Source organism: Oncorhynchus mykiss, chromosome 12 (genome assembly GCF_057628025.1).
Source record: "Oncorhynchus mykiss isolate SJ-2025 chromosome 12, ASM5762802v1, whole genome shotgun sequence".
Lineage (NCBI taxonomy): Eukaryota > Metazoa > Chordata > Actinopteri > Salmoniformes > Salmonidae > Oncorhynchus > Oncorhynchus mykiss.
The window spans coordinates 93,704,386-93,848,564 of NC_143033.1; the positions used below are offsets into that span (position 1 = coordinate 93,704,386).

The 144,179-nt window shown below is 44.1% G+C and overlaps 3 protein-coding genes and 1 long non-coding RNA gene across 38 annotated transcripts; 1 reads left to right on the forward strand and 3 right to left on the reverse strand.

The window, feature by feature from the left end:
* Positions 1 to 749: 749 nt before the first annotated feature.
* Positions 750 to 48,920, reverse strand: LOC110486946 (SUN domain-containing protein 1). 8 transcript variants are annotated; one of them, XM_090194199.1, is made up of 24 exons: positions 48,660 to 48,831; positions 41,989 to 42,083; positions 21,879 to 22,067; positions 20,888 to 21,177; positions 20,377 to 20,403; positions 19,811 to 20,131; positions 19,204 to 19,338; positions 18,496 to 18,627; positions 16,168 to 16,251; positions 14,021 to 14,137; positions 12,847 to 12,978; positions 12,649 to 12,742; positions 11,943 to 12,001; positions 11,398 to 11,582; positions 10,938 to 11,219; positions 9,666 to 9,758; positions 8,480 to 8,559; positions 7,843 to 7,987; positions 6,603 to 6,917; positions 6,015 to 6,099; positions 3,664 to 3,779; positions 3,142 to 3,309; positions 2,811 to 2,903; positions 750 to 2,611 (listed from the first exon to the last, which is right to left on the reverse strand). In XM_090194199.1, the coding sequence occupies exons 2-24, from the start codon at positions 42,069 to 42,071 to the stop codon at positions 2,495 to 2,497; spliced, it is 3,342 nt and encodes a 1,113-aa protein (XP_090050325.1). In that variant the 5' UTR covers positions 42,072 to 42,083; positions 48,660 to 48,831; the 3' UTR covers positions 750 to 2,494. The 8 variants fall into 8 exon arrangements, with proteins under 8 accessions (XP_090050325.1, XP_090050324.1, XP_090050327.1 ...); XM_090194198.1 differs by lacking the exon at positions 48,660 to 48,831 and adding an exon at positions 46,064 to 48,224; XM_090194201.1 differs by lacking the exon at positions 41,989 to 42,083 and having other exon boundaries at positions 48,660 to 48,911.
* Positions 48,921 to 51,164: 2,244 nt separating this feature from the next.
* LOC110538559 (centriolar coiled-coil protein of 110 kDa) lies at positions 51,165 to 69,122 on the forward strand. The gene is made up of 14 exons (XM_090194207.1): positions 51,165 to 51,455; positions 52,438 to 52,628; positions 55,969 to 56,097; positions 57,874 to 59,161; positions 59,400 to 59,521; positions 60,012 to 60,159; positions 60,525 to 60,634; positions 60,865 to 60,981; positions 61,177 to 61,278; positions 61,417 to 61,533; positions 65,123 to 65,193; positions 65,374 to 65,439; positions 65,900 to 65,959; positions 66,121 to 69,122. The coding sequence occupies exons 2-14, from the start codon at positions 52,470 to 52,472 to the stop codon at positions 66,206 to 66,208; spliced, it is 2,577 nt and encodes an 858-aa protein (XP_090050333.1). The 5' UTR covers positions 51,165 to 51,455; positions 52,438 to 52,469; the 3' UTR covers positions 66,209 to 69,122.
* A 10,248-nt stretch (positions 69,123 to 79,370) lies between these two features.
* LOC110538557 (nuclear GTPase SLIP-GC) lies at positions 79,371 to 124,625 on the reverse strand. Of its 28 annotated transcripts, none has more exons than XR_016485429.1 (30): positions 124,464 to 124,625; positions 119,146 to 119,227; positions 118,804 to 118,919; positions 113,100 to 113,189; positions 112,858 to 112,946; positions 112,686 to 112,764; positions 112,217 to 112,265; positions 111,783 to 111,869; positions 111,216 to 111,309; positions 110,457 to 110,679; positions 105,240 to 105,467; positions 100,440 to 100,640; positions 99,918 to 100,178; positions 99,425 to 99,518; positions 98,752 to 98,873; positions 98,497 to 98,670; positions 95,133 to 95,296; positions 93,745 to 93,862; positions 93,279 to 93,387; positions 93,015 to 93,121; positions 90,127 to 90,211; positions 88,549 to 88,700; positions 88,365 to 88,441; positions 88,021 to 88,226; positions 87,269 to 87,392; positions 86,950 to 87,069; positions 86,160 to 86,310; positions 85,414 to 85,455; positions 84,897 to 85,175; positions 79,371 to 80,975 (listed from the first exon to the last, which is right to left on the reverse strand). XR_016485429.1 is itself a non-coding variant. In XM_090194211.1 (30 exons), exons 2-30 carry the CDS (start codon positions 119,216 to 119,218, stop codon positions 80,959 to 80,961), a joined length of 3,855 nt encoding a protein of 1,284 aa, XP_090050337.1. In that variant the 5' UTR covers positions 119,219 to 119,227; positions 124,464 to 124,625; the 3' UTR covers positions 79,371 to 80,958. The 28 variants fall into 28 exon arrangements, 18 of the variants coding, with proteins under 18 accessions (XP_090050337.1, XP_090050336.1, XP_090050335.1 ...); XR_016485428.1 differs by having other exon boundaries at positions 79,371 to 80,972; positions 92,994 to 93,121; XR_016485427.1 differs by having other exon boundaries at positions 92,994 to 93,121.
* Positions 124,626 to 129,701: 5,076 nt separating this feature from the next.
* Positions 129,702 to 132,695, reverse strand: LOC110486960 (uncharacterized). The gene is made up of 3 exons (XR_016485437.1): positions 132,651 to 132,695; positions 132,129 to 132,407; positions 129,702 to 131,317 (listed from the first exon to the last, which is right to left on the reverse strand). It is a non-coding gene; the product is annotated as an uncharacterized LOC110486960 (long non-coding RNA).
* Positions 132,696 to 144,179: the final 11,484 nt, after the last annotated feature.

Below are 144,179 nucleotides of genomic sequence, written 5' to 3' on the forward strand. Positions count from 1 at the left end.
CGATTCCAAAACGGAATCGGGACTCTACTTGCAGTAGGATCCTTGGGATGGCCCTACCCTACTTGCAGTAGAGTCCAACGCTAAACAGATTGAATTGGGACATGCCCGTGGCATTAATAAAACTCCTTCATTCCTACATATGATCTACTACTCTGTATTTTGACCAATGAAGCTTATAATAACTTGGTTATATCAAAGACAGTTTGATTTACGATTAATGTGGTGTATTATAAGCTTATAATACACCCAACAATTGTGATTTGAAGAAAAGCCCTCAAACTTAACTCTGGACTTCAAAGCCACTTCCTCTGCGTTTTTATCCCATCAGGGACTGATTTAGACCTGGGTCACTGGGTGTGTGCAATTAATGATAAGGTAGAACAGAAAACCAGCAGGCTCTGGACCTCATAGGGTGAGTTAAGTACCCCTGCCCTATAGTGAGCTCTTATTCTAAGAGCATTCCCCATCTAATGCAGGGGTGTCAAACTCATTCCATGGAGGGCCTATTGTCTGCAGGTTTTAGTTTATTCCTTTCAATTAAGCCCTAGACAACCAGGGGAGGGCAGTTATTTAGTAATTAGTAAGCTTAACTCATCAATCAAGTACAAGGGAGGAGCGAAAACCTGCAGACAGTCAGCCCTCCATGGGATGAGTTTGACACCTGTAATCTAATGGTACATTTGCGCTCATCCTCTCCCTGCTGCCATTCCAAAACCACAATCCCCCCCAGATGTGACCCCAAAGCAGCATTTAAATAAAAAACCAATAGTCTTTATTAGGTAAAATATCACATGCACCAAAAGCTCTCCAAATGTAATTCTTTAGGAATATATTCTAAATGCGGTTTAGCTACCTCAGGATGAGAGCAGCGACAAAATAAACGAAAAAACATTTAAAAACAAATGAAAAACAAATCTGTACTGTCCCAAGATGTTTCCAAAATGCACTGAAAAGCTTTTTGATAAAAATACATTGCAGTCCTATCTTGCAGTAACTAATTATCTTAAAAATAAATAGGATCATGAAATAATTTTTTGTACATTTAGACTTTCTGGTCCACACAAAACTAATTTATAGCTACCCCATCTAGTTTTTTCCACAAATTGTGAGGACTTGTGCAACACACATTTCATTTACAGGCATCATTTGTCATTATTCTCAACTACAAATGGTAAAAGTCAAACATAATTACACTTACAATGGGTAATACAAATAATAGAAATATTGACAAGGTGTACCCTTTTTTCATAAAGCAACACTGATAAAATCTCATTCTTAAAAAAGGACCAACTATTAACAATGAAATATACAGATTACATTCCTGCAGGGAGTAGAAGGGATTATGCGCTATCCGGGATCCTTGGGATGGCCCTACCCTAAACTCTAACCTCTATCCTAACCCTAACCCTAACCTCAACTTCAAATGGGGTGATGTCAGAGTTGGGACATCCCAAGGATCCCCTTTTCCGGAGTAGAAGCTCTAGTAGAGGATGTTATAATGACTGTGCAAGGAGCAGCCAAACCATTGGCTCGCTGCACTAGAAGAAGCCAAACCATTGGCTGTCAGTCTCACTCTCATTAACACTCCAGTCTGGACTCCACAGAGCTTCAAGACCAAATCTTAACTTGAGATACACATGTATCAACTCATTAAAAGTCTGTCCATGTGTGTAACATTTTCTATAGGAGAGATAGAGCTTAGTTTTGACGGCTGTGTGGATGCATAAAGTCATGACGAACAGGAGTGTTGTAGAGTCCAAAGAACGGTAGTAGTCCTGTCTGTGTCTTGCGAGTGTCCACTGACCATGTTAGCTGGCCCTGCAGACTGACCAACCAACAGCAGCAGAGAGAAGTAGCTTTGTATCAAGAGAAGAGAGGCCTATACAGTGTCATGTAGGCCCAGTGTGTGTGAGGCCTATATAAAACGTCATTTAGGCCCAGTTCTGTGGCTTTGACCCTGAAATTCCATCAGAATCCACAAGGGGTTTTCAAAGAAAAATCCAAAATAAAACCTGATTAAAACACCAACCAAATCAGACAGGATGTGTAAGGAAATAAAAAGATGTGTGTAGTCCGTTTCATCTCGAGGTCACAGGCTCCTGTGGTTGAGTGAGAGCGGCAGAGGAAAACGCTCCTCCAAAAACCAAAGGGTTCTGACCTGGAGGGCTAATTCAGTGCAAGAGCAGGTTTAAGGAGGAGGGACTGGGACCGAGCTTCTCCTACCTTCACGCTTCTCTTCTCTTTCACATTCCCTGACATTTCATTACAGTCCATTCTTTCATTCTTTTACCATTTCAGTACTAAAACAAAAACCCCCTTGGACACATTCTAGCATAAATCAAACACCCATCCCCATACTTCTGAAGTCACTCGTTTATATCAGTCTCGGTTTTCCCGGCCCCCTCCATTTAGAAAAATATGTCCAGTATTATATACAGATATCAGAGAAATGCATATCATCCTGACTGGCAGTTCAAATGGCCGCCATCCTCCCTCACTGGATGCGTGGTTCTCCGTGGACTCTGAAGCGGTAGAGGCAGGTGTACTCGGGGTGACCCCAGTTGGTCAGCACACGCACCTCGATGATCTGGAAGGCCCTTTCGTTCTTCTCCTGGATGGAAGGGACATAGTGAGGAGTGATAAGTATTGAATCTCAAAGTATCAGATTTTTAAAAAAGATGATTTTTGACAAAGTAAAAAAAGAGCCAGAGAGAGGTATATAGTATGCAAGATGGTGAGAGGTGTTTTGTGTGTGTTTGTTGGCGTATGCACAGGAGTGTGTATAAATTGATGTCATTTCTTGTGTTTACCATGACAGGGAAGTTCTGCATTGAGTCTCCGTCCTCCTGGTAGGTGTATTGACCCAACAGCTTTCCCTCCTCCTGATACTCATCATCCAGACCCTGAAAACACACAGAAACCAGTCAGTGACGTCAGGCAGGAGACTGAGACCATAGATAGCCCATGACCAACAGAAGGCACTCCATGTAGTTGCTGATATTGTCAGTACGTGTGCGTGTGTGTCTTACATAGACAGTGTAGTTGCTGATTTTGCCAGTACATGTGTTCGTGTGTCTTAAGTAGACAGTGTAGTTGCTGATATTGCCAGTACGCGCGTGTGTGTGTGTGTGTGTGTCTTACATAGACAGTGAAGTTGCGCGGGGCACTGGCGATGTTGCCGGTAGGGGACAGGGCCTTGGGGATGTGCTCCAGACAGAAGGCTGTGGGGAGGATCCTCAGGGACAACCGGATGACCAGGTAACCATGAGAACCTTTAAACGCCCAGCAGTTCCCTGGATAAACATCAGGCTGAGGGAAGGGGAAAGGGCGATGGGCGGAGGGAGGAAGAGATGGTAAGACATGTTAGAGTCACTGATAAACGTCTCCACAAGATAATCCCTGTCCTGTTCAAATTTACAAGACTAATGACTTTAAACATTTACCATTATCTACAAATAAAAACACAGATAAAGAGGAAACAACGACCCCTGGTGGTGTTGAAAACGACAGCTTCTTTCTGGAATAACTATTGAATCAGTGTCTTCTAAGCAGCTCAGCAGCTATTCCTGGATTGCAGCTATTGTTGGAATGTGTTTTTATTTGTACACTGTGTTTGTGACCTGGAACAATAAAGCTTCTGAAGGTTTGAATTGGAGAGCTCACCTGGATGGCGACGCGGGGCGACTGGGAGAAGTACCAGAGGGGCACGCTGAACAGACTCATGAGGGCCGTCTTTGTCTCGTACGTCTCCGAGCAGCGCGTGCTTAGGATGCTACCGCCTGACCGCACAGACACATGACCATGTTACATCATTACCACAGTTCAACCACAATAGATTCCTTTCTATTTCTACCCCGGAAGACCACATTGGAAATACATGTCTTAAGGTTTATGAGTGTTATCTGCTGGGAATAAGTGGATCTTTATTTAATCAACCAATCAATCAATGAAAGAATGGGAGCAAGAAAGACATTCTTATTCAATCTTAGGTCAAAATGTATACGAGTCAGAAATCCTAATGCCTGAACCACAACTCTGTGGTGAGGAAACTGTATAGAAAAGCCATCTGACCATACACAGGGATAATGCAATGAAACACACAACATACAATAACATGATTCCATACTAACACACACATCAAAATAGAATCCACACAAGACAAACGTCAGACCACTCAGTTCATCTGGCCACTAATCTGATGTCTCTAATGGAGCCCTCTGTGCCTGTCCAATCCACACAGGCCATTATTAGTATGACAAACAGGCTTATTGTCCACGGAGCCAGACTACCTGAGCTTTGGTCTCTAATGCCCTACTACCCTCTTCACTACTGTTATACCAGTACCATTCATACTGAAATGGCACACTATTCCCTTAGTACACTACTTTTGACCTGGCACCCTATTCCCTTTATAGTGCACTACTTTTGTCCTGGTCAAAAGTAGGACACCATAGGCACCCTATTCCCTTCATAGTAGAGCACTATATAGGGAATAGGGTGCCATTTGGGACAAACTCCTCAGTGCTGGCTGCTTTATAGTTATGTAACACTAGGCTAGGATAATCCTTCCATTATAAACCCCCATCATGGAGCTGGCTGTAACCCACAGGATGGTTCTGAACCACAGGATGGTTCTGTTCATGGACATGTCAACAGGCTGGCTCTAATCCACAGGATGGTTCTGAACCACAGGATGGTTCTGTTCATGGACATGTCAACAGGCTGGCTCTAATCCACAGGATGGTTCTGAACCACAGGATGGTTCTGTTCATGGACATGTCAACAGGCTGGCTCTAATCCACAGGATGGTTCTGAACCACAGGATGGTTCTGTTCATGGACATGTCAACAGGCTGGCTCTAATCCACAGGATGGTTCTGAACCACAGGATGGTTCTGTTCATGGACATGTCAACAGGCTGGCTCTAATCCACAGGATGGTTCTGAACCACAGGATGGTTCTGTTCATGGACAAGTCAACAAGCTGGCTCTAACCCATAGAGTGGTTCTGAACCACAGGATGGTTCTGTTCATGGACAAGTCAACAGGCTGGCTCTAATCCACAGGATGGTTCTGAACCACAGGATGGTTCTGTTCATGGACATGTCAACAGGCTGGCTCTAATCCACAGGATGGTTCTGAACCACAGGATGGTTCTGTTCATGGACATGTCAACAGGCTGGCTCTAATCCACAGGATGGTTCTGAACCACAGGATGGTTCTGTTCATGGACATGTCAACAGGCTGGCTCTAATCCACAGGATGGTTCTGAACCACAGGATGGTTCTGTTCATGGACATGTCAACAGGCTGGCTCTAATCCACAGGATGGTTCTGAACCACAGGATGGTTCTGTTCATGGACATGTCAACAGGCTGGCTGTAACCCACAGGATGGTTCTGAACCACAGGATGGTTCTGTTCATGGACATGTCAACAGGCTGGCTCTAACCCACAGAGTGGTTCTGTTCATGGACATGTCAACAGGCTGGCTCTAACCCACAGAGTGGTTCTGTTCATGGACATGTCAACAGGTTGGCTCTAACCCACAGAGTGGTTCTGTTCATGGACATGTCAACAGGCTGGCTCTAACCCACAGAGTGGTTCTGTTCATGGACATGTCAACAGGCTGGCTCTAACCCACAGAGTGGTTCTGTTCATGGACATGTCAACAGGCTGGCTCTAACCCACAGGATGGTTCTGTTCATGGACATGTCAACAGGCTGGCTCTAACCCACAGAGTGGTTCTGTTCATGGACATGTCAACAGGCTGGCTCTAACCCACAGGGTGGTTCTGTTCATGGACATGTCAACAGGCTGGCTCTAAGCCACAGAGTGGTTCTGTTCATGGACATGTCAACAGGATGGCTCTAAGCCACAGGGTGGTTCTGTTCATGGACATGTCAACAGGCTGGCTCTAACCCACAGGGTGGTTCTGTTCATGGACATGTCAACAGGCTGGCTCTAAGCCACAGAGTGGTTCTGTTCATGTAAACTGAGTGAGAGGTCTCTCTTTACCTCCAGACTCCAGGGCGTAGTCCACTAGGCCCGTCCTATCCTGGGAGTAGAGTTTCAGGGCATTCTGGACGATCAGCTGCACTTGCTAGGGGAGAGAGAGGCAGAGGCAGGGACGGGGGGTTAGGATGTGTGTATGGTTGGATACCTTTTGCAGAGACTCTGCCATGCACCTCCACACACAGTGACTCCTAGTCTCACTGACAATCATGACCCCTTAAAGTAACAGTCATCATATAGTGAAAGTACATCATATAGGAAGGTGGTTTCCAAGACCCAAATTAAACCTACTCCTGATCCACTGTTCACAAAGCATCTCAGAGTAGTAGTGCTGAATGATCCAAGATCAGTTTAGCCTTTTAGATCATAACAGATAAGGTTATATGGTCAGATCCTAGATCAGCACTCCTACCCTGAGAAACTTTGTGGATGCGGGCCGTGAAGTCAAAAGCATGCTCTATGGAGAATCTGGGTCCAGGACACCGGTCCATCATGAAATAAATCATGATAATGAAGCCGTTCCTCTGATGACAGTGAGTAGCACTGGGTTAACGACAACAAAGAGTCCCTATAGTGGAGTGTGTAGTCTACCTCCTCAGACAGTCCCTCGCCCACGGCGGTGTGTTGGACACTCTGTGTAATAGCCTGGGTCTGCGTGATGATGACTGCAGCCCTGGCCTCAGCCTCCGTCCGGGCCTCGGCCCTGCTCTGCTCCAGCTGCAGCGACACGTTCCTCAGGATGCTGAGCTCCAGGTTGGTCAGGAGGGTCTGCAGGTCGGCCCCGCTCACGTAGCGCGACGACAGCCACTGGAGGAGTCCCTCGGGGATGTCTGGTTCTCCCTGGTGGGTCTGGTCGTCAGAGCCGTAGAACAGGGCCTGCAGCTCCCGCCTCACCTGGGCGGACACCTGGGAGGGAGAGGTGAGAGAGAGGGAGAGGTGAGACACATCATGTGTGAGGGGCTGTAACTGCAGAATACATATGTACATCATGTAGAAGTTCCATTCAGTAACAGCACAGTACAGGCTGTCATTTGGAAGAATGCCATTATATTACAAAGGTAATGTACAACTACTATAATAAAGACTGAGCTATATCAGCACAAGGTACAGTAAACACTAAAAGCAGTAAACAGACAGTTGTCTCCCATACTATAATAAAGACTGAGCTATATCAGCGCAAGGTACAGTAAACAGACAGTTGTCTCCCATACTATAATAAAGACTGAGCTATATCAGCACAAGGTACAGTAAACACTAAAAGCAGTAAACAGACAGTTGTCTCCCATACTATAATAAAGACTGAGCTATATCAGCACAAGGTACAGTAAACACTAAAAGCAGTAAACAGACAGTTGTCTCTCATACTATAATAAAGACTGAGCTATATCAGCGCAAGGTACAGTAAACACTAAAAGCAGTAAACAGACAGTTGTCTCCCATACTATAATAAAGACTGAGCTATATCAGCACAAGGTACAGTAAACACTAAAAGCAGTAAACAGACAGTTGTCTCCCATACTATAATAAAGACTGAGCTATATCAGCACAAGGTACAGTAAACACTAAAAGCAGTAAACAGACAGTTGTCTCCCATACTATAATAAAGACTGAGCTATATCAGCACAAGGTACAGTAAACACTAAAAGCAGTAAACAGACAGTTGTCTCCCATACTATAATAAAGACTGAGCTATATCAGCACAAGGTACAGTAAACACTAAAAGCAGTAAACAGACAGTTGTCTCTCATACTATAATAAAGACTGAGCTATATCAGCACAAGGTACAGTAAACACTAAAAGCAGTAAACAGACAGTTGTCTCTCATACTCACTGTTTCCTGGATTGTGTTCAGCTGCTCACATTTCCCCTGACATCCCATCACCCCCTGCAGGTCGCCCCTGATCCGACTCAGCTCCCCCTCCAGCCTCTGCACCTCCGCCAGCAAAGCAGCAGGGGCCTCCGGGTCCACACCCACACTGAGGCGGAGAAAAGAGAAAGCCAGAGAGATAAAGGGGGAAAGAGAGAGAAGTGTCTCTGTTACAATTGCTTAGGTTTGAAACATTTATCCAAAATCCCCCATTTTCCAGATATCCAGTTTGGAAGATTCCCTGATGTCTGGCTTATTACCTCCTGATTCCAGCAAGCTTCTAACCAACATTTCTGGTAAACAAGTTTTGAGAAATTGCCACAAATTTTGCAACCCTGGACTTGGCTCCACACTTTAAAAAATTAAATGTTTGCATGCTGTAAAAAAAAACGAACTCCAATACACTGGCTCTATTGTTTGATTTAATAATGGACCACTTAGACCAATGTTTCAGTTATAAGACATTAAAACATTGTGGGGAAAATGAAGAGAATCAGTGTGCAAGAGTTTCTTTCCCCATGAAATGGAGTGCAGGTGGAAACCGTAGAGAAGTTCTGCACTATATCATCTATGGACGTTAAGCCACCGCCCGTGAACCTACCTGACACGGACAGAGGCAGGGGCTGGTGTGGCTGTCTCCTCTGTCTCCTCCTTCCGCTGTTCCTGTTTCTGTTGCACCGCCTGAAATACAACCTCATTAAAATACAGTACAGTACTGTAATATAAATTCAAATGTACAGTACTATAATATAAATGAAAATGTACAGTACTGTAATATAAATGAAAATGTACAGTACTGTAATATAAATGAAAATGTACAGTACTGTAACAAAAATGAAAATGTACAGTACTGTAACAAAAATGAAAATGTACAGTACTGTAACAAAAATGAAAATGTACAGTACTGTAACACAAATGAAAATGTACAGTACTGTAACATAAATGAAAATGTACAGTACTGTAACACAAATGAAAATGTACAGTACTGTAATATAAATGAAAATGTACAGTACTGTAATATAAATGAAAATGTACAGTACTGTAATATAAATTAAAATGTACAGTACTGTAATATAAATGAAAATGTACAGTACTGTAATATAAATTAAAATGTACAGTACTGTAACATAAATGAAAATGTACAGTACTGTAATATAAATTAAAATGTACAGTACTGTAATATAAATTAAAATGTACAGTACTGTAATATAAATTAAAATGTACAGTACTGTAATATAAATGAAAATGTACAGTACTGTAATATAAATGAATGGCCAATAAGCTTCAATACAGCATGTGTTGACATGAACACTTTCAGCACGGGCATTATATGTCATCACAATTAACCTAAAAGGACAGGGACATGCTGACCAGATGACTAGACTTGTATGAGTGTGTGTCATACTGTATGTATTCAAATGAACTACCTGAGATGATGTATGTACGGACTGGTGCCAGAACCGGTATGTTCCTGTTTGTGTTCCTATGGGTGGGTAATGTGATGCGTGGGTCTTGTATGTGTCAATCAGTAATAAGCTTGTGAGACTGCACCTCAAGCTTAGCTGTTAGCCTGCTAAGATCTAGTGGTGTGTGTTCAGATGAGCTGTGGAGGTAACGTATGCTTCTGGATGGATGCATTTGATTTCACAGAGTTTAATTCATAGTCTGGTGTGCATTTCCCATAGACCATTTCCTCAGTCTCAACTGCCAGGACCTGTATGTTCCTGTATGTATTGGGATATGTAGGTAATGGGGTATTGTGTGTATTTCTCAGTAATAGACATTACCTCAGTTTTAGTAGCGAGGACCTGCAGCAGCCCCTCCAGCTCAGCTAGCCGTGTCTCCTGACTCTGCTCCTGCTGAACCCTCTGCTCTTCAGTCTGCACAGGAGAGAGGGAGAGAGGAGAAAAGGTCACCCAGAAGTAAAGAGTAAGGAACTCGGTAATAAGGAATAGGGGGTCAGTATGGAATGCTTACGAAGCAAAACGGACTGAAATCTGACCCTACATAAAAAGCACAAATCTGTACAGTTATCAATTAAAGTGTTGAAGCTCAACCCTCTGATCAGCCCTGCAACCAAGCTCCAACCCCATTCCTGCAACCAAGCTCCAACCCCATTCCTGCAACCAAGCCCCAACCCCATTCCTGCCACCAAGCCCCAACCCCATTCCTGCCACCAAGCCCCAACCCCATTCCTGCCACCAAGCCCCAACCCCATTCCTGCCACCAAGCCCCAACCCCATTCCTGCCACCAAACCCCAACCCCATTCCTGCCACCAAACCCCAACCCCATTCCTGTCACCAAACCCCAACCCCATTCCTGCCACCAAACCCCAACCCCATTCCTACCACCAAACCCCAACCCCATTCCTGCCACCAAGCCCCAACCCCATTCCTGCCACCAAGCCCCAACCCCATTCCTGCCACCAAGCCCCAACCCCATTCCTGCCACCAAACCCCAACCCCATTCCTGCCACCAAACCCCAACCTCATTCCTGCCACCAAGCCCCAACCTCATTCCTGCCACCAAACCCAAACCTCATTCCTGCCACCAAACCCCAACCTCAAGTCCCAACCCCCATTCCCAACACCAAGTCCCAACCTCAAGTCCCAACCAAGTCCCAACCAAGTCCCAACACCCATTCCCAACCCCCATTCCCAACCCCAAGGACCCAACCCCCATTCCCAACCCCTAAGACCCAACCCCCAAGACCCAACCCCCAAGACCCAACCCCAAGACCCTACCCCAAGTCCCAACCCCAAGTCCCAACCCCATTCCTAAACCAAGTCCCAACCCCCAACCCCAAGTCCCAACCCCAAGTCCTAACACCAAGTCCCAACCCCAAGTCCCAACCCCAAGTCCCAACCCCAAGTCCCAACCCCAAGTCCCAACCCCAAGTCCCAACCCCCAGTCCCAACCCCCAGTCCCAACCCCCAGTCCCAACCCCCAGTCCCAACCCCCAGTCCCAACCCCCAGTCCCACCTCCCAACCCCCAGTCCTATCAACATCTTTGTGTCCGGCCCCAGTCCCTTTCCCCTCCCCTGACAGCCATCCCTACCTGTGCCCTGTGTGAGGCCTCCTGCTGCTCCAGCTCTCCTCTCAGCAGGGTGATCCTGTGCTCCAGCAAGCCAGAGACCCAGGGACCCAGGTTGTCTCTGTCTGTCTGGCTGTCCAGCTGCTCCCTCAGGAGGGTGTACTGGGCCAGGGTGTCCCCGTGATGCTGCTCCTGCCTCTGGTCCCCCTGCTTCACCCGCTCCCACAGCAGGGTCAGACCATGCTCTACCCGCTCCAGACGCTCCAGGCCCTCTGTGTCCACGGTGACTATGGGGGGAAGGACTGGCTGTAGAGGGAGATACGGGATAGACAGAAATAAATGAGGGACACAGAAGTATAGTGAGAGGTTAGAGAGAGAACAAGAAAGCTTGTTTTAGTCCAACATTCACGAAGCACCATATTTGCACAATACAGACACAAATTGAGAGACGCCCTCAAACTTCTCAGGCGAGCTCCTCTCTTACCTGTGCCTGTGGGCCGGGGGTTGCTGTGGGGGTCTGCTCCAGTGGTGTGGCGGGGGTGGGAACAAGGGCAGGGGTCAGGATAAACGATGAGAGGGTGAAGGGGGACACCACTCTGGAGCGCCACTCTGTCAGGTTTATGGCTGGAAGGTAGGAGAGGAAACTGGACGGACCCCAGAACCACAACCCTGAGAGGAGAGAGAAACAGGGAAATGAATCAACAGGAACTACATTATGCAACAACCTGCCTGTCGTATATGTTTTTTTGTGTTTATGCATGAATTTGGGGATTTGATAGTAGCTTGTGGGTTTATGAATGCAAGTCCGTGCTTTTCTGAGTAGACTGTTAGTGTAGAAAGTACAGTGTGTAAAAGTGTTGTTCCACAGAAGGGCTGGTTCTGTAGCTGTGTGCCCAGTAAGAGTGACCTCGATCTGGGGCTGGATTTGGAGCAAGCTCTGGGGGGCTGGTTAACAGCTCTGGTGCTACACAGCTGACAGATCAGCGTGTTTGTGTGTGAAGTAGGTCAGGTGAGCACACTGTTACTCACACAGGAATATCAGGAAGGGAAGGAGGAAGAGGAGGAGCTTCCACATTCTGGGCAGGCACCTGAAAGACACACACACACACACACACACACAGAGCAGTGAGCAAAACACACCTGAGATACGCACACACACCGTCAAACATAACCTGATAAGACACTGTAACCTTTCCTTCCTCAGATGAGAGAAATAATTTAGTTAAAATCGTAATATCTAAAAGTCATGACTAAATAATTCAATCATCATATCTGGCATGTGCATCTATAATTGACAGAACCCATCTATCCTGACCCTTTGCTTTCATTATTTCATTTCATCTGAAGAAATGACAAATGCCTAAATAAAACCAAAATATAATTCAATCTAATTAAGATTTAACGTGTAAGACAGAGCCTGCATAAGAACAGTCAAATATTTATCAAACATGCACAATGATAACTGGTACAATGGTACAATGTAAACTTGTCCAATGACAAAAACCTGTCATTTTCCATTGCTAAACATTTGGCTGTTTTACTACGGTTTGCCCCAGATATCTGAAATGTCTCTGCTGTCAATCACATCAACCAAAAGTTACAGCCACAGTTAAATCTCCAACCTCCGATAACAAAGGACAATAGTAGGTCAATTAAAATCATCTACACAAGGATCTTTCTGAGAACTACACGGGCAAAAGTCACATGAGTTGGATACAGTAACGGAGGCTCTCACCGGGTCAGGAAGAAGACGTTGAACAGAGACATGAGAGACACCAGCTGGTACCAGCCTGTCCCCAGACACCACAACAACCGCCTGGCTGCTTTACCTGGGGGGGGGGGGGGAGTGGTTTCGTATGATATAAGAAAGAGCAACTGATATAACAACTAAATACTGATGAAGAGAGGATGGATGCAACACAGGGTAACTAACCTGGAGCTCCCAGGACTAGACACAGCACTGACAGCAGTCTCTGAGCCACTGACCGTACTGCTGACCCCACTGCTGACCCCAGCGCCAGGCCTGCCCTCACTACATAGTAACCTGGCTGGAGCAGACAGTAGCCTGGAAGGTCAGAACAAACACACAACGTTGAAGCTTTCATTAGAAAATGGTCTTTTTATGAAACTTTATGTGCTGCTATTTTGGCCAGGTCTCTCTTAAAAAGATAGGATGTTTTATCTCAATGTCAATGAGACTAACCTGTTACAATAAAGGTAAAAACCTAAGAAATCATAGTGATTCAATTCAGTAAATAGAGTGCTAATGACATGCTAATAACAAATGCTGGGCATTAGGACAATTCAAAATACTGAGGCTTCAGTTCACAACTGATTTCAGATCAGCTCTCTTGGGCCTAGTCCTGACCTCAGCCACTATCAGCAGTGCAACAAAACAGGTCCTAGACCCGTAGTGGAAGGTAGGGAAATGTATCTCCCCACACCCACAGTTTGTATAGAATTTGCATTGATGTCAATGAGAGATTCCTATGAAAAGTCTATGTGCGCAAGGTTCATAAAGCAAGGGTCGTATTCATTAGGCACCAAACAGAATCAAACTGACTGAGTCAGGGAAGGACTACCAGAACTTGTCCAATAAGAAATGCTTGTTTTTGGTTTCTGTTGCAGAACGTTTGCTACGGTTTGGACCGATCAATACAACTCTGATGTATGTGTATTAGGTCAGTAAGGAAGGAGGCCAGGGAGAGGAGGAAGGGGTTAACCTGTATGTGTATTAGGTCAATAAGGAAGGAGGCCAGGGAGACGAGGAAGGGGGTTAACCAGTATGTGTATTAGATCAGTAAGGAAGCCAAGGAGAGGAGGAAGGGGGTTAACCAGTATGTGTATTAGATCAGTAAGGAAGCCAGGAGGAGGAGGAAGGGGGTTAACCTGTATGTGTATTAGATCAGTAAGGAAGCCAGGAGGAGGAGGAAGGGGGTTAACCTGTATGTGTATTAGATCAGTAAGGAAGCCAGGAGGAGGAGGAAGGGGGTTAACCTGTATGTATATTAGATCAGTAAGGAAGTCAGGGAGAGGAGGAAGGGGGTTAACCTGTATGTGTATTAGATCAGTAAGGAAGCCAGGAGGAGGAGGAAGGGGATTATAACCTGTGTAAACTATAAGGGTCCACAGACCCCCCAGTAGACGGTGAGTTCTGGAGGTCTGTGTGTGACTGTGGACCAGTGTGTTGGTCTCCAGGTGCTGCTTCCCTTTACAGTCGTCACCTGAGCCAGACCACATGACGGATGGATGGCAGACAAGGAAAAGAAAACAAACAAAACAAAAAACAAATTAATGAAAAATGATGTCAAATTAAATGCAATAAACATCAACGCAACTCAGAGACAAAAAATGTCTATAACGTAACAAATCAGAAGTCAAATAAAAGTTCTAAAAAATGTATGAAATGTAAAAGCATTCAAATTAAATGAACAGAATAAAGAGGACAGTTTTCCATCTTCCTCAGTCAGAGGTGGTTTAACCTTCCAGTCGCCACCCAAGGCTTTTACTTGTGACATAAAGTTAAATACACTAAAGAGGAACAATGGGTACATACTGAAGATGCACAGGCTCATCTCCAGAATATTTTCATGTGTCTATTTTCAAAGGATGAAGCTAGGAACATTAACAACTTCATAGCTAAGAAGACTAAAACAATATGGAAGAAAAGGAAATGTATTTGACCAAAATAACCAATATCACTCCCTAGAAACACGACCTTATGGAAGAATCCTTGGACAGCTTTTCAGAATTCATCGATAAACTAGCCCACTTGGAAAACTAAAGGCAAGGACAGTTGGAGCATAACTAACAAAATTACAGTTAACAAAAATGTATGCTAAAGTATAAAGTCATGTTTAGAATTTATTATGCAAGAGAAAAATTCTGAAATTCTACAGCACAACAGCAAAGTCATGTCTAAAGTGTAAAACTAATAATGACTCCCTAATCCATGCTTTCTGAGAATGCTACAAAGTTTGGACGTTATGGGCGGAGCTAGAAAGTTGTCTATCAGAAGAATTACAACGTAAAAGTACTTTTAAATCAATCTGTCTGCCTATTTCAAGACATGTCATGTGGGGGTGTAGTGAGATACCCAATGGGCTGAACAATTCTCTTCTCATCAATCATTTTGAAAAAACAGATACTAAAAACTTGGAAGTCGATCAATCCGCCATCATTGACACAATGGAAAAATCTAATGATGTATTATTGAAATAGAATGTGTAACTGAGACAAACGAATTGGTACAATTTAACACCAAGTTGCAAACAATATTTCAGGCACTAGGGATGGGAGTGCGAGCATGCAGGTCTGGGCAGATGAGATGTAGTCATTGTTTGTATGTCGGTACAATTTTGTTTATATGTATTCGTTTTTTTGGAATGTAAAAAAATGAAGGAAAATCCAGTATTATAAAAACTACCAACCATAGAAAAAATGCTTCTGAATGAGTGAAATGTCCACAGTGTAAGAGCTGCAACACCGTTGACAGAGAACTGTCTTTCTGTCAATCTCTGGTTGCGTTCCAGGTTGTCTTTATTCAAAATGCGTAGATGATCAAATCTTAGAACACAGGAACCACGTTAATATGAAAAAGCAATATTCTGAGATGTGCGCATGTTCAGCCAAGAAAGGTAACGTTCCAGGTTCTCTCTTTGGTAACACAGCCCATCCCTTCCTCCCTCCAGATGTTTGGATTAGCAGCTTCTGTGTCAAACAGGCCTTTGTTCTCTGTTTGACGTTTGTTCAACTGCATTGTCATTCTGTCTGACAGCAGTGTAGTTTAGGAAGATGTTAGATAAGACATCATGGAATGTAACCCTACAGGACTAGCTATTTCCTCTCCCAGTTTCCTTGAAACAATCTTTAAAGTGAAGTGAAACATTCACAGAGATACATCTGATTGATCTTTATGGGTTTCGGCCTTTTCAAAACAATCTTTAAAAAAAAAACTCTCAGAGCTTATATGGAAACACACAAACACCTGCTGTGTCTGACTAGGGAGACCAGTAGCCAGAGTACAGTCACTGACTGGGGAAAGAGGTGTGACCGGCTGGCCACTGGCCCTAGTGGTTCATATAACCCCTATGCACTGATCTGGAAATAGGTCACGCATATAATTAACTCTGGGTCAATCAGGGTGACAAAGTGGCCCACTGGCACGAATAGAGCACTTGAGAGGGAATTTGTGTGTGTGTGTGCGCATGCACATGGGTGTGAGTCTGTGTGTGTGAGCGTGTTGACTACTTACACAACGAGCCATTTAAAAAGTGGTGGTGTCCATCTCCCATCACGTGGTCTTTTACATTCATGCTCCCACAGTAACTGGAGTGAGCTGCAACACAACAAACTATTAATAATCATATTTACATAACAAAACATTTAATTCTGCAGGCGAGTGGTGACCAAGAGCGTGTGACGTATTGTATATTTGGACACACAAGAAAGAGAGGGTAAGAGGGAAATTTGTCACCAAGGGAACCAACCAAAGTGGAAAGAAGACCATTTGTTAACGTAATCAAGTGGACCTGTATTAAACCAGAGATGGATGAAGAGAGAGACAGACAGAGAGGGAGAGAGTGTAGGGGGAAAACAAAGATGACTGACAGGCAGTGAGGTAGTACAGGAGTTCTGTCTCTGTCTCTTTAAGAGGTATGGAGGACCGTTTCAGTGATGAGCATACAGCCGTGGCCAAAAGTTTTGAGAATGACAAAAATATTAATTTCCACAAAGTTTGCTGCTTCAGTGTCTTTAGATATTTCTGTCAGATGTTACTATGGAATACTGAAGTATAATTACAAGCATTTCATAAGTGTCAACGGCTTTTATTGACAATTACATGAAGTTGATGCAAAGAGTCAATATTTACAGTGTTGACCCTTCTTTTTCAAGACCTCTGCAATCCACCCTGGCATGCTGTCAATTAACGTCTGGGCCACATCCTGACTGATGGCAGCCCATTCTTGCATAATCAATGCTTGGAGTTTGTCAGAATTTGTGGGTTTTTGTTTGTCCACCCGCCTCTTGAGGATTGACCACAAGTTCTCAATGGGATTAAGGTCTGGGGAGTTTCCTTGCCAAGGACCCAAAATATAAATGTTTTGTTCCCCGAGCCACTTAACTATCACGTTTGCCTTATGGCAAGGTGCTCAATCATGCTGGAAAAGGCATTGGTCGTCACCAAACTGTTCCTGGACGGTTTGGAGAAGTTGCTCTCGGAGGATGTGTTGGTACCATTCTTTATTCATGACTGTGTTCTTAGGCAAAATTGTGAGTGAGCCCACTCCCTTGGCTGACAAGCAACCCCACACATGAATGGTCTCAGGATGCTTTACTGTTGGCATGACACAGGATTGATGGTAGCGCTCACCTTGTCTTCTCCGGACAAGCTTTTTTCCGGATGCCCCAAACAATCGGAAAGGGAATTCAGAGAAAATTATCCTCAGCAGTCCAATCCCTGTACCTTTTGCAGAATATCAGTCTGTCCCTGATGTTTTTCCTGGAGAGAAGTGGCTTCTTTGCTGACCTTCTTGAAAACAGGCCATCCTCCAAAAGTCTTAGCCTCACTGTGCGTGCAGATGCACTCACACCTGCCTGTTGCCATACCTGAGCAAGCTCTGTACTGGTGGTGCCCCGATCCCGCAGCTGACAACTTTAGGAGACGGTCCTGGCGCTTGCTGGACTTTCTTGGGCGCCCTGAAGCCTTCTTCACAACAATTGAACCGCTCTCCTTGAAGTTCTTTATGAGCCGATAAATGGTTGATTTAGGTGCAACGTAACTGGCAGCAATATTCTTGCCTGTGAAGCCCTTTTTATGCAAAGCAATGATGACAGCACGTGTTTCCTTGCAGGTAACCATGCTTGACAGAGGATGAAGAATGATTCCAAGCACCAGCTTTTGAAGCTTCCAGTCTGTTGTTCGACCTCAATCAGCATGACAGAGTGATCTCCAGCCTTGACCTCGTCAACACTCACACCTGTGTTAACAAGAGAATCACTGACATGTCAGCTGGTCCTTTTGTGGCAGTGCTGAAATGCAGTGGAAATGTTTTTGGGGGATTCAGTTCATTTGCATGGCAAAGAGGGACTTTGCAATTAATTGTAATTCATATGATCACTCTTCATAACATTCTGGAGTATATGCAAATTGCCATCATACAAACTGAGGCAGCAGACTTTGTGAAAATTAATATGTGTGTCATTCTCAAAACTTTTGGCCACGACTGAACAGAGGTAGATGGACAGAGCTGGAGAGAGGCTCTGAAGACTGAAATAGAGTTATCTGTGGTGAAACTACACAGTAGAAAACAGCATCTGTACATACCGTGGAGAGAAGCTTTCCTCTACATTATAATCCACCAAACCATTACTATACATGCACAGTTATCTGTGAAGGCTGGGCATAAGGTTATGTTTTTACAGACACAGAAATGCAAAGACCAAGAGCTTGAGAAAGAAGTCGTGTCGGCGGACAGCGGAAATAGAGGGCTGAAAAAAAAGAGGTCACCAAGGTCAGTGTTGATGACCGATGACCTTTGACCCATGCCTCCTGACCTCAGCTCGGCGGTGGGTCAGGTACCTTTGCCTTCGTAGTCGTTGGCCCTGTAGCCCATCATCCTGTGGAGAGTAGTCTGCTTAAAGAGCCAAGAGACACGGGACGCGCTGGAGGAGACAGCCCATCTGGCCCTGTCTAATAGGGACGCCAGGACACCTAGTGACACAACCATACCACACATCAAAGGTCAGATCAGATAATCTGTCTGTTAAACCCCCGTACCCATTCCAGCCCGGGACCAGATCAGTATTTTGCTTTATTTAGCCGACAACTCAGACTATAATTTTGTGTTTTTGCTTCATTTAAACAACTCATCTGACTAATGTTAAGGCCCATACAGATCTGGGACCAGGCTATTCCATTTCCACCTGTCACAGTTTTGAGGCTGGGAAGAGACAGGAGTGGAGATCCTTTTGAATCTTAAAAATATATATTTTGATAGTACCATTACGATGAACTGGAGTCCAGTTCCTTGAGACTATCAGGTTGAACAGCTTTGAATAAATCAAACCACGAAAGACAGTAAAAAAAAAAAGGAGAGAGAGATGGGTGTGAAGGGAAGTAGTATAAGGGGGAATTCAGTGAGGTGAAATTTGCAGATAGAAATACAATGAATAGAGCTGATATGATGCCCAATTCTGCACCATCTGTTCTACATAATGCATTTCTACGTGAACATTTTGTAAAGTTGCGCTCCTCTGAACAGACCCCAGTAGTAAGCATCTCGTATACCTTTGCCTGAGTGGCTCCTGGCTCTTGTGCCCAGCCACAGAATGTTCTGGAAGAGCAGTGTCATCAGGGACACTATGGGGGTCAGGGCTCGTCTGCTGTAGTGGACACACGTGTTAGAGACTGACACCAGGAGACCTAGACAGAGAAAGGACGGCAGGTTAGTTAACTTAGCCAGACATATAAAAGGTGGAGAAATGGGTCCTTCCCCTAAGTGGAAGCCCACGTAGCATCAGCACTAATAAGCAAACAGAAACAGAGAAACACACAACAACTGGCTGGATGACTGATCATTTTAACTTATTTTGGGCATTCTGGGCTTTTAAAGTGGTCTTCTAACGGGACTTAGAGATTTTAGAAATTAAGGAAACAGTGTGATATGCACAGGTTTGTAAACCATCAAACAGAAAGAACCTCCTGTTTACCTTGTTCCTAGGAGAGGAACAGTGGGTCATGTTCATTAGGGAATGCAACAGAAAGTGTTTTGCAATAGAAAATGAAATGAGCGTCCAGGTTGTCCCTCCATGTTTCAGTCTGTTTTCTTCCATTGGTGCCTAATGAACACAACCATTTCACTCCCCAGTCAGTTGTGTGCACACTAGGTTCTCACCTGTCTTGCTCCTCTGACTCTTGACCGTGCTGTATAAACTGGAGGATGAGGCTGATGATGATGATGATGAGATGGCGGCAGCAGCTACTGCAGCAGAGGCAGCCTGAGACGAGGAAGAGGAGAAGGTGGCGGCAGCTGCTGCTGCAGAGGCAGCCTGAGACGAGGAAGAGGAGGAGTATGTGGTGAGAGATTCTTTCCTCTCAGAGTGTATGGAACAGTCTTTACAGATGTAACCGTTGGCGACCATGGCGTGGCTGTGCGACACAGTGTTGACGCCGCCGTTCGCACCCGTTGAGCTGTGGTCCGTCCTTGAACTCCTCCCTGTGGGAAACACACACAAGATGAACATTTTTAAGTACAACTCTGACTAGAATACCCTTTCTTCAGATATTTCTCATCAGTCCATTTATATGGTTTCAAAATATCATTATTTTGCACATCAGAGCTCTAGCCTTAAAGCAAGCCTGTGTTTACTTCCTGGAAAAGTGTTGTGATGATGCGTAATAAAAGATCACTACCAGGGTGAATGCTCACAAATATCATTAGAATGAATGGTGAAGTCTCACCTTTCAGACTGGTATCCTGATCTGAACCTAGAGGAAATAAAGCATTATCAAATCATCCAAGCCAGCGGGAGATCATTGAATAGTTATTAATTCATTGTAGTGGGTCACACGGGTAATAACACAGCTAATCTCTGGAAAACCACATCAAAGGGATTCAATGGAGAGATTATACAATCAGCCTGCCCCGTCTCTCCCCTGCTAATCCCACAAACCATTCATCAGTCCTGCCTTACATATCGGATAGACACGCAAACACCAAACTAATTCAAATTAGCATGCTAGCTAGTTAGCTTAAACTGCGGTTGACTGGTTCTAGACCTGTGCTTTAGCCATTGTATGACAGACTGTCTGACCATACCTGTCATGTCAAGCCAACGATAGTCGGAGGAGTTGGCTAATGCACATACCGTACAGGTCTGGGACCAGAATAGAGCTGATGTATCCTCTCTATCAAACGTAACCCTTCCTCTGATCGTATGACCTATGCCCTGCCCTTTCCTCTTGGACTGACCCCAGTAGCCGTCTGTGGTAGTAGTGGTGTTGGATCGCTGACGGAGGCTGGACTGGTCCAAGATGGAGGATAGCAGGGAGGCATCGCTGGCAGTGGTGCAGCCCGTAGAGGGAGTGTTGCTAGTGGAGAAGGAGAGGGTCTTGCGTGGCGTCTGGTTCAGGGACAGGGACAGGGACTGGTTCAGGGACAGGGACTGGTTCAGGGACAGGGACTGGTTCAGTGACAGGGACTGGTTCAGTGACAGGGAGCTGGAGGCAGACTGCTGCTGATGCTTTCTGCTCCTCACCATCCTGAGAGACAGGAGAGAGATTGATAAAGATTATAGAAGTCAGTGTGTGCCTGCCCCTGTGTGTATCTCCAGCTGCCTCTGTGTGTATCTGCCTCCAGCTGCCTCTGTGTGTACATATTTAATGTTAATATAAGGCTAATGTTTTGTGTCTGCATGAGTGCGTTTGTGTGTCCATTGACTCCCTTCCCCTGTGTAGTCTGACCATGACTCTCTCTGACTGGACCCTGTGTAGTCTGACCGTGACTCTGACTGGACCCTGTGTAGTCTGACCGTGACTCTCTCTGACTGGACCCTGTGTAGTCTGACCGTGACTCTCTCTGACTGGACCCTGTGTAGACTGACCGTGACTCTCTCTGACTGGGCCCTGTGTAGTCTGACCGTGACACTCTCTGACTGGACCCTGTGTAGTCTGACCGTGACTCTCTCTGACTGGACCCTGTGTAGTCTGACCGTGACTCTCTCTGACTGGACCCTGTGTAGTCTGACCGTGACTCTCTCTGACTGGACCCTGTGTAGTCTGACCGTGACTCTCTCTGACTAGACCTTGTGTAGTCTGACCGTGACTCTCTCTGACTGGGCCCTGTGTAGTCTGACCGTGACTCTCTCTGACTAGACCCTGTGTAGTCTGACCGTGACTCTCTCTGACTGGGCCCTGTGTAGTCTGACCGTGACTCTCTCTGACTGGACCCTGTGTAGTCTTACCATGACTCTCTCTGACTGGACCCTCCGCTGCTGTGGTTCTGGGAGGAGAAGTCAGCCAGGCTGTCGTTGCCATAGAGACCGCCAGTGGTCTGCAGACGCAGGCTCCGCCGCGACATCCTGGGCGAGTTGAACACGGGAGCGATCTGATGCACCTTCTCAAACTCTAGGGCCACAGTCGAGTAGCTGGAGCTAAGGACAGAAGAGAGGGAAAGAGAGAGAAGAAAGAGAGAGCAGGAGAAAGAGATGAGAGGAAGAGAGATGGCAAGAGAGTGGGATAGTGAGATGGCAAAGAAAAAGAGGAAAGAGAGGACAGGGGAGGAGATGATACAGTGTGATATGGCAAGGGAGAAAACATTAGATGGATAAAAAGAGAGGACAGGGGAAGAGATGATACAGTGTGATATGGCAAGGGAGAAAACATTAGATGGATAGAAAGAGAGGACAGGGGAGGAGATGATACAGTGTGATATGGCAAGGGAGAAAACAGATGGATAGAAAGAGAGGGATGGATAGAAAGAGAGGACAGGGGAAGAGATGATACAGTGTGATATGGCAAGGGAGAAAACATTAGATGGATAGAAAGAGAGGACAGGGGAAGAGATGATACAGTGTGATATGGCAAGGGAGAAAACATTAGATGGATAGAAAGAGAGGGATGGATAGAAAGAGAGGACAGGGGAAGAGATGATACAGTGTGATATGGCAAGGGAGAAAACATTAGATGGATAGAAAGAGAGGACAGGGGAAGAGATGATACAGTGTGATATGGCAAGGGAGAAAACATTAGATGGATAGAAAGAGAGGGATGGATAGAAAGAGAGGACAGGGGAAGAGATGATACAGTGTGATATGGCAAGGGAGAAAACATTAGATGGATAGAAAGAGAGGACAGGGGAAGAGATGATACAGTGTGATATGGCAAGGGAGAAAACATTAGATGGATAGAACGAGAGGGATGGATAGAAAGAGAGGACAGGGGAGGAGATGATACAGTGTGATATGGCAAGGGAGAAAACATTAGATGGATAGAAAGAGAGGGATGGATAGAAAGAGAGGACAGGGGAAGAGATGATACAGTGTGATATGGCAAGGGAGAAAACATTAGATGGATAGAACGAGAGGACAGGGGAAGAGATGATACAGTGTGATATGGCAAGGGAGAAAACATTAGATGGATAGAAAGAGAGGGATGGATAGAAAGAGAGGACAGGGGAAGAGATGATACAGTGTGATATGGCAAGGGAGAAAACATTAGATGGATAGAACGAGAGGGATGGATAGAAAGAGAGGACAGGGGAAGAGATGATACAGTGTGATATGGCAAGGGAGAAAACATTAGATGGATAGAAAGAGAGGGATGGATAGAAAGAGAGGACAGGGGAAGAGATGATACAGTGTGATATGGCAAGGGAGAAAACATTAGATGGATAGAACGAGAGGACAGGGGAAGAGATGATACAGTGTGATATGGCAAGGGAGAAAACATAAGATGGATAGAAAGAGAGGGATGGATAGAAAGAGAGGACAGGGGAAGAGATGATACAGTGTGATATGGCAAGGGAGAAAACATAAGATGGATAGAAAGAGAGGGATGGATAGAAAGAGAGGACAGGGGAAGAGATGATACAGTGTGATATGGCAAGGGAGAAAACATTAGATGGATAGAACGAGAGGGATGGATAGAAAGAGAGGACAGGGGAAGAGATGATACAGTGTGATATGGCAAGGGAGAAAACATTAGATGGATAGAAAGAGAGGGATGGATAGAAAGAGAGGGATGGATAGAAAGAGAGGACAGGGGAAGAGATGATACAGTGTGATATGGCAAGGGAGAAAACATTAGATGGATAGAAAGAGAGGGATGGATAGAAAGAGAGGGATGGATAGAAAGAGAGGACAGGGGAAGAGATGATACAGTGTGATATGGCAAGGGAGAAAACATTAGATGGATAGAAAGAGAGGGATGGATAGAAAGAGAGGGATGGATAGAAAGAGAGGGATGGACAGAAAGAGAGGGATGGACAGAAAGAGAGGGATGGATAGAAAGAGAGGGATGGACAGAAACAGAGGGATGGATAGAAAGAGAGGGATGGATAGAAAGAGAGGGATGGATAGAAAGAGAGGGATGGATAGAAAGAGAGATGGATAGAAAGAGAGGGATGGATAGAAAGAGAGGGATAGATAGAAACAGAGGGGGAGAGAGGAAAGGAGAGAAGTGTGGTGAATTTAGGTACTGTATGACTCAGTCACAGTGCCTGGGCTTCTTATCACTTGCTGTAGGCCTATCAGAGGCCTTGGTCTAAATCAGACCAGCACTTCTGTGGTTTCAGCTTACCTCAACATGAAATCAACAACCCTCTCCCACTGAGTCAGTCAGGGCCAGTATTCATAACAGTTAACTTATTCATTATCACCTAAAAGGGTAAACTGATCCCAGATCAGCACTCCTACTCTAAGAGCTTTATTAATGCAGGCCCAGGGATTAGTTAACATGATTAATACGGACATTCCCAACTTCCTCCCATCCATTGTCTGTATTTTAGTCACACATATAAACTAGAGAGAGACACGTTGTTTTGTAAACAGCAACACAGCATTGGGACAGCTGTAACAGCTCAGTAGGGAGAGAATGTTACCACAGGAACTGTTCCTGGAGCTGAACACTGGGCTCTCAGGTAATGACTCACCCAATAAACACAAGGAAAGAATACAAATGGAGGAAGAACGAGGACTGCGTGTGAAAGAGGAGAGGCGCCCAGACAGATCCAGTATATAATATAATGAATAAGGACACCATAGACCAGTCCTGTGTGGCTTAGTTGGTATGCTGGCGGTGCTTTCACTCTAGTGGAAGCACGAGACGGAGTCTACAACCCACACAAGTGGCTCAGGTAGTGCAGCTCATCCAGGATGGCACATCAATGCGAGATGTGGCAAGAAGGTTTGCTGTGTCTGTCAGCGTAGTGTCCAGAGCATGGAGGCGCTACCAGGAGACAGGCCAGTACATCAGGAGACGTGGAGGAGGCCGTAGGAGGGCAACAACCAAGCTGCAGGACCGCTACCTCCACCTTTGTGCAAGTAGGAGCAGGAAGAGCACTGCCAGAGCCCTGCAAAATGACCTCTAGCAGGCCACAAATGTGCATGTGTCTGCTCAAACGGTCAGAAACAGACTCCATGAGGGTGGTAGGAGGGCCCGACGTCCACAGGTGGGGGTTGTGCTTACAGCCCAACACCGTGCAGGACGTTTGGCAGTTGCCAGAGAACACCAAGATTGGCAAATTCGCCACTGGCGCCCTGTGCTCTTCACAGATGAAAGCAGGTTCACACTGAGCACATGACAGACGTGACAGAGTCTGGAGACGCCGTGGAGAACGTTCTGCTGCCTGCGACATCATCCAGCATGACCGGTTTGGCAGTGGGTCAGTCATGGTGTGGGGTGGCATTTCTTTGGGGGCTATCCATGTGCTCTCCAGAGGTAGCCTAACTGCCATTAGGTACCGAGATGAGATCCTCAGACCCCTTGTGAGACCATATGCTGGTGCGGTTGGCCCTGGGTTCCTCCTAATGCGAGACAATGCTAGACCTCATGTGGCTGGAGTGTGTCAGCAGTTCCTGCAAGAGGAAGGCATTGATGCTATGGACTGGCCCGCCCGTTCCCCAGACCTGTATCCAATTGAACACATCTGGGACATCATGTCTCGTTGCACCACAGACTGTCCAGGAGTTGGCGGATGCTTTAGTCCAGGTCTGGGAGGAGATCCCTCAGGAGACCTTCCACCACCTCATCAGGAGCATGCCCAGGCGTTGTAGGGAAGTCATAGGTTGATACATTTGATTTCCGTTGATAATTGTGTGATTTTGTTGTCAGCACATTCAACTATGTAAAGAAAAAAGTATTTAATGAGAATATTTCATTCATTCAGATCTAGGATGTGTTATTTTAGTGTTCCCTTTATTTTTTTGAGCAGTGTATTAACATTTTGGATAAGATCATGTACAGTTGAAGTCAGAAGTTTACATACACTTAGGTTGGAGTCATTAAAAGTAGTTTTTCAACCAGTCCACAAATTTCTTGTTAACTTCTTATGGCTGCAGGGGCAGTATTGAGTAGCTTGGATGAAAGGTGCCCAGAGGTGCCCAGAGTAAACGGCCTGCTCCTCAGTCCCAGTTGCTAATATATGCATATTATTATTAGTATTGGATAGAAAACACTCGGAAGTTTCTGAAAGTGTTTGAATGATGTATGTGAGTATAGAAACCGAAAGGTTGCAAGCTGACAAGGTACAAATCTGTCGTTCTGCCCCTGAACAAGGCAGTTAACCCACTGTTCCTATGCCGTCATTGAATAGTTAAATAAAAGGTCAAATTAAAAAATAAAAAATGTTGTGGTGTGCTCTGCTGCAGGAGGGACTGGTGCACTTCACAAAATAGATGGCATCATGAGGACGGAAAATTATGTGGATATATTGAAGCAACATCTCAAGACATCAGTTAAAGTTAAAGCTTTGTCGCAAATGGGTCTTCCAAATGGACAATGACCCCAAGCATACTTCCAAAGTTGTGGCAAAATGGCTTAAGGACAACAAAGTCAAGGTATTGGAGTGGCCATCACAAAGCCCTGACCTCAATCCTATAGAGAATTTGTGGGCAGAACTGAAAAAGCGTGTGAGCAAGGAGGCCTACAAACCTGACTCAGTTACACCAGCTCTGTCAGGAGGAATGGGCCAAAATTCACCCAACTTATTGTGGAAAGCTTGTGGAAGGCTACCTGAAACGTTTGAACCAAGTTAAACAATTGAGTGTATGTAAACTTCTGAAACAAGTGATGTTATGAAAGAAATAAAATGAAATAAATTATTCTGACATTTCACATTCTTAAAATAAAGTGGTGATCCTAACTGACTGACCTAAAACAGGGAATTTTTACTCGGATTAAGGAATTGTGAAAAACTGAGTTGAAATATATTTGGCTAAGGTGTATGTAAACTTCCGACTTCAACTGTAAATGTAAAAAAATCTACCAGTTTGAGCCAGTAAGGTGTGGAGTGGAGACGGAATGTAAATATTGTGAATATAGAATTGGACACTTCTGCAGCGGAAGCTAGAAACTCTCTCTCTCTCTCTGACTCACACATACCAGACCACACCCCCTGGCTGAGGATGCAGGCAGGGCCAAGACCAGCGCCAACATTCCATCATAGAACATCTAAATCATTATTGCCACATTGGCTCTAAGAAACAGATCCTTTCAGAGTCTTGTCTATTGCTTGTGTACACACACGCACAAAGGTACTAACAATCATGATTTGATGTTAAACACACAGCAGTAGGGTAATATTCTCCTACAGTAGGTTGGGTCTCCTCTCCTTTGTATGTCAGTCATCTAAATCCCCCTGACAGACAAGCAGGTCAGTTGAAGAGGAGAAAAGCATCTTAGCTGACTGACTGTGTTCAAGATCTTCCCTTCCTGTAATGGAGATGGGAGGCGGGAACAAAATGTAAGCACAAACACATGGTTTCATTCAATATTAAAACCACAACAGTGAGAGTCCATAAGACTACATTCTGAACAACAACATGTGACAGCCATTTAAAACAATGCAACACAGAAGGAAGAACTGGGGGTGGGTCCCACACACAGTCAGGCTGTTCTCAGACGCCACTCCTTCTCTAAAGGTCCCCAACAGCTCTGGCTGTAGAGGCCTCCTCTATCAGTCAATCCCCAGGCCTGTGTGTGTTGTGTCCTCCGGGCCCTAAAATCTCAGGATTACACCATCCCATCCAGAGCCAATTATGGGCTTTGCTTTCCTCCTCCTGCCTGCTGCTCTACCTGGCTCTCCTACACACACCAACACCTCTCAATGTGACTGTGTGCTCTTCCACAGAGAATGTGTGTGCACTTCTAGGGAGTGTGTGTGCTCTTCCAGGGAGTGTGTGTGCTCTTCCACAGAGTGTGTGTGCTCTTCCACAGAGTGTGAGTGCCCACTACAGATCATGCTTGAAGCCACACCAGGTTGGATGGGATATTAGCAGAGTTGTCTATGTTGTTACCTCACACACAATGTTAAAGGCCTAGTGCAGTCAAAAATGAGATTTACTTACGTTTTATATACTGTATATGAGGTTGGAAAAATACTGTGAAATTATAATAATGCCCTTTTAGTATAGGAGCTGTCTGAAAAGACTGCCTGAAATTTCAGCCTGTTTTGGTGGGATGGAGTTTTGGAATGCCTGATGACATCACCTGGCAGTAAATTTGTTAATAGACCAATAAGAAAAGAGAGTTCCAAACCTCTCTGCCAATAACAGCTAGTTGCTAAGAAGCAATATTTGTTTATTTCTGGCCATTCTAATTGAAAACAATTACAGTAAGATACTTATTTGTTCCCCAGAAATTATTTATTATTGAGATGAAAACGGCTGCATTGGACCTTTAAGAATACCCTGTTCCCCCTAACCCCAACATCCTAATACCCTGTTACCCTGTTCCCAAGTGTCTCTGTTCCCCAGTGTCCCTGTTCCCCCTAACCCCAACATCCTAATACCCTGTTCCCCCTAACCCCAACATCCTAATACCCTGTTACCCTGTTCCCAAGTGTCTCTGTTCCCCAGTGTCCCTGTTCCCCAGTGTCCCTGTTCCCCCTAACCCCAACATCCTAATACCCTGTTCCCCCTAACCCCAACATCCTAATACCCTGTTCCCCCTAACCCAAACATCCTAATACCCTGTTCCCCCTAACCCCAACATCCTAATACCCTGTTCCCCCTAATCCCAACATCCTAATACCCTGTTCCCCCTAACCCCAACATCCTAATACCCTGTTCCCCCTAACCCCAACATCCTAATACCCTGTTCCCCAGTGTCCCTGTTCCCCCAGTGTCCCTGTTCCCCCAGTGTCCCTGTTCCCCCAGTGTCCCTGTTCCCCAGTGTCCCTGTTCCCCCTAACCCCAACATCCTAATACCCTGTTCCCCCTAACCCCCAACATCCTAATACCCTGTTCCCCCTAACCCCAACATCCTAATACCCTGTTCCCCCTAACCCCAACATCCTAATACCCTGTTCCCCAGTGTCCCTGTTCCCCAGTGTCCCTGTTCCCCCAGTGTCCCTGTTCCCCCAGTGTCCCTGTTCCCCTGTGTGCCCCTGTTCCCCTGTGTGCCCCTGTTCCCCTGTGTGCCCGTTCCCCACTCCATGTGATGTGGACTGTCTCCCGTCTAACCCCCAACATCCTAATAACCTGTGTGCCCCTGTTCCCCACTCGATGTGATATGGACTGTCTCCTGTCTAACCCCAACATCCTAATACCCTGTGTGCCCCTGTTCCCCACTCGATGTGATATGGACTGTCTCCTGTCTAACCCCAACATCCTAATACCCTGTGTGCCCCTGTTCCCCACTCCATGTGATATGGACTGTCTCCGGTCTACCCCCAACATCCTAATACCCAGGCTAGGGGCGGTGTCTCCTGTCTACCCCCAACATCCTAATACCCAGGCTAGAGGTGGTGTCTCCTGTCTACCCCCAACATCCTAATATCCCTGTTCCCCACTCCATGTGATGTGGACTGTCTCCTGTCTACCCCCAACATCAAAATACCCAGGCTAGGGGCGGTGTCTCCCGTCTAACCCCCAACATCCTAATACCCAGGCTAGGGGCGGTGTCAGGACTGTAGAGGGCAGCTTTACCCACACAGGGGCACACTGTGACCGTCTGCAGTGCCAAGGTCACTCTGCCCTCCTGTAGGGAACTCATGCTCCCTGGAGGGCACTGCTAGGGTGAGAGAGAGCACTGAGAAGTCAGGGGGGACTGGGGAGTACAAACTGAATGTTTAGGTTCAGCATATCACAGGTCTCAGGGCAGGGAAAGGTACTGTACTTCACAGTGGGCTGAGTGTGTTGTGGTGGGATCAATCATCAATGCAGTCAGACTGAACTTACTACCTGGAACCATACTTCTATCTTCACTGGCTGTAAACGTCAGAAGGCACCCAGAAGAACCCATGATTGCGTGGCACAGAGCTCAGCAGAGCTCAGCAGAGAATAACACAGCACCGTCTACAGATGTAGGATCTTAATTAGAGCCAGTTTGCTACGACAGGAAAATAAGAAGATTATAATTATGTGGATTATAATTAAATTTATATTTTTGTAGGGGTTGATAAAGGTTTCGTAAGGGAAAATCTAGTCTGACATTTCTAAGTGGAAAATACAAACTTCAGAAGGCATTTTAAACCTCAAATACACAACAAATTTGACATTTCCTGCAAAGGGCTGATTCAATCAACATGTAGTGTACAATATTAAGCACTACATGCTTCTCTCTCTCACACTGTCCTCCATGTGTATGTGGAGGCTGCTGCAGTAGGAGTTAGGCTAGTGCAGAGTCAATAAGGCAGCTTTCACCAGACCCTGCACTATACTACCCTCCAGAACAACACACCAGACCCTCCACTATACTACCCTCCAGAACAACACACCAGACCCTGCACTATAGTACCCTCCAGACCCTGCACTATACTACCCTCCAGACCAATCACACCAGACCGACCCTCCACTATACTACCCTCCAGAACAACACACCAGACCCTGCACTATAGTACCCTCCAGACCCAGCACTATATTACCCTCCAGAACAATCACACCAGACCCTGCACTATACTACCCTCCAGACCAATCACACCAGATCCTCCACTATACTACCCTCCAGACCAATCACACCAGATCCTCCACTATACTACCCTCCAGACCCTGCACTATACTACCCTCCAGACCAATCACAGACCCTCCACTATACTACCCTCCAGACCAATAACAGACCCTACACTATAGTACCCTCCAGAACAATCACACCAGACCCTGCACTATACTACCCTCCAGAAGAATCACACCAGACCCTGCTCTATACTACCCTCCAGAACAATCACACCAGACCCTGCACTATAGTACCCTCCACTATACTACCCTCCAGACCCTCCACTATACTACCCTCCAGACCAATCACACCTGACCCTGCACTATACTACCCTCCAGACCAATGACACCAGACCCTGCACTATACTACCCTCCAGAACAACACACCAGACCCTGCACTATAGTACCCTCCAGAACAACACACCAGACCCTGCACTATACTACCCTCCAGACCAATGACACCAGACCCTGCACTATACTACCCTCCAGAACAATCACCCCAGACCCTGCACTATACTACCCTCCAGACCAATCACAGACCCTCCACTATACTTACCCTCCAGACCCTGCACTATACTACCCTCCAGACCCTGCACTATACTACCCTCCAGAACAATCACACCAGACCCTCCACTATACTACCCTCCAGACCCTGCACTATACTACCCTCCAGAACAATCACACCAGACCCTCCAGACCAATCACAGACCCTGCACTATACTACCCTCCAGAACAACACACCAGACCCTGCACTATACTACCCTCCAGACCAATCACACCAGACCCTCCACTATACTACCCTCCAGACCAATCACACCAGACCCTCCAGACCAATCACACCAGACCCTCCAGACCAATCACACCAGACCCTGCACTATACTACCCTCCAGAACAATCACACCAGACCCTGCACTATACTACCCTCCAGAACAACACACCGGACCCTCCACTATACTACCCTCCAGAACAATCACACCAGACCCTGAACTATAGTACCCTCCAGAACAATCACACCGGACCCTCCACTATACTACCCTCCAGAACAATCACACCAGACCCTGAACTATACTACCCTCCAGACCCTGCACTATACTACCCTCCAGACCAATCACAGACCCTGCACTATACTACCCTCCAGAACAATCACACCAGACCCTCCACTATACTACCCTCCAGAACAATCACAGACAGCAGATCAGTTTCCTATACCAGGCCTCATTGTGTGTGTGTGTGTATGTGTCGACCCTAATGGTCTGCAGTCTCCAGCATTTCTGTTTTAATCTTTCCTTTCTAATTAGGCCAGGGACAGACTCAGACCTGGTACAATAGGTTAATGGACAGCCAATCAATGACATTATCAATCCATTAACCAGCAGTACAATTGACTTCCAGAGCCAGGTCTCCCTGTGATCGCCTGGGAGGAAACAGAATGAACAGCCCGTCTATAGCCACTGGCCAGGGATATTAACACAGAGCTCTGCTTGGCGCAGCACATCCTGGGCTCCAGCTTGGCAGAGGGCTCTTTTTACAAACCCTGCAGTGGTGAAACACCTGGATTGATACACAGACAGGTACTCTGTAAATCCACACACAGACAAATCTCATACAACTTGTGGAAACAAGCACGCACACACAAACAACACTCTAAACACTTGTTTAACAAATCTCACACACACACACACACACACACACACACACACACACACACACACACACACACACACACACCTCTGCTATTGATAGAGCTTATTAAGACGTCAGCACATCACGTTGTCTTGCTTGCAAACCCCTTCGTCAATTCCCCATAGGGCTCTGTATTGATCCATATGAGTTTCCCTCCACTAAACTGCCCCCACACCAGATATCAAAGTAGACTGGACACTGACCAAAAGCAGAGAGAGAAAACACTTCTCCTCCTCCTTCACTGTTCTCTTACACAACAACGGGAGCTTTGATGCCCAGTCCTCCCACACTCAGTGGGTACTGCCAGTTCTCCGATGGTGTACTAACGAACCAGAGAGAGATCAGATCACCCAGAGATTTAGTCTACATTGTACAACCACTGAGGTGTCTCAGGGGTAACCTACTAGCTTTCCTTTCATTTATTATATTATAGATGAGGACTTTATAATAATCATCGACCTGCAGGGAAAGTTCACTGAAATCCCTGTGTTAAAATTGAATAAATGTTTGCTGAATATAATCACATATTTTCCTGGGAGCAACTGCCAGATCCTCATTACCCTCATATTAATCTAACATCCCCTGTCAGATCCTCATCTTAATCTAACATCCCCTGCCAGATCCTCATTACCCTCATATTAATCTAACATCCCCTGTCAGATCCTCATCTTAATCTAACATCCCCTGCCAGATCCTCATTACCCTCATATTAATCTAACATCCCCTGTCAGATCCTCATCTTAATCTAACATCCCCTGCCAGATCCTCATTACCCTCATATTAATCTAACATCCCCTGTCAGATCCTCATTACCCTCATATTAATCTAACATCCCCTGCCAGATCCTCATTACCCTCATATTAATCTAACCTCCCCTGACAGATCCTCATTAACCTCATTTTAATCTAACCTCCCCTGATAGATCCTCATTACCCTCATATTAATCTAACCTCCCCTGCCAGACCCTCATTACCCTCATTTTAATCTAACCTCCCCTGATAGATCCTCATTACCCTCATATTAATCTAACCTCCCCTGCCAGATCCTCATTACCCTCATATTTATCTAACCTCCCCTGCCAGATCCTCATTACCCTCATATTAATCTAACCTCCCCTGTCAGATCCTCATTACCCTCATATTAATAGAACCTCCCCTGTCAGATCCTCATTACCCTCATATTAATCTAACCTCCCCTGCCAGATCCTCATTACCCTCATATTAATATAAGGTTATAGATCCTCCAGGGCGTGACATACATTGTTTTAGCCACTTGTCCTTCTGACAAATAGGACAGATTTTTTTTAATTGTCCTTAAACTGAAGTAACTTGTCCCAACAACAAAAAAGTCTAACGCCATCGGCCAAAAGGGTGTGAGTGAAAACAAGTGAATTAATAATTTTCTGCTACTGCCCATAGACCACGTGACAAACTCTTTCCACGGAGTGCCTCATTTCTAAGGGGTTTTCACTCCTCCCTTGTACTTGATGAATAAAGGTCACTGATTAGTAAGCAACTCCCCTCACCTGGTTGTCTAGGTCTTAATAATTGAAAGGAAAAACTAAAATCCAGCAGACACTATGGCCCACATGGAATGCGTCTGACAACCCTGCCATAGACAATGTTATCGCCCCCTAGCGACCATCAAAAATAATGTTAATAAATACAAAATTAATAGACTGCTATACGTTCGGCTGGCGTATAACGGGAGGGCTAATCTCCCGACAGACCCTCATTACCCTCATCATATTAATCTAAGCTCCCCTGACAGATCCTCATTAACCTCTTCATATTAATCTAACCTCCCCTGACAGATCCACATTACCCTCATCATATTAATCTAACCTCCCCTGACAGATCCTCATTAACCTCATCATATTAATCTAATCTTCCCTGACAGATCCTCATTACCCTCATCATATTAATCTAATCTCCCGACAGATCCTCATTACCCTCATCATATTAATCTAACCTCCCCTGACAGATCCTCATTAACCTCATCATATTAATCTATCCTCCCCTGAAAGATCCTCATTACACTCATATTAATCTAACCTCCCCTGACAGATCCTCACATTAATCTAACCTCTCCTGAAAGATCCTCATTACCCTCATATTAATCTAACCTCCCCTGACAGATCCTCATTACCCTCATATTAATCTAACCTCCCCTGCCAGATCCTCATTACCCTCGTCATATTAATCTAACCTCCCCTGTCAGATCCTCATTACCCTCATATTAATCTAACCTCCCCTGTCAGATCCTCATTACCCTCATATTAATCTAACCTCCCCTGACAGATCCTCATTACCCTCATCATATTAATCTAATCTCCCCTGACAGATCCTCATTACCCTCATATTAATCTAACCTCCCCTGACAGATCAAAGACAGTTGACATCACAGTCAGGGAGCAGTGATACAGTCACACACACCACAGTCAGGGAGCAGTGATACAGTCACACACCACAGTCAGGGAGCAGTGATACAGTCACACACACACCAGTCAGGGAGCAGTGATACAGTCACACACACCACAGTCAGGGAGCAGTGATACAGTCACACACACACACACACACCAGTCAGGGAGCAGTGATACAGTCACACACACACACCAGTCAGGGAGCAGTGATACAGTCACACACACACACACCAGTCAGGGAGCAGTGATACAGTCACACACACACACACCAGTCAGGGAGCAGTGATACACACACCAGTCAGGGAGCAGTGATACAGTCACACACCACAGTCAGGGAGCTCAGACACAGATTACAAACCACATGTTCTAGAAATCTAAACGGTGAAACCACAGGTTGAACAATTCAACACACACACTTTTTTTGTTGTTGAAAAACTGATGCACTATCAACTCACCCTTAACAAGCCTGGGATGTTAGGCCAAATACTAAACACACCGAAAACTTCATTAGAAGAACCTTTTCAAAACAAATGTGGCGTTGAGACTAACCACCAGCAGGCTGTCTTCTGGAGTGTATTACTGAGGGAGATATCACTCCCAGCAGGGTTCATAACTCCTTTAAACCCTTCTGGGACTCACTACATTCTGCTTACAAAATTAGGTTTTACTGAAGATGTTTCCACACAGTTGTTTAAGCTGGGCTCTGGAGGGTCAGTGCAGGTCTGTGGGGGAAACACAAAACACACGTCCCACCCTACGGTTTCCTAAACCATTATAGAGTAGAGAGCTGCCATTCCCCTGAGGAAGAACACAGGCCTATATTTACCACAGGCAGGGCAGGGACAGGCTGGGTAGAGGGGATCTCAGATTTCCATCTGTCTAACGCTGGGTGGGTTTCAATTGGCACTGAGATTACGGCCACCGCCCATCCTCCTCTTTTCCCTCGAACAGAACAGAAGCACTTCTCTTCCTTCTCTTCTCTCTCTAACAGTGTGCCATCTCTTCCTCTTTCTCGCTCTTTCATATTGCCCTTGTTGCTATGGAAACTTCTCCAAACAGCTCTCCGGGGCCTGAGAGGGTGTGTGTGTGATCTGTGGCCGCCTGAGTTTGTGCCCCTCCCACTTCAGAGCAAATCCTCTCAGAGGAGCACTAGCAAGTAGAGAAGAGGGAAAAAAAACAGTAGTTGAAATTCCCCTTCATATGTTATAAGTTCAGCCTGAATGGTGTCAACAACACCACCTCTGACACAGACACACCATCATCCAGCTGCTGTCATTCAACCATGCCCTTGACCAGTGAAGCACTTTCTGAGGGAGGCAACCATGCTGCCACACACACACAAACAGGCATGGACACAAGCCCACAACACACACCAGATGTCCTAAACAACTGAGTGCAGCACGGCCAACCAACAGAAACTGGCAGTCCTTCTCCACACATGCCTTCCTTGATTCACAGTCTATATTACCTCCACTTCATCCCTTCTTTCTCATCTTCCACCCAGCCTTACCACCAGGCTGATCATATCACTATAACAACTGGTCCTAATATTACCCTAGATCACCTTCCACCCAGCCTTACCACCAGGCTGATCGTATCACTATAACAACTGATCCTAATATTACCCTAGATCACCTTCCACCCAGCCTTACCACCAGGCTGATCGTATCACTATAACAACTGGTCCTAATATTACCCTAGATCACCTTCCACCCAGCCCCAGGCTGATCATATCAGTATAACAACTGGTCCTAATATTACCCTAGATCACCTTCCACCCAGCCTTACCACCAGGCTGATCGTATCACTATAACAACTGATCCTAATATTACCCTAGATCACCTTCCACCCAGCCTTACCACCAGGCTGATCATATCACTATAACCACTGGTCCTAATATTACCCTAGATCACCTTCCACCCAGCCCCAGGCTGATCATATCACTATAACAACTGATCCTAATATTACCCTAGATCACCTTCCACCCAGCCCCAGGCTGATCATATCACTATAACCACTGGTCCTAATATTACCCTAGATCACCTTCCACCCAGCCACAGGCTGATCCTATCACTATAACCACTGGTCCTAATAATACCCTTGATCAGTTTGAGTGACTATGAGAGATACAATACTAAACGCCAACCAGGGGACCTACTTACCCAGTAACACAGATTGGGCCCCTTCATATTTTATGACCATTGAGAGACACACTATTGCACTCTCAGGCTAGGGTCAGTGTGTCTAGAACCCCATCCATCAGGTGCTGTTTATTTGAAAGGGGCAGCCAGAACTCTACTACACTGCTGGGTGTCAGGTAGGTAGGTGTGTGTACTCTGCTGTGATTGACTCATGTGTGGAAATGTCTAACCCAAGAGCTGAATTTGCTCTTTCCTTTTTCCATCTAACACACTCCCTACCTCTCTCATGCACACACACATTCACATGTTACAAATATGGCACAGGAGAGAAAAATCAGGCACTGGGCAGAAAATGAGGTTTCTCTTCTATTCAAATCAAAACATATCCATGATGGCAGAATTTCTCCTTCTCTGAGAAGTAACTAACCTAACCTCAAAGTATACTCCATTTGTGTGTTTTTACAACACTATCATTGAGCTGATATACACACACTCACACACACACACACAAATATATGGACAACCCTTCAAATTAGTGGATTGGCTATTTCAGCCACACCTGTTGCTAACTGGTGTATAAAATTGAGCACACAGTCATGCAATCTCCATAGAAAAACATTGGCAGTCGAATGGCCTTACTGAAGAGCTCAGTGACTTTCAATGTGGCACTGTCAGGATGCCACCTTGCCAACAACTCAATTCGTCAAATTTCTACCCTGCTAGAGGTGCCCCCCGGTCAACTGTAAGTGCTGTTATTGTGAAGTGGAAACATCTAGGAGCAACAGCGGCTCGGCCGCGAAGTGGTAGGCCACACACGCTCACAGAATGGGATCGCCGAGTGCTGAAGCACGTAGTGTGGAAAAACCGTCTGTCCTCGGTTGCAACACTCACTACAGAGTTCCAAACTGCCTCTGGAAGCAACGTCAGCACAATAATTGCTCGCCAGGAGCGTCATAAAAATGGGTTTCCATGGCCGAGCAGTCGCACACAAGCCTAAGATCACCATGTGCAAAGTGTCGGCTGGAGTGGTGTAAAGCTTGCCGTCATTAGACTCCGGAGCAGTGGAAACGTGAGATTCATCACTCCAGAGAATGCTTCACCATCTTGCAGTCCGACAGATGAATCTGGGTTTGGCGGATGCCAGGAGAACCCTACCTTCCCCAATGCATAGTGACAACCGTAAAGTTTGGTGGAGAAGCAATAATGGTCAAGGGCTGTTTTTCATGGTTCGGGCCCCTTAGTTCCAGTGAAGGGAAATCTTAACGCTACAGCATACCATGATATTATAGATAATTCTGCACTTCCAACTTTGTGGCAACAGTTTGGGGAAAGCCCTTTTCCCGTTTTATCATGACAATGCCCCCATGTACAAAGCGAGGTCCATACAGAAATGTTTTCTCGAGATCGGTGTGGAAGGACTGACATGCACAGAGCCCTAACCTCAACCCCATCGAACACCTTTGGGATGAATTGGAACGCTGACTGCGAGCCAGGCCTAATCGTCCTACATCAGTGCCCGACCTCACTAATGTTCATGGCTGAATGGAAACAAGTTCCAGCAGCAATGTTCCAACATCTAGTGGAAAGCCTTCCCAGAAGAGTGGAGGCTGTTATAGCAGCCCATGATTTTGGAATGAGATGTTCGGCAAACAGGTGTCCACATACTTTTTTGTCATGAGGTGTATATGGATTCTCTAATATATGGAGTTCAATAATAAAAAATAAATAAAAAATATTTTAAAAAATATTAAAGTTATGACTGATTAGTATCTGGTTACAACATTTCCCGGTGTAGTACAGGGGGACAGAGTAGCTTGGGTGGTACCATATAATTAAAAATAACAATTGAATGTCTCTCTATAGCTGTACAACTTATTTTCTCACAGGGGTAATACTCAAGAATCCTCCACTGACAACAGTAGATCAATAGTTTAAAGCCAGGAAATAGCTGAGAGCCTGGGAGAGAGCAGGGAGACCTCCCCTTACAAGGGAAGACATTGTACAGGCTTAAACATCAATCGGTGAGGCCATTCTCCTTACAGCTAATGACTATGGTGTTTGTACCAATGGGAATACACTGGTAATTAAACCCTTGGTTGGTGGGCTGTAGCATGGTGGTCTCTGCTGGGTCGTATTGATTAGGCCCCAAACGGAAGACAATGAACTGAAACAGGGAGGGACTACTTTAACTTGTCCAATAAAAAGCCTGATTTTCCTTTGCCCGTAGCTATATGTTTTGCTACAGTGCTGCCTAATGAATGGGACCCTGGCCTCCTGCTCCTGTCCACTCAGGCTAGGTTTGTTCCCCTCACTGTGGGGCTTCTAAAAGGCCTCTCAGATTGTTGGATGTGATTGGTTGGGCTTTCATTCATTCATTCCTCCCTCCCTTTCTCCAACTTGTCTACCAGTCTTTTGAGTTCTGACAACAGATGGCCCAACGGTTGCTGTCACCTGACCCTGTCCCTCTCAGCACAACCCTCTCCCCATTCCACAAGCCAGCCACACACACACACAGTACAGTGTGACAGCTCTCAAACTGATAGGCTGATATTTCTGATGCCTAGCTACAGTACGAGTCAACTGCCTCCTCTGTCAGTTTGTTCTGCCATTTAAAAAACAACAGCCCAACAAGGCAAAACCAATAACATGTTGTTAGTTCAGCTAATTCAATAAGTGAAGTATTAGCCTACATTACTCTTTCATGTACAAGAAAGAGAGACTCTTTACCTAATTCTCAGATCAGTGCCACCAGGCATTAATATGGTTGATCAACTCTCTCACCGGACCATGGAGGCACACGGTCTTGTTCCAGTCTTCCATGCTATTGAGAGACTGAGAACCCAGAGCCTTTAAATCGGTCTCCACCTCACTCCACACAGGACCTGGGACCGGTCCGGCGCCAAGACAGGCTTTCCCACGGTCAGAAGATGTAGTGGTAGTAGTAGGGCTGTTAGAATTTGAACTATGAATTGTGATTCTATTGGGTAGGACACGCCTGTGGGAGAGCTTTCAATGCAGGGAAGGTGTTGCTTGGTTATTATCTTATTGCCTTATACCTTCACAGTGAGGGGAGTCAAGGTGGCTCCACAGGTTATCAAGAGGTTAAACTGAGCAATTATGAGACAGAAAAAAACATTACCAGCAGAAGCCCTTAAGGACTGGATCGTAGACTAAATCCTGTCTCGTGTAAGAGAGCTCACCTGCAGCAAATTCTACTGCGGTAAGGAAGACATTTCTCTACTGCAACGCACGCGCACACACAGACACCCCCGTTCCCCTCGACACAAGGCTACTCATGGCAAACCCACACACCCTGGCACTCCCACCTCTTCTACATGCCTGTGAGAACAGTGAGATATTAAAGGCAATTACAAGGGATGTATGTAAATGTCATCTAGTTGTCAGGCCAGCCAGGCCTTGGAGGACAGCCTGTGGTCTGGGCCTTGTCCAACTCAGGGAGAGGAGAGGACTAAACATGTCAGCTGACTGAAGGGCTTTTCTATAGGTGTGCCCTTAGCATTTTTCAAAGGAGAGCGAGGGTAGAGTATGGTAGTCAGTCTAATGGGAGGGGTTGTGTTAGAACATGCTCCCGTACACGAGTGTGTTACACTGTTATTCTCTCTCAACAAGAACCACTACAGAATTTCTCCTCTTAAAGACCCAAATTCCAGCACTGTCATTTCCCCCCCATTTCTTTACACGAGGTGTCAAAAGTGACAGTGTAAAAAAACAACATTCCAACTTCACACACAAATCCCCTGCATATTCAGAGACAATCACACCTGCAAGCAGTTTCATGCCCAGGCCCCAGAGATGATGGGCTGAAGAGAGAGAGAGATCAGAACAATGATGATCGAGCAGCATGTACTGTAAACTAGGGCGGCATGATATGGGCAAATACATTTAATTGTGATTCAGATCAAAACCCTTGGGTGAACTGTTGGAATCATGGAAATAAAATGCTTTTTCAATTATATTATTTTAATAATAGAATCTTTGAGAACTAACAATTGCAGAAAATTTGCTAAATCTATTTCAGTTCCATGGAGAATTTAAGAATTGCAGGAAATTGGCTTGAAAATTTTTATCCATAAAAAACACAAAATAAACTGCACAACATGAAAAGTTTCTTCCTTGAAAATTCAGAGGGAGAGAACAGTGTGTGACTGACATGAGACATACCATGAGAGGAAACACAGGAAGCAAAGGAAACACCAAGCTAAGGGAGAGTTAGTCCAAACTAAGATAACTACAAAGGCGCTATGCTACCATTTTTATTGTGTTGTTCCCTCATAACACACAGTCTTACACACAGAAATGCTGAACCACAAGCGCACACACTGACAGAATCATCGGGCTGAATCATCGAAACCACAACCACAGCGGTTGCTCGTGTGAGCAACTCGAACTCATCAGCAAGAATGCACCAAGATCTTCAATGTATCAACTGTCAAGGATGAATATTTGTATCAAGACTGAAAATATTTAGCTAGAAATAGAAGACATTAAAATACATCTTTTACAATTTCAACATTCTCTCCTCACTCCAACTGTTGTAAAAATGTATTCTCAAACGTACTTCAAAATATCTTTTTACTCAAGTGAGAGCAAAGACAATCAAGTCAGTAAGATTTCTGAATGCAACACAAACTCATTCAGGACTCCTAATGGTGCTTTACTCTTGGAAAGAGATGTCAAACGGGAGGTGAATGAGAAACAACCTCCGGATTGAGGCAGCAGAACCCTTTCATTCTCCACGGCTGTGGTAATGACTGATCTGACAGAGGCTCTGACTGTAGTCAGTGGACATAACCACATTAGGGAGACGGGATTCAATAACAAATACTATTTTTATCTGAGTCACAGAGGAATAGATAACTAGTGTAGAAAGGAAATATTGATGATAACCCTCACCACACATCTGGAGGCCATCTGAATACGGGAAGAGCAACAGATAGGTCCCTGAACCTTGGATAAGACACAGTATGAAACCTCTAGCCTGTTCTACAGAGGAACAGGATATGTACTATACCATTTCAATTCAAGTAAATACTCATGCAATTGTTCCATACACACACTCTGAATTGTCTAGAATGGACATGAAATTAACCTGATGAAACGGTCAGTAGATGCCAGTCAGTAGTGTAACGGTCAGTAGCTCAGCCAGCATTCTCACCTGAGGGAGTAGGTATATCCTGTGTTCTCTGGAGCACACTGTGGAGGAGTGTATGTGTGTAGGCGAGAGAAATCCATGGTCATTCTCCGATCAGACTGCAAGAGTCAGGGTGGAAAGGAGAGGGCTCTTTAGGCCATGGCACAATAGATGAGGGTTTATCATTCTAACACACCAGCAAAGGCATGCATTACACACACACACACACACACACACACACACACTTGTTCAGCTTGTCTCTCGGGACTAGTACTGTTTAGATCCAGTAAAAGGTTGATGTACTTTCCCACAGAGCAATAGCATAGTCCTACAAACACTCACTAGTTAGCATACAAACAAACTGTTCCACACACATACTACACCTCTCTGGTGAATATTAGTCACTCTCTCTCTGTGCCTCCACAGCCCAATCCCACATTAGACCCAATCTACTTGGCTTCACTCCAAGAAAACCTAGGCAGCAGTAGCTACTCTGGAGAGTCCCAGAGCCCAGGCAGGCAGACAGGCAGGAGGACAGGCGAGTAATGAGAACAGTTACACATTATAATTTCCCCTAGCCCACAACACTACAGCCCTGCTCTGTTCTGTTCTGTAGAATAGACTTGGCCAACCTCCTTCCCTTGCATTATGTCTGCGGCCTGTTGACGACAAGCGCTTCGGAAGGCAGGCAGCAGGGTTGGGTAATGAATGGAACTCTTCTTCTCTTTCTGTAGTTCAGCAGCTGTGGGCTGACAGGGACCAGTGGAGACAGGGCAGGGGACAATGAGAGTCCCTCTCAGGCAAGGCACCCAGCCAAAATACCAGACTGACTCCCTCTCAGGCACAGCACCCAGCCCAATACCAGACCGACTAGGGAAAACAGGCTTTCTCCCTTCAGAGAGTAGCACATACAGAGGTGGAGCTATAGGCCCAACCCTGGTAATGGACGGGACACACCTAGCCAGGTAGATGCCTGGGGCCTGTTCAGGAGGGTGCGGTGCAAATAACATTACAGAATGTTTGTGTAGGAGAGGAGTAGACATAATTGTGGGAATTTTGCCAGTTCTATACATTAGCCTACATTTCTGTCTACAACATTGTGAGCCCTGCACACTCCCAGAAGCAACACCAGGAAGATGGCAAGCTTGGGACACAGCAATCTATAAGCTACTCAATTGAACATGACCCCGTGAAGGGTCAGGAGAGGGCTAACATGAAACCTGTTTAAACCCTCAGTCAACTATATAGTAACCTAACAGGTACTATGTAGGGAACATGACAGGGATGAATTTGGATGTGGTGATTTGTTTAGTCTATTCAAAGCAGAGGGAAATCAATAAATGGAGCTGAAACACGAATGTATTGATTTTAACTATGGATCTACAACATCTAGCCTTGAAGTAAACTCAAACAGCAATATGCACAGAATTCAATGGTTACATAATTCAGCGGGTTTGGTTTCAATGACTCCACTTCCGCTGATAACTTACAGTAGGATGGCCCTTCAATACTACCCACGTCATATCTTCCTACAACAAACCCTGAGCTGTGCTGATACTACAGTAGCTAAGGAAGCACCCCTGCTACCTATAATATACTATTATAGAGGTTGTACTAAATAAGAGCGAGCACTATAGAGGGAACAGATGGCATTCCCCCAAATCTGCCAAATCAGAGGGACTACTGCCTGGTAATCTTAACCACAGGTCAAATCTATTTGTAAATCCAAAGGCCCAAAACAGGGATTAATAATCATGAAAACCCATGTGGCGTCTTTAATTCTGCCTGGATTAGTCGGTTGGATTGGTGGCCTGTTGTTGGCAATCCTTCAGGATGCAGAAGTTACTGGACATTCCAAGTTCAGGAAAATAACAATATAAGCTCTCCTGTGTGTTCAAAACTGAATTATTTTGAGATTGCAGAGCTGAGATGGAAACCAACTTTAGAAACATGTTTCAACTGCCATCCAATGTATCACAACCACCATAAAAGAGCAATTGGTCATCCTCTATTTTTGCTTTTACAAGCCATCTTCCCATGGGTCATGGCTAGAAAGGATTCAGCTTTTGTCAAATTCACATAAAAGTTTATTATTATTATTTTAATTTGAGCTAAACCGGACTCTTTATAACCTTAACTTAATTATCCTAACCTGCTAGATTAACTATCCTAATCTGCTGCGTAAATTCTCCTAACCTGCTACGAAATGTCAAATCTGAAAAAACCTGTATCCTTTCTCATCAAAACCCTCCCCAGCCTTAGCTTGTAAAATCTTGCAACGGGCACGACCTATGAACTTATACTCGAGAGACAGGCTGAACACAAACAGCACAGGCACACTCACTAGCCCGCACACACACACACAAAATAGAGCAGGGTTTCCCAAACTTAAATAACCAACTCATCACCAAGCTTTGATTATTAGAATCAGCAGTGTAGTGCTTGGGCAAAAAACAAAACGTGCACGGAGGGGGGCAGGACCAAGTTTGGGAACCCCTGCTATAGAGAACCACAGTATGAGTCATAATACCCATAAAACCGAGCGGTCAAACAGGGAAATGGTACCAATAGTTTAGATTTAAGAAAGTCACCTTGTCCGGGAGAGATTTACATGGTTATCAAAACGTCACGCCTACATGAAACACAAGCTGTGTTTGAATACTCATACTAACCTCACTATTTGTGAAGCAAATTGAGTATATTGTATGCTTATTGGTCATAGTATGGATATAGTTAACATGCCAAAAGTTCCCGTAAAATAATTCGCCAAAATACAAAGTATACACGCAGTGGACACTGTTTCTGTGTTTTTACAGCCCATAATGCCATTCTTCAGGAAATGGCTGTGGCTTGATCATTTTTAAGATTAGAAGAAAATGGTGTAAAACATGCAGCCAAAGTCCGATGAGAGCGGATACAAATTCATTGCTTGAACTAATTATGACAGATGTTAAGAAAATGTTAAGCAATGTAATCAGGTAATAACTTTTCACATAAGTTACGTTATGTTGGCTGACAACTTGTTAGCTACGCTATCCTTACGAACCACATAGCATTAGAGCAGTATGTAAGCTAGTTACCGGATGTTAGTTGGCTACTAATACATCAAACTTGCCAGGCAGTATATTAACTAACTACCCAACGTTGACTTGGTTATTCACATCATTCTTAGCTAAGTGGTATATTTACCCAAAATCGTAAAATGTTTAGCTAGTCATTGGTTATGCTAACAAGTTAGCAAGAGGTTGCATCGCAACATCAAGTTCAGGAGCACTCAACTGAAACGACAGTTTGTTTACAGTATACTAAAATGTACTAATAGTACGTAGTATATACTCATTAAGTATACAGTATGGGTATTCGAACACAGCTACAGCCCTTAAGTGATTCTAAAATCCCCAATGGAAAAATGAATGGTGGAAAAACGATTGGCACCATTTCCCTGTTTGACCACTAGGTTTTATCGGTATTATGACACCTCCACTGTGGAGCTCTATAGAAACATTTCTAAAATTGCCACTTTCACAACATGCATGTTTTTTTTTGTAAAACGATCTTTTCACAAAACAGTAGGTGACGAGCTAGGTATAAAAATAAAAATAAACGATATCGAATTGTTGATTCTGCACGTCGGGTTTTGGATATGTCAAAATGTGTACTTCCATTTCAATGTGTGCAATTGGAGCAGCAAATGCCCAAATTACAAATATGAATGCATGTCCAAGTGACTCAAACTCCGTGAGTCTCGTATTGCCTAATGCTAATTTTAGAAGGCAATATTTAAACAACGCAGACACCCGTCCATGCACTGACATTAACGTTGCGTTTATAACATACATATCAAACGTGGGCTCTCATTGCGCGGATACTGAGGGTTAAAGCAAACGTTTGAGCCTAAGGTCGCAGTTAACATTTGAAATAATGAAACAGGCCCGAGGTTCTGTTCGCTGTCAAAACAGAATTCCGGAGAAAGGAGCCAGAGCACTACAAACTGGGAAATAAATGCCCGTTAATTTATATTAAATGACATTTTATGACTACTAAAAAAAACGGAAGATAAAACATAATTCCAATAATATCGCGTGTAACTTCTACTTGCCCGTCAGATAAGAGTCCATCTGTTATTCTTATGAGCGTAATCCAGTTGAAAAAGATCCACACATTTCTGTCTTGCAAGATGCGTTAACTTCACACCGCATGTCGAGGCGTCTATTCCAGGTATGGTGCGTTCGATGATCCTAACCCAGATACCAAAATAATATTTATCCGTGAACATACACAAAAGTTTGCAAGTTGACAGTGTGTATGTGTACGTAATTATCAGGCACTACAAGCAGAATTCCAAAATGGCTTCCCAGACGTAACAAAGCAAGAAGGATCGCAGCAGAGATGTTCCTCCCACTCCCAGACCCGCTATTGTCAGTTTATGGCGCACACTGAATCTATTGGAGTAAAATGAAATTGCTACATCCCACCACTACTGTAACTTCTCCCATCGGATGAGAGTTGAACTGGGAGTAGTGATCCAAGTATAATAGATATACTGATAAACTATAGCGTAACACTGAATATGATTTTTTTTAATATCAAATCAATCAAAATCACTGAGTACAAATACTGGAGGTACAGAATACACCAAAAAATAAATCACTATGTTTTTGTCACAGGACTAAAAGAGCTCAATACCTATATGTCTAGGGCTCTTATACAAAACTAGAAATAATCTATAACTGGACAGTACAATGCAATCTGGGAAACTACTGCTACTGCACATTCAATGTATCATTTGCACTCATTCAGATACATATTCATGATCCATCAACAGCTGTTTCCCCATCACCTCTCCAGGACAGAACTCCTACAGCTGAGGGATCACTATTCATGTAAATGATGACCACAGGACAGAGAGTGGTATTTTCTCTCTGGTCAAAAACATTAATGTTGGGCCAAACTCAAATCTTAACCATTGCAAGTGAATTCATACATACCCACATACATACATACATACATACATAAAGTCTAACAAGTGGCCTGTTTACAGAGCAGATTACAACCCAAATATCAAATCAGGATCAGCTGAGAAGTTGAGCCTCATCAATAATTAATTTGGCCCCCATGGAACCTTTTGGATCAAGATTTAGAAAATAGTCTCATGAGACCAATAAAACAGGATATATGCAACAGGGCAGTGGCACATTGCATGCAGCCAAGTCTGCATCTCCATGCCAAAAAAAGTGGTCCAGCATCATTCTCCTCCCACTTCATAGGACTACTGCACCACCTACTGTCTGTGAGAGTGTATTACATGGTGATGTACCCTCTCACCCAAGCCATTTGAACCAATCACAGGGCTTTGGAAGATTGACAGGGGGAGCAAAGGGTGTCCTCTCTGGTGTCTCGTTGGACATAGAGAGAGTGGGGTTTAGGGATAACATGACAGGAGTGGTTGACGCACGTCACTTGAATCGAATGATAGACGGAAATAAGGAGCAAAGCCTATCATTTTTACTGTCTTTTGATGAAGTGGTTCTCCCAACTTATGTAAAACTTGGGTATGTGAGATATGCGGTGAGACCGCATGTACAGAAGCCGCTGCAGTGTTACAATTGTAAAAAGTTGACATGTGGCAAGTGTTTGTCGAAGGAATAAAAATGTTGAAGAGTCAGATGAAGCATGTTGCTGTAATTGTGATGGGAATCACATTCCCGAGTGCCCTGTAAGGATGAAGGAGGTCGCAGTAGCAGGATCAGGGCTATCCAGCAGATTTCATATGTGGAGGCAGTGAAAATAGCTGAAGGAGTGAAGAGATATGAGATGGTAGTGGATGTCCCACAGACTGCAGTGAATGCCATGCAGGAGAAGGATCCTGACACACTAACAGTGAAGAAGGTGGACTTTGATGCGTATATAGCACAAGTGACATTGCACTACTCAAACTAATTTTAAAAAATCAACAAAGAAATCTAAGAAGTTAGACATCATTGTGAAGGGGGCAAATATATTTCTGGATCTCCAGGACTTTACAGCAGAAATGTTACAAGGAATACTGACTTAAGAGGTTCCTGAGCTGGGCTCTGAATAGACATTTAAATCCGACTGAAAGAGTAGTTTTTGTTCAAAATTATGGGTTAGTTATTAATAAGAGAACATCGTGGTATAGCCTGGTAGTGACCGGCCTCACACTCCAGTACAGTAGCTGGCAGTATATGCATCTGTTAGTTGGTTGCGATCCGCCCCAAAAACACAAAGAAGAAAACAGGTGACGCAGTAGGCAGGGTTACCGCGAGATTTTGGATTCAAAGTAAATCTAGTTCAGCTGGAGATGAGAAAAACATATTGTAGTTAGCTACCCTGTCAACATAAACGTCAATGATGCACACACCGTTCCAGTTTAGATAATTGGTGCACTGGTCAATAATTACGAAATCAGGAGAAAGAAATAAAGTGCATGCAACCATGGTGGTGGTTGGTCGTGCAGCCTTGATGTGCTAGCTAAGTAGCTAGCTAGCTTACGTCATACCTTCTTGTATTCTTTCTAACGTTACTTTTCTGTTTTCTAAGTACATCACTAGTTGCACGTATAATCCAACACTTATGCATACATTTCGCACATATATAACAAGTTACTGGTAGTAGACACCACTAGTCTGAATGTGGGACTATTTCTAAAACAGTTCACGTTTACTGTAACTTACACTCGGCGCTGGTAGTCAAATCCACAGGTTGTTGTGAAGATGAACGACGGTCTGTCTGGTTGTTCAGTTATCCACCAAAATCAGTCCAAGGAAGTAAAATGTTGCTACCAAGTCAGTGCATGGCAAGCCTGACTAAAAAGTAGCTAACGTTCGGTTTGCCCTTTCCCCGACTGGCACAGTAATATTTTCCGCTGCTCAAATTGACATCACATGGAGGAGAGCAATAATTAACCGCGTTTCAAATCACAATCCTTTTTAGGTAAAAATGCCCATATATAGTAGCTGTAGGAAGCAGCCAGAGCTGTAGCGCTGCCTGCTGGACGGTTTAAGCATCTCTTTTTCGTCTCTTTCAACACAGTTTTTGTTGTTGTTGTTGTAAATAACAATACGTTTTTTTATACATAGATTGTTATCTATACACTAATTAATTACCTGGAATTTATAACCCAATTACATATCCGTTATACACTGTTTATAAAGAGTACCTAAATATAAAATCTTACTCTTTTTAAACTGGCCAATATAGGCATACTGTGATATCATTTAGACCAGCAGTAGAGTGCACTGTATACTATCCTATGACAGCAACAACAACAAAAACGACCAGCACATCATCCCTTGAAGAGGTAGGCTAGATAACCAGTTCTACAGAGTAAATAATTGTGTTTTGTGAATCCATTTGTGTTATATGACAATGGAAAGACTTGTGGAGGAAACTTTCTAGCCTACTATGAGATAAAATATGTAGGGCAGGCCACATGTCATGAGGAATGTTGGTGATGCTGATCTTATTGTTTCTTGTTACTGACCTGAGGTCACATCACTAGAACGTTGCATAGGTTGTGTGAGTACAACTATCACACTCTTGTATAAGATAGGATCACTTTTGACAGGATTATAGACAATTAGCTACACAGTATGAGGAACTTGTTGCACTTTGTGTTTGTTTGAGTTGCTTGCTGTACAGCCTGACGATGTGGATCACTGTAAGTAGTCTAAACACCTTTGTTAAAAATGTGTCTTCTGACAAGTCCATTTGCTGAATTAGTTTTTAAAAATGATTACCTACTAACATCTAGTACTGGACTGTATATGGCTCTTATGTATCTGTGCTCTCTTTCTGCAGATACCTATTGTGAGAGTTGCTTGACTACAGCCCAAGGTAGGATTGATATGCCTGTTGTCATTCACGTGAAGTGTGTTCAAGAGGGCTAGTAGACAGTCATGGAAGGCATTGCTGTTGCTCTCTTGCTACATTGAAGAGCATCAGACCAGGCATTGTTGCTACACTCTTGCTACATTGAAGAGCATCAGACCAGGCACTGTTGCTACACTCTTGCTACATTTAACCACAGTGTGACAACAGAAGGCATTTGCTTTATCCTCAGATATAGAAATAGAGTTATTAGAATCATTGATTCATGCTCTTTTTTTCTTCTTCCAGAAATTGAGAGCAGAAGAAAGACACAGCAGAGTCCAGACGGGATGTTATTGAGAAGCTAGTCAGTGGTGCTGTGTATCAAGATATAGATGCTAAAATCCCCACTGAACACATTTTAATGTAACTATGTTCAACTGTACCAACTCTGTTTATTTAATCTCCAAAATTCTCTTAGAATAAAGATATTTCTCAATATCATGTTGTTGTATGTTATTGTAATTTCTGCCATACTGAACTGACAATGCAATCATTTGTAGGTTCACCCACTAATGCAATATATTGATAAAGGATGTGACAACTATTATCTTAATGGAATCAAGTGTTCAGCCATCTGCCCTTTTCCAGAAACATCCATATTGCGTTTCTCTCTGTCTCATACAAAATCCATATCTGAATAAGCTTAGAAATAACACAGTTGGATTGAATTATATGAATTTGAATTGGATATTATTGATTATGCATTATACACTTTCAAATTTGCTTTCATTTGTAAATTACATTGTCAAATCACTCAATTTGAATGTGAGTCCTGTAATACTTTTACAGATTCAATCATTATGATGTCTGAATAATGATTTATTTCAGAAATTGTGACATAGATAAAGATGTAGTATATTTAATTCAACTGCTTATAATACTAGGTACATTTCATGTTCACAAATGCAAATGGTCTAATTCAAAAACCTAACTTTTTTCACTTTATAAATGAGTTTAAACAATATGGCACTACTTTAACTAAAATTAAAAACAAAAAGGCGTTTAAAACTTGTATTATTAATTAATATGATTGGTTTGTTTAGGATTCCTGGCAACGTAAATAGTTTGTTTGTATGCTTGTTTTCATGTGACTATTCCTCTTTTGTTTGGTGATATATATATTTTTAAATCAAATTTAAAAATAAAATTATGATGTTCCATTTCCGTCCCAAATGCTTATTTATGATCTTCCCCTTTGGTGTCTATTGCAAAAAGGAAATTACAGGATTTCCTATTTGGGCTCAATTTAGGCCTGGTGGCGCCATCATCATATTGCTTCTTATTAAAATCATATTACACCTTTCAACATTGGAGGCTGAGGCTAGGGGAAATGAAGGTGCTGGGGATAGAAATGGAACTGGGCCTAAATTATGTTGCTAGGAGGCGCTGTTGCGACCGGAAGAGGTCGATGTGATGAGGACCATTTGACACAAACCTGAAACAGAAAAGAGAAATTCACGATTCTGAAATTCTGTAAGCAACAGAAACCATAAGACATACGACGCCAGGAGATATTCATTTGTCTTCAACTTTGTATTTAGGGGAATTAAAGAGATACACGGAGTCATTGGTTGTGGATGTCACGCTAGAAAATCAGGGTAAGAGGAGAGGGATGGGCACGGACAAAACCCGCTGTCAGTCAGCCACTGCTGGGCACAGCTGTAGAAGCATGGCTTGCTTCACGAGTCAAATACTATTACCATGCCGCAAAATGTATTGAGGATGCACTGTTTGCCAGCCAGACTATTCTGCTACAATGTATCAAAGTGTAGGCTAGATGCGCTTGACTGTAATTTGTATCATGCCATGTAACGTTAATGAGTGGACTATAACACCGTACAGTCCTACTGTGTCTTCCACTAGCCGTGGCTGTTATTTACCTACTCTGGGGGAACCAATAATAAGACAGGATATTCACACACTGACCCAGGTGACTTTTCATTACATATATTCATCCATGAAATAACCACATTATCAGGAAAATGGAACTGGTGTTGCGGTAATTATCTGACCATACTTATTCTGGTCGAGATATTGGGTCAGTGGGGCATTCACTCCAGCTGCTTAATTATTTGATAATGAGGATCTCATTCATTCTCAATCAATGTGGGTTAACTACAGGTTTAAATCAAATATTGTGTATGTGTGTGCTTGTGTGCACCTTCATTGTCTTTGCTGACAAGCATTCCCTTAAAAGCAATCACATTGATCAGAAACATGATTCTTCATCATGCCTCTCAGAATAGAATAGCATGAGTGGAATGTGATGATTGTGTGAGATATACAGTGACTAAAGACAGAGCCCTCCTTGTGTTTGTTTGTCTGGCTCTTCCAGTTGTTCATAGCTTGACAGCAGATAGTGCCTAACCTCAGGCCTTCATGGTTCACACACACTGCAGAGCTTCTTGTTGTGTTGACATTTAGCCTACAGGCTTGATCACCTGGCTCCAGTGTCTTGTCAAATACCCTCTCTTGTTGGTTACTGTACCGCTCCATGACTGTTCTTCTGACTGTGTCTCTGTCGTTGGCTACTGTACCTCTCCATGACTGTTCTTATGACTGTGTCTCTGTTGTAAGCAGCCATTTTGAGAGGCTGGAGCCCAAACAAGGACATGGAGAGTTACGAGGACTTCTGTCTGCGGAGCCTGGCCAGACTGCAGACGGAGAGCCAGGGGAAGAGCCAAGGCCAACAGACAGGTTGTGAGCCAACTTGTCCTGTGGAAGCTCTCTCCTTCATCCACTTCCATGGAAGGGCTGTGCTCTCCCCCTTGGTAAGGACATAGTCTGGGAGAAAGGGCAGAAGGTGCGGAGAGCTGTATAGACCTAGATATAACATCAGGTCAGGGGTGGGAATGGAGTTGTGTCAAAGTGAAAACATGTTAACATGTTAAAATGTGTTTTTCTGTTTGTGAATTCCAGGATATTACAGTGTCTTTTTTCCAATTCCTCCCCAGCGTTGGATGTACTGTAGATGTATACCATGGCATTGTTGAAAACTCCTTTCTGATGGTCTTGAAAGGCATTCCCTATAACGAACAGTATATCAGCACGGTAGAATTCAATGGCTTCAGTTCTTACAAGATCTTTGAAATTTAAATCATTATTGGCATTGTTGATTTCGATTTTCATAATATCAAGCTAGGACTGATGGTTTGGTTAGCTAAACTAGCAAGGCTGTTTGCTTGGTTACCAAAGCAACTACGGTAGCTGTCTAGTAAACTTGCTATCTACTTCAGTGAATGTTGAACCCATTTGTACCTGCAAATGAATACATTTCAAGTGGCAAATGTGTTCAATTATAGCCATGGGATAAAAGGGCTAATTAACAAGGTGCTATGTGTTCTAAGAAAAATAATGTCACTCCTTGGAAGGTCAGTCCCACTCCGCTAGTGCGTCGTGGAACACACCTTCCACGACGTTCATTATTGTCCATAGGACTCATGCCCCTTGTTGATTATCCCTTAAGTACATTGTATATATTGTGGGCCAAATCCTAATCATAGATATTATCCATGCATGTAATTCCAACCTTCTGCATAAAAGGTGCACAAATGTTTGAGTTAAGTTAAGCATACTTATATCCAATTAGGATTCAGCCCAGTGAGCGTAGTTTGTTGTGATGGGGTTGACTTTGCTTTCTCCCATGACAACAACATGGTTCCCCAGGAGAGTTTGTGTATGTGTGGTTATTCTCCTGTCTGGGGTTTTGTAACTCTCAAGTTGCATGGTAACCAAATGCAATGATCCTTTGGTTTACAATGTGGCATTGTGAGCAATGGGCATTGAGTGGACACACACCATTATGCCCACACACACACACAACAAATATCTGGCTTAAACATTTTGTAATTCACATGTCTTAGAGAAAGAGTCACCATAAAAAAACACGTCATTGTTTATTTTGTTAAATCACAGAGTATTGAAGGGGCAATCAATGGTTCAAAGCATATTCCCTGTCCCTGTTTGGGTAAAAATATGGGGATGGGGCTTGAGAAATGTAACCACTCAAATTCATAGACAGACGTGGCTGACCATCCATGATATAAACAGTGTAGTTTTAACTATGTTTTGAGGCTATATAGTGTTTGTTTCCAAACATTGGAGTCAAAACAAGCTTATTTTGGGGGTTCTGATGGACTACTACAGTTGAACTAAACTCATACGTTATATTCTTCAACAAACAATAGCTACATATAACTCATTTAAGTCCAAAAATTCATGCAACTACAGATTGCCCTTTTAGTCATCGCTGGATATGACACACACATCTTACCAATAAAACTCAATAGTAGCATCAGTCTGAATCAATGTATGACCACTTCATGAACTTAGTTTTATTGGAAAAAGTATCCCTCTTTGGCAGGGAGAGGAGAGCATCATTATGCCCCCTAAGAAATGTTACTTGTCCCCACCGGGGTGGGGGTGTTGTCTGATCCATGTTGTCTTACTGCTGCCTGATTACGTTTACTGGGAGGAGCTGTGTGAAGGAAATGTTTGTGAGAGTGGGGATAGAGAGGGGTGTGTGTTTGTGCATGCCTTGTGGGTTTGTGTGTGTGCATCTGTGCGTACGTGTGCAGGAGATGAGGTGGAAACTGAGCTGCACTTCCTCCTGCCAAATGTATGACCATAGAGACACATACTTCCCTCAGATTACACAGACCCACAAATAATTTGAAAATAAATCAAATTTGGATAAACTCCCATATCTATTAGGTAAAATACATCACCACAGCAAGATTTGTGACCTGTTGCCACAAGAAAAGGGCAACCAGTGAAGAACAAACACCATTGTAAATACAACTCATATTTATGTTTATTTATTTTCACTTATGTACTTTAACTATTTGAACATCGTTATAACACTGTATATAGACATAATATAACATTTGAAATGTCTCTATTCCTTTGGAGCTTTTGTTGAGTGTAATGTTGACTGTTCATTTTTTATTGTTTATTTAACTTAATTTGGCAATGTAAACATACGTTTCCCATGCCAATAAAGCCCCTTGAATTGGAGAGAGAGAGAGAGATTTGAGAGAGAGAGATTTGAGAGCTGATTAGAGGGAAAGTCATTAGGCCTACTCTGGCTCTGTCCCACATTCCAGAACTTGACTGTTGTGTTCTAAGGAAGAAGTACCCTACACTCTTAGAAAAAAAGGGTTGCAAAAGGGTTCTTCAGCTGTCCCCAAAGGAGAAACCTTTTTGGTTCCAGGTAGAATCCTTTTGGGTTGTATGTAGAACCCTCTGTAGAAAGGGTTCTACATGGAACCCAAAATGTTCTTCAAATGGTTATCCTATAGTGTCACGCGGAGCGGAACAGGTGAACCCAAGAGCAGACTCAGACGAGGAGACTGGGATGAGGTAACCAAGGTATTGATTTGAACACACGGGGAACATGGGGTGCAGGCCAGGGTAAGCTTGGGCGGGTTGCAGGAAGCCAGGTGCGGCGGCTGAGGCTGGAGCGAGGGGGGTTGGGACTGGGTAAGCGGGTCCGGAGAGGAATCCAAGGATGCAGTGGAGTGGGGGGGGGGGGGGGGGGGGTAGCAGGATTGACAAGACGGGGACTGGAGACAGGGGCCAGAGTCAGAGCGTGCAGAACTGTAGCGGAGAGGAAAACGGTGTCAGGTAAGAGAAAACAGGCATAACACGAAAACAGGATCTAAGCAGGTACAAACCGCTAAAAACAGAGGTTATGATCCGGCAGCGTGAAAGTGGCAGGCATGATTATTTGTAGAGGTCTTGATTATGGAACGGGTTGCAGCTGGTGGGGTTCTGGTCTGCCTCCAGCACACCTGTCTCCGACCACACAATCACACACACACAGAGAGAGGAAGAGGTGGCAGGTTAGGGAGACACAGGATGAGAAGTATAGGGCGTGGCAGGAGCAGAGGTAACATATAGGGACAGTCGAAGAACCCTTTGAGGTTCTAGATAGAAAAGATTTTGCTAAGTGTAATATAAACATTGTCACATGGATTCCGAGAGACCCAGGCGAGAATGTGTGTTGGTGCATGCGCGCCTGTCTGTGTTTGTCTTTATCTGACTATGTATGTATTCTTGTTTGTGTGTGTGTCTCTCTGACTGTGTGTGTTTATTGTGATCCATCCTCAGCTGAGTGTGGAGCAGCGCAGCGAGATGTCCCAGTACAGACAGAGGGCTGCCCAGCTGGAGGTGGACAGACATACACTACGCAGCAGCAGCCTGCTGGCCAGGGTTCAGGACATCCTGGACAGTGCTCAGGTCAGTCTCAGACATCCATTTCCCAAAGACTCCAACCACCCAAGCCGTAGACCAATAATCATCAACTAGATTAGCTGGATGGTTGTGGGAACATATTTCCCATATTAAATCACTTGGAGCTGATTTCCTTGTGTTTTTACAGTTTAAAAAAAATCTCCAACAATGAAAATTCAACAAACATTTTTTTTTTGCTCAGAAATTTGGGGGGCCAAGTAAACCACCAGCTAGGGGGACCCTGCCATAGACTGTTCTCTCTGCTTCCGCATGGCAAGCGGTACTGGTGCATCAAGTCTGACACCAACAGGTTTCTGAACAGCAAAATACACTATCTAACGAAATGGCTACACGGACTATCTGAGTTGACCTTTCTATTTTATTCTTATTTTTGCACTGACTATGCACACTCACAGGGCCCTACACACTACGCACACTGATACTCCAACACACTACGCACACTCACAGGGCCCTACACACACTGATACTCCAACACACATACAAACACTCACAGGGCCCTACACACTACACCCACTGATACTCCTACACACTACGCACACTCACAGGGCCCTACACACACTGATACTCCAACACACATACAAACACTCACTGATACTCCAACACACATACAAACACTCACTGATACTCCAACAGACATACAAACACTCACTGATACTCCAACAGACATACAAACACTCACTGATACTCCAACACACATACAAACACTCACTGATACTCCAACACACATACAAACACTCACTGATACTCCAACACACATACAAACACTCACTGATACTCCAACACACATACAAACACTCACTGATACTCCAACACACATACAAACACTCACTGATACTGCAACACACATACAAACACTCACTGATACTCCAACACACATACAAACACTCACTGATACTCCAACACACATACAAACACTCACTGATACTCCAACACACATACAAACACTCACTGATACTCCAACACACATACAAACACTCACTGATACTCCGACACACATACAAACACTCACTGATACTCCAACACACATACAAACACTCACTGATTTGCTCACACACACATACAAACACTCACTGATACTCCAACACACATACAAACACTCACTGATACTCCAACACACATACAAACACTCACTGATACTCCAACACACATACAAACACTCACTGATTTGCTCACACACACATACAAACACTCACTGATACTCCAACACACATACAAACACTCACTGATACTCCAACACACATACAAACACTCACTGATACTCCAACACACATACAAACACTCACTGATACTCCAACACACATACAAACACTCACTGATTTGCTCACACACACATACAAACACTCACTGATACTCCAACACACATAATATACACATACAGTACATTAGTAAAGTGTTCAGACCTCTTGACTTTTTCCACATTTTGTTCTGTTACAGCTTTATTCTAAATCGGATTAAATCGATTTTCAACAATCGTCAATCTACACATAATACCCCATAATGACAAAGCAAAAATAGTTTTGGGGTAATGTTTGCAAATCACATTTACATAAGTATTCAGACCCTTTACTCAGTACTTTGTTGAAGCACCTTTGGCAGCGATTACAGCCTTGAGTCTTCTTGGGTAGTTATAAAGGGAGAAGGGTGCTTGTTATAAAGGGAAAAGGGTACTTGTTATAAAGGGAGAAGGGTGCTTTTTTGGACGCAGCCCATATCTGATTATTTGTGTTAATTCCCCTCTTCTCTCTGCCTCTCTTACTACAGGTGGACAAAGTACCAGAGATGGAGGGTAAAATGGATCTACCAACTCCGCCATATTGCCTTTCCCCAAAACCTGAGACAGTTAATGGCTACACCCTGGTGACAGACTCCCCTGGGCTACCCAGGGGTGGTGGTGTGGTTGAGCTACACATTACGGATCGGCCCACCACCCCTCCACCTGAGTCTCCCATAGTCCTGAATGGGTACAGGGCAGAGGAGAGAGAGAAGCAGATAGAGGAGGAGAGGTGGGAGGTAGAGGAGGAGATGAGGAGGGGAGAGGAGGAGATAGGGGGTGGACAGGATGTGAGTTTCCAGAGCCTTCTGAGGAGGTCGAGGGAGTATGTGGAGAGAGAGCAGGCCCAGAGGGGGTCAAAGGTGATCGGCAGGGTCACTTCCACCACCCTGTCTGCGGAGAGCCTCTCTGACAAGGAGAACGAGAGCCGCAGTCCTCTGGGAGAGATGAAATCTGAACAGGGGTACAGCCTGCGCCACAGTCCGCTAAACCCACCTCAGACCCAGGCCCACATCCAGCACCAGAGTCAGTATCCTGGCCAAGCGCAAGCCCAGTACCAGGCTGTGTGTGACCCATATGACTCTCGGTTTAGCTGCCTCTCATCTGGCCTCCCCGACCCTTATGCCCTCCTGCCCAGCCCTGAACCCAGCATGAGTCCCCTCCCCCACCGCCGCCGACCACGTCCAGTGTCCACTGGTAACATCATGATCTCCTTCCCCATTGGCTCGGCAGACCTCATCCCCAGAGGGCTAGTGGGGAGGCACCAGGAGAGCACTGTTGTCATGGCGACGGGGGTGATGAGGTCACCGGAACGGGGGTCAGGCGTCAGTGACGGTAGTAGTCGTCGTGGCAGCCAGTGTGGCACCAGCCCGGTCCAGGAGAAGAGCTGCAGCCCAGTCAGTACCTCCGGAACTGGTTCACATGGGCATCATGACATCATCAGCTCCGGGTTTCGCCGGCGCTGCCACACCCTAGACAGCCAGCTCCACTCCTCCCATTCTGCCTCAGGACCTGGCATGGACCGCAGCCAGGAGAGGCTCCCGCGCTTCATGGGGGGAGTGCCTCGTTTTGCCCCGAGCCGTAGGAGCCCCGCGGTCCCCCTGAATCAGTCCTATGAGGTGGAGAACCCCTCGGCAACGCTGATAAGGCCCCACGTGAGACCCTTGACCCCTGACCTCTCTCCTTGCCAGATGAGGCTGGATCCTGAGGGGCCTCAGGGGCCCCATGATGGACGGATCACACCCAGCTCTTCCCTAGAGGAGCAGGACAGTAAGACAGGTGAGAGAGAGAGAGATTGTTGTAACGTAGTGTGTATGATATAAGAGAGTGTTATGTAGAAAACTATACAGGGCAGTCTGTACTCTGTGATTAATTTGTCTTCAATGTAAAGTCCACTACTTTTCGTGCAATCATTGAAAATAATTGTGTGTGTGTGTGTGTGTGTGGTATGTGCGCTTGTATGTGTACGACCGGCCGTGCGTTTATGTGTCTTTTCTTTTGTGTGTGTGTGTTTCAGAGGAGACCCAGCGACGTGTGAGTGCTCTGGAGGAGATGCAGAGGCGTCTGGAGGAGGAGCATGCCCTGCAGATGTCTCTTCTCATGGCTGAACAGGAGAGAGAACAACAGCGCCTCTGTCAGGTCAGGACATGGAACCATAGCATGTTGACCCTGCTCAATGTATCAAAACCCACATTTGTCACTATTCTTCCACAACTATCAGCATTCCTTCCTAGTTTGTGATATTATATATAGTATATGCAGACAGAATGTCACACAGAGAATTGAACTTTAAAGCTACAGTCTGGGATTTGGGAAGCTGTTTCTTAGATGTTATGGCCTGTCTGTCCCTGCATCTAGAGCTCTGTGTAGTATGAATTTGAGAGGGGTTACATTTCCCTAGCCCCACCCCTCAGCTGTACACCAAAACAAGTGTTTTTGAATCCCAGAATGTGGCTTTAAGTTCCATAAGTTTGAATATGTTAGCATTTGTAAAGTGTTTTGTTTGGCTGCTGTAGAGAAGTGACTGTTCAATCCTCAATACTACACATCCGTCACGGGACAACGCTCCTGTGTGTGTGTGTGTGTGTGTGTGTGTGTGTGTATGTGTGTTTCTCTGTGTCTTTATTAGGAGCTGGATGAGAAGGGGAAGAGGCTGAGAGAGCAGGGGTGTGGCCGGCTCCTGAGTGGGGACGGTGGACTCAGCCCTTCCTGCCCTGGCCTTAGCCCCACCCTGAGTGCTACTGATAGGTCACCTAGACACAGTGTACACAGCATGGGTAGGTGGACTGTGGCATGGAAGAATAACTCACACACCCAAACCATCACCTTGGTAGATGTCATTGGGTTGAAGCATGGGGAAATATTACTATTTGAAATAGGGAGGTGCATTACAAAACCCTTAGGGTGTTTGTTTTTTACCTCTCCTCCACTTGTACATTTATTTTGTCTTTTAATTCTCATCTTCATATTGTATTTGATTTTTTATGTGCAAATTCATCGATAAAATACAGACCTAACTGTTGACACAATACATGTATATACTACAACAATGCCATCTTGGTAACATGAGTTGTTTATTGTTTGTTTACCTGTTTCTGTGTGAATGTAATGTGTAAAGGGTTTCTTTCCCCTCTCTCTCCAGGTTTCTCCTCTCCACTGAGCTCTAGTGATCCCTCTCCCTCCATGCAGCCTCCTGTCTACCTCTGGGGGCCCACCTGGGGGGCCAGCAAGCCCCGGGGAAGGCTCAGTCAGGTGCTTGTGTGTTTGTGTGTATGCGTGTGCTTCTACATACAGTATATGTGTGTGGTTTCCAACTGTTGGTGCTACCTCTTGTGTCTCCATTTCCAGAATTATGTTCGATGTATATGTGTGTTTCATTGTTTTATCATACAATATATTTAATATAATACAATCTTCTCTTGACTGAGTGTAAGTTGATTTCCATGTGTCTATTCCTTACTATGCTACTGGTCCTCACTCAGGTTGTGACAGTTGAACAGCAGAGGGCGCTGTGTCGTCTGGGAGCCATCAGTTGTGGGTTCCTCACCCGCAGACTGCTCCAGACAGAGAAGGTGAAACAGCTGCGCCAGACCATTCAGGTGAGAGCACTCTTATATCTGCACACAGAAACACACACGTATACACAGTGTAGATGTATATACTACTATACAGTGTAGGTATGTAGGGGAATAGAAACTGAATCATAATGGAACTGAAACACAGTCATATTGGACTTTGACTGATTTAAAGACGATCACCTTTATTAATTAATCATTTCAATGGTATGGTTTTAGGACACGCAAGAGTTCATCTGCTCGTTCCAGACTGAAGCTCCACAGAAGAGGGGATCCATCTCAGCACAGGACCTGTCTCTGCAGGAGAGAGTCAGGGCACAGGTAACACTCAGAGAGAGAGAGAGAGAGACAAACACACACACACACACACACACACACACACACACACACACACACACAGAAAGTGGAACCGGATGACTACGAGTATTGATTATATTGTATGTGTGTCCCCTCCTTCAGTTGCGTGCGGCTCGATATGACATCCATGACATCTTCTTTGAGATGCCCCTGGAGGAGAGGCTGGCTCTGCTGCAGCTGGACAGAGAGGTCCGCACAGAGAAGAAGCTACGAGAAATGGTAACCTGACTGGACATTTCACCTTTCAATCACAGACTTGGACCAACCACAACACACTGAGTGGGACTTTTAACTGTCAGTCACACAAACAGGCCAATCATAACAGAAGGACTTAAACGTTGTCACTCTCACAATAATAAATCACAAAAACAAGTGTCAAGTCCCTTAGAAAAGTGACCTTAGACAAAACATTATTTAACTTTTTAAAGCAGAGCCTAGCTTGACCCTAAGGCCGCAGCTTGGCAGAGACAAATAAAGAGTTTATTTCCAAAACGCTATATCCACAATTTTTCACATTTGTGTTTTTTCGCCACAAATGATAACTTTTAGGTACCTTCACAATTTTTAATTCATAGATTTTAAGTGTGTATTAAAATTATTTTTAATTGTTTAACTGGAATGCAATGTTCATATACTGTATATTTGACTGTGACTAGCTATCTTAAGATGAAGGCACTAACTGTAAGACACTCTGGATAAGAGCATCTGCTAAATGACGAAAATATCAAATGTAAATGCTTTACATACAGATCTCATAAATGTTTTTAAATTTGGATGTCACAAATGTATCACTTGTACAGTTCTTTATAAAAAAAATATATTTGTTTGTGTATAATCTAGCAGTATTGCTTACTGACCCTGGCCTAATACTTACTGCCCCTGGCCTAATACATACTGACCATGGCCTAATACTTACTGCCCCTGGCCTAATACATACTGACCATGGCCTAATACTTACTGCCCCTGGCCTAATACATACTGACCATGGCCTAATACTTACTGACCCTGGCCTAATGCTTACTGACCCTGGCCTAATACATACTGACCATGGCCTAATACTTATTGACCCTGGCCTAATACATACTGACCATGGCCTAATACTTACTGACCCTGGCCTAATACATACTGACCATGGCCTAATACTTATTGACCCTGGCCTAATGCTTACTGACCCTGGCCTAATACTTACTGACCCTGGCCTAATACTTACTGACCCTGGCCTAATACATACTGACCCTGGCCTAATACATACTGACCCTGGCCTAATACTTACTGACCCTGGCCTAATACATACTGACCCTGGCCTAATACTTACTGACCCTGGCCTAATACATACTGACCATGGCCTAATACTTACTGACCCTGGCCTAATACATACTGACCATGGCCTAATACTTATTGACCCTGGCCTAATGCTTACTGACCCTGGCCTAATACTTACTGACCCTGGCCTAATACTTACTGACCCTGGCCTAATACTTACTGACCCTGGCCTAATACATACTGACCCTGGCCTAATACTTACTGACCCTGGCCTAATACATACTGACCCTGGCCTAATACTTACTGACCCTGGCCTAATACATACTGACCCTGGCCTAATACTTACTGACCCTGGCCTAATGCTTACTGACCCTGGCCTAATACTTACTGACCCTGGCCTAATACTTACTGACCCTGGCCTAATACATACTGACCCTGGCCTAATACTTACTGACCCTGGCCTAATACATACTGACCATGGCCTAATACTTATTGACCCTGGCCTAATGCTTACTGACCATGGCCTAAAACATACTGACCCTGGCCTAATACATACTGACCCTGGCCCAATCAAATAAAATCAAATAACATTTATTTATATACCCCTTCGTACATCAGCTGATATCTCAAAGTGCTGTACAGAAACCCAGTCTAAAACCCAAAACAGCAAGCAATGCAGGTGTAGAAGCACGGTGGCTAGGAAAAACTCCCTAGAAAGGCCAAAACCTAGGAAGAAACCTAGAGAGGCGCCTGGCCTAATACTTACTGACCCTGGCCTAATACATACGAACCCTGGCCTAATACTTACTGACCCTGGCCTAAAACATACGGACCCTGGCCTAAAACATACTGACCCTGGCCTAATACTTACTGACCCTGGCCTAATACATACAGACCCTGGCCTAATACATACAGACCCTGGCCTAAAACATACTGACCCTGGCCTAAAACATACTGACCCTGGCCTAAAACATTCTGACCCTGGCCTAAAACATACTAACCCTGGCTAAAAACATGTTTACCCTGGTCTAAAACTTACTGACCCTGGCCTAAAACATACTGACCCTGGCCTAAAACATACTGACCCTGGTCTAAAACTTACTGACCCTGGCCTAAAACATACTGACCCTGGCCTAAAACATACTGACCCTGGTCTAAAACTTACTGACCCTGGCCTAAAACATACTTACCCTGGCCTAAAACATTCTGACCCTGGCCTAAAACATACTAACCCTGGCTAAAAACATGTTTACCCTGGTCTAAAACATACTGACCCTGGCCTAAAACATACTGACCCTGGCCTAAAACATACTGACCCTGGTCTAAAACTTACTGACCCTGGCCTAAAACATACTGACCCTGGCCTAAAACATACTGACCCTGGCCTAAAACATACTGACCCTGGCTAAAAACATTCTGACCCTGGCCTAAAACATACTGACCCTAGCCTAAAACTTACTGACCCTGGCCTAAAACATACTGACCCTAGCCTAAAACTTACTGACCCTGGCCTAAAACATACTAACCCTGGCCTAAAACATACTGACCCTGGCCTAAAACATACTGACCCTGGCCTAAAACATACTGACCCTGGCCTAAAACATACTAACCCTGACCTAAAACATACTGACCCTGGCCTAATACATACTGACCCTGGCCCAATACATACTGACCCTGGCCTAAAACATACTAACCCTGACCTAAAACATACTAACCCTGACCTAAAACATACTGACCCTGGCCTAATACATACTGACCCTGGCCTAATACATACTGACCCTGGCCTAAAACATACTAACCCTGACCTAAAACATACTAACCCTGACCTAAAACATACTGACCCTGGCCTAATACATACTGACCCTGGCCTAAAACATACTGACCCTGGCCTAAAACATACTAACCCTGACCTAAAACATACTGACCCTGGCCTAAAACATACTGACCCTGGCCTAAAACATACTGACCCAGGCCTAATACATACTGACCCTGGCCTAAAACATACTGACCCTGACCTAATACATACTGACCCTGACCTAAAACATACTAACCCTGACCTAAAACATACTGACCCTGGCCTAAAACATACTGACCCTGGCCTAATACATACTGACCCTGGCCTAATACATACTGACCCTGGCCTAAAACATACTGACCCTGGCCTAATACATACTGACCCTGGCCTAAAACATACTAACCCTGACCTAAAACATACTGACCCTGACCTAAAACATACTGACCCTGGCCTAAAACATGTTTACCCTAGCCTAAAACATATTGACCCTGGCCTAAAACATACTGACCCTGGCCTAAAACATACTGACCCTGGCCTAAAACATACTGACCCTGGCCTAAAACTTACTGACCCTGGCCTAAAACTTACTGACCCTGGCCTAAAACTTACTGACCCTGGCCTAAAACTTACTGACCCTGGCCTAAAACATACTGACCCTGACCTAAAACATACTGTTGATGATTCTGATGTGTAACTGTATCTGACAATCTGCTGGCTGTGTGTGTGTGTGTCTGTGCGTGTGGTCGATAGGAGAAAGCCAGGAGTCCTAATGACAGAGTGCTGTCTGCTGCCACACAGAGGTCACTGGACAGGAAGAAGAGGTGAGGGGGTTGAGTCCTGTGGGACTGGTTAGATGATGGATCTGTAATCAAACCAGATGCCTTATTCAGATTTGTACCAGGAGATCAGACTATGATAACATATCACAAATATATTAATTTGGCTGACATTATTGAGATAAAAGCATCATTATTCTGATGTGTATGGTTATGTTCTCTCAGGGTGGGTGAGTCTCCAGGACAAGCCAGGAAAGTACAGAAGAAGCCAAAGAGCCCTCCCACTAACAGGTACAGTAGAGAACAGTGCTGCCCCCTACTGACTGCACATAAGTGGCTCTTACTGTCTCCTATACTTCACATCTCTGACTGTCTCCTATACTTCACATCTCTTACTGTCTCCTATACATCACATATCTTACTGTCTCCTATACTTCTCATCTCTGACTGTCTCCTATACTTCTCATCTCTGACTGTCTCCTATTCTTCTCATCTCTGACTGTCTCCTATACTTCTCATCTCTGACTGTCTCCTATACTTCTCATCTCTGACTGTCTCCTATACTTCACATATCTTACTGTCTCCTATACTTCACATCTCTTACTTTCTTTCTATATTATAAAAAGCTGTACATATGAAATAGTTATCCTCCAGATAGGGGAAAGTGTTTTCGGTGTCAGTACAGGTCAGTGGTACACTATCTATCTGCCCTTTCTGTATTTCTCACCTCATCACTCTCTCTCCCCCTCAGGATCCTGAAGCCAAGTCAGGGTCAGAATGCCTCTGTCCCAGGTCAGCTAAACCGACAGGGGTGAGTACAGTCTCCAACATTTCTCTACTTCTCCCCCTCTCTTTATTTCTCTGCCCTTCTTCTTTAATTCCTTAATGCATACAAAATAAAAAAATACAACTATAATTTATAATGTATAAAAATCACCCCATCTCTCCCCTCTCTCTGTCTGTCAATCTAAGTCTGTCTGTCAGGAGCTGGTACAGAAATACCCCGGAGGACAGAGTGAGGCGCTCAGACAGCCTGAAGAAGCAGAACTCCCTGGGCTAACTGATTCCTCCCTCAGTCCCTCTATGACCCCTCACTCCCTGACCCTTGACCTTTGAGCCTTCTATCGGCCCCATGTTCCATTATGGTTCGACCACCACCAATGCTACTAGTCTCTCTAACCTCCCTCTGACCTCCCTCTAACCTCCCTCTGAAGGTTCAGTCCAGTGCTCTCTGCCCATCGAACACCCTACCAAATGTATTGTTACTATAGTTACATAGATTTTCTACTATTACAAACTTATAAACAGTTCATGTATCCCTTAGGTGTGAATGCTGCTGTGCACTCTTGTGCCAAGATAATTCATGCATTAATGCTGCTAGATAGCTATATTTGCTGCTTAACTTGCAAAGACTTTGTAGCTAGAGGCCTTCAGTAGTGGATGTGTAGTAGGGAGAAGGACTCATAAAGAAGCATTACAAAAGTAAAGGAAGTAGATTCCATTAGTTAGCGGTCTGGATTGTCTTCTGACAGGTGGCGGCATTCCTCCTCTCATTTTTTAATGTAAAAAAATGTCATCTTTATTTAACCAGGCAAGTTAGAACAAATCCTTATTTACAACGACGGCCTACCCCGGCCAAACCCGGACGACGCTGGCCAAGTTAGAACAAATCCTTATTTACAACGACGGCCTACCCCGGCCAAACCAGGACGACGCTGGCCAAGTTAGAACAAATCCTTATTTACAACGACGGCCTACCCCGGCCAAACCAGGACGACGCTGGCCAAGTTAGAACAAATCCTTATTTACAACGACGGCCTACCCCGGCCAAACCAGGACGACGCTGGCCAAGTTAGAACAAATCCTTATTTACAACGACGGCCTACCCCGGCCAAACCAGGACGACGCTGGCCAAGTTAGAACAAATCCTTATTTACAACGACGGCCTACCCCGGCCAAACCCGGACGACGCTGGCCAAGTTAGAACAAATCCTTATTTACAACGACGGCCTACCCCGGCCAAACCCGGACGACGCTGGCCAAGTTAGAACAAATCCTTATTTACAACGACGGCCTACCCCGGCCAAACCCGGACGACGCTGGCCAAGTTAGAACAAATCCTTATTTACAACGACGGCCTACCCCGGCCAAACCCGGACGACGCTGGCCAAGTTAGAACAAATCCTTATTTACAACGACGGCCTACCCCGGCCAAACCCGGACGACGCTGGCCAAGTTAGAACAAATCCTTATTTACAACGACGGCCTACCCCGGCCAAACCCGGACGAAGCTGGCCAAGTTAGAACAAATCCTTATTTACAACGACGACCTACCCCGGCCAAACCAGGACGACGCTGGCCAAGTTAGAACAAATCCTTATTTACAACGACGGCCTACCCCGGCCAAACCAGGACGAAGCTGGCCAAGTTAGAACAAATCCTTATTTACAACAACGGCCTACCCCGGCCAAACCAGGACGACGCTGGGACAATTGTGCTCCGCCCTTTGGGACTCCCAATCACGGCCGGGTGTAATGCAGCCTGGATAACCTCAACATAGTCGTCAACATAGCCGTGGCGTTATCTGACATAAGACAATGAGAGGTTTGTTGTTAAACACACCGGCAGCCTTTCCAGACACAGAAACACCTCAGAAATAGAGATCATTGTGTGATTACCCAGCTTTAACCCTTGCTATAGTAGCCATCTCCCTCTGCTGGTAGTCACAGATAGTTGCCATGTAAAAAAAGGTATTTTAAACATACAGTATTTATTTCTTATATAGTTTTTGTTAAAGCGCCCTGTCCCTATAATACATGGTGCTGAACTCTCAGCTCTGTGTGAAGTCTGGAACATTTCAAATTGGTTTGTGTGTGATGTGTGCAATTTGAAAATATCAATGTGTTTTGCTGCAAAACGTCACAGCCAAATGAAAGAATGAATGTACTATTGTCTTATTTTACACTGTACCAAGAGAAACATGCTTTGGTTTCAGATGGTTTGTTTACCCGGCATGTTTGAGCTGTAGCTAACAGACAAACCTCTGTCTCTGGAGAGTATTTAGAATATCCCATACAGAAATGTAGCTGGCTTTCACAAACAAACATGACTGAGATACCTGGAATATCTGAAATCTGACAGTGTATATGAGAGGATTTACAGAGAAAACATTGACAATGAAAACCAATGTAACTCACCAGTGTGCAGTAACTATAACATCCTTTTCTCAAAGCAGTCTTCTTGTAGGCTGGCTGATGCACAGGCCCACGTGGTACACAGTGAGAGGAGAGCTTGTGGTATTTACAAGAGCATTAGCCAGGCAAGTCTTCTTTCCCCACCTAGGGGCTGACGTACCCCACCTAGGGGCTGATGTATCCCACCTAGGGGCTGATGTACCCCACCTAGGGGCTGACGTACCCCACCTAGGGGCTGATGTATCCCACCTAGGGGCTGATGTACCCCACCTAGGGGCTGATGTACCCCACATAGGGGCTGATGTACCCCTCCTAGGAGCTGATGTACCCCACCTAGGGGCTGATGTATCCCACCTAGGGGCTGATGTATCCCACCTAGGGGCTGACGTACCCCACCTAGGGGCTGATGTACCCCACCTAGGGACTGATGTACCCCAACTAGGGGCTGATGTACCCCACCTAGGGCAATCCTGGGTGGGATACAGCATACACTAAGGTGTCATTATGTGTCACTCTGTGAAAGAGTTGGATACTGACCCTGAGTCAGTTGCTAGGGGGATTTGTATATGAATAACTGCTAAAGCAGCACTACACCACCATACATGGCCTTTTGTAGCATTGACAGATTTCTGGTGTTGTTTTTGACTGGCTTTGATTAATTTAATTAGCAATTTGTGTATTGAATACAAAACATCTTGTAATTTTATCCTGTTTACAGCCTGTGCTTAATGTAATTATTTCCAAATTACCAATGATATTAAATATTGATATTTGAATGTCTGTGTTGTATTCATGTAAGTGAATATATTCCGTGGCAGTAATTATTTTTGCGGGAAAATCATGACATTTCAAACTGAGATAGAGATGACATTGAGTGAGCAGAAATGAATGATCAATAGAAAACACACCATGCTGTTGTAGAGTCCAGTAATATATTACAGACTAAAGATATGTATTATTATGTCATACATTGTTACAAATCACACAAAGATACCTATCCATATTCATGGAAAAGAGCTACAGTATTTATGTAAAAAAATACAAAACAATTCCAGTAGAACGGTGTTAAACATTTGTTAAATCCAGTTGATGGACCAGCGCAGGGCTCTTTGTTTCTGACAGGTGACTGGTAAGCGGTCCCTCAGGCATGAGAACGATGGGCTTTTCAGTACAAATTAGATTGAGAAATACTGCTCTATAACAAAGTTTACATTCTAAGTGACAAAAGTACATGGAGTATAGCAAAAATACAAGATTAATAACATGCGGATCCAAACGTTTATCATTATCTAGTATATATATATATTTTTAACCTTTATTTAACTAGGCAAGTCAGTTAAGAATAAATTCTTATTTACAATGACGGCCTACTCCGGCCAAACCCGGGTGACACTGGGCCAATTGTGCACCGCCCTATGGGACTCCCAATCACGGCCGGATGTGATACAGCCTGGATTCAAACCAGGGACTGTAGTGACGCCTCTTGCACTGAGATGCAGTGCCTTAGACCGCTGCACCACTCAGGAGCCCAGTAACTGTTGTTGCTGCATTGGTGCTGCTGGGCAGTTTCTCATAGCACTTCTTCATCTCTTCATATTCCTCAGAGACATCTGCAAAGAAGCATTGACATAAGCTTAAATGTTCACCATGTAACATTTGGTACCTGTTATTTAATTTTGCCTAATTATTTGAGGTACAGTAAGTACCATAAAAGTATTGGTTGCTAGTCTCTTAGTTAATTAAACACCAGATAAGTACCAGCTTAAACTGGGCTGTAGAAAGTATATAGTTTGACATGTAGTATAGTATGAATCTGGAATTGGGAGTTTTGCCTCTACACAACATGCAGTTAAATGTTTTGTCATGATGTTTATATTCAGCACTCCACCGTATTCCAGACCAGGCTTGACCCGTGTAGTGTATACTAGGACCAGATCTTTAGTGGGTGGGCCATCTCTATCAAGAACAGTCAAAACCTGCAGGCATTTTAGGCCTTCCTCAATGACTGGTCCACATATGTGTCACCACTGAGGTTAGTCTAGATGAAAACCAAGACACTTGGTTGTTGTTAACACTGGTACTTCCTGTCCCCCTTAGATGAGTGGTGCAGGTTGTGGAGGGTCTCTTGAAAAACATATCCACATTTCCACAGACTTTTTCTTCCTCAGTAGCATGTTGTTGGATGTGGCCCACTCTTCCAGCTGCTTTATCTCCAAGACCATTGAAGTGTCCTCTTGGATACTGGTTAGTGGTATGGCTTGGGGTAGCTCTACAACGTCTGCACACCCAGTGTCCAGAGTGTCACTGAAGACAACTTTTCAGGTGGACATGTGAAGGAGAAACAGATATGGTGAGGGACATAAATGTTCCCTCTGTCTTCTTCCTGTGGTGTATTTGTGGAGCCAGGCTATTCACCTTTGGGCACAGTTTAATGTCAGACAGATGTTGCAGGAGATTTGCCTGATCTACTCGATCAAAAGGCATTGGATATGTCAGCAAGTAACACGCTCACCATTGTTGGTTTTCTGGAGTCTGTAGCTGTCAGCCAGGAGTGTGTGGCTTTCATAGGGGTGATAGTAGTGCTGGACTTTGGAAGGTAGGCATACTGATTTGTGCACTGAGAGAGGACTGTGCTTTCCCTCGATCCTTGCTGGTCTCCCAGTCCCTGACGCTGAAAAACATCCCCACAGCATGATGCTGCCACCACCATGCTTCACTATAGGGATGGTGCTATGTTTCCTCCAGACATGATACTTGGAATTCAGGCCAAAAAGTTCAATCTTGGTTTCTTCAGACCAGAGAATCGTGTTTCTCATGGTCTGAGAGTCTTTAGGTGCCTTTTGGCAAACTCGAAGCGGGCTGTCATGTGCCTTTTACTGAGGAGTGGCTTCCGTCTGGCCACTCTACCTGATTGGTGGAGTGCTGCAGAGATGGTTGTCCTTCAGGAAGGTTTTCCCATCTCCACAGAGGAACTCTGGAGCTCTGTCAGAGTGATCATCGGGTTCTTGGTCACCTCCTTGACCAAGGCCCTTCTCCCCCGATTGCTCAGTTTGGCCAGGCAGCCAGCTCTAGGAAGAGTCTTGGTGGTTCTAAACTTCTTCCATTTAAGAATGATGGAGGCCACTGTGTTCTTGGGGACATTCAGTGCTGCAGAAATGTTTTGTTACCCTTCCCCAGATCTGTGCCTCGACACAATCCTGTCTCGGTGCTCTATGGACAATTCCTTCCACCTTATGGCTTGGTTTTTGCTCTGAGATGCACTGTCAACTGTGGGACCTTATATAGACAGGTGTTTGCCTTTTCAAATCATGCCCAATCAATTTAATTGTCCTTCACGGCGTAGTGTGTTACCAATTGTTTTCTTGGTGACTATGGTTCCAGCTGCCTTGAGATCATTGACAAGATCCTCCCGTGTAGTTCTGGGCTGATTCCTCACCGTTCTCATGATCATTGCAACTCCACGAGGTGAGATCTTGCATGGAGCCCCAGGCCGAGGGAGATTGACAGTTCTTTTGTGTTTCTTCCATTTGCGAATAATCGCACCAACTGTTGTCACCTTCTCACCAAGCTGCTTGACGATGGTCTTGTAGCCCATTCCAGCCTTGTGTAGGTCTACAATCTTGTCCCTGACATCCTTGGAGAGCTCTTTGGTCTTGGCCATGGTGGAGAGTTTGGAATCTGATTGATTGATTGCTTCTGTGGATAGGTGTCTTTTATACAGGTAACAAACTGAGATTAGGAGCACTCCAAATCTCAGCTTGTTACCTGTACAAAAGACACCTGGGAGCCAGAAATCTTTCTGATTGAGAGGGGGTCAAATACTTATTTCCCTCATTAAAATGCAAATCAATTTATAACATTTTTGACTTGTGTTTTTCTGGATTTTTGTGGTTGTTATTCTGTCTCTCACTGTTCAAATAAACCTACCATTAAAATTATAGACTGATAATTTCTTTGTCAGTGGGCAAACGTACAAAATCAGCAGGGATCAAATACTTTTCCCCCTTGCTGTATATACCACAATGGTCTCTTCCCTTTACCTGGGACGAGCAAGCTGTCAGGCGTCTTGAGTGACTGGCTCATGGATTCTTATAGTTCACGCTCCAGCTCCTCCACAATGTGTTTCTGATTTAGGACAGAAAGGTTTTAGGTAACACATTATTTTATGGTACACATACTAGCAGCTCATAAGAACCGATGATCTAATCTAAATCAGTGAAGAGTCATCATTCAACAGTTATATATTGGGGAGATGGGGGATGGCAGCACCAACACACCTGGCAACCTGTGACCAAAAGGTCTTCACACTGGGGCAGTGTCACGTCATATGCATGTAGGTTCCAATATGTCACTGGCCAATTAAGACCAAAAAGGAAGAGGGAGGGAGGTGAGGAGACAAAGGTGGGGTTGGACGGAGGGAGGGAGGTGAGGAGACAAAGGTGGTGTTGGAGGGAGGGAGGGAGGTGAGGAGACAAAGGTGGGGTTGGACGGGGGGAGGGAGACAAAGGTGGTGTTGGAGGGAGGGAGGGAGGTGGGGAGACAAAGGTGGTGTTGGAGGGAGGGAGGGAGGTGAGGAGACAAAGGTGGGGTTGGACGGAGGGAGGGAGGGAGACAAAGGTGGTGTTGGAGGGAGGGAGGGAGGTGGGGAGACAAAGGTGGTGTTGGAGGGAGGGAGGGAGGGAGACAAAGGTGGTGTTGGACGGAGGGAGGGAGGTGGGGAGACAAAGGTGGTGTTGGAGGGAGGGAGGGAGGTGGGGAGACAAAGGTGGGGTTGGAGGGAGGGAGGGAGGTGGGGAGACAAAGGTGGTGTTGGAGGGAGGGAGGGAGGTGAGGAGACAAAGGTGGGGTTGGACGGAGGGAGGGAGGGAGACAAAGGTGGTGTTGGAGGGAGGGAGGGAGGTGGGGAGACAAAGGTGGTGTTGGAGGGAGGGAGGGAGGTGGGGAGACAAAGGTGGTGTTGGAGGGAGGGAGAGAGGTGAGGAGACAAAGGTGGGGTTGGACGGAGGGAGGGAGGGAGACAAAGGTGGTGTTGGAGGGAGGGAGGGAGACAAAGGTGGGGTTGGAGGGAGGGAGGGAGGTGGGGAGACAAAGGTGGTGTTGGAGGGAGGGAGGGAGGTGAGGAGACAAAGGTGGGGTTGGACGGAGGGAGGGAGGGAGACAAAGGTGGTGTTGGAGGGAGGGAGGGAGGTGGGGAGACAAAGGTGGTGTTGGAGGGAGGGAGGGAGGTGGGGAGACAAAGGTGGTGTTGGAGGGAGGGAGGGAGGTGAGGAGACAAAGGTGGGGTTGGAGGGAGGGAGGGAGGTGGGGAGACAAAGGTGGTGTTGGAGGGAGGGAGGGAGGTGAGGAGACAAAGGTGGTGTTGGAGGGAGGGAGGGAGGTGGGGAGACAAAGGTGGTGTTGGAGGGAGGGAGGGAGGTGAGGAGACAAAGGTGGTGTTGGAGGGAGGGAGGGAGGTGGGGAGACAAAGGTGGTGTTGGAGGGAGGGAGGGAGGTGAGGAGACAAAGGTGGGGTTGGACGGAGGGAGGGAGGGAGACAAAGGTGGTGTTGGAGGGAGGGAGGGAGGTGGGGAGACAAAGGTGGGGTTGGACGGAGGGAGGGAGGGAGACAAAGGTGGTGTTGGAGGGAGGGAGGGAGGTGAGGAGACAAAGGTGGGGTTGGACGGAGGGAGGGAGGGAGACAAAGGTGGTGTTGGAGGGAGGGAGGGAGGTGGGGAGACAAAGGTGGTGTTGGAGGGAGGGAGGGAGGTGAGGAGACAAAGGTGGGGTTGGACGGAGGGAGGGAGGGAGACAAAGGTGGTGTTGGAGGGAGGGAGGGAGGTGGGGAGACAAAGGTGGTGTTGGAGGGAGGGAGGGAGGTGAGGAGACAAAGGTGGGGTTGGACGGAGGGAGGGAGGGAGACAAAGGTGGTGTTGGAGGGAGGGAGGGAGGTGAGGAGACAAAGGTGGGGTTGGACGGAGGGAGGGAGGGAGACAAAGGTGGTGTTGGAGGGAGGGAGGGAGGTGAGGAGACAAAGGTGGTGTTGGAGGGAGGGAGGGAGGTGAGGAGACAAAGGTGGGGTTGGACGGAGGGAGGGAGGTGAGGAGACAAAGGTGGTGTTGGAGGGAGGGAGGGAGGTGAGGAGACAAAGGTGGGGTTGGACGGAGGGAGGGAGGTGAGGAGACAAAGGTGGTGTTGGAGGGAGGGAGGGAGGTGAGGAGACAAAGGTGGGGTTGGACGGGGGGAGGGAGACAAAGGTGGTGTTGGAGGGAGGGAGGGAGGTGGGGAGACAAAGGTGGTGTTGGAGGGAGGGAGGGAGGTGAGGAGACAAAGGTGGGGTTGGACGGAGGGAGGGAGGGAGACAAAGGTGGTGTTGGAGGGAGGGAGGGAGGTGGGGAGACAAAGGTGGTGTTGGAGGGAGGGAGGGAGGTGAGGAGACAAAGGTGGGGTTGGACGGAGGGAGGGAGGGAGGGAGACAAAGGTGGTGTTGGAGGGAGGGAGGGAGGTGGGGAGACAAAGGTGGTGTTGGAGGGAGGGAGGGAGGTGGGGAGACAAAGGTGGTGTTGGAGGGAGGGAGGGAGGTGAGGAGACAAAGGTGGGGTTGGACGGAGGGAGGGAGGGAGACAAAGGTGGTGTTGGAGGGAGGGAGGGAGACAAAGGTGGGGTTGGAGGGAGGGAGGGAGGTGGGGAGACAAAGGTGGTGTTGGAGGGAGGGAGGGAGGTGAGGAGACAAAGGTGGGGTTGGACGGAGGGAGGGAGGGAGACAAAGGTGGTGTTGGAGGGAGGGAGGGAGGTGGGGAGACAAAGGTGGTGTTGGAGGGAGGTGGGGAGACAAAGGTGGTGTTGGAGGGAGGGAGGGAGGTGGGGAGACAAAGGTGGTGTTGGAGGGAGGGAGGGAGGTGAGGAGACAAAGGTGGGGTTGGACGGAGGGAGGGAGGTGGGGAGACAAAGGTGGTGTTGGAGGGAGGGAGGGAGGTGGGGAGACAAAGGTGGTGTAGGAGGGAGGGAGGGAGTTGGGGAGACAAAGGTGGTGTTGGAGGGAGGGAGGGAGGTGGGGAGACAAAGGTGGTGTTGGAGGGAGGGAGGGAGGTGAGGAGACAAAGGTGGGGTTGGACGGAGGGAGGGAGGGAGACAAAGGTGGTGTTGGAGGGAGGGAGGGAGGTGGGGAGACAAAGGTGGTGTTGGACGGAGGGAGGGAGGGAGACAAAGGTGGTGTTGGAGGGAGGGAGGGAGGTGAGGAGACAAAGGTGGTGTTGGAGGGAGGGAGGGAGGTGAGGAGACAAAGGTGGGGTTGGACGGAGGGAGGGAGGGAGGGAGGGAGGGAGGGAGGGAGGGAGGGAGGGAGGGAGGGAGGGAGGGAGACAAAGGTGGTGTTGGAGGGAGGGAGGGAGGGAGGGAGACAAAGGTGGTGTTGGAGGGAGGGAGGGAGACAAAGGTGGTGTTGGAGGGAGGGAGGGAGGTGGGGAGACAAAGGTGGTGTTGGAGGGAGGGAGGGAGGTGAGGAGACAAAGGTGGTGTTGGAGGGAGGGAGGGAGGTGAGGAGACAAAGGTGGTGTTGGAGGGAGGGAGGGAGGTGAGGAGACAAAGGTGGTGTTGGAGGGAGGGAGGGAGGTGGGGAGACAAAGGTGGTGTTGGAGGGAGGGAGGGAGGTGAGGAGACAAAGGTGGGGTTGGACGGAGGGAGGGAGGGAGACAAAGGTGGTGTTGGAGGGAGGGAGGGAGGTGAGGAGACAAAGGTGGGGTTGGACGGAGGGAGGGAGGGAGACAAAGGTGGTGTTGGAGGGAGGGAGGGAGGTGGGGAGACAAAGGTGGTGTTGGAGGGAGGGAGGGAGGGAGACAAAGGTGGGGTTGGACGGAGGGAGGGAGGGAGACAAAGGTGGGGTTGGACGGAGGGAGGGAGGGAGACAAAGGTGGTGTTGGAGGGAGGGAGGGAGGGAGGGAGACAAAGGTGGGGTTGGACGGAGGGAGGGAGGGAGACAAAGGTGGGGTTGGACGGAGGGAGGGAGGGAGGGAGACAAAGGTGGGGTTGGACGGAGGGAGGGAGGGAGACAAAGGTGGTGTTGGAGGGAGGGAGGGAGACAAAGGTGGTGTTGGAGGGAGGGAGGGAGGGAGACAAAGGTGGGGTTGGACGGAGGGAGGGAGGTGAGGAGACAAAGGTGGGGTTGGACGGAGGGAGGGAGGTGAGGAGACAAAGGTGGGGTTGGAGGGAGGGAGGGAGGTGAGGAGACAAAGGTGGGGTTGGACGGAGGGAGGGAGGTGAGGAGACAAAGGTGGGGTTGGAGGGAGGGAGGGAGACAAAGGTGGTGTTGGAGGGAGGGAGGGAGACAAAGGTGGGGTTGGAGGGAGGGAGGGAGGTGAGGAGACAAAGGTGGGGTTGGACGGAGGGAGGGAGGTGAGGAGACAAAGGTGGGGTTGGAGGGAGGGAGGGAGGTGAGGAGACAAAGGTGGTGTTGGACGGAGGGAGGGAGGTGAGGAGACAAAGGTGGTGTTGGACGGAGGGAGGGAGGTGAGGAGACAAAGGTGGTGTTGGACGGAGGGAGGGAGGGAGACAAAGGTGGGGTTGGACGGAGGGAGGGAGGTGAGGAGACAAAGGTGGTGTTGGACGGAGGGAGGGAGGGAGACAAAGGTGGTGTTGGAGGGAGGGAGGGAGGTGAGGAGACAAAGGTGGTGTTGGAGGGAGGGAGGGAGGTGAGGAGACAAAGGTGGGGTTGGACGGAGGGAGGGAGACAAAGGTGGTGTTGGAGGGAGGGAGGGAGGTGGGGAGACAAAGGTGGTGTTGGAGGGAGGGAGGGAGGTGAGGAGACAAAGGTGGTGTTGGAGGGAGGGAGGGAGGTGAGGAGACAAAGGTGGGGTTGGACGGAGGGAGGGAGACAAAGGTGGTGTTGGAGGGAGGGAGGGAGGTGGGGAGACAAAGGTGGTGTTGGAGGGAGGGAGGGAGGTGGGGAGACAAAGGTGGTGTTGGAGGGAGGGAGGGAGGTGAGGAGACAAAGGTGGGGTTGGACGGAGGGAGGGAGGGAGACAAAGGTGGTGTTGGAGGGAGGGAGGGAGGTGGGGAGACAAAGGTGGTGTTGGAGGGAGGGAGGGAGGTGAGGAGACAAAGGTGGGGTTGGACGGAGGGAGGGAGGGAGACAAAGGTGGTGTTGGAGGGAGGGAGGGAGGGAGACAAAGGTGGTGTTGGAGGGAGGTGGGGAGACAAAGGTGGTGTTGGAGGGAGGTGGGGAGACAAAGGTGGTGTTGGAGGGAGGGAGGGAGGTGGGGAGACAAAGGTGGTGTTGGAGGGAGGTGGGGAGACAAAGGTGGTGTTGGAGGGAGGGAGGGAGGTGAGGAGACAAAGGTGGGGTTGGACGGAGGGAGGGAGGGAGACAAAGGTGGTGTTGGAGGGAGGGAGGGAGACAAAGGTGGGGTTGGAGGGAGGGAGGGAGGTGGGGAGACAAAGGTGGTGTTGGAGGGAGGGAGGAGGAATAGGAATGGGTCGCATCTACTGAGAAGGGGAGATGGGACAGACAGGATAAATAATTCTTGTTTTATGTTTTCTCTCGTATTTTTTGCTTCTTTATACAGTTGAAGTCGGAAGTTAACATACACCTTAGCCAAATACAGTGGGGCAAAAAAGTATTTAGTCAGCCACCAATTGTGCAAGTTCTCCCACTTAAAAATATGAGAGAGGCCTGTAATTTTCATCATAGGTACACTTCAACTATGACAGACAAAATGAGAATGTTTTTTTCCAGAAAATCACATTGAAGGATTTTTAATGAATTTATTTTCAAATTATGGTGGAAAATAAGTATTTGGTCACCTACAAACAAGCAAGATTTCTGGCTCTGACAGACCTGTAACTTCTTCTTTAAGAGGCTCCTCTGTCCTCCACTCGTTACCTGTATTAATGGCACCTGTTTGAACTTGTTATCAGTATAAAAGACACCTGTCCACAACCTCAAACAGTCACACTCCAAACTCCACTATGGCCAAGACCAAAGCGCTGTCAAAGGACACCAGAAACAAAATACATGGCCCCACTGTAGCAGCATTCTTTTGAATGAGCGAGACCTAGATTATCTATTGGTCGATGTGAGAAAACATGAAATGGAAACTAAAGTAACCTATCAGCTTCAGGTACACTGTGTGGACCTCAAGCCTTTTCTGAACCAGCTCAGCCAACACTAACCACAAGGTCAACCATGTGAAAACCATGACTTGAATTCATGCTCATGTAAACCTGTTTTTAAAAGCAGTAGGTTACAGCAACATTATACATATGGCCTCCTGTAGGTTGATTTTGTAGTTGTGTGGTGTTGCAGCTTTCTCTTTGAAATGTGAGTGTTATTACATACAAAAAGTGCTTTGTTTTGTACATTTGTAACATGGTTGACAAAGCCCTTGGCACTATTTTCCATGCTTGTTGTGTAACCTTCTCATTGGCTGATGAGTTTCATCAATATCAGGTGTGATGAGACCTGGATGTGGCCGCCCAGAGGAAGGAGCAGATGAGAGGAAATAAAGCTACTGGTTTTGATTTGACATCTAAGTTTGACCCAGTTTTTGAAGAATAATTTATAGTTTGATGCCCAGTTTCCCCCTGTCCCTTTCTAGTTGTAAGTATATACTGTCCTGTTGATGATGAACGTTGGGTGATGTTTGTCCATCTAGTTCATTAATCTACATTTTGAGTGGGCCTTGTCTTTTTCTAACTCTAAAGAACAGAGAAAATAGATACTGTACTGTTACCTGGTGATGGTTTGCTCATTTCCACATTTGTCAGCTCAACCTGGATTGTTAGAGCCTGTGTATAATGTTAGGCAGAGCTCCTTATGCTCCTGTTTAAACCTGGGGTGGTGTAGTATGGCAGTGTTACACGCTGATAATATACATTTAGCATGATGTATTTATTGTAATAAGACCCATGATATTTTGAATTTGAAAATGAATTCTAATCATGTTGAACATTGGTATTGATCATATAGTAGTTATTTTGTTAGGACAATCATTAACGCCCCTCACCCTAAACACCACACCATGTTGTTTCATGTGAAGGGAATCGCCACACCATAACTATTTATAGTCATTATTTATTGAGAAATGAACCCATAACAGGACAAGATTTTCAAACATCCTCTTTCCCCCACAATGGACATAACAATAATCAACCAATTACAAAATGACTAAATGTAACTATTAGGTTATAACAACATCACATTGACACATTTGAGTTAAATGGTCAATTGGAAAGAAACACATCCAGCTGTTATTTCTGGATAAAAGCAGGTATAAAAGGATGAATCAATAAGCATAAACAAAACCTCATCAATCCTTTGAATTAATGAAAAATAAACCAACACCTTATTAACAAACTGTAGTAGCTCAAATAATATGCCTCCATTCAAAAGCAGAAAAAACCTAGTAAACATCTGTGTAATAAAGGACTTTTGATAAGATATGAAAATTCAGACCAATTAATTAAACAGAAAATATATGACAACACTCAAAACTGCATTTATTGTTCTGACTACACCGTTTCCATACAGGCTTGCTATTCCATATGTAGAGTAAGGCAACATTTCAGAGAAATAGAATGGAAACTGTGGTAAACAGCAACAACTGGACCATCACAAGGTTAAAGTTGGCCCTCTATGATAAGTATTTTCCTTCTATCTCTGTGGTGGCTGGACCTGTGTGGAACACAGTACCACCAGAGAACAGAGTAGCCCGTCAGAAACACACAATCTGACTATTAATAACATGACTCTGCACCCTTCTGGTTCAACACATTTGTACAAACTGAATGGTGTTAAATGTCAACATTTCAACATTAAAATAGTAATTTATAATCACTACATTAATATAAGTAAATGAGAGAAATGAGGAAATGCACCACCCAATTACAGAGAAAGAATGTAATTACAAAGACAAAAGACATTTAAAAATTAACATTGTTACAAATGACTGTAAACACTAGGACACACTACTAGCCTGAAGGAATCTGGTGTGTTTGTGGTAACATTCCACTCCTTGCCACTCCTTGCTGCATTTATCAAGAAGGCACGCCAGTGCCTGTTCTTCCTCAGGTGGCTGAAAAGACTTGCCACCAGTTTCTACAGATGTACCATTGAGCTGCATACTGACTGGCTGTATCACCGCCTGGTACGGCAGCTGCACCGCCCTCCACCACAAGACTGGGTGGTGGTGAAGTCTGCACCGTTCATCACTGGGGTTGAGCTCTGAAGCATTAAAACTGCTGAACAGCTTATCAATGACTGTCTACCTGCAATCACTGGCTGTCTACACACAGCACTCCACACATTCCCACCCACACAGACGCACGCACACCCACACTCATTAATTTACACACAGTGTATTCTGTGCGCGTGATGAATACATTTATTTTTGATTTTGATTGATTTTGTCATGCCAGACTGTCTAGCATGACAAGAAGTGTCAAGTAGTGGAATGTTAGCACAAACACAAGACCATAACATCTTTAACTTTAAATCATCATAGACTTGCTGTCAGTCTTATCTCCCAACACTCCGATGCAGATTAGGAGCCTAGTGACTGTAGTATTCTGACATCCTGCTCTGGAAGAGCGACCGCTTGCTGCCCTTTGTCCAGCGGTCGAGGACCAACCCAGGTCATGACATTCATCAGTGGGAAGCTGCTGCTGCCATTGGTAGAAGAATGGGATTAGAAATGTTACTGTAAATGTACATACTTCCCATCAAAATACATAAGAATACACACTATGAGAATACACACTATGAGAATACACACTATGAGAATACACACATGAATACACGCTCTGTCCACAAAACTGCACTGGACTCTGCAAAAATACCTTACAATATTATAGCAGGAATTATCTGCTTAATTAGCCTTACAAACAGGACAACGGAGTGGATCCTATGCAGCGACCCCAAAAAACGACTCCGAAAGAGAGGGAAACGAGGCGGTCTTCTGGTCAGACTCCGGAGACGGGCACACCGTGCACCACTCCCTAGCATTCTTCTTGCCAATGTCCAGTCTCTTGACAACAAGGTTGATGAAATCCGAGCAAGGGTAGCATTCCAGAGGGACATCAGAGACTGTAACGTCCTTTGCTTCACTGAAACATGGCTCACTGGAGAGACTCTATCCGAAGCGGTGCAGCCAACGGGTTTCTCCACGCATCGCGCTGACAGAAACAAACATCTTTCTGGTAAGAAGAGGGGCGGTGGCGTATGCCTCATGGCCAACGTGACATGGTGTGATGAAAGAAACATACAGGAACTCAAATCCTTCTGTTCACCTGATTTAGAATTCCTCACAATCAAATGTAGACCGCATTATCTACCAAGAGAATTCTCTTCGATTATAATCACAGCCGTATATATCCCCCCCCCAAGCAGACACATCGATGGCTCTGAACGAACTTTATTTAACTCTCTGCAAACTGGAAACGATTTATCCGGAGGCTGCATTCATTGTAGCTGGGGATTTTAACAAGGCTAATCTGAAAACAAGACTCCCTAAATTTTATCAGCATATCGATTGCGCAACCAGGGGTGGAAAGACCTTGGATCATTGTTACTCTAACTTCCGCGACGCATATAAGGCCCTGCCCCGCCCCCCTTTCGGAAAAGCTGACCACGACTCCATTTTGTTGATCCCTGTCTACAGACAGAAACTAAAACAAGAGGCTCCCACGCTGAGGTATGTCCAACGCTGGTCCGACCAAGCTGACTCCACACTCCAAGACTGCTTCCATCACGTGGACTGGGAGATGTTTCGTATTGCGTCAGATAACAACATTGACGAATACGCTGATTCGGTGTGCGAGTTCATTAGAACGTGCGTTGAAGATGTCGTTCCCATAGAAACGATTAAAACATTCCCTAACCAGAAACCGTGGATTGATGGCAGCATTCGTGTGAAACTGAAAGCGCGAACCACTGCTTTTAATCAGGGCAAGGTGTCTGGTAACATGACCGAATACAAACAGTGCAGCTATTCCCTCCGCAAGGCTATCAAACAAGCTAAGCGCCAGTACAGAGACAAAGTAGAATCTCAATTCAACGGCTCAGACACAAGAGGCATGTGGCAGGGTCTACAGTCAATCACGGACTACAGGAAGAAATCCAGCCCAGTCACGGACCAGGATGTCTTGCTCCCAGGCAGACTAAATAACTTTTTTGCCCGCTTTGAGGACAATACAGTGCCACTGACACGGCCTGCAACGAAAACATGCGGTCTCTCCTTCACTGCAGCCGAGGTGAGTAAGACATTTAAACGTGTTAACCCTCGCAAGGCTGCAGGCCCAGACGGCATCCCCAGCCGCGCCCTCAGAGCATGCGCAGACCAGCTGGCCGGTGTGTTTACGGACATATTCAATCAATCCCTATACCAGTCTGCTGTTCCCACATGCTTCAAGAGGGCCACCATTGTTCCTGTTCCCAAGAAAGCTAAGGTAACTGAGCTAAACGACTACCGCCCCGTAGCACTCACATCCGTCATCATGAAGTGCTTTGAGAGACTAGTCAAGGACCATACCACCTCCACCCTACCTGACACCCTAGACCCACTCCAATTTGCTTACCGCCCAAATAGGTCCACAGACGATGCAATCTCAACCACACTGCACACTGCCCTAACCCATCTGGACAAGAGGAATACCTATGTGAGAATGCTGTTCATCGACTACAGCTCGGCATTCAACACCATAGTACCCTCCAAGCTCGTCATCAAGCTCGAGACCCTGGGTCTCGACCCCGCCCTGTGCAACTGGGTACTGGACTTCCTGACAGGCCGCCCCCAGGTGGTGAGGGTAGGCAACAACATCTCCTCCCCGCTGATCCTCAACACTGGGGCCCCACAAGGGTGCGTTCTGAGCCCTCTCCTGTACTCCCTGTTCACCCACGACTGCGTGGCCACGCACGCCTCCAACTCAATCATCAAGTTTGCGGACGACACAACAGTGGTAGGCTTGATTACCAACAACGACGAGACGGCCTACAGGGAGGAGGTGAGGGCCCTCGGAGTGTGGTGTCAGGAAAATAACCTCACACTCAACGTCAACAAAACTAAGGAGATGATTGTGGACTTCAGGAAACAGCAGAGGGAACACCCCCTATCCACATCGATGGAACAGTAGTGGAGAGGGTAGCAAGTTTTAAGTTCCTCGGCATACACATCACAGACAAACTGAATTGGTCCACTCACACAGACAGCATCGTGAAGAAGGCGCAGCAGCGCCTCTTCAACCTCAGGAGGCTGAAGAAATTTGGCTTGTCACCAAAAGCACTCACAAACTTCTACAGATGCACAATCGAGAGCATCCTGGCGGGCTGTATCACCGCCTGGTATGGCAACTGCACCGCCCTCAACCGTAAGGCTCTCCAGAGGGTAGTGAGGTCTGCACAACGCATCACTGGGGGCAAACTACCTGCCCTCCAGGACACCTACACCACCCGATGTCACAGGAAGGCCATAAAGATCATCAAGGACATCAACCACCCGAGCCACTGCCTGTTCACCCCGCTATCATCCAGAAGGCGAGGTCAGTACAGGTGCATCAAAGCTGGGACCGAGAGACTGAAAAACAGCTTCTATCTCAAGGCCATCAGACTGTTAAACAGCCATCACTAACACTGAGTGGCTGCTGCCAACACACTGACACTGACTCAACTCCAGCCACTTTAATAATGGGAATTGATGGGAAATGATGTAAATATATCACTAGCCACTTTAAACAATGCTACCTTATATAATGTTACTTACCCTACATTATTCATCTCATATGCATACGTATATACTGTACTCTATATCATCGACTGTATCCTTATGTAATACATGTATCACTAGCCACTTTAACTATGCCACTTTGTTTACATACTCATCTCATTTGTACATACTGTACTCGATACCATCTACTGTATCTTGCCTATGCTGCTCTGTACCATCACTCATTCATATATCCTTATGTACATATTCTTTATCCCCTTACACTGTGTACAAGACAGTAGTTTTGGAATTGTTAGTTAGATTACTTGTTATTACTGCATTGTCGGAACTAGAAGCACAAGCATTTCGCTACACTCGCATTAACATCTGCTAACCATGTGTATGTGACAAATTTGATTTGATTTGATTTGATTTGTAAACTGATCTTTAAATATACTGTATGATGTCTGTAAGAGGGCAGTGATTATTTATGCAACAAAATAATGGGGGGGAATGCCATGCACACAATGCTGCAATATCGATAACAATGAAATGAGTTGAATATCTGATGGACAGACGAATAGTTCATGTCTGTACAAGCCCTAAGTGAGGGCCGTCTATTTGAAATATGATGGTTGTTTTGGGAAACTTTGCAAGTTACAGGGGCCGTACTAATGTCCCTCCATGTTTCAGCTACTCATAGTGGGAGAGCAATAATAATAAATGATATGACAGTCATCAAATGCTTTTATCCAAAGGGACTATATATATTTCTGCATATATTTTTACATATGGGTGGTCATGGGAAGTGAACCCATTATCCTGGCATTGCAAGCACCATGTTCTACCAACTGAGCTTCAGGGGACCAGAGGAGTTTGATCTTACCCAGGTCCTGGACAAGACGAGGTTCATGGTTAAGGAGAGCTTTGTAGAAGGCAGATTTCACTCTTGTTCCTCCTGCTTGTAAAGCATCCGACATTAGTCTCATTTGTTCCTGACTGGTCCCAGCCATAAGGAGTCTTGAGTGCAATTCATCTGGGATCATCTCCTCCAAAAGCAGGTCATCTGCTACATCCAGCACCATCTTGACCCTCTGAATGAGATCAGCCATATGCTTATCCACAAACGCTTGCTCCGAGAGCTGCTTCAGTACAGCCTCAGCACCTGAGATTCATGTCAGAAAATGGTTATATTATTAGAGCCATAATTAACTAAAACCCATAAGAACAAATGTGTTCTACAAAACAAGCCACTAAATACAACAAAACATATTTGATGACCTGAATGTGTCTCTCTTAACAAGACTGATCACTTGATGATGTACATCATTTTGTGCAAGACAAGACTTAAACACATTCCATATCAGACATGTAGCCATAGACAATGAGAAACAAAACCCTACCAGGATGAGGGTTGATCGGACTGACTTGAGGTGGTTCAAAATCTGAAGTTGTGGAGAAGAAAATCAAATCACATTTATTTTATCCTGTGTGTTGAATACAGTTGAAATGTGTAGGTGATGAGGGGTGTACAGTGTGTTGAATACAGTTTAAATAAGTAGGGGTTGAGGGGTGTACAGTGTGCTGTATACAGTTTAAATAAGTAGGGGGTGAGGGGTGTACAGTGTGTTGAATACAGTTTAAATAAGTAGGGGGTGAGGGGTGTACAGTGTGTTGTATACAGTTTAAATAAGTAGGGGGTGAGGGGTGTACAGTGTGTTGTATACAGTTTAAATAAGTAGGGGGTGAGGGGTGTACAGTGTGTTGTATACAGTTTAAATAAGTAGGGGGTGAGGGGTGTACAGTGTGTTGTATACAGTTTAAATAAGTAGGGGGTGAGGGGTGTACAGTGTGTTGTATACAGTTTAAATAAGTAGGGGGTGAGGGGTGTACAGTGTGTTGAATACAGTTTAAATAAGTAGGGGGTGAGGGGTGTACAGTGTGTTGTATACAGTTTAAATAAGTAGGGGGTGAGGGGTGTACAGTGTGTTGTATACAGTTTAAATAAGTAGGGGGTGAGGGGTGTACAGTGTGTTGAATACAGTTTAAATAAGTAGGGGGTGAGGGGTGTACAGTGTGTTGTATACAGTTTAAATAAGTAGGGGGTGAGGGGTGTACAGGTTCATAACAAACTGGCATTTGATCTAACCTGTTGGAATTAGACACTCCCACACTCTTTGGTCGTTACTTCCTCTGTCTAAAAGACTCAGTCTGATGTTCTCCGCACCCGACATGCAGTCTAAAAACACCTGAAATGTGGGGTGGAAGTTTGGGCTGTAGTCATAGTCTAACTGCCCACTCTGAAACACAAGATGAAAAATAATATTAGCCAAATGTAGACAGTAACAGAGAGATAGAATTACTGTAGCTGGACATATAGCACATAGAAAATTTTTATTGTGGGAACTTCCTGGTGTCAGGTACATGCACATAAAAACCACACATCAAACCCAACACCACAAACCAGTAGTAGCACATTACAAAGGAATACTTACACTGAGTGTACAAAACATTAAGGACACCTTCCTAATATTGAGTCACAACCCCACTCCCCACAGTTTTGTAATCATGGCTGGATGTCTTTTGGGTGGTTTTTCTTGATACACACGGTAAACTGTTGAGCTTGAAAAACCCAGCAGTGTTGCAGTTCTTGACACAAGCCAACTGCTGTACCATACATACCCTGTTCAAAGGCACTTAAATATTTTGTCTTGCCCATTCACCCTCTGAATTGCCCACATACACAATCCATACCTAAATTGTCTCAGGGCTTAAAAAATATTATTTAACCTGTCTCCTCCCCTTCATCTATACTGATTAAAGTGGATTTAACAAGATTCATCTGCTCAGTCAATGTCATGAAAAGAGCAGGTGTCCTTAATGTTTTGTACACTCAGTGCATATAGGAATGTATGGTAGAATGTGATGGCCATGCTTACTTTTGGCTGTATGCTAAAATTTGCCACCAGCTCACAGCAGAGGCCATATTTTCCTCTAGGAGTCAATGTGCAGTTGGAGCTGGTTTGAATGAAAGTACTCCCCCTCTGTTGGTATTCCACCTTCAAAGAATAAAGGTGCATTACTTCAAGGCAAACTGATCAAACACATTCACACTAACAGTTCTGAAAGAAATCAAGGAATGGTAATGAGCCATTTTACCACCATTTATCCAGCTAGAACAATATCTACGTTCAAGTTCATTCTACAAAACAACTCTTGCCGTGTGCAGAATGAATTCCTTCATACTGTAAACATTACCTCACAAAGTGGCACATTCTTGGGCAACAAAATAACATTCAGTATGCGCTTCTGTGGTCTGTTCCCTTGTGGTCGGAGGAACAGCAGCACCTGGCTTCGGACCGGGAGGAAGGAGAACACATCCCTGATGAGGCCAAAGAGGGAGAGGTGTGTGATGTTTACAATCACGTGTGTAGCAGTCGTCTTGAGTGGCTGAACAATCTCCATGTTGCCATCAGTAACATGGGCCACGGACACATTGTCATCCTTCTCTGCAGAATAAGAACAATTATTTTATTGACTGTAAATAATGCTTTAATTTACTGTAAATAATGCTTTAATTTACTGTAAATAATGCTTTAATTTACTGTAAGTTTCATCCAAAGTATGTATTATTATTGGATGTATTATTCAGTGTTAGTGTCCCATTATAGCTGTTTTATAATTGTGTTAGAATAACCTTGATATTGTATATTAAAACAATCAATATACTGAAATGATGCATCACTTACCATCACACATACAGCGATGCATCACTTACCATCACACATACAGCGATGCATCACTTACCATCACACATACAGCGATGCATCACTTACCATCACACATACAGCGATGCATCACTTACCATCACACATACAGCGATGCATCACTTACCATCACACATAAAGCGATGCATCACTTACCATCACACATACAGCGATGCATCACTTACCATCACACATACAGCGATCCATCACTTACCATCACACATACAGTGATGCATCACTTACCATCACACATACAGTGCGGGAGATGCAGTTTGCAGACAGACTGCTCAGGACAGTCAATGCTGAATAGGGGTCCTGCTGGTGTCATGGAGCCCAGGAGGCTCCTGTCCCATTGAGTCACCTTGTAAACCACATCTCCCTTCCCTTCCATCAGAAACACCAGACCAGTGGAACTGCACTGGAAAAGACCTGCCTTTGGGCATTGAAGCCTGCGATGCAGACAAAAGGAAAAGATGACAGTTGTAAACTTTTGGGGGGAATAAAAAGAGTCAAGCACTCTTTTGGTAAACATGACCATAGGAAAAGGCCATGATAAAGTCGTGGAAGTTTCAGTGATCCCTAGTTACCTATACGTAGGCTTGCGGTCATGTGTTGTAAGATCTTTGACAATCTCAGGATTTAACATTGTTACACTTGTTGACACCTGTAACAGAAAAAGGAAGACCAGGTAACAATAGTACATGGGATCAAATACTCTCAGACTGAATTCCTATGGTTGAGATGTGGTTAATCAACTCCCCACAAGCATACCTTCACACGCTTCCTACCATTCCCAGACTGTGATTCAAATATGGTAGTTTTTGTGTGTAAATCCAGTCTTGGAGTGATTTGTACTGTACTAGCGCAACCCATCAGTTTCTCATAGTACATCTTCATCTTGTTATACTCCACAGTGACATCATCTGCACAAGAGAAAACATTCAGAACAAGCATCAGCTTTTAAGATTTGTATATTTTGATGTTAGATAGTGGCCAATCCCCTGAAATTAATTATATTTGGTTTTATATTTGGTTTGTTACTTTAGGGTGATTTGACCATTTCTTTTTAAGTAAAAAAACACATGCTCATATGTCCCCATAATTTATATTGTTTGTTAGCTTGTGGTGGCTAAAGTTAGCTGAGGTTTGTAGTGGCTGTTTGAAGAAAACCAAACATGGATTACAGTTTCTCCTGGCCACATGGATTACAGTTTCTCCTGGCCACATGGATTACAGTTTCTCCTGGCCACATGGATTACAGTTTCTCCTGGCCACGTGGATTACAGTTTCTCCTGGCCACGTGGATTACAGTTTCTCCTGGCCACGTGGATTACAGTTTCTCCTGGCCACGTGGATTACAGTTTCTCCTGGCCACGTGGATTACAGTTTCTCCTGGCCACGTGGATTACAGTTTCTCCTGGCCACGTGGATTACAGTTTCTCCTGGCCACGTGGATTACAGTTTCTCCTGGCCACGTGGATTACAGTTTCTCCTGGCCACGTGGATTACAGTTTCTCCTGGCCACATGGATTACAGTTTCTCCTGGCCACATGGATTACAGTTTCTCCTGGCCACATGGATTACAGTTTCTCCTGGCCACATGGATTACAGTTTCTCCTGGCCACATGGATTACAGTTGCTCCTGGCCACATGGATTACAGTTTCTCCTGGCCACATGGATTACAGTTTCTCCTGGCCACGTGGATTACAGTTTCTCCTGGCCACGTGGATTACAGTTTCTCCTGGCCACCTGTCACCAGAGGGCAGCAGAGACCGTCCTAGAGACAGTAATGACACTCAGGTGTGTCCTATTACTCATTATGATTTCCCTGTTAAAAGAGGTGTGTTTTCTGTTTTCCTTTGCAGAAGCTTGAATTGTTTGCCATGTACATTTGTCTCCTGAGTGAGTTTGAGATGGTGTTTGTTGGTTTTCCCAGTGTTACTGTGATCCTTCGGTTACCGTTTCTCAGTAAAGAATTTATGTTTATCCTTAAGCACTGATTCCTCAACTGGTCTCTTCTCTGCACATGGCTCCAAGCTCACCAGCTCCCACTAACATCAAGTTGTAAAATCCTGAACTTTAGACTGCCATGGACTAAAATCCTGAAATGTTTTTGTGTTCTTGTCTTACTTTATTATAACCCAAAATAAAAGTTTATTACTCAATTTGTTATAAACAACAAGATTGTAAGTAACGTGAGTAATGTATAACTTGAAAACATTTACTTATGACACAAGTTAAATGCAGCTCAAGATAAAGGGGACATGGTTTCCAGACATGTTCTGACGAGTACTTGACTTGATTATAACTATATTGGAATAACTAAAGCATTTGGTCCCTTCATTTACCTGGGAGGAATGAGCTGTTGGGGGTCTTGAGTGAGAGATCCATCGATTCTTGTAGTTTACACTTCAGTTGCATCATGATGTGATCCTAATACAGGACAGAAATAATTATTTAGTCCACTCTCACACCAAGTGATGATTGTACTTTACCACAATCAGGTCTAAATGCTGTGCATCGGGTGTTCATAAACTAAGTTCTTCTTAAGTGCATTTTGGTGTGCTTTCAAGCCGCAAATACTTGAATTCAGCAAGTGTGCTCATAATCGCTATGGTGGCCTGTGGAAACATGCAGATCCCAAGAAGAGTACTAACCTAAACCCATCTGAAAATGCACCTCTAACCTGCTGTGTGAAGGCAGTATGACAATAGCAACAACACTTGAGTACATTTACCTTTAGCAAACATCAATCCATCTGCTGTACTTCATTTGAACACTAACATACACTACCGGTTAAAAGTTTTAGAACACCTACTCATTCAAGGGTTTTTCTTTATTTTTAGTATTTTCTACATTGTAGAATAATAGTGAAGACATCAAAACTATGAAATAACACATATGGAATCATGTAGTAACCAAAAAAGTGTTAAACAAATCAAAATATATTTTATATTTGAGATTCTTCTAATAGCCAACCTTTGCCTTGATGACAGCTTTGCACACTCTTGGCATTCTCTCAAACAGCACAATGTAGAAAATAGACTAAATTAAGAAACACCCTTGAATGAGTAGGTGTTCTAAACGTTTGACCGGTAGTGTACATGCCACATGCTGCTATTCAAGGCGATATGGACTACAGACCTATATGGCTTCACCAGTGGCAATGTATTTCTTTTGAATTTTCAGAGATTTGCAGCATGACAAATGAACATCTATGTAAAAGTGTATTTTTATGGGATTGTGATGTTGCTGATTAACAGACCTGAAAGTAACTTTTGGGACAAAACCCTATGTACGTACAGTTTTATCCAAGCAATATCGACACTATTTTGCCAAATCTAGATGTGGAGTGGCCCCTCTCTCTATTGAGACAGGTCAAAATAAAACGCTCCCCTAGATAAACGTATATGTACTTTTTGTAACGCCGATTTTCTTTGAAACTGAAGCTCATGCATTATTTTACTGTGGGTTATACAACAAAATCTGCGTCATCTGACCACTTCTTTATTGAGCGAGTCACTGGTACTTCCTTCTTTAGTTTTTGCTTGTAAGCAGGAAGCCTGAGCATAGAATTGTGGTCAGATTTGCCAAATGGAGGTTGGGGGAGAGCATTGTATGCATCTCTGTGTGTGGAGTAAAGGTGGTCTAGGATTTGTTTCCCTCTGGTTGCACATGTGACATGCTGGTAAAACTGATTTAAGTTTACCTGCATTAAAGTCCCCGGCCACTAGGAGCGCCAATTCTGGGTGAGATTTTCTTCTTTGCTTATGGCCTTATAGAGTTGGTTGAGAGTGGTCTTAGTGCCAGCTTCGTTTTGTGGTGGTAAATTGATGGCTACGAATAATACAGATGAGAACTCTCTTGGTAGATAGTATTGTCGACAGTTATCACAAGGTACTCTACCTCAGGCGAGCAATAGCTCGAGACTTCTTTAATATTAGACATCGTGCACCAGCTGTTATTGGCAAAAAGACACACCCCCACCCCTCGTCTTTCCAGAGGTAGCATCTCCGTTCTGCCGGTGCAAGGAAAATTCCGCCAGCTCTATATTGTCCGTTTCTTCGTTCAGCCACATCTCGGTGAAACATAAGATGTTACAGTTTTTAATGTCGGGTTGGTAGGATAATCTTAATAGTAGGTCATCAATTTTATCTTCTAACAATTGCACCTTAGCAAGAAGAATGTAAGGCATTGGGAGTTTACTCGCTCGCCTACGGATTTTCAAAAGGATCCCCGATCTGCGCCCCCTTTTCCGGCGTCTTTTCTTCACACATAAGGCGTGGATCTGGGCCTGTTCCAGTGAAAGCAGGATATACTTCTCGTCAGACTCGTTAAAGGAAAAAGTTTCTTCCAGTCTGCGGTAAATGTCACCATCGTAATTGTGATGTGGAGGAGGACTGTTAATGAGTTATGATATGAACCTCAACTACACGATTTGATTAATAAAATGAACCCTAGGGATTCAACCCTGTGGGGATCTTCATGCACCATCGACCTCAGTGAGAGGAAGAAGAAGGTAAGTCATGGGCCTATAGTGGCCGGTGGGAGAAATGGGGCTGGTACATGCTACATTTCAGCTTCATTTTCAAAACGTGGTTTGGCATAGTCTCTAGCACGGGTATGGCAGAAGCACACTTTTGAGAACAGCCATAATGATGACACTAGGCTGTCATTGTAATGATGCATCTATTAGGATACTGTACCTAAATATGAGCTTTTGCATAGCATGACGCGAATGAACTATAGATATGCTATGAATATATTTCAATAATCTTTACTGATGTGTTATTACAGGTCCCAAACGCGTTCATGAAATGCTTAGGGTAATAAATGCATTATGGACATGTAGTCAAAGTCAATCATTACCCTTTTATTGTTTGTTTTTATGCATACATGTGTATAGATGATGTAATGTATGTACCATGTTTGACCATGATTGTTTTTATGCATACATGTGTATAGATGATGTAATGTATTATAGATGAAGCATGTACCATGTTTGACCATGATTGTTTTTATGCATACATGTGTATAGATGATGTAATGTATTATAGATGAAGCATGCACCATGTTTGACCATGATTGTTTTTAGTGCCTCAAAACTCAATTTCATGTGTTATTTGTTTATCAGTATTTTGTATTATTGTATCATTGTTGAGTGTCACTTAAATGCATTTTTCAAACTCTAACTCTATGGTACAATGTGTCAAACCTTCAGGTTGGTTAAACAAACCAGCATATCTTCCTTGGCCTTCTGGAAAATGTTGTTATTCTTCATGTGCTGATGTAAATCATCTTTCATCCTTTTCAGAGAATCTTTTCCTGTATGCTCTGATGCCCCTAAAACACAGTCATCATATTGTTTCCATAACCATTGTATCTGCTATTAATACATTTAAATATGTTTAAGAACGTGTTACTTCCCAAATATCATTATAATTTTCATAACTAGAATACAACACTTTCTCAGATAATATATTTTCATTTTAAGACTTACTTATATAGCATCGATGCATGGTGTCCTTGATTGACTCGGTTAAAGTGGAGTAGATTTTTTTCTTTTTCTCACGGAGGTCAAAGATTAGTTTTGCCTTCAATTCAGTTTCCTTTCAGATAGAAAAACATGGTCAAGAAGACCCTAATTTAAGTCTTTTCCTTACCTTGTAAGCAGTCTATGGAACAGATAATAGTAACCTTATTTCTGGACGGTGTGTTTACATGGCTACTTTCTAAAGATTGGGTGAGTGGGGGAGGGGGGAGGGGTTCAATGTTGCATTTCCTGATTGTTTGTTTAAAATTTCAAAAAGGCACTCGCACACCTGAGCTATCTTCTATCTTTGTTGCAGGTGCATGGTAACAATTGAATACAGGAAGGACATGAGAAAACTGCACAATGCTCTTGCTATTATCACCGTTCTTTATCAAGCTTTACATATCGTTCTCTTTTTCTTTTTAAACCCTACCTCCGTCTTGAGGAATGCCAGATGCAGTGACACTTCCGGGTGCTCCCCAACCAAGCTGTTTGTGTCAAGGGTGAATGTATCAATCTGTTCCCTGATTGGGCCACCTTTGCCCTCGTTTCTGAAACACAATATGTTGAAATCAGAAAGATGGTTAGTAGATGTGATTTAACAGGGCCCTAATCATTCCATGTGTATTATTTACACACATTCAGAAAGTACTCAGATTCCTTTACTTTCTCCATGTTGTTGCGTTACAGCCTTATTCTATAATGTATTAAGTTTCATCAAGGATCTCTCTGTACTTCTCTCTGTTCGTCTTTCCATTGATCCTGACTAGTCTTCCAGTACCTACTGCTGAAATACATCCCCACAGCATGATGCTGCCACCGCGATGCTTCACCATAGGCATGGTGCCAGGTTTCCTCCAGACGAGACGCTTGGCATTCAGGCCGAAGAGTTCAAACTTGGTTTCATCAGACCAGAGAATCTTATTTCTCATGGTCTGAGAGTCCTTTAGGTGCCTTTTGGCAAACTCCAAGTGGGCTGTGAAGTTCATTTTACTGAGGAGTGACTTCAGTCTGGCCACTCTACCATAACGGCCTGATTGGTGGAGTGCTGCAGGGATGGTTGCCCTTCTGGAAGGTTCTGCTATCTCCACAGAGGAACTCCACTGTGTTCTTGGGGACCTTCAATGCTGCAAAAATTGGGTTCTTGGTCACAGCCCTGACTAAGGCCCTTCTCCCCTGATTGCTCAGTTTGGCCTGGCGGCCAGCTCTAGGATGAGTTTTGGTGGTTCCAAACTTCTTCTATTTAAGAATGGAGGCCACTGTGTTCTTGGGGACCTTCAATTCTGCAGAAATGTTTTGGTACCCTTCCCCAGATCTGTGCCTCGACACAATCCTGTCTCGGAGCTCTACGGACAATTCCTTCGACCTCATGGCTTGGTTTTTGCTCTGACATGCACCGTCAACTGTGAGACCTTACATAGACAGGTGTGTGCCTTTCCAAATGATGTCCAATCAATTGAATTTACCACAGGTGAACTCCAATCTAGTTGTAGAAACATCTCAAGAATGATCAATGGAAACAGGATGCATCTGTGCTCAATTTCGATACTCATATCAAAGGGTCTGAATAGTTATGTTAAAAAGGTAAATTCTAAAAACCTGTTTTCACTTTGTCATTATGTGTGTAGATTGATGAGGGGGAAAAAATATTTAATCAAATTCAGAATAAGCCTGTAGCATAACAACATTTGGAAAAAGTCAAGGTTTCTGAATACTTTCCAAATGCACTATATATATATATATATATATATATATATATATATATATATATATATACATAGAGAGAGAGAGAGAGAGAGAGAGAATGATTAAATGACTTACGGGAAATGTATCTTGAACTGTTCATCAATGAGACTTCTCATACATGAGGCTAAACTCTCATTAAGGTTTATTTCCCTTCTCCTTTCCCTTTTCGGTTTGTGAACGCCGCCATTCTTGCATAAAGACTTCACTACTTGATGATATCCATTAGCTTTTTTCCCTCTCTGGGAAGAAAAAATGAAAATATGTTTAACATTTTTAACAGCACAGCACTGGAAATCTGTCATGTGTGAGTATCTCTTCAATAGTTGCTTTTCCAGTTTCGTGCAAGCCTACAGTATATCTGTGCAAACCAATGGGTGCTATCGCCAGAGAAATGTGAAAATCGAGAGACTGGATACATGATAACTTCATGGAGATAAGAACTTACAACTCTACCATTCTTTCGCTCTCCAGTAGTTTGGATAATGACGACTTGTGCACATTACTTTGGTTAATTGTGGGTTCTTGAGTCTTGAAGCACAGACTGAGTCATGAGGGACAGACAAGTGCTTCTGTTGGTGTTTTGGACCCGGGTTTGTGCAGTAATTATGTTTTTCTCTGGCTTCAGTTAGATGGTTGCTTCTTTCTCGCTCCAAGTTGCCTTCTGCTGGTTGTCTTTTAAGTGCTTTTTGGGCTTGCCTGCCCTTTCAGTGCCCTTGCTGCAGCTCGCCAAAGAAAATCCTTCTTGGGAGACCGTGTTGGGGAAACCTGATGGTGTGGCCAGTCCATTGGAGCTGTGCATTTCTGCTGTTTGCCCTCTGCATTACCTCCAGGTTGGAGACCTTGTCTTACCACTGCATACTCATAATAGACCTCAGAGATTGTGTATGGAATGTTTCCAGCTGTTTGATGTGGTGACAGTTCAGGGTCCAAGTTTCACAGCCCTACAGCAGGTTTGTGATCACTACCATAGTATAGGTTTTCAGTTTTGTGGAAAGAGGGATGGTGTTATGGTTGAGTATCCTGTTCCTCGGTCTTCCCGATGACTGGCTTGAGCCGTCCTCAGAGATGGTGCTCCCCAGGTATGTGACGTGCTCGACATTCTGGAACTCACATGAGTTGCGGTAGATCCGTTGAGGAACAATCATCAGCAAAGAGGGCCTTATGGACAAGATGTTCTTGTGTTTTGGTCTTTGCTCAGAGCCTAAGCAGGTTGTAGATTGAAGCATCATCCGGGGATCTGATGTAAATGCCTTTGAGTTCCTTAGTGGCGTTTTTGAAGACATCAGTAAAAAAATATACAGTACCAGTCAAAGGTTTGGACACACCTACTCCTTTAAGGGTTTTTATTTTGACAATTTTATACATTGTATAATAATAGTGAAGACATCAAAACTATGAAATAACACACATGGAATCATGTAGTAAACAAAAAATATATATTTTAAACTTTAGATTCTTCAAAGTAAGTACCCTTTGCCTTGATGGCAGCTTTGCACACTCTTGGCATTGTCTCAACCAGCTTCATGGGGTAGTCACCTGGAAGGCTTTTCCAACCGTCTTGAAGGAGTTCCCACATACACTGAGCACTTGGCTGATTTTCCTCAACTCTGCAGTCCAACTCATCCCAAACCATCTCAATTGGGTTGAGGTCAGGTGATTGTGGGGGCCAGGTCATCTGATGCAGCACTTCATCACTCTCCTTCTTGGTCAAATAGTCCTTACACAGCCTGGAGGTATGTTTTGGGTCATTGTACTGTTGAAAAACAAATGATAGTCCCATTAAGCGCAATCCAGATGAGATGGCGTATCGCTGCAGAATGCTGTGGTAGCCATTCTGGTTAAGTGTGCCTTGAATTCTAATTAAATCACTGACAGTGTCACAAGCAAAGCACCCCCACATCATCACACCTCCTCCATGCTTCACGGTGAGAACCACACATGCAGAGATCATCCGCTCACTTACTCTGCATCTCACAAAGACATGGCGGTTGGAACCAAAAATCTCAAATTTGGACTCATCAGACCAAAGGATTACCATCGGTCTAACTTCCATTGCTCATGTTTCTTGGCCCAATCAAGTCTCTTCTTATTATTGGTGTCCTTTAGTAGTGGTTTCGTTGCAGCAATTCAACCATGAAGGCCTAATTCACGCAGTCTCCTCTGAACAGTTGATGTTGAGATGTCTGTTACTTGAACTCTGTGAAACATTTTTTGGGCTGCGTTTGGAGATGTAGTTCATTGCAGATTTCTGGTAACTCTAATAAACTTATCCTCTGCAGCAGAGGTAAATCTGGGTCTTCCTTTGCTGTGGCGGGCGGGCCTCATGAGAACCAGTTTCATCACAGTGCTTGAGGTTTTTTGCAACTGCACTTGAAGAAACTTTCAAAGTTCTTGACATTTTTCCAGGTTGACTGACCTTCTTGTCTTAAAGTAAAGTAATGATGGGCTGTTGTTTCTCTTTGTTTATTTGAGCTGTCAATATGGATTTGGTCTTTTACTAAATAGGGCTATCTTCTGTATACCAACCCTACCTTGTGACAACACAACTGATTGGCTCAAATGCATGAAGAAGGAAATACATCTCCTTACCGGAAAGCAAAACGTTGTTTCCCTGTTAGTCGTCGCATCCCACACTCTGTTAACAGATGCTGCCAATACCGGTTATGTTACTTACATCCGTCCATGAAAGATTACTCTCCCATTTACTTTATGTTTCTATCTCACGCTAAACTGAGTTGCAAGAAGTAAATCACATTGCTTTGGGGATCCTGGTTGAGTCTCTTGATTTTCAGCTTCTCTGGCTCTAGCACAAACTGGCCAGCACGGATATACTGTACACTGAGTTTACAAAACATTAAGAACACCTGCTCTTTCCATGACAAAGACTGACCAGGTGAATCCAGCTAAAAACTATCATTCCTTATTAATCTCACTTGTTAAATCCACTTCAATCAATGTAGATGAAGGCAAGGAGACAGGTTAAATAAGGATTTTTAAGCCTTGAGACAATTGAGACATGGATTGTGTATGTGTGCCATTCAGAGGGTGAATCGGTATGACAAACAATTAAGTGCCTTTGAACGGGGTATGGTTATAGGTGCCAGGCGCACCGGTTTGTGTCAAGAACTGCAACGCTGCTGGGTTTTTCACACTCAACAGTTTCCCGTGTGTATCAAGAATGGTCCACCACCCAAAGGACATCCAGCCAACTTGAACAACTGTGGAAAGCATTGGAGTCAACATGGGCCAGCAACCCTGTGAAGCACTTTCGACACCTTGTAGAGTCCATGCCCCAACAAATTGAGGCTGTTCTGAGGGCAAAAGAGACCGGGTGCAACTCAATATTAGGAAGTTGTTCCTAATATTTGGCAAACTCAGTGTAGGGTGACAGTGCAAAAGTGGCTATTCTTAAAACGTTCTTTTTTAAAAAGTAGCTTACTGGTGCTATCACTTTATTCATTAATTTCTCGCATGATTCTTCTGACTGTCGAACTCCTTCTGAGAGGCATCGTTCAAAAGTCTCATAAGCCTCATCCATAGTTTGACCAATGGACTTGATCTCATCCTTGAGCCTCTGTTCCAGAACCTGGCACACCTCTTCTTTGCTGTCTGTCTGAAATCCAAACTCAACATTATCAATATAATACACTGACTCACATATAAGGAGTATATTAACATGCTGTAAGTACAATACCATGTCGCTGCTTTTGGCTCCTTCTATCAAAGAGAGGATCCCATAGGCTCCAGAAACATAAACTGAAGTCTTTGTGCGACGATCATTGAGATTTCTGAGAAATTCCTGAAGTTTGGGTATTTCTGCAACATCAGTTCAAAACCAGATATTTATTTCTACCTTTGGTTGAGGTCAGTGTTCTTTGATGCTCTTATTGATCCTGGATTCACTTCTTGATCATTTAATTTTCCTATTTCTGTTCGAGTTTGATTAACTGAATTATTGATTATGGGCATGATCGTAGTTCTGCATGCAGAATTTAAATTAGGAATCAGCGCTTAGTAGTGGTCAAAAGAGCAGAATGTTATTTCCCGAGAAGAATATAGAATATAGTGAAATGTTTCAGAGTATATGAGGATAGCTTAGCATGCTGTATGTATACACACTATTATTATTGAGTATCATATGGTCCAGGTTGTAATTGTAATTGTTATTGATTAAGACATATTGCATGTTTAAAGTTTCCAGCTACGACAGGTCATACTCAAATATGCATGCTGCTTAGGTGAAGTTTGTTGCTATGTAAAGTAATTAACAACACAAACAATCTCAAAGAATGCATAGGCATAAAAATAGGGGACACAATTATGTGTCTCTATGTTGTAGAATCAATAAGAACGTTCAGTTATCGTACCTGTCTCTTCTTGTTGCAAATGCTTTTCCTTTTGGTATTCCTTGGAACTCACAGTAAACACCTGAAGGAAATCCTTTCCCCCACTGAAGTGTTTCTGAAAGGTGTTTATGAGACAATGACAGACAATTAAATCATGTCCACACACTGACATTTTGCAAGCTCAAAAAAAATCTATATTCATTATGCTCATGCAAACAGTTGTGCTTCAACAATTTTTTTAAACAATTAAATACATTTAGAAGATTTTGATATGACTGATAAATACCAGATTAGAACAACTTTCTTACCTTACCATAAATACAAATAAGCACCTATTACTAAATTGTTTGTTTTGTATATTAGACAACTCAAATGTCTAATGAAAAGCTTTAGTGTACAATGTAATCTTGCTTTCATTTAATTCCATGAAATGTCTAAATCTTCCCCACTACAACATACAGTATGAGCATGTTGACAAGTCACAGAATATTCCTTTATGTCAGTTGTAACTTACCTTAACTTCTTTTTGTTTGTTGAATTTATCCCTCACTTGCCTCTTGGTTGTTTCATTTCTGCGCAAAATACAGGTACGTGCATCAGCCTTTTGATTCTCCTCAATGTCGTCTGTCTTGGTGCAGATGAAACTGATGCTTCGACATTCTCCACCAGGTCCAAAGAGACTAACGGTGCTGTCTAAAATCTCCCAAGATTCCTTTTCTGAAGTTGCTCTTGCAATGTCGCTCACAATCCACACAGCAGAGCAGTTTCCAACAAACTAAAGAAGTGTAACATTAACTTAAAACATCCAACATTAATGGTGTAAAATACACAATACACATCATATTAATAACATACATATGCCTACCTAATATGTTTAATCATTTGAACATAGATATAAATAAACTCAAATACATAGATATAGCCAGACATTTGGCCCTGTACCTACGATGTTAATCTAACATCAACCAAATTAGAAGTTGTATACAATTCTAAATAGAATATCGAACCATTACTAATAAGAATTGTAAATAATTACCAATTTCCACATCTCATCTCTGCTCTTGTTGCAGTCTCCATTGCCTGGAAGATCAACCAGCACAACATGCTCCAGCAGGTCTTTGGAGTTTGGCACCTTGATGGTTATACACTTCACAAGCGGCCAATACTGTCTTTTAAATGTATCACTCTGTGTGTCACTCCGTGTGTAACAAGTGATATTTTTAGAGAGTTGTTTTGCCTGCAATTGTAATAAAGTATCATTACATGCAATGGTGAACAAAAACTAAGTTATTTTCTCCAAAGGAACACTTTGACAAAGATCAAAGAGCCTAAAAGATGTAGTTCTATATTTTCCATCAATCGCTTACAATCAATTCCCACTAGTGGCAAAGAGTTTACTAGAAGCCGCTTCTGGTGAACACATGAATTCCAAGACCTGTATCCATTGACGACAAATCAAGGGGATTAGAAAAATCTGTAGGAAGCTTGGTTTCCATTCATCTAGCTAGCTACCTACCAAAGTTGTCCGGTGAGTGTCTAACTTATTACTTAAACATCTTAATAAACTTTAAAATTGTGTTAGCTAATTGATGCCTAGTTAGCAATGTTATGTTTTATGGGATACAGTGAAACACATTTAGTTGATATCAGTTTTAATCTGTCAGCACCCCTGACTGGCTAGCGCTTAGCTAGCTAACATTAGCTGTCCTATTTTTTCACAATTAATGTGATAGCTAGCTAGCTAACTAATGCTATGCCTAAACACATTTTTTGTGAATACATTGCTGTCTTTTAATATCAATATGCATGTCAATATGCTAGTGTCTCTGTTCACCAGCATGTTAGCTAGCACAACAGCTAAGGTAGCAACAATATGAGCTGACTTGACATCAAAGCAAGACTTCACTTTTGTAGATGGATACCCTTCCCCTACCCGTGGTGTTGGAGGAGGATTCATTAACACCCTGGAAAGATGCTTGTGGTGCACTCACTCATAACACGTTTTCTGAGTGATAAATTAGTTTATCATCTTCAAGCTTGTTACAGGCTTTGGTTTTTCCATTTATGTTTTGAGGTTGGGCTTTAGCACATTAGCACATAGGGCACACCGATTGGTGTCCCCTCGTTAGTCAGTATGTGTTACACCTGTGCTGGTTGCCACCTCTTTAGTGGGAAGGTGTTTCAGCTGTGCTGGCCCAGGTGCTATTTAAGAGTGCCTGGCCCAGTGTTCTAGTTGTCTTGAGAGATGTGTAGGGTCAACACCTGTAGTTGGCGCTCCCTATTTGATTTATAGAAAATATATTCCTTTGTCTGATTTTGTTTTGGGTTGCATACTGTCTTTATGTTTGGTGTGGGTTTTTCTTTTGTTTGCCTCTTCTTTGGCAAAATTAGTGGGTGCTCATGGTGAGTGTATTTTGGGTTCCAGTTGTTGTTGCTAGTCAACTTTCAGTGGACCCCCGTCTTTCAGAACTCCTCCTACAACCCCACCTGTTTTGTTTTGGTTGTTGGTCAGTGAGTCTGTTAGTTCCCCCTTCTGTTTGAGTGACAATTTTGGTTTTCTTGCCGGGGACAAGCTTAATAATGTAAGCAAATGCATGTATTCGCATAAATATAGCCCAAACATTCATTCTTTGTAATAATTAGGTATTTCATTGCTTTAAACTAGTAGCTAGCGCATCTTGATCATGTGCTGTTCCTGCTCTCTTTCTAGAAGCAATCAGTTACAACGCAAATAGACAGATTGAGGCATTCAATAAAACCGAGGACAGATAAATATGTGTACACCAGGTCAAGGCTTCTTGCATGCATAGTGTTGATATGAAGTTAACAATATTACATTTTGGAAAAATAATATGACTTGCCATATTAGGCATAACTCAATTTTATGTTGCTTTTCTTCAACCCAGGACTTATTTTATGTAATCTTTATTTAACTAGGCAAGTGAGTTGAGAACAAATTCTTATTTACAATGATGGCCTACACGGGCCAAACCCAGACGACGCTGGGCCAATTGTGCGCCGTCCTATGGGACTCCCAATCATGGCCGGTTGTGATGCAGCCTGGAATTGAACCAGGGTGTCCATAGTGACACCTCAAGCTCTGATTCAGTGCCTTAGACTGCTGCGCCACTCAGGAGCATTTACGGTGCATTCTGAAAGTATTCAGATCCCTTGACTTTTTCCACATTTTGTTTTACTCACTTAATTACTCTAAAATTGATAAAATTGTTTTTTTCATCAATCTACACACAATACCCCATAATGACAAAGCAAAAACAGTTTTTTCTTAAAATGTTCGCAAATGTGTATATAAAATAAATATCACAATTACATAAGTATTCAGAACCTTAACTCAGTACTTTGTTGAAAAACCTTTGGCAGCGATTAACCCCTTGAGTCTTCTTGGATATGACACTACAAGCTTGGCACACCTGTATTTGGGGAGTTTCTCCCATTCTTCTCTGCAGATCCTCTCAAGCTCTGCCAGGTTGGATGGGGAGCATCGTTGCACAGCTATTTTCAGGTCTCTCCGGAGATGTTTGATCAGGGTTCAAGTCCAGGCTCTGGCTGGGCCACTTAAGGACATTCAGAGATTTGTCCCGAATCCACTCCTGCGTTGTTTGTCTTGGCTGGATGCTTAGGGTTGTTGTCCTGTTGGAAGGTGAACCTTCACCCCAGTCTGAGGTCCTGAGCGCTCTAGAGCAGGTTTTCGTCAAGGATATCTCTGTACTTTGCTCCGTTCATCTTTCCTTTCATCCTGACTAGTCTCCCAGTCCCTGCCGCTGAAAAACATCCCCACAGCATGTTGCTGCCACTACAATGCTATACCATAGGGATGGTGCCAGGTTTCCTCCAGATGTGATGCTTGGCATTCAGGCCAAAGAGTTCAATCTTGGTTTCATCAGATGAAATCATTTTGTTTCTCATGGTCAGAGTCCTTTAGGTGCCTTCTGGCAAACTCCAAGCTGGCTGTGAAGTTCATTTTACTGAGGAGTGGCTTCTGTCTTTCCACTCTACCATAAAGTCCTGATTGGTGGAGTGCTGCCGAGATGGTTGTCGTTCTGGAAGGTTCTCCCATCTCCACAGAGGAACTCCACTGTGTTCTTGGGGACCTTCAATGCTGCAAAAATTTGTTGGTACCCTTCCCCAGATCTGTGCCTCAACACAATCCTGTCTTGGAGCTCTACGGACATTTCCATTGACCTCAGGGCTTGGTGTTTGCTCTGACATGCACTGTCAACTGTGGGACCTTATATAGACAGATGTGTGCCTCTCCAAATCATGTCCAATCAATTGAATTTGCGACAGATGGACTCCAATCAAGTTGTAGAAACATCTCAAGGATCATCAATGGAAACAGGATGCACCTGAGCTCAATTTCGAGTCTTCAAGCAAAGGGTCTGAATACTTATGTAAATAAGGTATCCGTTTATTTTTAATACATTTGCACAAATTTCTAAAAACCTGTTTTCGCTTTGTCATTATGTGGTATTGTGTGTAGATTGAGGCATTTTTAAAAATCTGATTTTAAACTAAGGCTGTAAGGTAACAAAATGTGTAAAAAATCAAGGGGTCTGAATACTTTCCAAATGCTCTGTATACCTGAGTCAGGAAGAAGAGAACTAGTAGACAACTGTCTTAGTGACATATAGTGTATACTGTGGATCTCTAGGAACAGTTGGCCACACATTTAAATGTATTTGTTTTTAGTAGACCTTAGTCCCAGTTTATTCTCGATACTTTGTTTGTTTATATAGCATTTATAAAAGGCAGAACAATTGTTTCCTTGCTGAAAAATATATAGAATGCCAGTTTCAGTGAGAAGCATTGCAATATCAAGGCAACTTTTTAACTGCTGACCCAGTTTTTCCAAAGCCAAACCTGGCCATTAGCCGCTGAGCCTACCTTTTAAGATGCCAAAATAGAAAATCTTTTCAGTATCTTAATTTTGTTTTTGTTGTGTGTTTTCTGATTGTTTTAGTGCATTCAACAAGGTTTGGATGAAGGACTTCCACAGTTCACCCAAAAAGGCAATAGTTCTGAACTGGGTTTGATTTAGTTTTGTTATTTTCATGAATCAAATTTTGTTAATTATCTTTTAAACTTCCATTGGTTGAAAGCTATTGCTCAATTGTCACTTGGCTCATGTACATTCATGTATTTGCCCTTTTAAACATCCTAATATCAACATCCCCTTAGTGTTCAAATTTCTCTCATGTAGATGTTGTAGCTACTGTACATAAAAATACAAAATAAACCATTTATTTGCTAAATATCTGGTCTTTGCTCTTATCGTCATTAGCATGCTCACTTCAAGTTGTATTGGATTAATTTGATCTGTTAAGACATTGCATACATGTTTAGTACATTTAGTAATTTTAGTATGCTTGGTGTAGTTTTCTGTGAGAAGCAACTCATTTAAAGTGAATGTGATTTGGTTTATGTAGATACAATATTTCAATGTTAACACAGAGTAACCAAAAACCTGATTTCATTTCATATGTACACTATGTTTGCAGCAAACACTTACATTTTTGCCACAAGCTTTTCAGAATTGTATGCCATAAGTTCACAAGTCTCTGCAAATTTGCTGCAGTAGTTTGCCGCAAATAATTTGCATGTGAAAATATGCGCTTGCTGCAAATTTGTGCCAAATTGGCCAAAGGTTTGCCACAACTGTTTGCCAGAAGCCAGTTTTTTGGTAAGGGAATAAATACATGATTTAATATAATTTGCAATCAGTTGTGGTTACCTTCCTAAAATGATTTTTTAAAACAATGATTTTCACCAAAGCACACAATCTTCATAGAAGTGAACTAGCATGACAGTAACTTACTGTGTCACATAGAAATATTTTCTTGACTGATAAACGAAACTCTGGAATTTCTCTGAAGTGCTTCCTGTCCATTAGTTCTTCTAAGGTTGCCCCACGTCCATCTTTTCCATACAAAGCTGATATCTTTTCATCATCATCGTCATCGTCGTCATCCCTTTCCTTGTCTTCATCATTTCCATCCTTGTAAGATCTGTCTCTGAAGATTGACCATAGCTCCTCTTTCCATTCCTAATAAAAATGTAAAACCATTACAAATGTGTAATGCATACTCTCTTCATTTGAAAGCTAAGTCCTGTGTTATGAAACTACCTAGCCCCCCAAATGGTGACCAACACATAGTATACAAATAGGAAACAAAAGGCGGTATGCCAAAACTAAAGATTTACACACAAGAAGCTTGGGATGGCCCAAGAGGCTACAGACCAGCATCACTGCAATCTGACTAATTATGACCCACACTCACTCGCAACTTACTACTGCTGTTACTACAATTACTGCTCTGCTATTAGGCCTTTTACTAGTACCACTACTATTACTACTACTACTACTACTACTACTACTGCCTGCTGTCACTATTACACTATGGCAACCAAACCACAACTATTTATTATAGTCACTACTAGGCTCTCTCAACATCAACTCCCTTCCCCTCCCACAGAGGTTTAGAATTGTGGCTAGAAACCACTGTTTGCCGTTTCCAGGTGGGCACACCCTTCACCATGTTACTGTGCAAGGAACATTATGCACAAGGGCTCATCCCATCCCTTTACCCCTTTACTGTGGAAGGTACCGCAGTGTGCAGCCTTATAACTTGTTCAACCTTAAATAACGTTCTGTGGCAGGTAGCACAGTTTCTGATCAACTCTCATTCATACCTAAGAACTACAGGAATGAAGCCTATCAGATACTGCAGTGGGAATCTAGCTCTCTATTTGTATAAAGCCTTTGTTTCCTCATATCTGTCAGAACATCAAAGTGTTTAACCCTTTCCATCTTGTCCTGATTGTATAACACATTTAGCGAAGCACCTTACACCAATCAGAGAGCTGAATTAGCCATCATGTTGAGCCTGCGTGCTGGCCGCTCTGATGAACTCTCATTCTGCCACTGAGTCATTACTAAAGAACTACAGATCATGTAAATCGAGTGCTATTTGCATGTGAAAATGTCACGGGATGCATTTTCTCTATTGTTAACATGTTTGTTGGTGGCCCAGTCTTTGAGGTTACTCACAAATGGAGTGTGACTTGTGTGCATTCTAATCATCAGCTCCACAAACCCTGCTGGCTTATTACTGTAACATGCTATCACTCTGTTTCCTCTATACTGTAAAATAATGATTAATGTGACTTGCTTCAGCAGTCACACTCTCAATCTTTTACTTATTTCTGACTTTTTAGTGTGACTGCTTCAGCAGTCACATTCTTAATTTTGGTAATATTTTTTGACTAATGGCTAATGGCTTCTATTTAGTGCGCTGGGTGGTAGCCTAGCGGTTAAGAGGTTGGGCCAGTAACTGCCCATGTGCCCTTGAGTAAGGCACTTCACCCTAATTGCTCCTGTAAGCCGCTCTGGATAAGAGCGTCTGCTAAATTACCAAAATGTAAAAATGTCAAATTTAACACATGGTGTGTGGCAATTCCCTACAATTCACAACTCCTGTGTAGATGGTGTTGATTAGCATAAAAATCTGTGCTCACTCCCTCTTTTCCACACAAAATGTATCTGTAGGTCAACGTTGCCGAGTGAAACCAGCTGGTAGGCAACCTCAGCGCTGTGTAGCGCACAACCATTTTGCCAGTGATTTCACCTCCTCATGAGGTCCGTATCTTCCAAAACAGAGTGTAACGGTTTTCCGTATGAGAAGGTGAGTCGGACCAAAATGCAGCGTGTAGATTGCGATCCATGTTTTAATGAACAAACGTAAAACACGAATCAATGCAAACACTACAAAATAAAGAACGTGATGAACGTAACGAAAACCTAAAACAGCCTATCTGGTGAAAAACACATAGACAGGAACAATCACCCACAAACACACAGTGAAACCCAGGCTACCTAAATATGGTTCCCAATCAGAGACAATGACGAACACCTGCCTCTGATTGAGAACCATATCAGGCCGAACATAGAACTAGACAAACTAGACATGTAACATAGAATGCCCACTCAGATCACACCCTGACCAACCACAACATAGAAATATACAAAGTAAACTATGGTCAGGGTGTGACAGTACCCCCCCCCCCAAGGTGCGGACTCCGGCCGCAAAACCTGAACCTATAGGGGAGGGTCTGGGTGGGCATCTGTCCGCGGTGGCGGCTCTGGCGCTGGACGTGGACCCCACTCCATAATCGTTTTAGTCCACCTCCCTTGCGTCCCTAGATAGGTTACCCTCCTTAATGACCGCTCGGGACAGAGGGACAGCTCGGGACAGAGGTAGCTCGGGACTGATGGGTAGCTCAGCACTGAAAGGACGCTCAGCACTGAGAGGAAGCTCAGCACTGAGAGGAAGCCCAGGCAGGTAGTAGGATCTAGCAGATCCTGGTCGACTGGCAGATCTGGAAGAGTCTGGTCGACTGGCAGATCTGGAAGAGTCTGGTCGACTGGCAGATCTGGAAGAGTCTGGTCGACTGGCAGATCTGGAAGAGTCTGGTCGACTGGCAGATCTGGAAGAGTCTGGTCGACTGGCAGATCTGGAAGAGTCTGGTCGACTGGCAGATCTGGAAGAGTCTGGTCGACTGGCAGATCTGGGAGAGTCTGGTCGACTGGCAGATCTGGGAGAGTCTGGTCGACTGGCAGATCTGGGAGAGTCTGGTCGACTGGCAGATCTGGGAGAGTCTGGTCGACTGGCAGATCTGGGAGAGTCTGGTCGACTGGCAGATCTGGGAGAGTCTGGTCGACTGGCAGATCTGGGAGAGTCTGGTCGACTGGCAGCTCTGGCTGCTCCATGCTGACTGGCTGCTCCATGCTGACTGGCAGCTCTGGCTGCTCCATGCTGACTGGCTGCTCCATGCTGACTGGCAGCTCTGGCTGCTCCATGCTGACTGGCTGCTCCATGCTGACTGGCGGCCCTGGCTGCTCCATGCTGACTGGCGGCCCTGGCTGCTCCATGCTGACTGGCGGCTCTGGCTGCTCCATGCTGACTGGCGGCCCTGGCTGCTCCATGCTAACTGGCGGCCCTGGCTGCTCCATACTGACTGGCGGCCCTGGCTGCTCCATACTGACTGGCGGCCCTGGCTGCTCCATGCTAACTGGCAGCTCTGGCGGCTCCTTGCAGACTGGCAGCTCTGGCGGCTCCTTGCAGACTGGCAGCTTTGGCGGCATCCTGCAGACAGGCAGCTCTGGCGGCTCCTTGCAGACTGGCAGCTCCTTGCAGACTGGCAGCTCCTTGCAGACTGGCAGCTCCTTGCAGACTGGCAGCTCCTTGCAGACTGGCAGCTCCTTGCAGACTGGCAGCTCTATGCTAACTGGCAGCTCTATGCTAACTGGCAGCTCTTTGCAAACTGGCAGTTCTGAACAGGCGGGAGACTCCGGCAGCGCTGTAGAGAAGGAAGGCTCTAACAGCGCTAAACAGGCGGGAGACTCCGACAGCGCTGGAGAGGAGGAGGGCTCCGACAGCGCTGGACAGGCGAGGCGCACTGTAGGCCTGATGCGTGGTGCTGGCACTGGTGGTACTGGGCCGAGGACACGCACAGGAAGCCTGGTGCGGGGAGCTGCTACCGGAGGGCTGGGGTGTGGAGGTGGTACTGGAAAAACCGGACCGTGCAGGTGCACTGGAGCTCTTGAGCACCGAGCCTGCCCAACCTTACCTGGTTGAATGCTCACGGTCGCCCTGCCAGTGCGGCGAGGTGGAATAGCCCGCACTGGGCTATGCACCCGCACTGGAGACACCGTGCGCACCACTGCATAACACGGTACCTGTCCGGTCTCTCTAGCCCCCCGGTAAGCACAGGGAGTCTGCCCAGGTCTCCTACCTGGCGTAGCCATACTCCCTGTTAGCCCCCCCCCAAGAAATTTTTGGGGCTGCCTCTCGGGCTTCCTTCCGCGCCGCCGTGCCTGCTTCGCCAACTCCATTCTCTGATAACCTTCCGCGCACTGCTCCATCGAATCCCAGGCGGGCTCCGGCACTCTCCCTGGGTCGGCCGCCCACCTGTCGATCTCCTCCCAAGTCGTATACTCCATACTGTACTCCTCTTTGGACTGCTCCTGTTGTTTCTTCTCCCGCTGCACCTTTGGGCGGCTACACTCCCCTGGTTTAGCCCAGGGTCCTCTCCCGTCGAGGATTTCCTCCCATGTCCAGAAATCCTTATTGCGCGTCTCCTCGCGCTGCTCCTGCCTGTTGACACGCTGCTTGGTCCTTTTGTGGTGGGTGATTCTGTAACGGTTTTCCGTATGAGAAGGAGAGTCGGACCAAAATGCAGCGTGTAGATTGCGATCCATGTTTTAATGAACAAACGTAAAACACGAATCAATGCAAACACTACAAAATAAAGAACGTGATGAACGTAACGAAAACCTAAAACAGCCTATCTGGTGAAAAACACATAGACAGGAACAATCACCCACAAACACACAGTGAAACCCAGGCTACCTAAATATGGTTCCCAATCAGAGACAATGACGAACACCTGCCTCTGATTGAGAACCATATCAGGCCGAACATAGAACTAGACAAACTAGACATGTAACATAGAATGCCCACTCAGATCACACCCTGACCAACCACAACATAGAAATATACAAAGTAAACTATGGTCAGGGTGTGACACAGAGATTTGAGAAAGGAACATAGGGTGTGTAACAGTTTTCCTTGGGTTTAGTTTAGATTTCAACCCTGCCCACAGCTGGAACCACCCAAATAATCATCAATTCGGAGCACAGCTGCAAGTGACCCGATCGTAGCATTAATATTTTTATGTGCAACATGGAATTGAAATTTAAAAGGACCAGTGCACATAGCAAGAAAATCCCCCTCAATCTGTGCCTTTTGCAGGCAATGTTAGGCTACATTGTATCGTTGTTCCTTTTATCAATGCTTCTTCTAAGTTAATGGAAGGTGTCAATTGGGTCAATGACAGACCTCGATTTAGATCTTAGTTTTAGTGGCCTTGATATGTTTCAAAGAAGCCTTTCATTAAATGTACTGTTTACTATGACACCACTTCTAAAACATTGTGAGATTAGAATATAAACAGATGAAACAGATGCTATTACCTCCTCTGTCATGAACTCAATCTCTGCGATGTATTTAGAGTCCGAGTCTGTCATATTGGCCTCCACCTGAATCATGACCGAGGTGCATGCTCCTTGGTTTCCAGAGGGCAGCAATGTCGTCTCACCCAAGATGGTGTTAATCAAGAAGCTCTTACCAGCTCCAGTCTTCCCAAAAACACCCACTATCTCTTTTTTGTCTTTCTCCAAAGTTTGGATTTTACCTCTGTTAAAAATGAAAGACAAAAACAAAAACAATTAAAGCAATTTAGTGGCCTGTATGCATCCCCCCACATTTAAAAATGCATACCTGGAGCCTCCCGAGTGGCACAGCGGTCTAAGGCCCTGCATCACAGTGCTAGCTGTGTTACTACAGATCCTGGTTTGATCCCAGGCTGTGTCGCAGCTAGCCGCGACCGGGAAACCCACGAGGTGGTGCACAACTGGCCCAGCGTCGTCTAGGTTAGGGAAGGGTTTGGCCAGCTGGGATGTCCTTGTCCCATCTCGCTGTAGAGTCTCCTGTGGTGGGCCGGGCGCATGCACGCTGACACAGTCACCAGATGTTTCCTCCGACACATTGGTGCGGCTGGCTTCCAGGTTAAGCGAGCATTGTGACAAGAAGCAGTGCGGCTTGGAGGGGTTGTGTTTCAGAGAACACACATCCCTCTCCTGAGTCCGTACGGAAGTTGCAGCGATGGGACAAGACTGTAACTACCAATTGGGGAGAAAAAGGGGTAAAACATTTTGTAAAATTATGCATACCTGACGAAGTCAATGAGTTTCGTAGAAGGCAGATCATCAAGTTTGCTTTTGATACGTTGCATGATCTTCTTCACCTCTGTCTTGGTTTCAGTTTCTGGCAAAGTTAAACACAGGTCACCAACCAGCTATAATCTTGTTGTGTCAACATGTTTATAAAGGTGGAAAGGATATTACAGGGAAATAACAAGTGGAATGCACAGTGACATTGAGATCTGCTATATCAAAAACTGAGATGAAATGTTGCTGTGTGCTGACATTACGTGTTGAGTTAAAGGAGTACTCCACTCAAACAACCATGTATTTACTACTGTTAGAGAGATGGCTACAAGAGCAGATCAATGCACTCTATAACACCACTGACAAATGTTGATTTTGGAGTGAACTGCAATTGTAGCTTGTCCTACTGTGCAACATGCAAACAGTGAACAGAACAGTGAACTGTCAGTCATGTACATTTGTATGATTCTCAATTAGGAATGTCTTCAATATATCATGTTAAATGGTTTCCAATTAAACAAGTGTTTCTTAAAATGATTGTGGTTCATATAAACACCTTCATCCACCTACCAAATGTCTCAGTTATTCTGGACGCAGCAACACGTTGTCGTTTCTTTGTTTGTTTGTTTGCATGGGCCTCATCAGATTTCCTTTTGCCTGGAAACAGTTGGAAACGTATTTTATGAATTAATACAAAAATCATCCAGCAGCAGTCACATATCTTCCAATCTCGTTATAGCCAATGCTTTTAAGCAAATGAGTTGTATCAGTCGGTGAAAAATCATTTCAGATTGTTTACTTACTGTATACATGTGGTACATGGTACAAAGGGTACTTGCAACTCAAGTATAAAGTATCTCATAATTCAATGCTTAACTGAGTGAGTTTTATTATATGTTTTGGAAACAGAGTATCACTACATTTTCCTTCTTGTCATTTTCCAAAACTAGTATTTTAGCATAATTTTTCTGTAAGTGGAGATCTGAAACATCAGTGCTTTTTACTTGGGATATTCACTTGAAGAGGGGGTATTTTACTGGTCGAGGGTTCACTCTGAAGAAACACATAGATAATCAACAGGTTAACGAAGGAATTGTTCCACAAAACTTACATCACAAACATATCCCAATTGTTACCTTCTATGTAGCCTATATCTGTACTTTTCTTGCTTTAGTTTGAGATGCATTTTCTTTATTAATAATTTGGGTTTCTTCCTGTATGTTGTTTTCACTAACTGGTGTTTATAGATTAGATGTTTGCTATGTTGTGTAGTGTTGTGACTATGAGAAAGCGCTTCCTAAATACATTCGATTGTCATTATCTTAATGTATCATTTTTGTCCCCGTGGAGTGCACTGCTATCATAATGTATGATAATTCATCTCTGTAAAATTGCCTAAAACATATCCAAGCAGTGCCGAGAAGTGATGCCTTAGCTGTGACCACGGACAAATGAGATATAGATTTTATCCACCTGGTCAAACACTGTTTTCCCCATTCCAGAGGTGTTCGTTGTGGGCACACTTCCTGTACCTAAGAGTTTAACCAATGACCTGGCAACAGAGTCACAGCAATTGTCATTTTGTTGACACCAACGGGACATTATATATAGTCAGTGATGAATAAAGAAATGATGTGTTTCTTACCTTTTTGTCTCTGCTTGTTTAGGAGGTTGATTTCTGGGTTTTATGATGGCCTTTTGACAAGACTCTTGGTTGACCATCTCACCAGTAACCTGGGGACAGAAGCCGTGTTGAGTTATAGTGTGACAGATATAAAGGTCTGTATACTGATCTAAATAAAACAGTATGCATTTGGTTTAGTTAATTGTACTCGGGCTGAGATTTCATGTACTGTATATGGTTATATAGGAGGGTAAAGATGGTACATTTTCTGAGGAACTCTTGGAGGCCTTAATGGATACTGATGACCACGTGGCCGCTTGAATGTTCTTATCGTCATCGGGCTGCTTCTGTTTCTGAAGTTAAAAAACACAATTCTCTAGTTGTTAGGCAAATAACAAGAATGGTACAATAACAGTTCAGACTAGTTACAACAAATCAAATTATATTGGTCACATACACATGGTGCTTGTGCAATATACTATCAACATTACGTTTCTGTCATAAACATCAACATTATCCAAACCACAAGCTAGAACAAGCGCATTTTAATTTCACTGGTAGAATCAGGAAGTTTTGACTTCCTGGACATTCGTCTGCTCATAGTGCACCACAAAGTCCAGCATTCATAGCAAATGCAGATACCGCTCGCTAGGTAGATGGGACGTGACCACAACCTTGGTTGATGGCGTTGTTTACTTCGAACGACTAACACACAGTAATCTCAGAATGTACTGTAGCATTTAATTTTTTTAAACGTTTGTTTTTCACTAACGTTTGTCATCATGCCCATGTGTTGTTCTGTCTGGCTGTGCAAACTACAAACAAGCTTGAAAATGAGTTCTCTTTCACTGTTCTACCTACCAAAGATTTACCCCGATGCTGCCAGTGATTTGCGACTATCAAGAATGACGCTTACGATGACCAAAGATTATCAGAGGGATTTTTTGGCTGAACGGAATCCATTTAGTTGACAGCTGAGAAGTGATGCGATACTGTACCATCATTTTCTCTCTTCACAACAAAATGGAAGATTCTTGATTATTCGCTGGAATAGGTAAATTAGCTAGCTAACATTACAGTCCTGTATTGAACTTGGTAACCCACCAGCTAAATCATATAGCTAGCTATCTTTTGGATGCATACTGTCAATCAATTTCGCCTATGCCATTGTAGTCACTAGAGGTTGACATGTCCCATCTTGTCCTGTCAAATGTTTTCCCGTACTGTCTTGATTCCGCAACAGTTCTATAACCCTGGAACTTTCCTGTCCCAACTGAATAAAAAAATCACTCCCGTCCTGTGAACATTTTCTACACGCAGAAATCTGAAATAACTTCCTCCTAGCTGTTTTTCCTCTCTGATTCAGATGGGTTGGGTTAAATGCGGAAGACACATTTCAGTTTAATACATTCAGTTGGGCAACTGACTAGGTATCCCCCTTTCCCTTTCCTTTCCCTTTCTGTCTGTCCCCGGTCTGCGCTAGCATCACAGGAAGCACAGCCGCGAGCTGCCCAGTGACACGAGCCTACCAGACGAGCTAAATCACTTCTATGCTCGCTTCGAGGCAAGCAACACTGAGGCATGCATGAGAGCATCAGCTGTTCCGGACGACTGTGTGATCACGCTCTCCGTAGCCGACGTGAGTAAGACCTTTAAACAGGTCAATATACACAAGGCTGCGGAGCCAGACGGATTACCAGGACGTGTGCTCCGGGCATGTGCTGACCAACTGGCAGGTGTCTTCACTGACATTTTCAACATGTCCCTGATTGAGTCTGTAATACCAACATGCTTCAAGCAGACCACCATAGTCTCTGTGCCCAAGAACACAAAGGCAACCTGCCTAAATGACTACAGATTCGTAGCACTCACGTTCATAGCCATGAAGTGCTTTGAAAGGCTGGTAATGGCTCACATCAACACCATTATCCCAGAAACCCTAGACCCACTCCAATTTGCATACCGCCCAAACAGATCCACAGATGATGCAATCTCTATTGCACTCCACACTGCCCTTTCCCACCTGGACAAAAGGAACACCTATGTGAGAATGCTGTTCATTGACTACAGATCAGCATTCAACACCATAGTACCCTCAAAGCTCATCACCAAGCTAAGGAACCTGGGACTAAACACCTCCCTCTGCAACCCGATCCTGGACTTCCTGACAGGCCGCCCCAGGTGGTGAGGGTAGGTAGCAACACATCTGCCACGCTGATCCTTAACACTGGAGCTCCCCAGGGGTGCGTGCTCAGTCCCCTCCTGTACTCCCTGTTCACCCACGACTGTATGGCCAGGCACGACTCCAACACCATCATTAAGTTTGCTGACGACACAAGAGTGGTAGGCCTGATCACCGACAACAACGAGACAGCCTATAGGGAGGAAGTCAGAGACCTGGCCAGGTGGTAAGATAATTTTGTTATCAATGTTCATAAACTTCAATTAATCTACTCCGTCTGCAACCCAGAGTTTGTAAGATTCTGGTTGAAATGAAACAGACAGATTTCTCAGCTTACAATAGTCAAAGTGTTTATTCACGAGGACGTCCTAGTCCGTTGTACAAAACCATCCATTTTATACTGGCTCCTTACACACATACCTTCACATACAAACAGTAGGTATCCTACGCACATACTTCCACACAAACAGTAGGTGAGTTTTATCTCTATAGTTCTCACCACTGTGTATCACTAGCCCAGCCGACAGTTCCATTCCCCCGAGATTAGGGAGACCTTGAGAAGTACTCCCTGTCCTCTCCCAAGTCTCTCGGAGGCTTAGCCAGGTTGGTGCAAACACAGTTTAACTGTTCTCGGTATCTTTCCTCGGCCCTCACATACAAGTTAAAATCCTGAGCTACGCCTTCATCAGACAGTCTGTGTTTTTCCACTATACAGATACATTGTTAAACCTAATTCTGACTAAAACTACACACATCATAATATAATTTTATGATTCTAATCAATTTCATACAGTTATAAGGTTTCAGAGTGGAATTATTTTATCACTATCTTTCAACATATACATTATTTTATCACTATCCCTCAATGTAACCATGACTAAGGAGATGATTGTGGACTACAGGAAAAGGAGCACCGAGCACGTCCCCATTCTCATCGACGGGGTTGTAGTGGAGCAGGTTGAGAGCTTCAAATTCCTTGGTGTCCACATCAACAACAAACTAGAACGGTCCAAACACACCAAGACAGTCGTGAAGAGGGCATGACAAAGCCTATTCCCCCTCAGGAAACTAAAAAGATTTGGCATGGGTCCTGAGATCCTCAAAAGGTTCTACAACTGCAACATCGAGAGCATCCTGACCAGTTGCATCACTGCCTGATACGTCAATTGCTCGGCCCGCAACCGTAAGGCACTTCAGAGAGTAGTGTGCACGGCCCAGTACATCACTGGGGAAAATCTGCCTGCCATCCAGGACCTCTACACCAGGCGGTGTCAGAGGAAGGCCCTAAAAATTGTCAAAGACCCCAGCCACCCCAGTCATAGACTGTTCTCTTTACTACCGCATGGCAAGCGGTAACGGAGTGCCAAGTCTAGAACAAAAAGGCTTCTCAACAGTTTTTACCCCCAAGCCATAAGACTCCTGAACAGGTAACCAAATGGTGACCCTGACTATTTACATTGTGTGCCCCCCCAACCCCTCTTTTATGCTGCTGCTACTCTCTGTTTATCTTATATGCATAGTCACTTGAACTATACATTCATGTACAGTGGGGCAAAAAAGTATTTAGTCAGCCACCAATTGTGCAAGTTCTCCCACTTGGGAGGCCTGTAATTTTCATCATAGGTACACTTCAACTATGACAGACAAAATTAGGAAAACAATCCAGAAAATCACATTGTAGGATTTTTTATGAATTTATTTGCCAATTATGGTGGAAAATAAGTATTTGGTCATCTACAAACAAGCAAGATTTCTGGCTCTCACAGACCTGTAACTTCTTCTTTAAGAGGCTCCTCTGTCCTCCACTCGTTACCTGTATTAATGGCACCTGTTTGAACTTGTTATCAGTACAAAAGACACCTGTCCACAACCTCAAACAGTTACACTCCAAACTCCACTATGGCTAAGACCAAAGAGCTGTCAAAGGACACCAGAAACAAAATTGTAGACCTGCATCAGGCTGGGAAGACTGAATCTGCAATAGGTAAGCAGCTTGGTTTGAAGAAATCAAATGTGGTAGCATATATTAGGAAATGGAAGACATACAAGACCACTGATAATCTTCCTCGATCTGGGGCTCCACACAAGATCTCACCCCGTGGGGTCAAAATGATCAGTCGTTCGCTGCCCGCACCCGCCTGCCCGACTAACATCACTACTCTGGACGGTTCTGACCAAGAATATGTGGACAACTATAAATACCTAGGTGTCTGGCTAGACTGTAAACTCTCCTTCCAGACTCATATCAAACATCTACAATCCAAAATCAAATCTAGAATCGGCTTAATATTTAGCAAAAAAGCCTCCTTCACTCACGCCGCCAAACTTACCTTACTAAAACAGACTTTCCTACCGAACCTCGACTTCGGCGATGTCCTCTACAAAATAGCTTCCAATACTCTACTCAGCAAACTGGATGCAGTCAATCACAGTGCCATCCGTTTTGTTACCAAAGCTCCTTATACCACCCACCACTGAGACCTGCATGCTCTAGTCGGCTGGCCCTCGCTACATATTCGTCGCCAGACCCACTGGCTTCAGGTCATCTATAAGTCTATGCTAGGTAACGCTCCGTAACAGTCTGCCTTATCTCAGCTCACGATAACAACACCCACCCGTACCCGCTTCAGCAGGTATTTCTCACTGGTCATCCCCAAAGCCAACACCTCCTTTGGCCACCTTTCCTTCCAGTTCTCAGCTGCCAGTGACTGGAACGAATTGCAAAAATCGCTGAAGCTGGAGACTTACATTTCCCTCACTAACTTTGAGCAGCTAACCGATCGCTGCAGCTGTACATAGTCCACCTGTAAATAGGCCACCCAATCTACCTACCTCATCCCCATATTGTTTTTATTTACTTTTTTGCTCTTTTGCACACCAGTATTACTACTTGCTCATCTATCACTCCAGTGTTAATCTGCTAAATTGTAATTACTTTGCTACCATGGCCGATTTATTGCTTTACCTCCTCATGCCATTTGCACACACTCTATATAGACTTTCTTTTTTTTCTATTGTGTTATTGACTGTACGCTTGTTAATTACATGTGTAACTATGTGTTGTTGTTTATGTCGCACTGCTTTGCTTTATCTTGGCCAGGTCGCAGTTGTAAATGAGAACTTGTTCTCAACTAGCCTACCTGGTTAAATAAAGGTGAAATAAATAAATAAATAACAAATAATTCTTCGCTGGAAACTTTAGACTGTTCTCAGGGCTTTGTTGTAGCTAGAAATGTTTAAGTTGCGTCGGGACAATTTTAGCATTTTAGCAAACCCTTTTCCTAAACTAAACCTAATTATCCTAACCTGCCAAGTTAATTCTCCAAACCTACCACGTTAATTATCCTAACCTGCCACGTTAATTCTCCTAACCTGCCACGCTAATTCTCATAACCTGCCACGTTAATTCTCCAAACCTACCACGTTAATTATCCTAACCTGCCACGTTAATTCTCCTAACCTGTTACGGAAAGTCACTTATGCTATTCAAAACTGGAAGATATGCCCAGAGCACGAAAGGGGGATACCTAGTCAGTTGTACAACTGAATGCATTCAACTGAAATGTGTCTTCCGCATTTAACCCAACCCCTCTGAATTAGAGAGGTGCGGGGGGTTGACATAATTGACACTTCCCCACACGAGTTGTAGTCTTTCAGAGACTGGAAAACATACCAGTTCGTTGGCAATTAATCCCCTGATAGGAACATCACTGAAAAGACTTCCAATGGATCTATAATCATAATCTGTGCCACAGTAGTTATTGTACACCTAGTTTGTAAAGTACCTTGAGAAATGCTTTGTGTTGTTTTCTAAATCTAGACCTTGGTCCTATTTTTGGAATCAAGTTGATGAAGTCTTTCTCCTTAAGGAAGAGGAAACTTTCTTCATCAATTTCTTCATCTGAAATGAAGGAAATGTACATTTTAGACATCTCAATATCATAAAATAATAATCACTGTATCGAATTAACAAATATACATACATGTTTACAATTGAGGTGAAATCTTTAGTTGAATGTAATACAATGTACAATAATACATATATTATTTTAATCAAATCAATCAATAATTGTATTAATACACAATGTATTATACAATGTATAATAATAGATCACACATGTCTTCACCTTCAAACCTCTGAATCAAGTCACTGAGGTTCCACTCAGTTAATTTGTCTCTGACGAAATCAAATGATGCCATGAGACTTTACTATGAAGGGAGAGAAAAATGGTACAATTTAGATGATTTAGATATTTGTGGTAGGCGATATCACATTCCCTTTATTCCAAAAGGTGTAAGTGCAACTATAAAGAAAAACATGATGATTTATTAAAACAACAAAAGCACAAGCCATTCAGTATTTAAGCGTCATTTTCAAGAGAAAATGCATTGAACTGCATCCAGGTCATGGACTTTTGGGGTAAAATATAACCTATTTGTAAACCCTCTTATACAGTTGGTTTGGTAGAATAAACTAGGAAATGTATATTTTTACTGAAATTATGATTGTCTGTTTGTTTCATATCTTCCAAGGAGATAAATGTGATTTGGCCATAAAAAAAACACCATTGTATGTTTAACCAACACACCAGTAGAGTGGAAGTTGCTTCTATAGTAGAACAGTCTGTAAAACATTCATTACTTTTCCATATCTCATTTGCAATAACTTTAACATTCAATTATAATTTTACCTGATATTACCCAAGCTAAATTCAAGTTTACTTAATTAATGCTGCCACTTTGAGTTATAATGTTTTATATATATTCACATTACATAAAGGGTGCGTTCGTAAATTCACCTTGGCAGTCTTCTCCAATTTCAGAGCGCAGAATAATTGAGGAATTTACAAAACGCCCTAAACTCGGTTGTTCTGGCAGGTGTAAGTAAACATCTGTATAAAAAATTGAATCCAATGTTTGCCAGTAACACAGTTACAGTCATGAACCCCTTGATAACATGACAACACACAAGCAGCTCTACCAGGGATCTACCAAGGGTGAGTAAAAGGTTTAGAGTGTTTTTCTCTTATTTACTGTATGTCTGTAAGTAGCTAACAAGCTAGCCAACTTTAGCCAGTTAGCTTGTGTGCTTGACTGCCATTGTGAGGTCAGAATGCTCGGATCAACCCTATTCCAAGACTCAAAGCTCCAACGCTACTCTAATCTGACAACGTTCTAAATGTACAAACGCCCAGAGCACACTCTGAGTGCATTCTGACACTCTAGAGTGAATGTACAAACGCCCAGAGCACACTCTGAGTGCATTCTGACACTCTAGAGTGAATTTACAAACGCCCAGAGCACACTCTGAGTGCATTCTGACACTCTAGAGTGAATTTACAAACGCCCAGAGCACACTCTGAGTGCATTCTGACACTCTAGAGTGAATTTACAAACGCCCAGAGCACACTCTGAGTGCATTCTGACACTCTAGAGTGAATGTACAAACGCCCAGAGCACACTCTGAGTGCATTCTGACACTCTAGAGTGAATTTACAAACGCCCAGAGCACACTCTGAGTGCATTCTGACACTCTAGAGTGAATTTACAAACGCCCAGAGCACACTCTGAGTGCATTCTGACACTCTAGAGTGAATTTACAAACGCCCAGAGCACACTCTGAGTGCATTCTGACACTCTAGAGTGAATTTACAAACGCCCAGAGCACACTCTGAGTGCATTCTGACACTCTAGAGTGAATTTACAAACGCCCAGAGCACACTCTGAGTGCATTCTGACACTCTAGAGTGAATTTACAAACGCCCAGAGCACACTCTGAGTGCATTCTGACACTCTAGAGTGAATTTACAAACGCCCAGAGCACACTCTGAGTGCATTCTGACACTCTAGAGTGAATTTACAAACGCCCAGAGCACACTCTGAGTGCATTCTGACACTCTAGAGTGAATTTACAAACGCCCAGAGCACACTCTGAGCCCACTCTGACACTCTAGAGTGAATTTACAAACGCCCAGAGCACACTCTGAGCCCACTCTGACACTCTAGAGTGAATTTACAAACGCCCAGAGCACACTCTGAGTGCATTCTGACACTCTAGAGTGAATTTACAAACGCCCAGAGCACACTCTGAGTGCATTCTGACACTCTAGAGTGAATTTACAAACGCCCAGAGCACACTCTGAGTGCATTCTGACACTCTAGAGTGAATTTACAAACGCCCAGAGCACACTCTGAGTGCATTCTGACACTCTAGAGTGAATTTACAAACGCCCAGAGCACACTCTGAGTGCATTCTGACACTCTAGAGTGAATTTACAAACGCCCAGAGCACACTCTGAGCCCACTCTGACACTCTAGAGTGAATTTACAAACGCCCAGAGCACACTCTGAGCCCACTCTGACACTCTAGAGTGAATTTACAAACGCCCAGAGCACACTCTGAGCCCACTCTGACACTCTAGAGTGAATTTACAAACGCCCAGAGCACACTCTGAGTGCATTCTGACACTCTAGAGTGAATTTACAAACGCCCAGAGCACACTCTGAGTGCATTCTGACACTCTAGAGTGAATTTACAAACGCCCAGAGCACACTCTGAGCCCACTCTGACACTCTAGAGTGAATTTACAAACGCCCAGAGCACACTCTGAGTGCATTCTGACACTCTAGAGTGAATTTACAAATGCCCAGAGCACACTCTGAGCCCACTCTGACACTCTAGAGTGAATTTACAAACGCCCAGAGCACACTCTGAGTGCATTCTGACACTCTAGAGTGAATTTACAAATGCCCAGAGCACACTCTGAGCCCACTCTGACACTCTAGAGTGAATTTACAAACGCCCAGAGCACACTCTGAGTGCATTCTGACACTCTAGAGTGACTTTACAAATGCCCAGAGCACACTCTGAGTGCATTCTGACACTCTAGAGTGAATTTACAAATGCCCAGAGCACACTCTGAGTGCACTCTGACACTCTAGAGTGAATTTACAAACGCCCAGAGCACACTCTGAGTGCATTCTGACACTCTAGAGTGAATTTACAAACGCCCAGAGCACACTCTGAGTGCATTCTGACACTCTAGAGTGAATTTACAAATGCCCAGAGCACACTCTGAGTGCACTCTGACACTCTAGAGTGAATTTACAAACGCCCAGAGCACACTCTGAGTGCATTCTGACACTCTAGAGTGAATTTACAAATGCCCAGAGCACACTCTGAGTGCATTCTGACACTCTAGAGTGAATTTACAAACGCCCAGAGCACACTCTGAGTGCATTCTGACACTCTAGAGTGAATTTACAAACGCCCAGAGCACACTCTGAGTGCATTCTGACACTCTAGAGTGAATTTACAAACGCCCAGAGCACACTCTGAGTGCATTCTGACACTCTAGAGTGAATTTACAAACGCCCAGAGCACACTCTGAGTGCATTCTGACACTCTAGAGTGAATTTACAAACGCCCAGAGCACACTCTGAGTGCATTCTGACACTCTAGAGTGAATTTACAAACGCCCAGAGCACACTCTGAGTGCATTCTGACACTCTAGAGTGAATTTACAAACGCCCAGAGCACACTCTGAGTGCATTCTGACACTCTAGAGTGAATTTACAAACGCCCAGAGCACACTCTGAGTGCATTCTGACACTCTAGAGTGAATTTACAAACGCCCAGAGCACACTCTGAGTGCATTCTGACACTCTAGAGTGAATTTACAAACGCCCAGAGCACACTCTGAGTGCATTCTGACACTCTAGAGTGAATTTACAAACGCCCAGAGCACACTCTGAGTGCATTCTGACACTCTAGAGTGAATTTACAAACGCCCAGAGCACACTCTGAGTGCATTCTGACACTCTAGAGTGAATTTACAAACGCCCAGAGCACACTCTGAGTGCTTTCTGACACTCTAGAGTGAATTTACAAACGCCCAGAGCACACTCTGAGTGCATTCTGACACTCTAGAGTGAATTTACAAACGCCCAGAGCACACTCTGAGTGCATTCTGACACTCTAGAGTGAATTTACAAACGCCCAGAGCACACTCTGAGTGCATTCTGACACTCTAGAGTGAATTTACAAACGCCCAGAGCACACTCTGAGTGCATTCTGACACTCTAGAGTGAATTTACAAACGCCCAGAGCACACTCTGAGTGCATTCTGACACTCTAGAGTGAATTTACAAACGCCCAGAGCACACTCTGAGTGCACTCTGACACTCTAGAGTGAATTTACAAACGCCCAGAGCACACTCTGAGTGCACTCTGACACTCTAGAGTGAATTTACAAACGCCCAGAGCACACTCTGAGCGCACTCTGACACTCTAGAGTGAATTTACAAACGCCCAGAGCACACTCTGAGTGCACTCTGACACTCTAGAGTGAATTTACAAACGCCCAGAGCACACTCTGAGTGCATTCTGACACTCTAGAGTGAATTTACAAACGCCCAGAGCACACTCTGAGTGCATTCTGACACTCTAGAGTGAATTTACAAACGCCCAGAGCACACTCTGAGTGCACTCTGACACTCTAGAGTGAATTTACAAACGCCCAGAGCACACTCTGAGTGCACTCTGACACTCTAGAGTGAATTTACAAACGCCCAGAGCACACTCTGAGTGCATTCTGACACTCTAGAGTGAATTTACAAATGCCCAGAGCACACTCTGAGTGCACTCTGACACTCTAGAGTGAATTTACAAACGCCCAGAGCACACTCTGAGTGCATTCTGACACTCTAGAGTGAATTTACAAACGCCCAGAGCACACTCTGAGTGCATTCTGACACTCTAGAGTGAATTTACAAATGCCCAGAGCACACTCTGAGTGCATTCTGACACTCTAGAGTGAATTTACAAACGCCCAGAGCACACTCTGAGTGCATTCTGACACTCTAGAGTGAATTTACAAACGCCCAGAGCACACTCTGAGTGCATTCTGACACTCTAGAGTGAATTTACAAACGCCCAGAGCACACTCTGAGTGCATTCTGACACTCTAGAGTGAATTTACAAACGCCCAGAGCACACTCTGAGCCCACTCTGACACTCTAGAGTGAATTTACAAATGCACCCAAAGTTGCAAATCTCTTACATTACAAAATCTTCTCATTTGTAGGAATTTTAGCATTTCATTATCACCTTTTAAGATAATAATCGAAATATGAATACATTTAGCCCAAGCTTAACCCTAATCAAAGATTTCATAAATTTTGCTACTTATATAAAACACAATTATATTTATATTCTCACATAAAGTTGCAAATCTCTTCAAAATTACTGATTTTTTTCCTTACTCTGAAAGCAGTCCTAAGCAATTTCAAGCACTTCTAAGCAGTTTCTTTCAAAAACCTATTGCATGAGGAAATTGAAATGATTGCAAAGTTATGTCTTTCCTTTAAATGAGCCCACACTGATCTACTGAGAGTTGATCGTGAAATGTTTGAAAAGTTTAAACAAAAACATGCTGATACTTACCACATAAAGGCAATGTTCAGCAAATATATATTCTGTGCTACTGACACGGCCCTCTAGCAAGAAAACACACTGAAAAACAAGACTATGTGGTGTTGAAAGAAGTACAGCAGTATGGGTATACTGTAGGTGTGGCTGTTCTTTGTCATGTTGTGATGCAGGTTTACATTCATTGGCATGAGTTTTGCCATGGAGGCATGACTGAGCGGTTTCTGCTAGAAGGACCAACTGCAAAGTCAAGATTGATGATAATTGTAAAAATTTATGAAAATGAAAATGAGCTTTTTGGTCTTATTTTAAGGTTAAGGTTAAGCACTAGAGTTAGCAGTGTGGCTAAGGTAGGGTTACGGTTAGGTTTCAAATCAGATTTTATGACTTTGTGGCTGCGTCAGATAGTGACCACTCTGCAGAGCTGCCTTCAGTACATGAGTCATCTCAATAAATGCCAAGCTGCTGTTGTGACTGGTTTTCATATTCATTTGCATGCAAAATTATGCGAGGTACAAAAAACACCTCAGTGTGGTAGCCATTCTTAACCCCAACTGTATTTTGTAGTTTTCTACTTGCATAGCAAAAGAAAATGACAGTAGTCAAAAATAACAAATATATATTTGCTAATCTACATCCATGATCATATGTAATTAGTCTAATCTAAGTACATGATCATATGTAATTAGTGTATCTAATCTAAGTACATGATCATATGTAATTAGTGTATCTATTCTAAGTACATGATCATATGAAATTAGTGTATCTATTCTACATCCATGATCATATGTAATTAGTGTATCTAATCTACATCCATGATCATATGTAATTAGTGTATATAATCTACATCCATGATCATGTATGTAATTAGTGTGTATATTCTACATCCATGATCATATGTAATTAGTGTATCTATTCTACATCCATGATCATATGTAATTAGTGTATCTATTCTACATCCATGATCATATGTAATTAGTGTATCTAATCTACATCCATGATCATATGTAATTAGTGTATCTATTCTACATCCATGATCATATGTAATTAGTGTATATATTCTACATCCATGATCATATGTAATTAGTGTATATATTCTACATCCATGATCATATGTAATTAGTGTATATATTCTACATCCATGATCATATGTAATTAGTGTATATATTCTATATCCATGATAATGTATGTAATTAGTGGATATATTCTATATACATGATCATGTATGTAATTAGTGTATATATTCTATATACATGATCATGTATGTAATTAGTGTATATATTCTAAATACATGGTTACTAAGACGTAATGACAGGCAGATGTGGACATTTGTGAAGAAACTTTATAAGCCACGTTCTCAAATGTAAGTTTATTTACTTTTTAGAAGGATAAAGTCCACAGATAAATAGAAAGTGTCAAACGTTGAAAATCAAGAGAAGATAGACCAGAAACAAAACACTGGACGTGAAGTTAGGAGGATGGAGAAGTGAAAGTAGTTTTTACACACACAATGTAAGAACAAACTTTTCATGACTCAACAATATCTTTTAAAGAGCACCTTTGGATCAAGAGTTTTAGTACAGGGCTTGTTTCTATTCTTGTGAAATGGAAACAACAGTTGCAAACATACAGTTCCTACTGTAAGAAATATAATAACAAAGAATCAAGGTGAAGGGTGAAAGTAAAGAGTCACATCCTAATGTATGTACTAATCAGTCACACCTCACCTTTAAACTCTGTCAAAGCAAAATACAGTAGACCAAAACACTGTTTTTACAATCATGTTGGAATAATAGAGCACCTACTGTGTGGGGAGCACCAGTTTAGGCTAGTTCTCTGTCACAACTGAATTCAACATTATTTTGTTGGGTTTATTTGTTTCAAATTGTTCTAGGCTACAGCGCATCTTAGTATCAACTTGTGATGGATATATACTGTATCTTATGGATGAGTGAAGGTAGGACTACTAGTTATAAAATGGGTGGATGTACTTCCTATGAAAAGAACAGAACAGAAGAAACATGGATGTCGCTGAACAAGTCTAGACAGATTATAATGAGAAGATCTGCTGGCACGAAAGTAGGCCTACTTCATAAATCAAATCAAATCTTATTGGTCTATCTACTTCATAGCAATAGAACCTTGTGTGAAAGAAAAATTCAAGACTAAAGTTTAATTTGATACCACAGTGTAGAATGTGCTCTCACTATACCAATGTCACGGTTCCTTTCTCCTTCCCCTTCTCTCATTTCCTCTCTCTCCTTCCCTCTCTCTCCTTCCCTCTCTCCTTCCCTCTCTCCTTCCTGCTCTCTCCTTCCTGCTCTCTCCTGCCCTCTATCTCATTTCCGCTCTCTCATTCCCTCTCTCTCATCCCCTCTCTCTCTTTCCCTCTCTCCTTCCCTCTCTCCTTCCCTCTCTCTCCTTCCCTCTCTCCTATCCCCTCTCTATCTTTCCTTCTCTCCTTCCCTCTCTCCTTCCCGCTCTCTCCTTCCCGCTCTCTCATTCCCTCTCTCCTTCCCTCTCTCCTATCCCCTCTCTCTCTTCCCCTCTCTCCTTCCCTCTCTCCTTCCCTTTCTCTCCTTCCCTCTCTTCTATCCCCTCTCTCTCTTTCCCTCTCTCCTTCCCTCTCTCTCCTTCCCTCTCTCCTTCCCTATCTCTTCCCTCTCTCATTCCCTCTCTCTTTCCCTCTCTCCTTCCCTCTCTCCTATCCCCCCTCTCTCCTTCCCTCTCTCTTTCCCTCTCTCCTATCCCCTCTCTCTCCTATCCCCTCTCTCTCTTTCCCTCTCTCCTTCCCTCTCTCTCCTTCCCTCTCTCTTTCCCTCTCTCCTATCCCCTCTCTCTCCTTCCCTCTCTCTCCTTCCCCCTCTCCTATCCCCTCTCTCTCTTTCCCTCTCTCACACTCAGACCTCTCATTCCAGTAAATATATTGCTCTTTATAGTTTTCCTGTAACTCCAACTGTTCTATTGGTTGATGTTTCCATGAAGTCAGAGTCCATCATACATTTTTTTTAACAGGGATTTGATTTGAAAAGGCTGTGTGTTGGGGTGGAATGTCACATCTCAATGTCTTTGACTTGCAAACATACAGGCTAAATGAGATACTATTGAATGTATGTATAATATTTGTTTGATAGAACACATGATAGACCTGCCCTGAACTGATCTGACTGACCAGACCTGGGATAATCTCCTCATTCAAAAGACAGTTCAACATGATACACCTACCCTGAACTGATCTGACTGACCAGACCTGGGGTAATCTACTCATTCAAAAGACAGTTCAACATGATACACCTACCCTGAACTGATCTGACTGACCAGACCTGGGATAATATCCTCATTCAAAAGACAGTTCAACATGATAGACCTGCCCTGAACTGATCTGACTGACCAGACCTGGGGTAATCTCCTCATTCAAAAGACAGTTCAACATGATACACCTACCCTGAACTGATCTGACTGACCAGACCTGGGGTAATCTCCTCATTCAAAAGACAGTTCAACATGATAGACCTGCCCTGAACTGATCTGACTGACCAGACCTGGGATAATCTCCTCATTCAAAAGACAGTTCAACATGATACACCTACCCTGAACTGATCTGACTGACCAGACCTGGGGTAATCTCCTCATTCAAAAGACAGTTCAACATGATAGACCTGCCCTGAACTGATCTGACTGACCAGACCTGGGATAATCTCCTCATTCAAAGGACAGTTCAACATGATACACCTGCCCTGAACTGATCTGACTGACCAGACCTGGGATAATCTCCTCATTCAAAAGACAGTTCAACATGATACACCTACCCTGAACTGATCTGACTGACCAGACCTGGGGTAATCTCCTCATTCAAAAGACAGTTCAGCATGATAGACCTGCCCTGAACTGATCTGACTGACCAGACCTGGGATAATCTCCTCATTCAAAGGACAGTTCAACATGATACACCTGCCCTGAACTGATCTGACTGACCAGACCAGGGGTAATCTCCTCATTCAAAAGACAGTTCAACATGATACACCTACCCTGAACTGATCTGACTGACCAGACCAGGGGTAATCTCCTCATTCAAAAGACAGTTCAACATGATACACCTGCCCTGAACTGATCTGACTGACCAGACCTGGGATAATCTAATAATTCAAAAGACAGTTCAACATGATAGACCTGCCCTGAACTGATCTGACTGACCAGACCTGGGATAATCTCCTCATTCAAAGGACAGTTCAACATTATACACCTGCCCTGAACTGATCTGACTGACCAGACCTGGGATAATCTCCTCATTCAAAGGACAGTTCAACATTATACACCTGCCCTGAACTGATCTGACTGACCAGACCTGGGGTAATCTCCTCATTCAAAGGAAAGATATTAAGTCACCGTACAAAGATCATGTTCCATAAACCAGATCAGATTTACATTTCTATTTTAGTAATTTAACAGACAATCTTATCCAGAGTGACTTACAATTGTCAGATATGATAGATTTTAAGAACCTCCTCAAGTTCACTTATGTCCTCTTCTGGCTGTGCCGGGTGGAGATCATAACAGTCATGGCCAAGATGGTCAAACGTTGATAGATGACCAGCAGGGTCAAATAATAATAATCACAGTCGTTGTAGAAGGTGCAACAGGTCAGCACCTCCGGAGTAAATATCAGGTCCGGGACAAGGTAGCATGTCCGGTGAACAGGTCAGGGTTCCATAGGTGCAGGCAGAACAGTTGAAACTGGAGCAGCAGCATGACCAGGTGGACTAGCGACAGCAAGGAGTCATTAGGCCAGGTAGTCCTGAGGCATGGTCCCAGGTCTTAATGTATAAATGTATTTTTCACTGGAGACGTGCTCCATGACAGAGACGTGCTCCATGACAGAGACGTGCTCCATGACAGAGGCGTGCTCCATGACAGAGGCGTGCTCCATGACAGAGGCGTGCTCCATGACAGAGGCGTGCTCCATGACAGAGGTGTGCTCCATGACAGAGACGTGCTCCATGACAGAGACGTGCTCCATAACAGAGACGTGCTCCATGACAGAGACGTGCTCCATAACAGAGACGTGCTCCATGACAGAGACGTGCTCCATGACAGAGACGTGCTCCTCAGAGACGTACACCTTATTAACAAACTGTAGTAGCTCAAATAATATGCCTCCATTCAAAAGCAGAAAAAACTTAGTAAACATCTGTGTAATAAAGGACTTTTGATAAGATATGAAAATTCAGACCAATTAATTAAACAGAAAATATATGACAACACTCAAAACTGCATTTATTGTTCTGACTACACCGTTTCCATACAGGCTTGCTATTCCATATGTAGAGTAAGGCAACATTTCAGAGAAATAGAATGGAAACTGTGGTAAACAGCAACAACTGGACCATCACAAGGTTAAAGTTGAACCTCTATGATAAGTATTTTCCTTCTATCTCTGTGGTGGCTGGACCTGTGTGGAATACAGTACCACCAGAGAACAGAGTAGCCCGTCAGAAACATACAATCTGACTATTAATAACATGACTCTGCACCCCTCTTGTTCAACACATTTGTACAAACTGAATGGTGTTAAATGTCAACATTTCAACATTAAAATAGTAATTTATAATCACTACATTAATAGAAGTAGATGAGAGAAATGAGGAAATGCACCACCCAATTACAGAGAAAGAATGTAATTACAAAGACAAAAGGCATTTAAAAATTAACAGTTACAAATTACTGTAAACACTAGGACACACTACTAGCCTGAAGGAATCTGGTGTGTTTGTGGTAACATTCCACTCCTTGCCACTCCTTGGTGCATTTATCAAGAAGGCACGCCAGCGCCTGTCCTTTCTCAGGTGGCTGAAAAGACTTGCCACCAGTTTCTACAGATGTATCATTGAGCTGCATACTGACTGGCTGTATCACCGCCTGGTACGGCAGCTCTCCACCACAAGACTGGGTGGTGGTGAAGTCTGCACAGTTCATCACTGGGGTTGAGCTCTGAAGCATTAAAACTGCTGAACAGCTTATCAATGACTGTCTACCTGCAATCACTGGCTGTCTACACACAGCACTCCACACATTCCCACCCACACAGACGCACGCACACCCACACTCATTAATTTACACACAGTGTATTCTGTGCGCGTGATGAATACATTTATTTTTGATTTTGATTGATTTTGTCATGCCAGACTGTTTGGCAAGACAAGAAGTGTCAAGTAGTGGAATGTTAGCACAAACACAAGACCATAACATCTTTAACTTTAAATCATCATAGACTTGCTGTCAGTCTTATCTCCCAACACTCAGATTGGGATTATAGTGACTGTAGTATTCTGACATCCTGCTCTGGAAGAGGGACCACTTGCTGTCGGTCTTATCTCCCAACACTCCGATGCAGATTGGGATTATAGTGACTAGTATTCTGACATCCTGCTCTGGAAGAGGGACCGCTTGCTGTCAGTCTTATCTCCCAACACTCCGATGCAGATTGGGATTATAGTGACTGTAGTATTCTGACATCCTGCTCTGGAAGAGGGACCACTTGCTGTCAGTCTTATCTCCCAACACTCCAATTCAGATTAGGAGCCTAGTGACTGTAGTATTCTGACATCCTGCTCTGGAAGAGGGACCACTTGCTGTCAGTCTTATCTCCCAACACTCAGATTGGGATTATAGTGACTGTAGTATTCTGACATCCTGCTCTGGAAGAGGGACCGCTTGCTGTCGGTCTTATCTCCCAACACTCCAATTCAGATTAGGAGCCTAGTGACAGTAGTATTCTGACATCCTGCTCTGGAAGAGGGACCGCTTGCTGCCCTTTGTCCAGCGGTCGAGGACCAACCCAGGTCATCACATTCATTAGTGGGAAGCTGCTGCTGCCATTGGTAGAAGAATGGAATTAGAAATGTTACTGTAAATGTACATACTTCCCATCAAAATACATAAGAATACACACTATGAGAATACACACTGAATACACACTATGAGAATACACACTATGAGAATACACACTGAATACACACTATGAGAATACACACTATGAGAATACACACTGAATACACACTATGAGAATACACACTATGAGAATACACACTATGAGAATACACACTGAATACACACTATGAGAATACACACTATGAGAATACACACTGAATACACACATACACACGCTCTGTCCACAAAACTGCACTGGACTCTGCAAAAATAACTTACAACATTATAGCAGGAATTATCTGGAAACTGATCTTTAAATATACTGTATGATGTCTGTAAGAGGGCAGTGATTATTTATGCAATAAAATAATGGGGGGAATGCCATGCACACAATGCTGCAATATCGATAACACGATGAAATGAGTTGAATATCTGATGGACAGACGAATAGTTCATGTCTGTACAAGCCCTAAGTGAGGGCCGTCTATATGAAATATGATGGTTGTTTTGGGAAACTTTGCAAGTTACAGGGGCTGTACTAATGTCCCTCCATGTTTCAGCTACTCATAGTGGGAGAGCAATAATAATACATGATATGACATTCATCAGATGCTTTTATCCAAAGGGACTACATATATTTCTGCATATATTTTTACATATGGGTGGTCATGGGAAGTGAACCCATTATCCTGGCATTGCAAGCACCATGTTCTACCAACTGAGCTACAGGGGATCAGAGGAGTTCGATCTTACCCAGGTCCTGGACAAGACGAGGTTCATGGTTAAGGAGAGCTTTGTAGAAGGCAGATTTCACTCTTGTTCCTCCTGCTTGTAAAGCATCCGACATTAGTCTCATTTGTTCCTGACTGGTCCCAGCCATAAGGAGTCTTGAGTGCAATTCATCTGGTATCATCTCCTCCACAAGCAGGTCATCTGCTACATGCAGCACCATCTTGACCCTCTGAATGAGATCAGCCATATGCTTATCCACAAACGCTTCCCCCGAGAGCTGCTTCAGTACAGGCTCAGCACCTGAGATTCATGTCAGAAAATGGTTATATTATTAGAGCCATGATGAACTAAAACCCATAAGAACAAATGTGTTCTACAAAACAAGCCACTAAATACAACAAAACATATTTGATGACCTGAATGTGTCTCTCTTAACAAGACTGATCACTTGATGATGTACATCATTTTGTGCAAGACAAGACTCAAACACATTCCATATCAGACATGTAGCCATAGACAATGAGAAACAAAACAAAACCCTACCAGGATGAGGGTTGATCGGACTGACTTGAGGTGGTTCAAAATCTGAAGTTGTGGAGAAGAAAATCAAATCACATTTATTTTATCCTGTGTGTTGAATACAGTTGAAATGTGTAGGTGGTGAGGGGTGTACAGTGTGTTGAATACAGTTTAAATAAGTAGGGGGTGAGGGGTGTACAGTGTGTTGTATACAGTTTAAATAAGTAGGGGGTGAGGGGTGTACAGTGTGTTGTATACAGTTTAAATAAGTAGGGGGTGAGGGGTGTACAGTGTGTTGTATACAGTTTAAATAAGTAGGGGTGAGGGGTGTACAGTGTGCTGTATACAGTTTAAATAAGTAGGGGTGAGGGGTGTACAGTGTGTTGTATACAGTTTAAATAAGAACGGGGGTGAGGGGTGTACAGTGTGTTGTATACAGTTTAAATAAGAAGGGGGTGAGGGGTGTACAGTGTGCTGTATACAGTTTAAATAAGTAGGGGGTGAGGGGTGTACAGTGTGTTGTATACAGTTTAAATAAGTAGGGGTGAGGGGTGTACAGTGTGTTTAATACAGTTTAAATAAGTAGGGGGTGAGGGGTGTACATTGTGTGGTATACAGTATGAATAAGTAGGGGGTGAGGGGTGTACAGTGTGTTGTATACAGTTTAAATAAGTAGGGGGTGAGGGGTGTACAGTGTGTTGTATACAGTTTAAATAAGTAGGGGGTGAGGGGTGTACAGTGTGTTGAATACAGTTTAAATAAGTAGGGGGTGAGGGGTGTACAGTGTGTTGTATACAGTATAAATAAGTAGGGGGTGAGGGGTGTACAGTGTGTTGTATACAGTATAAATAAGTAGGGGGTGAGGGGTGTACAGTGTGTTGTATACAGTTTAAATAAGTAGGGGGTGAGGGGTGTACAGTGTGTTGTATACAGTTTAAATAAGTAGGGGGTGAGGGGTGTACAGTGTGTTGTATACAGTTTAAATAAGTAGGGGGTGAGGGGTGTACAGTGTGTTTAATACAGTATAAATAAGTAGGGGGTGAGGGGTGTACAGTGTGTTGTATACAGTTTAAATAAGTAGGGGGTGAGGGGTGTACAGTGTGATGTATACAGTTTAAATAAGTAGGGGGTGAGGGGTGTACAGTGTGTTGTATACAGTTTAAATAAGTAGGGGGTGAGGGGTGTACAGTGTGTTGTATACAGTTTAAATAAGTAGGGGGTGAGGGGTGTACAGTGTGTTGTATACAGTTTAAATAAGTAGGGGGTGAGGGGTGTACAGTGTGTTGTATACAGTATAAATAAGTAGGGGGTGAGGGGTGTACAGTGTGTTGTATACAGTATAAATAAGTAGGGGGTGAGGGGTGTACAGTGTGTTGTATACAGTTTAAATAAGTAGGGGGTGAGGGGTGTACAGTGTGTTGTATACAGTTTAAATAAGTAGGGGGTGAGGGGTGTACAGTGTGTTGTATACAGTTTAAATAAGTAGGGGGTGAGGGGTGTACAGTGTGTTTAATACAGTATAAATAAGTAGGGGGTGAGGGGTGTACAGTGTGTTGTATACAGTTTAAATAAGTAGGGGGTGAGGGGTGTACAGTGTGATGTATACAGTTTAAATAAGTAGGGGGTGAGGGGTGTACAGTGTGTTGTATACAGTTTAAATAAGTAGGGGGTGAGGGGTGTACAGTGTGTTGTATACAGTTTAAATAAGTAGGGGGTGAGGGGTGTACAGTGTGTTGTATACAGTTTAAATAAGTAGGGGGTGAGGGGTGTACAGTGTGTTGTATACAGTTTAAATAAGTAGGGGGTGAGGGGTGTACAGTGTGTTGTGTACAGTTTAAATAAGTAGGGGGTGAGGGGTGTACAGTGTGTTGTATACAGTTTAAATAAGTAGGGGGTGAGGGGTGTACAGTGTGTTTAATACAGTTTAAATAAGTAGGGGGTGAGGGGTGTACAGTGTGTTGTATACAGTTTAAATAAGTAGGGGGTGAGGGGTGTACAGTGTGTTGTATACAGTTTAAATAAGTAGGGGGTGAGGGGTGTACAGTGTGTTGTATACAGTTTAAATAAGTAGGGTATGAGGGGTGTACAGTGTGTTGTATACAGTATAAATAAGTAGGGGGTGAGGGGTGTAGAGTGTGTTGTATACAGTTTAAATAAGTAGGGGTGAGGGGTGTACAGTGTGTTTAATACAGTTTAAATAAGTAGGGGGTGAGGGGTGTACAGTGTGTGGTATACAGTATGAATAAGTAGGGGGTGAGGGGTGTACAGTGTGTTGTATACAGTTTAAATAAGTAGGGGGTGAGGGGTGTACAGTGTGTTGTATACAGTTTAAATAAGTAGGGGGTGAGGGGTGTACAGTGTGTTGAATACAGTGTAAATAAGTAGGGGGTGAGGGGTGTACAGTGTGTTGTATACAGTATAAATAAGTAGGGGGTGAGGGGTGTACAGTGTGTTGTATACAGTTTAAATAAGTAGGGGGTGAGGGGTGTACAGTGTGTTGTATACAGTTTAAATAAGTAGGGGGTGAGGGGTGTACAGTGTGTTGTATACAGTTTAAATAAGTAGGGGGTGAGGGGTGTACAGTGTGTTGTATACAGTTTAAATAAGTAGGGGGTGAGGGGTGTACAATGTGTTGTATACAGTTTAAATAAGTAGGGGGTGAGGGGTGTACAGTGTGTTTAATACAGTATAAATAAGTAGGGGGTGAGGGGTGTACAGTGTGTTGCATACAGTTTAAATAAGTAGGGGGTGAGGGGTGTACAGTGTGATGTATACAGTTTAAATAAGTAGGGGGTGAGGGGTGTACAGTGTGTTGTATACAGTTTAAATAAGTAGGGGGTGAGGGGTGTACAGTGTGTTGTATACAGTTTAAATAAGTAGGGTATGAGGGGTGTACAGTGTGTTGTATACAGTATAAATAAGTAGGGGGTGAGGGGTGTAGAGTGTGTTGTATACAGTTTAAATAAGTAGGGGGTGAGGGGTGTACAGTGTGTTGTATACAGTATAAATAAGTAGGGGGTGAGGGGTGTACAGTGTGTTGTATACAGTTTAAATAAGTAGGGGTGAGGGGTGTACAGTGTGCTGTATACAGTTTAAATAAGTAGGGGTGAGGGGTGTACAGTGTGTTGTATACAGTTTAAATAAGAACGGGGGTGAGGGGTGTACAGTGTGTTGTATACAGTTTAAATAAGAAGGGGGTGAGGGGTGTACAGTGTGCTGTATACAGTTTAAATAAGTAGGGGGTGAGGGGTGTAGAGTGTGTTGTATACAGTTTAAATAAGTAGGGGTGAGGGGTGTACAGTGTGTTGTATACAGTTTAAATAAGTAGGGGGTGAGGGGTGTACAGTGTGTTGTATACAGTTTAAATAAGTAGGGGGTGAGGGGTGTACAGTGTGTTTAATACAGTTTAAATAAGTAGGGGGTGAGGGGTGTACAGTGTGTGGTATACAGTATGAATAAGTAGGGGGTGAGGGGTGTACAGTGTGTTGTATACAGTTTAAATAAGTAGGGGGTGAGGGGTGTACAGTGTGTTGTATACAGTTTAAATAAGTAGGGGGTGAGGGGTGTACAGTGTGTTTAATACAGTTTAAATAAGTAGGGGGTGAGGGGTGTACAGTGTGTTGTATACAGTATAAATAAGTAGGGGGTGAGGGGTGCACAGTGTGTTGTATACAGTATAAATAAGTAGGGGGTGAGGGGTGTACAGTGTGTTGTATACAGTTTAAATAAGTAGGGGGTGAGGGGTGTACAGTGTGTTTAATACAGTATAAATAAGTAGGGGGTGAGGGGTGTACAGTGTGTTGTATACAGTTTAAATAAGTAGGGGGTGAGGGGTGTACAGTGTGATGTATACAGTTTAAATAAGTAGGGGGTGAGGGGTGTACAGTGTGTTGTATACAGTTTAAATAAGTAGGGGGTGAGGGGTGTACAGTGTGTTGTATACAGTTTAAATAAGTAGGGGGTGAGGGGTGTACAGTGTGTTGTATACAGTTTAAATAAGTAGGGGGTGAGGGGTGTACAGTGTGTTGTATACAGTTTAAATAAGTAGGGGGTGAGGGGTGTACAGTGTGTTGTGTACAGTTTAAATAAGTAGGGGGTGAGGGGTGTACAGTGTGTTGTATACAGTTTAAATAAGTAGGGGGTGAGGGGTGTACAGTGTGTTTAATACAGTTTAAATAAGTAGGGGGTGAGGGGTGTACAGTGTGTTGTATACAGTTTAAATAAGTAGGGTATGAGGGGTGTACAGTGTGTTGTATACAGTATAAATAAGTAGGGGGTGAGGGGTGTAGAGTGTGTTGTATACAGTTTAAATAAGTAGGGGGTGAGGGGTGTACAGTGTGTTGTATACAGTATAAATAAGTAGGGGGTGAGGGGTGTACAGTGTGTTGTATACAGTTTAAATAAGTAGGGGGTGAGGGGTGTAGAGTGTGTTGTATACAGTTTAAATAAGTAGGGGTGAGGGGTGTACAGTGTGTTTAATACAGTTTAAATAAGTAGGGGGTGAGGGGTGTACAGTGTGTGGTATACAGTATGAATAAGTAGGGGGTGAGGGGTGTACAGTGTGTTGTATACAGTTTAAATAAGTAGGGGGTGAGGGGTGTACAGTGTGTTGTATACAGTTTAAATAAGTAGGGGGTGAGGGGTGTACAGTGTGTTGAATACAGTGTAAATAAGTAGGGGGTGAGGGGTGTACAGTGTGTTGTATACAGTATAAATAAGTAGGGGGTGAGGGGTGTACAGTGTGTTGTATACAGTATAAATAAGTAGGGGGTGAGGGGTGTACAGTGTGTTGTATACAGTTTAAATAAGTAGGGGGTGAGGGGTGTACAGTGTGTTGTATACAGTTTAAATAAGTAGGGGGTGAGGGGTGTACAGTGTGTTGTATACAGTTTAAATAAGTAGGGGGTGAGGGGTGTACAATGTGTTGTATACAGTTTAAATAAGTAGGGGGTGAGGGGTGTACAGTGTGTTTAATACAGTATAAATAAGTAGGGGGTGAGGGGTGTACAGTGTGTTGCATACAGTTTAAATAAGTAGGGGGTGAGGGGTGTACAGTGTGATGTATACAGTTTAAATAAGTAGGGGGTGAGGGGTGTACAGTGTGTTGTATACAGTTTAAATAAGTAGGGGGTGAGGGGTGTACAGTGTGTTGTATACAGTTTAAATAAGTAGGGTATGAGGGGTGTACAGTGTGTTGTATACAGTATAAATAAGTAGGGGGTGAGGGGTGTAGAGTGTGTTGTATACAGTTTAAATAAGTAGGGGGTGAGGGGTGTACAGTGTGTTGTATACAGTATAAATAAGTAGGGGGTGAGGGGTGTACAGTGTGTTGTATACAGTTTAAATAAGTAGGGGTGAGGGGTGTACAGTGTGTTGTATACAGTTTAAATAAGAACGGGGGTGAGGGGTGTACAGTGTGTTGTATACAGTTTAAATAAGAAGGGGGTGAGGGGTGTACAGTGTGCTGTATACAGTTTAAATAAGTAGGGGGTGAGGGGTGTAGAGTGTGTTGTATACAGTTTAAATAAGTAGGGGTGAGGGGTGTACAGTGTGTTGTATACAGTTTAAATAAGTAGGGGGTGAGGGGTGTACAGTGTGTTTAATACAGTTTAAATAAGTAGGGGGTGAGGGGTGTACAGTGTGTGGTATACAGTATGAATAAGTAGGGGGTGAGGGGTGTACAGTGTGTTGTATACAGTTTAAATAAGTAGGGGGTGAGGGGTGTACAGTGTGTTGTATACAGTTTAAATAAGTAGGGGGTGAGGGGTGTACAGTGTGTTTAATACAGTTTAAATAAGTAGGGGGTGAGGGGTGTACAGTGTGTTGTATACAGTATAAATAAGTAGGGGGTGAGGGGTGTACAGTGTGTTGTATACAGTTTAAATAAGTAGGGGGTGAGGGGTGTACAGTGTGTTGTATACAGTTTAAATAAGTAGGGGGTGAGGGGTGTACAGTGTGTTGTATACAGTTTAAATAAGTAGGGGGTGAGGGGTGTACAGTGTGTTGTATACAGTTTAAATAAGTAGGGGGTGAGGGGTGTACAGTGTGTTTAATACAGTATAAATAAGTAGGGGGTGAGGGGTGTACAGTGTGTTGTATACAGTTTAAATAAGTAGGGGGTGAGGGGTGTACAGTGTGATGTATACAGTTTAAATAAGTAGGGGGTGAGGGGTGTACAGTGTGTTGTATACAGTTTAAATAAGTAGGGGGTGAGGGGTGTACAGTGTGTTGTATACAGTTTAAATAAGTAGGGGGTGAGGGGTGTACAGTGTGTTGTATACAGTTTAAATAAGTAGGGGGTGAGGGGTGTAGAGTGTGTTGTATACAGTTTAAATAAGTAGGGGGTGAGGGGTGTACAGTGTGTTGTGTACAGTTTAAATAAGTAGGGGGTGAGGGGTGTACAGTGTGTTGTATACAGTTTAAATAAGTAGGGGGTGAGGGGTGTACAGTGTGTTGTATACAGTTTAAATAAGTAGGGGGTGAGGGGTGTACAGTGTGTTGTATACAGTTTAAATAAGTAGGGTATGAGGGGTGTACAGTGTGTTGTATACAGTATAAATAAGTAGGGGGTGAGGGGTGTAGAGTGTGTTGTATACAGTTTAAATAAGTAGGGGGTGAGGGGTGTACAGTGTGTTGTATACAGTATAAATAAGTAGGGGGTGAGGGGTGTACAGTGTGTTGTATACAGTTTAAATAAGTAGGGGGTGAGGGGTGTACAGTGTGTTGTATACAGTTTAAATAAGTAGGGGTGAAGGGTGTACAGTGTGTTTAATACAGTTTAAATAAGTAGGGGGTGAGGGGTGTACAGTGTGTTTAATACAGTTTAAATAAGTAGGGGGTGAGGGGTGTACAGTGTGTTGTATACAGTTTAAATAAGTAGGGGGTGAGGGGTGTACAGTGTGTTGTATACAGTTTAAATAAGTAGGGTATGAGGGGTGTACAGTGTGTTGTATACAGTATAAATAAGTAGGGGGTGAGGGGTGTAGAGTGTGTTGTATACAGTTTAAATAAGTAGGGGGTGAGGGGTGTACAGTGTGTTGTATACAGTATAAATAAGTAGGGGGTGAGGGGTGTACAGTGTGTTGTATACAGTTTAAATAAGTAGGGGGTGAGGGGTGTACAGTGTGTTGTATACAGTTTAAATAAGTAGGGGTGAAGGGTGTACAGTGTGTTTAATACAGTTTAAATAAGTAGGGGGTGAGGGGTGTACAGTGTGTTTAATACAGTTTAAATAAGTAGGGGGTGAGGGGTGTACAGTGTGTTGTATACAGTTTAAATAAGTAAGGGGTGAGGGGTGTACAGTGTGTTGTATACGGTTTAAATAAGTAGGGGGTGAGGGGTGTACAGTGTTTTGTATAAAGTTTAAATAAGTAGGGGGTGAGGGGTGTACAGTGTGTTGTATATGGTTTAAATAAGTAGGGGGTGAGGGGTGTACAGTGTGTTGTATATAGTTTAAATAAGTAGGGGGTGAGGGGTGTACAGTGTGTTGTATACAGTTTAAATAAGTAGGTGGTGAGGGGTGTACAGTGTGTTGTATACAGTTTAAATAAGAAGGGGGTGAGGGGTGTACAGTGTGTTTAATACAGTTTAAATAAGTAGGGGGTGAGTGGTGTACAGTGTGTTGTATACAGTTTAAATAAGTAGGGGGTGAGGGGTGTACAGTGTGTTGTATACAGTTTAAATAAGTAGGGGGTGAGGGGTGTACAGTGTGTTGTATACAGTTTAAATAAGTAGGGGGTGAGGGGTGTACAGTGTGTTGTATACAGTTTAAATAAGTAGGGTATGAGGGGTGTACAGTGTGTTGTATACAGTATAAATAAGTAGGGGTGAGGGGTGTACAGTGTGTTGCATACAGTTTAAATAAGAAGGGGGTGAGGGGTGTACAGTGTGTGGTATACAGTATGAATAAGTAGGGGGTGAGGGGTGTACAGTGTGCTGTATACAGTTTAAATAAGTAGGGGTGAGGTGTACAGTGTGTTGTATACAGTTTAAATAAGAACGGGGGTGAGGGGTGTACAGTGTGTTGTATACAGTTTAAATAAGAAGGGGGTGAGGGGTGTACAGTGTGCTGTATACAGTTTAAATAAGTAGGGGGTGAGGGGTGTACAGTGTGTTGTATACAGTTTAAATAAGTAGGGGTGAGGGGTGTACAGTGTGTTGTATACAGTTTAAATAAGTAGGGGGTGAGGGGTGTACAGTGTGTTGTATACAGTTTAAATAAGTAGGGGGTGAGGGGTGTACAGTGTGTTTAATACAGTTTAAATAAGTAGGGGGTGAGGGGTGTACAGTGTGTGGTATACAGTATGAATAAGTAGGGGGTGAGGGGTGTACAGTGTGTTGTATACAGTTTAAATAAGTAGGGGGTGAGGGGTGTACAGTGTGTTGTATACAGTTTAAATAAGTAGGGGGTGAGGGGTGTACAGTGTGTTTAATACAGTTTAAATAAGTAGGGGGTGAGGGGTGTACAGTGTGTTGTATACAGTATAAATAAGTAGGGGGTGAGGGGTGTACAGTGTGTTGTATACAGTATAAATAAGTAGGGGGTGAGGGGTGTACAGTGTGTTGTATACAGTTTAAATAAGTAGGGGGTGAGGGGTGTACAGTGTGTTGTATACAGTTTAAATAAGTAGGGGGTGAGGGGTGTACAGTGTGTTGTATACAGTTTAAATAAGTAGGGGGTGAGGGGTGTACAGTGTGTTGTATACAGTTTAAATAAGTAGGGGGTGAGGGGTGTACAGTGTGTTTAATACAGTATAAATAAGTAGGGGGTGAGGGGTGTACAGTGTGTTGTATACAGTTTAAATAAGTAGGGGGTGAGGGGTGTACAGTGTGATGTATACAGTTTAAATAAGTAGGGGGTGAGGGGTGTACAGTGTGTTGTATACAGTTTAAATAAGTAGGGGGTGAGGGGTGTACAGTGTGTTGTATACAGTTTAAATAAGTAGGGGGTGAGGGGTGTACAGTGTGTTGTATACAGTTTAAATAAGTAGGGGGTGAGGGGTGTACAGTGTGTTGTATACAGTTTAAATAAGTAGGGGGTGAGGGGTGTACAGTGTGTTGTGTACAGTTTAAATAAGTAGGGGGTGAGGGGTGTACAGTGTGTTGTATACAGTTTAAATAAGTAGGGGGTGAGGGGTGTACAGTGTGTTTAATACAGTTTAAATAAGTAGGGGGTGAGGGGTGTACAGTGTGTTGTATACAGTTTAAATAAGTAGGGGGTGAGGGGTGTACAGTGTGTTGTATACAGTTTAAATAAGTAGGGGGTGAGGGGTGTACAGTGTGTTGTATACAGTTTAAATAAGTAGGGTATGAGGGGTGTACAGTGTGTTGTATACAGTATAAATAAGTAGGGGGTGAGGGGTGTAGAGTGTGTTGTATACAGTTTAAATAAGTAGGGGGTGAGGGGTGTACAGTGTGCTGTATACAGTTTAAATAAGTAGGGGGTGAGGGGTGTACAGTGTGTTGTATACAGTTTAAATAAGTAGGGGTGAGGGGTGTACAGTGTGTGGTATACAGTATAAATAAGTAGGGGGTGAGGGGTGTACAGTGTGTTGTATACAGTTTAAATAAGTAGGGGGTGAGGGGTGTACAGTGTGTTGTATACAGTTTAAATAAGTAGGGGGTGAGGGGTGTACAGTGTGTTGTATACAGTTTAAATAAGTAGGGGGTGAGGGGTGTACAGTTTGTTTAATACAGTATAAATAAGTAGGGGGTGAGGGGTGTACAGTGTGTTGTATACAGTTTAAATAAGTAGGGGGTGAGGGGTGTACAGTGTGTTGTATACAGTTTAAATAAGTAGGGGGTGAGGGGTGTACAGTGTGTTGTATACAGTTTAAATAAGTAGGGGGTGAGGGGTGTACAGTGTGTTGTATACAGTTTAAATAAGTAGGGGGTGAGGGGTGTACAGTGTGTTTAATACAGTTTAAATAAGTAGGGGGTGAGGGGTGTACAGTGGTTTGTATACAGTTTAAATAAGTAGGGGGTGAGGGGTGTACAGTGTGTTGTATACAGTTTAAATAAGTAGGGGGTGAGGGGTGTACAGTGTGTTGTATACAGTTTAAATAAGTAGGGTATGAGGGGTGTACAGTGTGTTGTATACAGTATAAATAAGTAGGGGGTGAGGAGTGTAGAGTGTGTTGTATACAGTTTAAATAAGTAGGGGGTGAGGGGTGTACAGTGTGTTGTATACAGTATAAATAAGTAGGGGGTGAGGGGTGTACAGTGTGTTGTATACAGTTTAAATAAGTAGGGGGTGAGGGGTGTACAGTGTGTTGTATACAGTTTAAATAAGTAGGGGGTGAGGGGTGTACAGTGTGTTGTATACAGTATAAATAAGTAGGGGGTGAGGGGTGTACAGTGTGTTGTATACAGTTTAAATAAGTAGGGGGTGAGGGGTGTACAGTGTGTTGTATACAGTTTAAATAAGTAGGGGGTGAGGGGTGTACAGTGTGCTGTATACAGTTTAAATAAGTAGGGGTGAGGGGTGTACAGTGTGTTGTATACAGTTTAAATAAGTAGGGGGTGAGGGGTGTACAGTGTGTTTAATACAGTTTAAATAAGTAGGGGGTGAGGGGTGTACAGTGTGTTGTATACAGTTTAAATAAGTAAGGGGTGAGGGGTGTACAGTGTGTTGCATACAGTTTAAATAAGTAGGGGGTGAGGGGTGTACAGTGTGTTGTATACAGTTTAAATAAGTAGGGGGTGAGGGGTGTACAGTGTGTTGTCTATGGTTTAAATAAGTAGGGGGTGAGGGGTGTACAGTGTGTTGTATACAGTTTAAATAAGTAGGGGGTGAGGGGTGTACAGTGTGTTGTATACAGTTTAAATAAGTAGGTGGTGAGGGGTGTACAGTGTGTTGTATACAGTTTAAATAAGAAGGAGGTTAGGGGTGTACAGTGTGTTTAATACAGTTTAAATAAGTAGGTGGTGAGGGGTGTACAGTGTGTTGTATACAGTTTAAATAAGTAGGGGGTGAGGGGTGTACAGTGTGTTGTATACAGTTTAAATAAGTAGGGGTGACGGGTGTACAGTGTGTTGTATACAGTTTAAATAAGAAGGGGGTGAGGGGTGTACAGTGTGTTGGATACGGTTTAAATAAGTTGTGTATGAGGGGTGTACATTGTGCTGTATACAGTTTAAATAAGTAGGGGGTGAGGGGTGTACAGTGTGCTGTATACAGTTTAAATAAGTAGGGGGTGAGGGGTGTACAGTGTGTTGTATACAGTTTAAATAAGTAGGGGTGAGGGGTGTACAGTGTGTGGTATACAGTATAAATAAGTAGGGGGTGAGGGGTGTACAGTGTGTTGTATACAGTTTAAATAAGTAGGGGGTGAGGGGTGTACAGTGTGTTGTATACAGTTTAAATAAGTAGGGGGTGAGGGGTGTAGAGTGTGTTTAATACAGTTTAAATAAGTAGGGGGTGAGGGGTGTACAGTGTGTTGTATACAGTATAAATAAGTAGGGGGTGAGGAGTGTAGAGTGTGTTGTATACAGTTTAAATAAGTAGGGGGTGAGGGGTGTACAGTGTGTTGTATACAGTATAAATAAGTAGGG

Excerpts from the sequence above, each read along its gene's own strand:
- LOC110486946 (XM_090194199.1), bottom strand. The coding sequence starts at position 42,071 with ATGACCATGGATTTCTCTCGCCTACACACATACACTCCTCCACAGTGT. Across the intron at positions 20,132-20,376 it reads TCAGGATACCAGTCTGAAAG|GGAGGAGTTCAAGGACGGAC; the intron begins GTGAGACTTCAC and ends TGTTTCCCACAG. Across the intron at positions 11,583-11,942 it reads TCCCTTCCTGATATTCCTGT|GGTTGTGGTTCTGGGGTCCG; the intron begins GTGAGTAACAGT and ends CTCTCCTCTCAG.
- LOC110538559 (XM_090194207.1), top strand. The coding sequence starts at position 52,470 with ATGGAGAGTTACGAGGACTTCTGTCTGCGGAGCCTGGCCAGACTGCAG. Across the intron at positions 59,162-59,399 it reads GGAGCAGGACAGTAAGACAG|AGGAGACCCAGCGACGTGTG; the intron begins GTGAGAGAGAGA and ends TGTGTGTTTCAG. Across the intron at positions 65,960-66,120 it reads GGTCAGCTAAACCGACAGGG|TCTGTCTGTCAGGAGCTGGT; the intron begins GTGAGTACAGTC and ends TGTCAATCTAAG.
- LOC110538557 (XM_090194208.1), bottom strand. The coding sequence starts at position 119,218 with ATGGCATCATTTGATTTCGTCAGAGACAAATTAACTGAGTGGAACCTC. Across the intron at positions 118,920-119,145 it reads CTTGATTCAGAGGTTTGAAG|ATGAAGAAATTGATGAAGAA; the intron begins GTGAAGACATGT and ends CCTTCATTTCAG. Across the intron at positions 112,266-112,685 it reads GGAAAACAGTGTTTGACCAG|AGTGAACCCTCGACCAGTAA; the intron begins GTGGATAAAATC and ends GTGTTTCTTCAG.